Genomic DNA, 140,247 nt, shown 5'->3' on the forward strand with positions numbered 1-140,247 from the left:
CGGACACTAAGACCCCTCTCGTGAGACAAACAGTCCGAGTCTGTCCCACCCTGGGCCACGCACCGTTCCCAGCAGCCAAATCACACAGCGCATCCTCGTCTTCACCGGGAAGTACCCCGGCCTACCTGCAGAGGACCCCACATCCTCCAGAGGAAAAGCTGAAGCAGCTCCCTGGGACAGCAACTCCTTGCCCCTGGGTCCACCTCCATCCTCAGCTCCGGTTCCTCCGGGTCCCCAGAATCCCTTCCCGGACTTCCACCTTCACACTCCGGAATGGCCAGAAGCCGAGTCTAGTCCCACCCCCGGCTCAGGTGAGGGCGGGGCCTAAGGACGCCCCGCCCCCAGAGGGCCGCGGCGCGGGGCCGCCACCTCCGCCCCTCCCGATCCTAGGAGCGCCGCCGAGCGGCCGGCGAGAGGGCACTAGCTCCGCCCCCTCCCGTCCCGCCGCGCCGGCTCCCGCCTCCTTCCCTTTCCACCCGCTCCCGCCTCCTTTCCTTTCCGCTGCCGAGGCGGCGGGAGCCGAGCCCGAGCGGACCGAACCGCGGCCGCAGCCGGCGGCGGGCTCAGGGGAGGAGGCGGCGGGGCGGGCCGCAGGCGGTCAGTCGGGTGGCGGCGGCGATGCGGCGGCCCCGCTGAGCCCACCAGCTCCGGGCGCCGGGGACCGGCCGCGCGAGGCGGCCCGGGCCGGGCGGCAGCATGCGGAGCGGCGAGGAGCTGGACGGCTTCGAGGGCGAGGCCTCGAGCACCTCCATGATCTCGGGCGCCAGCAGCCCGTACCAGCCCACCACCGAGCCGGTGAGCCAGCGCCGCGGGCTTGCCGGCCTGCGCTGCGACCCCGACTACCTGCGCGGCGCGCTCGGCTGCCTCAAGGTCGCGCAAGTGGTAGGTGTCGGGCGGGGCCCCAGGTAACGGCGGGCGGCCTAGCCGCGCGCCTTCTCGCCCTGCTCTGCTCCCGGGGCGCAGGCCCGGCTGGCCTCCGCCGCGCATCCGCTTCTCGAGGCCAGACCCCTGCCCCACGTACCCCTTCTTCCCTCCCGGGGTCCCAGGGCCGCCCTCCCCCAGTCCCTTGGGAACTCTACTCTGCTGCCTCAGGTGAGCGCCTCCTACCTGAACACCTGCCTCCTGGCCTACCTGCCTTACTCCCACCTTCGCTCTTTCGGGCTTAGTGGTCCGCGGAGCCCGCTTGGGGGTTATGCTGTCCCCTGGGCACTACTGCTCATAGCAACTTGTGACAGATTTTCGGGCCCGCACAACCTCCACTCCTCCTGATGGTCCTTCTCTGCTTCCACCACTGGGGACCGTGGCTCTGCTTGCTCCCTGGTTCCTAGCAGCACCGGGCATATGATAGACGTTCAATAAAGGCTTGTGGAATGGAGCCATGTAGCTTAGATGCAGTAGGGAAGCCCGGGTCTGCCCATTAAAGTCTCCATTAAAGCAGAGGTTTGATTCCTTAATTAACCTAGTCAGAACCGGTATCCTTGACTCCTCCGCCCCAGCACGGTGGCTGGCTTTGCCCAATTGGTACCCAGAGTTAAATCACTCTGGGAGGGACGCCAGTTTGGGAAGTAACAGAAACAGAGAACTTTCTGTTGGACTTGCCTATGGTAGAGCTCATTTCTCAGAATTCTTATTTTTAGCTTCCAGGGTGCTCAAGGCAGGGGCCTGTCACTTCAGCCCCTCTTTTGTGGTTTTGTAGCAGGCCTCTTAGGGCAGTTCCTTAGCTCTGCTGTGAACAGGGCATGCTCCATTCTGGAAAAAATTGTCCAGATATTCTGTCACAGGTAGGCCTTCCTTCGAGGCCAGCCAGCAGAACTTTATAGACTCCTCAGCCAGAGAAGCCATTTACATGGAGCTGTAATGTATGTGCATTTTGTTTCTTCCAAGCCTTGGGCCTCTTGTGCTGACTTGAGTACATAGATAAGCGTGCCTAGGGAATAACGTCATTTGGGGACACCTTTTAAATAAAGGTCTCAGTGTTCATAAATTGCAGGATCATAGGCTGTTTTATCTCTCCTGGGTGAAATGCTTGTTCTGCTGACTGCTGGAGGGTATTTTTGAAGGGCTCTGAGGAAAGACAAAAGCAGTAGGTTATTCCTTTCCAGAATTTTAAACTGACCTGTTCCGGTAAGCTGCAGTGCTCTTTGAGATGTGTTGGTTCTGTAGTTATGCATTGCTGTTAGTGAAGAGAATGGAGGAGATGGGGGCGGTGTGTAACTGCCTTTTGAAAGAGGCAGCTAGGCAGTGTTGGAGTACAGCACAGACGATCAGAAATGGATCAAAGAGCAGGGCAGCATCTTGGGTCCAGGTAGAATATGGGTCCTGGTTAAGCACCTTGCTTTGTTTCCCTTGCAGACTTTTGAAAGTAAATAGCACTTGCCACTCAGAAGAGCTGGGAAAAGAATTGAAACCCAGTAGTTTGTATAAAATGTTATCCAGCCGTTATCACCTCATTGCTGGAACTTTGTCACCTAAGGCCAGTAATGGAAGCCAGTGGTATTGTAAGGTGTTATTTTGGTGTAACGACTCAGAACTTTCCTTTGCATCTGGAAGGGCTTTGGGGCCCAGCCCCTAACACCTCACCTAACTCTGCCATTTGTCTGATCTCCAGAATTTAAACAGAGACAGGTTATGTGGAGGTGAGTGAAGGGTGGGAGGGAACCTGCTTGAAAGGTATGGTGACTTGAAACAGTCTTCTGTATACTTAGATTCTCGGCCTTGATAACAGGGTTTTTAGGGGGAAAAGCCCCCCAAAAGTCCAAGAAACTGGAATCTAAATTTAAACTGGAAAGAAAAAGAAGTCTTGAAGAAGTTATGAAGATATTTCTAAGATGTTAGAAGGCTCAGAATTTCATCAAGAACTATGGATGCGTTCTAATTGTGTTTTTTTGAGAGAAGGTGGACTTTTTTTTTCATTTTAGCTTTTGTAGGCATTTCCTTGTGGTCTGTGGCCCATCACAACCTGTCGATCCTTGCTACTCCAAGTGTGGTGAGCAGCATCTCCAGCCCTGGAAAGCTTGTCAGAAATGCGGAATCAGAGAGGGCCCCCCACAGATTTTCTGAGTCACATGATCTCTTCAGGTGATTCACATGTACATCCAAGTTTGTCTTTTCCTGCCATTGTATTAACACCTCACACGGGTGCTAGTGTCATTTCTTGATCAGAACCGTTAAGAGTCACCCTCAAGGCTGAGGTTTTTCTGTGAAATGAGCCTGTACCTTCCTCAAAGGATTAAGAGAATGAACTACAGTAATATGTAGAAATTAGCACCGAGCTTGTTAGGTGCTTAGTGTGTAAGAAACATTAGCCATCAATATTGCTAATTGGTATTTTCTGTCTTCAAAGAAACTTGGTGAAAATGCCAACCCCAAATTATAATTGTATATTTGAATGGAAGATAGGTCAGTTCCTAGCAATTTAAAAGTTAAATTGATATTTTAAATGGAGTGTTATTTAATAGTAAAAGTTATCTGGAATATTATGAAAATGAATCACTGCATTTTCATATATTGTGTCTTTTAAAATTAACTCATTCCTGTCTTTTAGTTGGGGAGACTGTCTCCTGTGGTTTATTATATCAAACAGTAAAAATGCACTTTTTGTGGGAAAAGAGTTGGTTTAAACGATTGCTTTAAATTACCTTCTGCCTTATGAGTGTGGATTCTGAGAGCTAACTGGTTTTTACTCCCAGACATTCTTTAGTGAAGTACTTAATGTAGGTCTCTGGCTTATTTTTCCCCATCACCTTTGTTGGAAGCAGACTTTTGTTCTTGGAGTGGGGATGAGGGAAAGGCACACGGTCACACATACCATGATGAAATGACAGTGTCAGAAGAGGACAGGCCCTGGACTGAAAAATAATAACAGGTATCATTGATTGAATGCATACGCCGCCGTTGTCACCCTCATTCTCTGGATGAGGAAGTGGCGGCTCGGAGGTGGAGAGTTGTTCAGGGCCGCCTGGCTCTGGTGCCACGGTAGAGCTGGGGTGTGAACGTAGGAAGGCTGGTTTTGGAGTGTGCTCTTTGCCGCCTCCCAGACACATCATTCTGAATTGTTGCACAGAGCAGAGCAGGAGACCTTGAATCCAAGGCCATTTCTGTGGTCTTTGGGCACCTGGTGACCTTTAGGGTGACTTTTCCAATGCTTAAGCAACAGATGAACAAGGGTTTTAATTTCTTGGTGTGGAGGGTACTGTTCCTAGGTGTGCATTTTTGGGTGGTGTCCGGCTTCTCACCCAACAGACCTGCCAGCTTCCTGCAATGAGGGGATGTGCTTTCTCAAAAGTGCCAAGAGCAGAATCGGAATTTTAGTTCTGAAGAGACCCCCTCAGGGAACTCTTTTGCTGCGGATCCCTTTCCTGAGGCCCTCCCATGCCCAAGTGACCTTCTGACATTGCATTGCATTTGTGTAGGACTTTTTCTAACAAAGTTGGGTAATAGGAGATGTTTAAATTCAAAGTCTAGCTCCGCTGATCTTGCAATCTCTTAACCCTGTTGTGTCTTGACCTTCTCAGTGAGTAGCATGTGGGTGAATGACCGAGCATTGTAGGAACTGTAGGAATTAAGGGTTACTGTTTGACAGGTACTTTCCTAGGTAACTCAAAGACAAACATGAATATTTGCATTTCAGGGTGAGATAATAGTATATATTTTATTTGGCGGAAACCGTGTCTGTTTTTCATCCAAAGCCAGTCAGCACAGTCCCTCACAAATCCTACCCTCTGGGGGATGTGCTGGGGCCGGGGAGGGTCGTGCAGGTGATGGCGGTAAAGTTGTGGGTTTTATGGCGTTGCATTCTCCGAGCTACAGTGGCTCATTGTAAAACAGCCCCATTTTCCCCGAGAATGATTGTTGTTATCTTTGGAAGTTGTCTTTCTCGTCACGGACTTGGAAAATCAAACAGAAAGGCCAAGATAAAACTTCTCTTAAGTTTTCATGATGATTAAAAACAGTGAAATTGTCACCTGAGACCTCAGAAAAGTATATAATATACACATCTGTTTAAAACCAGATAAAGACAGTTCAAGCAAAGAACACCACAAACCAATTGCCCTCATGAACACACACAGTCACAGAAGTCCTCAACAAAATATCAGGCAATCAAATCCAACAGCATTATGTAAAGAGAATAGTACACCACGTCACTTGTGATTTATCCTGGGAACAAAAGACTGTTATACTTTTCCAAAATCAATAGATGTATTCCACCATATGAACAGCTTAACAAAAACCACACAATTATGTCAATGGATGCAGAAAAAACACTTGACAAAATTCAACATTCATTCATGATAAATGCTACCAGCAAACTAGTAAGAGAAGGGAACTTTCTCAACCTGAAGAGGGGCATCTGCCAAAAATTTACAGCCAGCATACATAGGTGCAGTGTAACACAGTGTTTGGAAGGGGGAACACTTCGCCTCAGAAGGGGAACAAGGCGCTGACGTCTGCTCCCACCACTGTATTCACCATCGTACTGGAAGCGCTGACCAATGCAAGCAAAATAAATAGAGGGCATACAGATGGAAAAGAAAGAACAACTGTCCCTATTTGCAGATGGCATGATTGTCTGTGTAGACAGCCCCATGGGAATCAGTAAAAAGCTCCTGGGACTAATAAGAGAGTTAGCAAGATTGTAGGAATCAAGGCCAAGACACAAAAATCAGTTGTACTCCTATATCCTAGCAACAAATCATTGGAAACTGAAATTTAAAAAGAACCCACAAACCCCTATCAGTTACGGTTGGTCTGAAAAGAATGAAATGCTTAGCTATAAATCTCACAAAACACGTAAGGGATCTGCACACCAGCGACGGCAGAACACTGGAGAAAGAAGTCAGAGATGATCTGAAATGACTGGACAGACGTGCTGTGTTCGTGGATTGAAAGACTCGATATTGTGAAAATACCATTCTCCACAAATTGATTCGTACATTGAACACAATCCCACAATTCCAGCAAACTGTTTTTAAAGACTAGCTGGTTGTGAAATGTGTATGGAAAATCAAATTAGCTGGGCAAAGGGATGGCGAAGGCTGGAGGAAGAGTGTGCAGGCAGAGGGAATAATGTAACCTGCAGTCACCTCTGTGTAAGGGTTCTGTGTGTTTATGTGTGTTTCAGGAAGTGGGGGATGGGTTCCAAGAACATGGACTTAGTCTCTTTTTACCACGAGACTTTTGGCCAGTGGCTTCTTCTCTTTAGGCCACAAGCAAGCCCCTTCAGTTGAAAATTGAGCTGATATTAGTACTACCTGCACGATGAGCCTTCCATTCAAAGTCCATGGCAAAGTGTGTCTCACATACTGAGTCACCCAAACCTGTTGGCACTGTAGAATAGCTCCAGAATGATACAAGGGAGAAACTGGGTGGCTGAGGGCCAAGGTGGAAGGGAGATTTTTTTTCACTGCATAGCTTTTCATACTTTTTGAATTGTATACCACATGCAAATGTCTTCTATTCAAAAATTACTAAAATGTTAGCTGTAATTAGCTTTACTTTTGTATAGATTAGCCTTGAGCTAATATACTGCCATAATCTTTAATTAGCCTTTTATTACTGCCCTTACTTTATAATTTGGAGGCCTTTGAGGAGAGTTATTTAGATAATACAGAACTTAAAGGAACTTGATGCTTAAATTTTTTTCAGTGTTTTCCTGTTTTAAAAAAAGCAAGCATTTCGCACAAATAGGAGTGTTTAATGTATTTGTTGAAGCTAATGGCAACATTCCTTTCACTAGAAAGGAATTTACCCTCATTTATTAGTTAAAACATTGTGTTGGGATATACGCAGTATGTACCATGGTGACTATAGTTAATAATTCTGTGTTGCATATTTGAGAGTTGGTGACATAGTCATGGATCTTAAAGTTCTCACACAAGAAAAAAAGCTGTATGGTGACAGGTGTTAACTGGACTTGTGGTGGAGATCAGTAGGCAATATATACAAATATATAATCACTGTGCACCTGAAACTAATGTTACATGTGAATGTAACATTATCTCAGTTGAAACATTGACAGAAATCAGAAGAAAAAAATTTCAGTATGACAGAGTCGAATGAAAATAACTTTGGGATTTATTTATTTATGTATTTTTAAAGACTTTTATTTACTTATTTTTAGAGAGGGGAAGAGAGGGAGAAAGAGAGAAATATCAATGTATTGTTGCCTCTCACGTGGCCCCCACTGGGGACCTGGCCCAAACCCAGGCATGTGCCCTGACTGGGAATTGAACCTGCGACACTTTGGTTCGCAGCCTGATCTCAATCCACTGAACTACACCAGCCAGGGCTAGACTTATTTTTCTTTCAAAGGCTTCATAAGATCCCTTGATGATGGTTTCCAATTTTTTCTCTATTAGGAAGAATGATTCATCAAATAGGCTGAATTCTTCTTTTCAGTTTTTTTTTTTGTTACATTTCAAGGAGTGTTTTTATTAGATCAAAGGGCAATATCATTAAATTTCTGAACATTCAGACTTTCGGTCAAGAGGGAGGCATAGGTATACATGCTTTGCCTCCTTGTACAACTACAGCAAAAATTGCAACTAGACTACCCAGTTTCATCAGAAAATCAAGCTGTATGGAAGTTCAACAACTAGGAATTTAAAGAAGCCACATTCATCCAGATGGGCAGGAGGGGCAGAGTGGATGGAGAGGCAGTGGAATGGATGGTCCCAGGTTCACATGTGGTAGATAAAAATCAGGAGGGACCCCTGGGGAACCAGTGATCCCAGCCTCAGACCAGACCACCCAGCCCAGGGTTCCAGCACCAGGAAGATAAGTTCCCATAACTTCTGGCTGTGGAAATCAGTGGGGCTGGAGGTGGCAGAAGAAAATGCAGGATTCTCAGGAGACTCCTCTAAAAGAGCCACAAAGGTCTCAGGACTGATGCAGACCCACCCCCTCAGGATTCAGCACCAGGGCAACAGTTGGAAGGGCACAAGTGACATACAGGGGGAAAGTGAAGTGACTGGCAACAGGGCAAGCACCGGGAGACAGCTCTGTCCTGGGCACATCTCCAGAGGCCAGGCGCAGGCACTGCCCTCTCTCTGAGCCCTCCCCCAACACAGGGCCACAGAGTGGTGGAAGGGGCCGTCCTGCCCTCGTGATTGCCTCGGGCTCCTCCCCACAACAGGCCACACTTCTAAGACAGGGAGTCGGAGCAGCTCTACCTAATACACGGAAGGAAGCACAGGGAGGCTGCCAAATTGAGGAGGCAAAGAAATATGGCCCAAATGAAAGAGCAGAACAAAACTCCAGAAAAAGAACGAAATGAAATGGAGATAAGCCACCTATCAGTCACAGAGTACAAAACACTGGTTGTCAGGATGCTCAGAGAACTCACTGGCTACTGCAACAGCATAAAAAAGACCCAGGCAGAAATGGTGGTTGGATTAAGTGAAATAAAGAAGACTCTACAAGGAACCAACAGTGGAGGGGATGAAGCCAAGAATCAAATCAATGTTTTGGAACATCAGGAAGAAAAAAAGCATTCAATCAGATCAGCAAGAAGAAAAAGCAAAAGAATTCCAAAAAATGAGGCTAGAATAAGGAGCCTCTGAGATATCTCCAAAGGTACCAACGTCCAAATCATAGGGATGCCAGAAGGAAAAGAGGAAGAGCAAGAAATTGAAGACTTATTTGAAAAAATAATGAAAACTTCCCTAATTTGGTGAAGGAAGTAGACATAAAAGCCCAGGGAGCAGAGAGAGTTCCAAACAAGTTGGACCCAAACAGGACCACACCAAGACCCATCACAATTAAAATAGACAAGATAGAGAATCTTAAAAACAGCAAGAGAAAAGCAGATAGTTACCTGTAAAAAAGATCCCATAAGTCCGTCAGCTGATTTCTCAAGAGACTTTGCAGGCTAGAAGGGACTGGCAAGAAGTATTCAAAGTGATGAAAAACAAGGACCTACAACCTAGATGACTCTATCCAGCAGAGCTACCATTTACACTGGAGGGGCAGATAAAGTGCTTCCCAAACAAGGTAAAACGGAAGGAGTTCACCATCACCAAGCCATTATTCTATGAAATGTTAAAGGGAACTGTGTAAGAAAAAGAAGATCAAAAGTATGAACATTAAAGTGGCAACAAATTCACAACTATCAGCAACTGAATCTAAAAAACAAACTAAGCAAACGAGCAGAACAGAAACAGAATCATAGATATGGAGATCTCAGGGAGGGTTATCAGCTGGGAGGAAGAAGGGGGAGAAGGAGGGAAAAGGTGCAGGGGTTAAGAAGCATAATTGGTAAGTACAAACAGACAGGGGGATGTGAAGAACAGCATAGGAAGTGGAGTAGCCAAAGAACTTATTATATGCATGACCCATAGATATGAACTAAGTGGGGGAGATTGCTAGAGGGAATGGTGGTACCACGTGGAGAGGGGCAAAGGGGGGAAAACTAGGACAACTGTAATAGCATAATCAATAAAATATATTTAAAATATTTTCTGAACATTTAAGAAATTATGGACTTTCTTAGCATTTTTCTCTATAACATATCTGGATGTCTTGCTTACCCACAGGTACTAACCAGTGGGCAATGGTGAGCTCGGTAAAGCCTCCTGGCTCCTCGTGGGTCAGAAGGCCAAGTGAATTCTCTGTTGACAGCCCCAGACCCTGTTCCTAAATAGAAAGTGGTAAGAGCCTTTCCCAGCTCATAGCACTTAAGAGGATGCTTAGAGGAGGAGGCAGGGACAGGAGGGTATGTGCCCATTCGAACCCAAGATGCCGCTTCCTCCCAGTGGAAACATGCTGGAGAGTGGCATGTTTCCAGCCAAAAGGTGGTTCTGGGTTTCCCTGGGCTGTATCCACTCCGTTAAGGGCAGAGGTCTGAGTGGCAGTCAAGGCTGACTGTTTTCCACGATGATCCTGTTAGCTCCCCGAGCTGTTGAAATAACCTGGGAATACCAGCATTCTGGCCTTCTACTCACAGCCGCTTGTCACTTGCCTCTTTATTCTTATTCCTGAAAGGACCGTCAGATCTTTTTGGAGGATGAGGTCAGATTTCCTCAGAAAATAACGTTGTTTGTTAGAGAATAGAGCAGTAGTCTGAGGCCCGTGAATACGATCACAGTCTAAATTTTCACAGACAGTCCCCATTTCCAGTGGCGTCTCATTAGCTTCGTTGTAAGTACATTCTAAGTTTTGACAGATGACTAGCTTTGAGCTGTGAACTATTCCAAGCTTTGAAATTAGAGTAATTCCTATAACAAGTATCCATGCATTGGCACTGTGTCCTGAGATTTTTGTTTGGGAAATAAGATTGCTGCTGAGGGACAGGTTGAATATGTAGAAGTAAAAAGCAGGATGAGTTGAGCTGGGGCTTGGCTGCCGTAGCAGGGTGGGACCTAGAGGGCCCAGAAGGAGGGAGCGCAGACTGGGAGAGGCAGAGAATTCGAGAGCAAGGTGCCCCGGCCAACGGGATGGCCTCCGCATCTCTGTGTGGTGGCGAAGAGCCAAGTAGTGACACTTCCAGAGGCTCAGTTCAGACTTGTCCAGGGCTGGAGCTGGCCTGCAGCTGGCTGAAGAGGGGATGGATGAGAGGAAGGGTACACAGCTCAGAAGGTGACGCCTCCTTTGGGGCAAGGTCTTTTTTTTTAGTGTTTGGAAATGTGTCTAATTTTTAAGCGGTTGACCTTCTTGATGGGAGGATTTTTATGTGAAAATTCTCACTTAAAGGCCTCATCTCAGTGCCTCTTGTGTGCAGCCTTGTCTCCTCACCTAAAACGATGGGGTCTGTCACTGGTTTTCAGAGGGGAGCCTCCAGGGAGCCCCCGAGTTTATTACTGTAGAAATGGAGGATTGAGAGTCAGACCGGGGGGCTGGGGACTTTTATATTTCAAAAAGTCTAATATGAACTGCATTAAACAGAATAGGGCCTTTATTTTTGGGGGATTGGAGTTTTATGGTACTGATTATTTCATGTTGATCAGAAGCTTTAACAACATTTTGATTAACTTGCTCTTTGCAGGTGAGATTTTATTCTTTCATCCCCTGCCTCCCAACCCTTTCCCCAAAATGCCGGCTTGGCTCTCTTCTTCAGAATTGTTGTTCTTCCGTTCTGCTCAGAAGAGACTTTCCCTGACCACCCTATCTAAAGTAGGACACTCTCAGCTCTGATCAGTGTGGCTCAGTTTGTTGCGTTGTCCCAAGAATGGAAAGGTCACCAGTTCAACTCCCAGTCAGGGCGCATAGCTGGGTATGTGTTCGGCTCCCGGTTGCATTGGAGAGACGGTTGACTGATGTTTCTCTCCCTCTGTCCTCTCTCTCTAAAAATAAATAAAATCTTTAAAAAAAGGAAAGGAGGACGCTCTCCTGTCCCTACTCTGTCCCCCTCACCTGCTTTATTTACAGCCTGGCTCGATCAACTGCATGAGAGCAGAGGTGTTGCATTTAAGTTTTCTGCTTTATCCAGTGTTTAAAGTAGTGCCCGGCATACAGTAAGGCCAGAATACACAGTTGAATGGACAGATAGACTTATCTGTTCAATAAAGAAAAAAATGGATATTACTTAATGTAGTTTGTAAGGTCAGGATCACCTTATTTGAAAACATGCGATCCACAGGGAAAAAGGACCTATTTATATATTTATGAATAAATCAACTTCTGGACTCTGTTCTAGGTGGAAAATGTTGGGGAGGAAGTATGGAACTAAAATGCCATTGTAATTGTTTTTTTCTTTTTTTAACTGTAAGTTTAAAAGTGTATTCACTGCTACTAGGAAACAGAAGCTTTTGCTTAGGAGACAGATTTTTGTGAAAGAGGGAGAACCATGAGAGGCTTTGCCAGGCCTTTTGCTTAGGGAAGTGTAAAAGGAAAAGCAAGGATTCTGTAATTATTATTGGAGTCATCTGCTTTCTGCCTGACATGTCGTGAGAGAGGGTCGCTCAGGATCCGCCAAGCAAACATTCTGAGAATCCTCAGAGCAGACACTTAGTATGTGTAAAGCAAGAGTCACAACTGGGTTGAGACTGAGAGTTCTGGTGGTTGTTTTTGTGAAGGTCTGTGATTAAAATAAAAGAACGGCCGCTCATGGGGGCCGAGGAGTGAGGCCTCTACCTTCCCCGGGCGGGAGAGAACCGTGAGAAACACGGCAATACGGAATTTCGTCCCTGAGCATTTCACTTGATTGGTTAAGTTTGGGAATTAAGTGGGTTAATAAACACTTACGGTGATCAGAGTTGAACCGAATGTGGATAGTTCTGGATGGTTTCTTTCTTGCCGTTGCGATTTGATGACTGGCCCAGTGGAAGCCTTCATTTTTGTGGTTTCTCGTTTATTCCAGCACAGCTATGAAAAACAGTTTAAGGCTAAAAAGATTTTTGTGCCAATGGAAAAAAAAAGAGAGAAAAGAACAAACCCAGGAACAATGGCTCTTCCAGCGGTAGTTGCCTCTTTAGCTTGTCTCCGTTCAACCATCTTTGGTCCCAACCCTGCACATGTGTGTCCTTTGAGATCGAGAGTTGGGTAAGTAGCTTTAGAGGCAGGTCAAGATCAGTAGCTAGATGTTCGGAAAAATTCCGACACATTCTCTCTCTTTAAAAAAATCCGTACTTTATGTAGGTTTGAATGCCTGGGAGGGGCAGGTACTGTTAGACATATGTAAATAGGGTAAAAATCCTGCCTCCAAGGGACCCCCAGTCTACTTGGGGGGTGAGGGTTTGGTATGGTGCAAAGAAAGTACACAAACCATTGCACTCACTGGAACCAGATGCTCTGTTGGAGGCTGGGGACCATGCACATGGCGAGGAAGCTCTGTGGCCTTCTGGGAAATGGGCACATTCACATGTTGAGTATTGATGTCAGTGCCTGGCATACGGTATGGTATGTCCTGTGAGAAGGAATATACCAGGTTCTGGGGGTCGAGGGCAAGCCTCAGAAAGGGGTGGTGAGGAGATGAACGCAGTATCATTTGTTCACCAGGCAAAGGTATGGAAGGGAAGGGTCTGGGGAGGGAGGGGGGGACCCAGGTTGGAAAGGGCCTGATTTGTAAGGTTAATGAATTTGGATTTTCTGAAAGAGATGGGGAGTGGTTAGGGCTCTGGATGCTGAGCATTTGAAATGTGGCTAGTATGAACTGGGCTGTGCATAAGTACAAAGTATGTGCTCGAGCTTAAAGATGTAGTAGGAAAAAATGTAAAATAACAATTTTTATATGATTACATGTTGAAGGGATTGGCGAGAAATATTCAAAGTCATGGAAAGCAGGAACCTACAGCCAAGATTGATCTACCCAGCAAATCGTTTAGAATAGAAGGTCAGATAAAGAGCTTCCCAGACAAGAAAAAACTAAAGGAGTTCGTCATCACCAAACCATAATTTTATGAAATGTTAAAGGGACTTATTTAAGAAAAGAAGATCAAAACTATGAACAATAAAATGGCAATAAATGCAAACCTATCAACAATTGAATCTAAAAAACAAACTGTGCCAACAAGCACAGACAGAAGAATGGATTTGGAGAGCATTTGGGTGGTCGCCAGGTGGGAGGGGGTGTGGGGAAATGGGTGAGGAGGTGAGGGGATTAGGAAGTACAAATAGGTAGTTACAGAATCACTGGTGGGGGGATGTAAAGTACAGCATAGGAAATGGAGTCACCAAAGAACCTATACTCGTGACCCGTGGACATGAACATTGGTGTGGGGATTGCCTGAGAGAGTGGGGCATGCTGGGTGCAGGGGGCAGAGGGGGGAAAATTGGGCCAACCGTAATAGCATAATCAATAAAATGTAATAAAAAAATAAAGTGCAGGTGTTTACCCAACTCAGGTGTATCACCCAAGGGCGGGCACCTGACTTGAGAGCTCTAAAGTTTGGATTGTAACAAAACCATAATGTTTGCAGGTGAAAAATGACCTTTTAGTTCCTTAATTTCTCTGAAAATAAATTGAGGTCAGGATAATTTGCCAGAAGATTGGTTTATATTCTTTTACAGTATGATTTTGTAGATCAGACTGGGAAACCGACCCGCACTAAGACAGGCGAATACATCCCCGGGGTCCTTTGCATGGTCCTGGAATGTGTGTTGGTGGTGGAGGCGGGGATGAGCGTGGTGCTGCCGTGCTCGGTAAAGGCTGACAGTGCAGGGTGGAGGGAGACCTGGGGGACCCTGGCTGGGGCAGTGGTGTGTGGAGCCTCTCTCAGGTGTCCGTGAGGGGTTCTGTAGGATTCCTGCTTTTCTGTCTTTCTTCTTTTTAATGAGCTATAGAATCAGCCATTGTGTCTCAGAGCAGATCAATATAAATGAAAACAAAGTTAAAAAATGTAAAAATAGTTCCACTTGTTTACAAGAGTAAACTCATTAATACTTACCACACGCATCATCGGGACCTGCTGAGCCCTGCCTGACCAGCGCGGCTCAGTTGGTTGGGCATATCATGCTTCAGAGCAAAAGGCTGGGTTTGGTTCCCAGTCAGGGCACATGCCCCGTTGTACGTTTGGTCCCCTATCGGGCGTGTGTGAGAGGCAACTGATCAGTGTTTCTTTCTCACATCAATGTTTCTGTCCTTCTCTTTTCCCCTCCCTTCCCCTCTTTCTAAAATAAAGAAATAAAATCTTTTTTAAAAAGTCCTGTCAAATTCAGGATTTCAGCAATATTATTGTCAGGGAGAAACAAGGCAAGTCCCCAATATCCTGTTCTAAATCTCTGTCGTTCAAGGCTCCTTTGTACAGTCGGCGTGGTGCGCACTGCACAGTGGGTGTAGCCGAGAGGGTGGGGGAGGCTGAGAACTGGCCACGTGCTCTGCCTGTGAAGGCACATACCCCGGCCCTGTGTGGGATCCAGTGGGAGGAAGGGTTGCTGTTCCCAGTTCGTTAGCCCAGAGGGCTGCCATTTTCAATTTGCTGTCCTCTCGTCAAGCCAAGCTCCCACCCCAGCTGGGATCTGTTTCTGACTGGCACACATGTGCTGTTTGGAGCAGCTTGGATCTTATTTAAATGGGGAGCTTATTCTAGAGACATGGCTTAACTGGGATAATAAGCTAGATAGAAGGGTATCTTTTTTTTTTTTTTTTAAGATTTTATGTATTTATTTTAGAGAGGGGGAAGGAGGGAGGAAGAGAGGGAGAGAACATCAACGTGCGGTTGCCTCTCATGCGCCCCCTACTGGGGACCTGGCCCACAATCCAGTCATGTGCCCTGACTTGGAATTGAACTGGCGACCCTTTGGTTTGCAGGCCAGGCCTCAGTTTACTGAGCCACACCAGCCAGGACAAAGAGTGTACTTTTAAATAAGACCAAATAAAACAAAAATATAAACTTTAATTTTCCAGATACAGTATTTTAAACAGACTTATTTTGAATTAGTAAGCGTGTGCAGGGCCTTCCCTCCCTCCTGTGTGGTCCTCTGTGAGGCATGAGGATGCTGGTGTATTCAACAGTGCATGACTGAGTGATGAACATGCACATAGAAAAATGACTTGCTGCCTTGTTTCAACAAGAGCTCCCGTGTTGAACTTAAAAACTTTCGGTCCTGCTCAGAACCTAAACTATCATTAGAACACCGTCAAACAGTCGATGATGTGCAGTGGGTGTAGGATGGTGCAGATAACCAGGTACAGCTTCCACTCTGGGAGGTCCCGTCTGGATGTGTGACTGGGTGGGCTGCTCCCAAGGCCAAGCCCATCCCCGCACTGTTGGCCAAGGCCGAGTTGCCAGGAATAGACACATGGGTTCCTTTTGTGTTTGCTCAGGACCGGGTAAACCAGGCCTTGGAGGGACCCAGAGAGGGCCAAAGAGCTGGGCCTCATGAGCCTTGCGGGTTTTACCTGAGTCAGTGCTTCATTCGAGGGGACTCTTCCTTTCAGGTTCCTCAGTCAAAAGGCAGCCCTTGGCTTGTGGGCCACAAAGGGCCCCTGTCTTCCCTTCACAGACTGGACTTCCACCTAATCACATCTGAAAGGGGACTGGGCTCTGCTCCCTGCTGGCCCCAGTCTAGCCCGAGGCCCCCCAGCTGCTCCCTCCTTTGCCAGCTGGGCCTGTTGTGGAGGAGTGTCTGTCCATCAGGCTTCTCTGGCTGGGGCTTAGAGCACTGACGACCTCCATCTGAGAAGGGGGGGGGCAAAAGCTGGCCTGTGGGGCCTGGGGGCCATGGTCCTACTGTGGAGGGCAGCCTGTGGCACTGTGTCTGTCTCGATAGCCAAGGACTGGCCGCCATTGACCTGAAAGAATCCCGGGAGTAGGTCTGGTCAGGAACCTGAGTGGTGGCTGAAAACCAGGCTAACGCAGGTACCAGTTTTCTTCATAAAATCTGAACCTTCTGCTTGGTTGCTTCCAAGAAGAGAGAACTGGCTGAGGATAACACTGTTCGAAAGGAAGTAGAGTACGATGAGGTGTGTGGAATGCATCGCCGCTGACCTGTGGTCCATGGGAACACAAGCCCTTGCTGTAGGAACACCATGTAGGAGGCCTCACGGAGCAAACCATGTTTCGCCACTACCCAGCTGTGCAAAAGTGCAGGATAGCCTTCAGGCTCTAGTGGGAACCCCCAGGTATTTTCTGTAAATGATGCAGCAACCCAAAACGCAACTCTTAAAGGTCACAGGAGTTATAAAAATGTTTGGGCAAAGTTGTAGGCATTGCATTTTCTGATAGAGATATATTCGTACATATTATGAATAGATTATCTATTTAAAATCATTCCAGGTCTGACGCCAACTTGCCAACTTGGGTTAAATTCCGGAGAGCACGTCTCAGTGGCCTGATTACCACACTGTCTCTCTTAGGGCGGGGCTTTCGCAGAGTTGCTTGGCTAGCTTACCACCTTGTGCACTCAGGGTACTGAGCAGTACTGAGCATGCCACCCCTGTGCAAGGAACAGCCTGGGGTCACTTCTCTTAGGGCTGAGGAAGGCACGGGGGGAGGAGGGATGGAATAGCTCCTGGTGGGGTGTCAGCCTGCCGATCCTTCCCTGTGAAATGACTCTGACTGGCTCCATCACAAGCCTGTGCGGCAGCTCTCCCCTCTCTTCACCCCTCTCCCAGATGTCCTGCTCTTCTCCTCGGCGCACGCCCCTGCCTTCGGTCCACGTCAGGATCCGTTCTGCCTCTTCACCACCACTCACAGGCCTCCTCCCATCCAAGCACCTTTGCCTCTCACCTCCCCCCCGCGCCCCCTTATTCAGAGACACCAGAGGAGCTTTCCATGTTTCTCTTCTTCATGTTCCAGCCACACATCTGGTAAAGTGCCTTCTGGAACCTCGGTGCTGCAAGAGGCTTACAGAGCCCCTTTATGTCAGGGACCACCATCTAAGGCATACCTGAATGGAACTGCAACACAAATATCACATTTTTAACTTGAATGCTATTTTCCAAAATGGAAAAAAATGTTTTCTGATTATAAAAGTATTGTGTCTGTTTAAAAACACCAGATCACTGTACAAAAAAAATGAGTAAAACATTAAAAATCACTGGTATTCTTAGTAGTTAGAGACCTTCCATGAATAGGTTTATATTGTTTCAGATTTTGTTCCTGTGTGTTCATACTTGTAGAAATGGGACATTATACATTGGGTGTGGCACAAGTGGGTTTTTTCTTATAAATAGATTTATTGCATTGCTTTTAAGAACTTTTTGTGGAAGTACAGTGTACATACAGAAAAGTGCACTGACCTAAGTGCACTGACCTAAGTGCACAGCCAGCGTGTCAGCGTTGTGCCTGATCCTGATTTAGGTGCTCCTTGGTTGGCTCTGTCCAGTAGACTACCCTGTCTTGCTTTGTTTTGGTTGCCATTTTGGCAATTGATCTGTTTCTTTCTTTAGAATAGTTTTCGTTTTGTTTCATGACTAAGTGGCAAAACTGAAGCCTTTTTATTTTGTATTTCGAATGGGGAAAAACAGCACTTAAAAGCTACTTTAGAGGCCTAACCGGTGTGGCTCGGTGGGTTGGGCATCATCCTTCAAACCAGAAGGTCCCAGGTTCCATTCCCGGTCAGGACACACACCTGGGTTGTGGGCCAGGTCCCCGGTTGGGGGCACACAGGAGGCCGCTGATCAATGTTTCTCTTGCACGTTAATGTTTGTCTCCCTGTCTTTTGCCCTTTTTTCCCCTCTCTCTAAAAGTAAATAAATAACTAAAATTTAAAAAGTTAATTTAAAGTTTTTCATATCATGGTTTTGAATGAAACAAGGAAGAAATCTAATAAGGGGATGCACACCATTTTCTTTCTGAGAGCATAAGAAAACTGCCAGAAGTTTGAGCTGTAGAATATGGACACATGCCAAGGATGTTGGTGGTCTCCACATGGGCTTTTTAAAAAAAATTAAACTACAATAAAATTTCCTTTTTTTTTTTATGTACAGTTCTATGAGTTTTAATACCTATATACATGCACGTAGCCACTAGAGTTAGGATACAGAACAGTCTCAGCCCACAAAGTTCCCTCACTCCCCTCCTCCGCAGTCACAGCCAGCCCCTGACAACTACTCGTCTGCTCCGCATCGCTGTGGTTGTGTCTTTCCCAGAATGCCGCCCAGAGGGAATCGGGGAGCATTCAGTCCTGAGACTGCCTTTCACTCAGTGCCATGCATTTGAGATTCATTCATGTCAGTCAGTCAATAGTTTATTCCTTTTCATTGCTGACTAGTTTTCCATTATAGGTATGTACCACAGTTTATTCATGTATCTGCTGAAGGACATTTGGGTTGTTTACAGTTTTTGTGTGAATATAGGTTTTTATTTCACTGATCAGTTTTTTGCTTCATATATTTTTAAGGCTCTATTATTAGTACACATTTAGAATCATTATATCTTATTAGTGAATTGAGTCATTTTTTAAAATGTAATTTGCCTTTTTATCCCTGGTTATTTTCTGTTCTCTGAAGTCTTTGTCTGATATTAATTTAGCCACTCCGGCTTTCTCTGGTTGGGGATTGCATGGTTTATTTTTGCCATCATTTTATGTCTAAGCTACCTATATCATTATATTTGGAGAGAGTTTCTTACAGGTATTATGTAGTTGGGTCCTATTTTTGAAAATCCATTCTGACCATCTCCACCTTTTAGCTGGTGTGTATTTAGATCATTTACATTTAGTGTTAATATGTTTGGATTTAGGCCTGCTGTTTTATCATTTATTTTTTGTTTGTTTTCTCTTTGTTGTTCTTCTTTTTCTATTTGTCTCTCTCCTTTTGGATTATTTGAATATTTTCTAGTATTCCATTGTAATTGATCACTCTTGTTTTCAATGTAACTGACCTCTTTATACAGGTTTTTTAAGTGTTTGCTCTAGGAGTAACTATATACACAATGAACATTTTATTGGCCAATTATAATTACTATTTTATTACTTCAAATAAAATACAGAACATTATTACCCTTACGTAGATCCATTTGCCTCTTTTCTCTTTCCTCGTTTTAGTTATTGTATACATTGAAACCCTACCAGACAGTGTTAGAAATTCTGCTCTCAGCCATCACACATATTTTAAAGAACTTAAGAGGAGAAGAATTGTCTGATATATTTACCAAGGTTTTTACCATTTATGTTCATCTTCTTTCATTTCTGATGTTTCAGGTTTCCCTTTGGTATCATTTCTGTTTGACCTGAAGTTCTAAAATTTTAGCATTTCATTTAGAGCAGGTCCACTGGCTATGAATTCTCTTGATTTTCTTTTATTTGAGAATGTTTTTATTTCACATTTATTCCTGAAGGTTAGTTTTGCTGAATGTAGAATTTTAGGTTGTCAGTCTGTTTCTCAGCACTTTAAAAAATCTTATTTCACTTTCTGACCTCCATGGTTTCTGATGTTACATTTACATCATTCAGATCTTTTTTATTTTTTCTATGTGTAATATGTAATTTTTCTGTGGCTGCTTTTAGGACTTTTTCTTTGTTAGTTTTCAGTGGTTTGATTATGATGCATCTGGGCATAGATTTCTTTGAGTTTTTTCTGTTTGGGGTTTGCTGAGCTTCTTAAATCTTGAGATTTATGTCTTTTGCCAAATATGGGAAGTTGTCCATTATTATTTTTTCAAATACTTTTTTTTCCTGTCGCATGCTCTTTCTCCCCCACCTTTGGGATTCCAGTCACACGAATAGTAGACCTTTTGAGATATCGCATAGGTCCCGGAGTCTAAGCTAGGGGATTTTGGAGAAAAACTAGGAAACGGACTCCTGGGTCTTCGGTACTTTCGATTCTTGTTTCCCGTCTGCCCACTGCTGTTTGTTTTTCAGAGTCATGGAGTAGTCGCTTCACGCATTGTTTCCAGATCTCTAGCAGCATTTAGTGGGGTGAAGGCGGTGCAGTGTTCTTAACCGGGATTCCAAAATTGTGATACTTGGGAGCTTTCTAGTTTATTTTTATGTTTGTTTATTTATTTTTAATTTTAATTCTTGTTCAAGTACAATTTTCTGCCTTTTACCCCCATCTAGTTTATTTTTATTGTCTGTAGCAGATAGGCTGTTGGCTTGCAGATTGCTGGGGCCCCAGTCTGCTTAGGCTAGAGAGAAGTCATAGTGCTGTGGTGTTTGGGTTTGTTTTCTCGTTTGTTTTTAAAGCAAGGTGCTATTTAAAATATCACTCTGGATGTAGCTGGCATGTGCATGGAACCATGAAAAATACCCACTTTAATAAGGTTTGGACTTAATAGCTTTTAAACTAATGAACAGACTTCTGCCTGCAGCTGTGAAAATGGAGTGTCCTAGGTAACAGAAGGTTTGTGACCTCTGGGCTCAACCCATGCCGCCAAAATTTAAGTCTTTTACTTCATCCCTTACTGACAGACATTTAGCTTCAGCATGACCGATGCCATGTAAAATCCCATGCCACTCTTTTCTGTATCCCTATAGCTCAAGCTTTGAACCCTAAATGTATGCCAGTTAGAGTCAACCTCACGGCATCAGCCTGGCCTTTTATGCTGTTGGGATAGTTTTGAATCTTGTCCTCTTACAGCTAACAGTTCCAAGTCTCTTATCCACGCATATGGCAAATAAGCCAACCCTGTGTGTTTTCTTCCAAATAGTTGCTAGCAACTTAAATGGGCAATGGGCCATTCCAAAAGTCTTTCACTTGAACCGTGTTCTAGGCTGACATGAAATATTAATGATTACCCTTTGGATAGTGTTCAGTTACCTGCAGGTATGGTTTAATGGTCATTTATTAGATGCCTGTTTAGCCCCATTGGTTGGTCAGTGATTGACTAGCTCTTTACTGCATCCGTGTTGTGGGGGGAGGGGATCAAGCAGGAAACCAGATAGACACGATTTCTGAGACACGTGCCACCGTGCAGTAAACTGGAGTAAACACAGGATCAAGGAAGCACGGGCACTTCTGCATTCAGCTCAGTTTTCAGGAGAGGCCGAGGCTACAGAGAGAATGAGGCTACAGGGCAGCCCGCACTACGTGCTTGGAGGAGGTGGAGGTGAAGCGGGAGGGGGAGAGGCTAACTGTGGAGGGATCAGGGAAGGCTTCCCAGAGAGCTTGCATTGATCTTTTTACCCGCTTGTTGTAAAATTACTTTTTAAAGAAATCACACAAGCAATACTAATTTATTTTAGGAAAAAAAAATTAGAAAAATATCAGTAACTTAAAAGAAGAAGACAGATTTCCTGGAATCTTACTTATCAGAGATGAGCACCATTGATATTCTGCATAACACTTTGGTTTGTGTGTGTGTTTACTAACATGTACGTATGGGTGTGTGCACACACAACACAGCTGCTCTATAACATGACTGTTTAATGCATGCCTCTCTTTAATAACTGGCTTTCACAGTATTTTATTTTTAAAATTTACATGCAATAAATTTTTATAGTGTACAGTTCTGAGTTTTGACAAATATGTAGTCATATGTCTACCACCACAAAGGACAGACTAATCTCATCATCCCTCAGAATTGTCTCATTCTGCTCTTTTTTAATCAACCCCTCTCACTACTGCTACTCAACCCCTGGCAGCCAGTGATTTTGTTTTCATCCCTGTCATTTTGCCTTTTCCAGAATGTCACGTAAATGGAATCACAAAGTATGCAGCCTTTTGAGTCTGGCTTTTTTCACTTAGCGTGATGCATTTGAGATATTCTTCCACGTTGCTGTGTGTGCCGCTGGAATGCCTGCGTTAGGAACTTAACAGCCATTGATGATCGTGGCTCGGATCAGTGGTTCTCATTGGAGATGGGAGAAGATTTTGCCCGCCAGGGGATACTTGACAATATAAGGAGATATTTTTGGTTGCCGTCGCGGGAGCTGAGTCGAGTACTGGCGCCTAGTGGGGAGAGGCCAGGGATGCTGCTAAACCTCATACAGTGCATGGGACAGTCTCCGCCATGAGGAACTATCTGGTCCAAAATGCCAGTAGTACAGATCGTGAGAAACCTCGTTCTGGAGCACAGTGTTGGTATCAGGATTTTGAAAAGATTTCTGTTTGAACTGAGGATGTGAACCACTGGTGTAGACCAAGAGCTGCAAGAAATCAGAGAGAGGTAAGAGTGGTTCGGGCTGAAGAAGAAGCCAGAGAGAGCTTCAGTGGAGGGAGCATGGCATGAATGGGCATTAGGAGAATGGTTTCGATAAGAGAATAGACGTAAAAGGAACATTGTTAGGTTGAGTCCAGCAAAGTTACCATCTTCTAGTTTTCAGGTGGATTGAGAATCTTTGTCCTGGGTCCATTACAGAGTGGTGATTTTCTAGTTCTGTCATTCCTTCTGCATGTCACCTGGAGTTCTTGAAGGAACTTTTCCTCACCCTCCTTATGATTACCCTGAAATACAGTTCGTATGGGAACGGCAGGGTATATACTTGATACTTTTCCTTTATTTTTCAGTTTTCTGAATCACAAAGTGATGCTTTAGCCATTTCCGAAGGCGAGCAATGGAGCTTCCTCCCTCTGTGATATCCATACAAACTTATGAATTTTTATGTATTTAATACATTTCAGTATTTTGTGCTCATTTTAAAAAGACTGATTATTTTGAAATAATTTGTGACTTACAGGAAGATCGTAAGAGTAGTATAAAATAATAAACACCGTCACCTAGATCCTCTTTTTAACTCTTTGCCACATTTGTTGATGTGTGCGTACATGGTGCACGTGTATGTACATGTATATTTATCTGATAATCTAAGTCTTTTGAAGTACATTGCAGACTCAGTGACTCTTTATCCCTAAGTCAGGAAATTAACGTTGATAAAGTATTGTAGCTGAACTAAAGCCCTTATTCATGTTTCCCTGGTCGTCTCAGAAGTGTCCTTTGCAGTACGAGGAAGTCCTGGATCCTGTGTTGCATTCACTTGGCACGTTTCTTTAATCTCCTTGAGTCCAAAGCAGTTCCTCAGCCTTTGTGTTGCAGGACGTTGACATTTTGGAAGATGACTGGCCAGTTATTTTGTAGAATATCCCTCAATTTGGGTTTTCTGACATTTCTCCTATTTAGATTCAGGTACTTTGTGGTGTTACCAGGGACAGCACAGAAAGCAAAGGTGTAGATTTGTACTGTGACTTGCGATCTTAACTTGGTCAACGCAATGTCTGCCAGCTTCTTCACTGTCCAGTTACTGGACCCCCCAATGTAATTAGTAAGTAAATTGTGAGGAGATGCTTATAAACTATGTAAATATCCTGTAGTTTCTTAACTTAACACCTTTTAGTTTAAATATCCATTGATGATTCTTGCTTCATTTAAGTAATGTTATGATGGTTGCCAAATGGCAAATTTATAAATCCATTTTTCCTTCAATATTTATTAGCTGGATTTTCAACTCTAAAAGAAGAGTTTTTCCTCTTTCCCTGTTTATTGATATCGGTATGGACTCATAGGCATATATTTTATTCATGGATTTGATACCTGACTGTCATTATTTATTCTGGTGGTCAGGTTGTGGCAGATCCGGCTGCTGGGAGCCCCCCATGCGTGGCTCGCGCCCCTTAGGCATGTCTCCAGGCTCAGCCTTCGAATTCCCCAGGAGCCCGGCTCCTTTCAGGGAAAAGTGCTATATTTGGAAACCAAGATTTGGATGTTACTGTTTTCATGTATGTATGTTTATGTTGATACGTGTGTGTGTTTATATTGTCCCATCGTTGGCCACGGGAGCCCCTCGAGTTGACCTCTGTGTCCTAACACAACCTCAGTCGTCCGTGATAGAGCCCTTGCTTCCTCACGGGCTATTATTTTGTGTGTCCTGTCCCAGACCTGGAATCGGCCATTTCTCCTGCCAGTTCTGGTTCCTTCCCTGGGAAAAAATATTTAGAGATTTCAGTCTGGGCACTGGGGGTGCTCACTGTTAGTCAGTTATTTCCAGGCCTTTTCAGTGGATACAGCTGTTTTTAAAAAAGAAACGAAAAGTTTATCTTAATACATCGTATTCAAATTTAAGATTTGAGAGCTTTTTTAAAAAAAATATTTTATTTATTTATTTATCTTTATAGGGGAAGGGAAGGAGAGAGAGAGAGAGAGAAATATCAATGTATGGTTGCCTCCTGTCTGTCCCCTGATGGGAACTGGCCTGCAACCTAGGCATGTGCCCTGACTGGGAATCGAACCGCAATACTCTGGTTTGCAGGCCCACACTCAATCCACTGAGCTACGCCAGCAAGGGATAAGATTTGAGACCTTTTATTTAATTAGTTATATTTTTATCTCTTTTATGCTTAAATTTTTGATTCCTAAAAATTAAAAATAGAATTACCATATATCCAGCAGTTCTACTTCTGGGTATATATTCAAAGGAATTAAAAGCCAGGACTCAGCCCCGGCTGCTGTGACTCAGTGGACTGAGTGCCGGCTTGCAAACCAAAAGGTTGCTGGTTTGATTCCCAGTCAGGGTGAATGCCTGGTTTGCAGGCCGGGTCCCCATTGGGGACGGTGTGAGAGGTAACCACATATTGATGTTTCTCTGTCAATCTCTGTCTTCCTGCCTCTCTCTCTAGAAATAAATAAAATCTTTTTTTTAAAAAGCAAGGACTCAGACCGGTAGTTGTCCATCTGTGTTCATAGCAGGATTAGTCACAATAGCCAAAATGTGGAAACATCCCAGGTGTCCACTGGAGGAGGAATGGCTTCACAGACTGTAGAATATACACACGTACAATGGAATGTACTTCAGCCTTCAGAAGGAAGGGAATGCTGGTACATGCTACAGCACGCATATCCCACCCCCCAGACTCAGCCCGGTGAAGGCAGGAGCTGCGTCTGAGCTCTGTTAGACTTTCACGCAGTGATGGTGATGGCATCCTTTTATTGAACACTCACCGTGTGCCAGGCATGGTGCTGTTTTACATTTAATCCTTGTAGCAAACCACGTGAGATAGGAATTGTTCCCATTTATTTCATCGATGAATACAGGGCCAGAGCAGAGTAGCTAACATACACGGAGTCACAGAACTAAGTAGTGGCAGAGTTGAAATTGGAACTCAGAACTCATTAACTGCTACGTTATGTGACTGTGCTAATGGCTGGTGATGCCATTAGCTGAGTCAGGACGGGGAGTTTTGTGCTCACGTTTGTGGGTACCTGCGGGCATTTACATTTAGGCAGAGTTGCCCAGTGTGTGTGGGGTGTTGCAGGGAGTTTTGCGGCCGGGATCTGCCGCTTAGATAGAAGGAGATTTGAGAGTGGGAGTCTGGGGAAGAGGAGCCTGTTGGTACGTGTGTCTGCTCAGAGAGCAGCATAACAAAGCCCTGCGGAGCACCCACCCACCGATTGAGGGGAGGCGGCTGAGACCCGAGCAGTGGAAGCCAAGGGTGGGGGCGGGGTGATCAGCGTCCAGTGCCGCAAAAGGTCCAGGGGCTGGGTTTGAACCCCATCTCTACTGTTAATGAGACTTTGTGATCTTGACTGGGTTGCTTAACATGTTTCCCTCGTTTTTCTCATCAATGGGATAGTTATTAAAAACCATGTTCTTCTCGAGGTGATGAAAATATTCTGTAATTACTGGGTTGGCCAAAAAGTCTGTTTAGTTTTTCCTGTAAGATGGCTCTAGTCGTTTTTAGTTGTCTTTAACTTCACTCAAAACAATTTTGTTAGATTGTATTGTGACAGCTGTCATATCAGCGTGCGTTTTAAAAAAAACATCAAAATTGGTGAATTTTAAAAAATATTTTATTTATTTTTAGAGAGAGGGAAAGAGAAAGAGTGGGAGAGAAACATCAATGTGTGGTTGCCTCTCATGTGTCCCCTACTGGGGACCTGGCCCACAACCTAGGCATGTACCCTGACTGGGAATTGAACCGGTGACCCTTTGCTTCACAGGCCTGTGCTCAATCCACTGAGCTACACCAGCCAGGGCAAAAATTGGTGAATTTTTGTGTGGCCATTTTAATACTAAAGATGGAAGAAATACACATTTCAGCATATGATGCTTTAATATTTCAAGAAAGCTAAAAACAACTGAAATGCAAAAAAAATTGTGCAGTGTATGGAGAAGGTGCTGTGACTGATCGAATATGTCAGAAGTAGTTCGCGAAGTTTCTTGGGTACTATTGACATTTTGGCCAAATAATTCTTTGCTGTGGAGCTGTCTTATGTATTGAAAAATGTTTAGCAGCGCTCCTGGCCTCCACCCACTAGAAGCCGATAGCGGGAGATAGCCGACATACTCAGAATATCCAAACCAATGAACTTATTGGTGAAAATGAAAAATGTGTCCTTTATTTTATGGAAAAAACTAAACGGACTTTTTGGCCAACCCATTAACATGGTGGTGATAGTTGCCTAACTCCGAATATACTAAAAAACACTGAGTTACACACTTCCAGTGGGTGAATTTTATGGCACGTGAATTATATCTCAATTAAAAACAAGCACACCAGCCGAGTTCCTCACCAGATGAAGTGAAGATTAAATGAGAGAGTGCTTAAAGCCATGTCCAGCACAGCACTGGACCCACGGCAGAAGGACTTACTTAGACAGTACTGAATTTCTTAGGAGGACCACAGGGGCGTGCATCTTAGGGGCCACTGTTTTCATTGTCTCTGGGGCTAGGGAACACCATTTACAAAGGCTGCTGGGTTTGTGTGGTGAGGTAGGGAGGAATGTACCTGAGTCCACAGAAAGTCCCCGAGTCTGTGGCAAGGCCCTGGGCAGGCTCGGGGTCAGCCACTGAAGGCGGCCCCTCCCCTCCTGGACCTCGGTCAGCTGGATGGTACGGAGGTGCTGGGGGCAGCTGGGGCTCTCGGGTCTCACAGCAGAACTGGGTTTTCCAGGTGGACCTCCTCCTGGCCTCTTAGGATTTATGGTTCACTATTTTAGCCTAAATTACATCTTTAGAAAAAAGCTACTCTTGGTCTTCTTGTTCCTCATTCAATGAGAAAAGCAGGGCTCTCCTTCCTCCCACCTTAAGGTGGTTTGTCAGAGATGTTAGGGTAGGGAGGTGCCCAAGAGTTAGGGCAGAGAGGAGGGAAGGAGGGAGGGTTTGCTTTTGAATTGAGTGGGGAGGTGATGCCACTCCCGGGATCTCCGCTTTGTCCGTGAAGCCAGGATGTGAGAAAGGAAGGGGAACAGAAAACGCGAGTGCTAGCAGCCCTTAAACATCTTCAGACGTGTACGGTTTGCAGGCAGCTTGTTTTCTTTGTCCTCTACACGGGCTTCATTAGAAATTTAAATGGTCTGAAAGTGTATAGCTGTTTGGTCAGGGAGGCATTTGCAGGAAAATGTTGTGGGCATTCTTTTGGCAAGAAAGATGCTGACCGTCCTGTGGCTTTCTGAAATCATGTGCAATTATGTCATCAAACCACATAATAAGATTTTATGGGCTTTTTTTAAAAAAACAAAATATTTTGCACTTCGCTGAGTAATACCATCCGTGTGCTCTAGGTAGTTGGCTGACCGAGCCTATTTAAACTTGCCCGAGACCGTGGTCTGCTCTGGCATGCCATCGTCAACAAGTAACCTGTGGGTTCAATGTGCGCACATTAGTGCTCGAGACACTGTAAGTATAATAACTTACTTAAAGGTGAGAGTCTTGCCAAGAAGAGAAATCGAAATACAGCCTCCTGAGTTCAGCTCTTCACTTGGGTTTGGCTTTAGGATTCCAAAATAGCAAAATTATTTACACAGCAGAACCCAGCTTGGAAAGTGTTTCAGGAGCGCTGGTCGAGTAGGCCTCGTGACGTGGGCCAAGCTCAGGCCAGACCGAGCTGACAGCTTCCTGGCACTGTGACAGCCCTAGCCCTTCTGTCCTCAAGTGGAACAAAGCTTCGGGGGTTCGAAGCGAGCTCAGCTTGGGGTGTGGCTGGCTGCACTGCCAGCCGGGCACACCTGGCAGAGCTGCCGCTGCCCCGGTCCTCGCGGCCGCCTCTTTTCTCTGACCGCCCTGAGCCCTTGGCAGCCTCCCCCATTTGTCCTCTTCTCTCCCTTTCTTCTCAACAATAGGGAACTTATTCGCCTGTGCCCCTGGCTGCTTTGCTCACCTAATCCTGCTGTCTAATGAGTGCTCCCTGCCAGCTGGGTGGCGCGAGCACCCGAGGGCGTCCCTGCCCTTCCAGAGCAGGCAGCTTTCTTTGCATTCCCCGCATCTCTCAGATCCGAAGCGTGGACATTGTTTATTTAGCTGGAGAAAAACAGTGGAACCAAAGTCCACATGCAAAGACATTGATCGTAGGTTAAATAATTTACCACCCGCATTTAGCTCCTTTGATTTGGAACCAAAATATATTTGCTTATTGCTCGATTGTCTCGGGGGAGAGGAGGGTAATATCTTCCTCACGGGATGGCCTCCCTTGAGGGGAGCAACCCGTGGATTATTTTTCTTAGAAAAATACAGTAGTAGTTGGATCCCTTTGAGAATGGGGACTCAGGTCGTGTGCTTTGTCGGAGAGCCTAGCGGCGCTGGCTCCCTGGGTCTCGTACAGTGTCCCTCGAAAACAGAAACGACACAGTTTTCCCCGCAGTTAAAGGTGTGGGGAAGAAATGGACTCTGAATACATTGTGTTAGTCATCTGGTGTAGGAGAACGAGGTATGGGGAGGAATTAGCTTTGGGGCCTTGGGCAAACCTTTTGGGCACCACCTTGGAGATGCCACCCGCTTCCTCAGTGGGTGTGAGTACCCCAGGTAACGAATGAACTGTGCCTAGCACAGGGCTGGAGGCCATCCTCACATTATCGATGCTCCCTAAACGCAAGGCATGTTTATTGTGCGGTGCCTGGCAATGCACAGGTAGCTCTTTGAGCCCCTTTGGCAGACCATACGACAAGGCCTGGGAGCTTGTTTTAATGTGATCTGTCATCTAACAGACAGGTGCACGTTAGAGCAGCTTAAAACCCCTGGCCTCTGGACTCAGAACGATGGTGGGGAAAGGCCTTGGGCCTCTTCTGAGGTTCTGGCTCCAGGATCTGGTCTGAGCATCAGCTGTGACTGAGAATGGAGCTGGTGTCTGAAGTGCAGTCACTTCCTCGCTCCTTCGCTGCCCTCTCTGGGTTCTTCTGCACATCACGGGCTCTTCCAGCAGATGTGGCAGTTTAACAACTTGCCTGTTGGGTCTTTGTGTGCTCAACACAAGCCATGTCTCATCTTTCAAATATTTTTTTCACTGTTGGTGGGAAGAGAGAGATTTTGATTTTGAATGTGCTAGAGTTGATTAGAGCTTGGTTTGATTCCAAAGGTACTTGGGACCCTGCTGTGTGTGTGTGTTCATCACTCAGTTAACAAGGTCCTCAGGGTCCTCAGCAGTTACTGCCCTGTTGGGTAGCTGAGCTTCTGTATTTTACTCTGTGCATTTAAATTGTGCATGACCTGGCGAACCAGAGTGCTGACCGGTGTGTGCTTTTTATGTTTCCCCAACTGGTTTTCCTACAAACACTGTGATGTAGTGTTAATAGATGTGCCGAGGGGGAAAAAATTCTGTTTTCAGGTAATATAAACATTGCATTCAGTAAAGACAAACAGGTTTTTTACTGTGAGGTTTTTTAGACCTGTTAATACGCTGAGGTGCTCTGAGCACCCACGACCAAGGATGTAGTTATGATGGAAATAGCATGAAAAACCCCAATGCTGTATGGCCGTGGGGGCCACAGCCAAGCACAGTGTATAAGCCAGACTGATGAACTGCAAACTACACTTCCTGGAGCAGGAGTTCAGAAGGCTGTTCACAGGTGTCGTGTGCTCTTTGGTGAGAAGGGTTCAGGGATCACTGCTTATAGAAACATAAACATAAAAGCAGAGGTATTTGGTGAGGGACTAGGTTTTGGCCCTACCATCCACCTCATCCCCAACCAAGTAACTCAGTTTGACAGTGAGGCACGACCTCAGACAAATGCTATCCTGTTTTTCCTCTAAGACCATCTGAGTCCAGTGCTCTCCCAAAGCTTCTAAAGCCTTCGGCTGCTGCCCAAGCCCTCTGTGACCCTCCATCTGTCAAACCTCAACGCCTCCCTGGTCCCCGAGCACCTGGCTAGTTATCTGTCTTTGCATGTGTAGTGGGGGGTGTTGGCTGGGTTGGAGACTGGGAACTACATCAAGCAGCCTCCAAAGGGCCACTGAGCCACTGCGGATTCACATCGTCATGGACATCTTCGAGTCGTTTTTAAACGCTGTGATTTTTGCTTGAGTGTATATTTAAATGAGGTGCCTTCTCCCTTCCCCTTTCCTTGCATCCGCCCCCTCACATATTACCTTTACCTTTCTCTCTCCTAAGCTCCAAGGGCCTTTCTTTTGCTTTAACTTTCTTTCTTTCTTTTTAAAAATACATGTGATTGATTATACTGTTAGTTTTCCAAACTTTACCCCTTCTGTCCCCCTCCACCTGGTACCCCTATTCCCTCCAGTAATCCCTTCTGGGTCATGTATATAAGTTCTTTGGCAACTCCGTTTCCTATGCTGTTCTTCACATCCCCCTGTGTATTTTGTATCTACCAATTATGCTTCTTAGTCCCTGCCCCTTTTCCCTCCTTCTCCCCCTTCCCCCTCCCAGCTGATAACCCTCCCTGTGATCTCTATATCTTTGATTCTGTTCTGCTCTGCTCGTTTGCTTAGTTTGTTTTTTAGATTCAGTTGCTGATAGTTGTGAATTTGTTGCCATTTTAATGTTCATACTTTTGATCTTCTTTTTCTTACACAGTTCCCTTTAACATTTCATAGAATAATGGCTTGGTGATGGTGAACTCCTTCCGTTTTACCTTGTTTGGGAAGCACTTTATCTGCCCCTCCAGTGTAAATGGTAGCTCTGCTGGATAGAGTCATCTAGGTTGTAGGTCCTTGTTTTTCATCACTTTGAATACTTCTTGCCAGTCCCTTCTGGCTTGCAAAGTTTCTTTTGAGAAATCAGCTGACGGATTTAGGGGATTTCCTTTGTAGGTTACTATCTGCTTTTCTCTTGCTGTTTTTAAGGTTCTCTCTCTTGTCATTTTAATTATGATGTGTCTTGGTGTGGTCCTGTTTGGGTCCAACTTGTTTGGGACTCTCTCTGCTTCTGGGCTTTTATGTCTGTTTCCTTCACCAAATTAGGGAAGTTTTCTTTCATTATTTTTTTAAAAAAGTTTTTAATTTCTTGCTCTTCCTCTTTTCCTTCTGGCATCCCTATGATTTGGACGTTGGTACCTTTGGAGATATCTCAGAGGCTCCTTATTCTAGCCTCATTTTTCAGAATTCTTTTGCTTTTTCTTCTTGCTGATCTGATTGAATGCTTTTTTTCCTGATGTTCCAAAACATTGATTTGATTCTTGGCTTCATCCCCTCCACTGTTGGTTCCTTGTAGAGTCTTCTTTATTTCACTTAATCCAACCACCATTTCTGCCTGGGTCTTTTTTATGCTGTTGCAGTAGCCAGTGAGTTCTCTGAGCATCCTGACAACCAGTGTTTTGTACTCTGTGACTGATAGGTGGCTTATCTCCATTTCATTTCGTTCTTTTCCTGGAGTTTTGTTCTGCTCTTTCACTTGGGCCATATTTCTTTGCCTCCTCAATTTGGCAGCCTCCCTGTGTTTCCTTCCGTGTATTAGGTAGAGCTGCTCCGACTCCCTGTCTTAGAAGTGTGGCCTGTTGTGGGGAGGAGCCCGAGGCAATCATGAGGGCAGGACGGCCCCTTTCACCACTCTGTGGCCCTGTGTGGGAGAGGGCTCAGAGAGAGGGCAGTGCCTGCGCCTGGCCTCTGGAGATGTGCCCAGGACAGAGCTGTCTCCCGGTGCTTGCCCTGTTGCCAGTCACTTCACTCCAGCTGTTGCCCTGGTGCTGAATCCTGAGGGGGTGGGTCTGCATCAGTCCTGAGACCTTTGTGGCTCTTTTAGAGGAGTCTCCTGAGAATCCTGCATTTTCTTCTGCTGTCCCCACCCCCACTGGTTTCTACAGCCAGAAGTTATGGGGACTTATCTTCCTGGTGCTGGAACCCTGGGCTGGGTGGTCTGGTCTGAGGCTGGGATCACTGGCTCCCCACGTGTCCCTCCTGATTTTTATCCACCCCACGTGAATGTGGGACCACCCGTTCCGCTGCCTCTCTGTGCTACCGTGACTCTGTGCCTCCCACCTGTCTGGATGAATGTGGCTTCTTTAAATTCTTACTTGTTGGAATTCCATTCAGGTTGATTTTCTGACAAACCCAGGTGATTTGTTTTGTAGTCTAGTTGTAATTTTTCTGTAGTTATTCAAGGAGGTGAAGCGTGTTCACCTCTGCGTCCATCTTGACTGGAGGTCCATTTAGCTTTCTTTAAAAAAAAATAGCTGCATTACGTCATTTGATAAACAGGAGGTTAAGGGAGATTAAGATTTTTTTCTAATCTTTGAAGAGGTCTTTGTAGATATTAGGGACATTATTATTTCCTGGGGGGTCCTTTTCATCACATTGATGAGGGTAAGCTTGGCCTTTTAATTATGTGCTGGCCATGAGGCTTTCTGCGCCCACTTGCTGCAGCTTTCGTGAAGTGGTGGTCAGGATGTAGGGTATGTGCTATCAAGAAGGCTTTAGAGATAGTAAATTCTGGTAAAGAAATGGGACCAACAGGGACTTGCAGGGTGACTCATGTTCCATTAAAGTTTTCGTCATTTCAAAATATTCTCGAATAGTTTCAAAACAAATAAGGATTGATTCTTAGAGGACACTAAGATTGTACTCATAATAAAGCTAGATGTTTCAAAAAGTGTTCGTACGTTGTATATTTAATTTTCTTTAACGATTTTATTTTATTTATTTTTTAGAGAAAGGGAGGGAGAAAGAGAGGGAGAGAAACATTGATGTGTGGTTGCTTCTCATGTGCCCCCTACTGGGGACCTGGCCTGCAACCAAACCATGTGCCTTGACTGGGAATTGAACCAGTGACCCTTTGGTTTGCAGGCTGGTGCTCAGTCTACTGAGCCACACCAGCCAGGGCTAATTTTTAAAATAAAAATACATATTTATTGTAGAAATTTTGAAAAATAAGAGAAGCCTGTATTTTAAAAAATGTCTATTTACAGTCCTAACCACATAGATGAATTCTTGAAATTCTGAGTATTGTCTTGATGTTGGTTTAAAAGAGTTTAGGTAGCCCTGACTGGTGTGTCTGAGTTGGTTGGGCATCGTCTCGCAAAGCGAAAGGTTTCCAGTTTGATTCCCGGTCAGGGCACACGGCCCAGGTTGTGGGTTCAGTCTGCAGTCAGGATGTGTATGGGAGGCAACTGGTGGATGCCTCTCTCTCACATTGATGTTTCTCTCCCTCTCTTCCTCCCTCCCATCACCCTCGCCCTTATAAATGAATAAATAAGTAATAAATAAATTAATTAAAAAGGTAAAAGCTTAAGTAACATAGTCAATATCTTTATTTTGACAATCTGGTTAGAGTTTGTCTATAAAACCATCAAATCTGGTATCTTTAAGAGTGAGTGGGGTGGTAACAGAGTCATCCTTTAAATTTGCAGTTTTGTGTTAGATAACCAGTACATGTGCGAATTTAACACTATGCCCAAGTGCCCTTTCTAGTCAGCAGGAGCTGGATTATGCTGTAGTAGCAAACCTAGAATCTCACAAGGGACGTTTGCTTCTCACCCATGCTGCACACTCATCTCAGGTCAGTGGCGAGCTGGCCGCCCATCAGCCTCACACTGAAGCCACCGGACCCCAACACTGCGGCCGCTGCGGCGGGGGCAGGCGGCCTGGGGAAATTATTCGTGGGTCTTAGAGGCTGCTGCCCGAAGGAACAGGTGTCTCTTCTGCTCAAACTCAGATCAGGTTTCGAGGGGTGTGAGACTCCTATGATTTTGGAGGCCCACAGTAAGGAAGAAGATATGAAGCTAAAAATACAAAACTAGGTACAGTAGTGGCTATTCAGAATGAGAAATGTATTAAATCACAAATTTAGAAAGTGTCCCTTCCTAGTTTTGGCCTCTGCTGAGCTAGATCACATTTGAATTTTAGTATGGTCCGTTAATTCTGAAAAAGTGCACACAGCCAATCTGAAATGTAGGCGTACACCTGAAAATCCAGATTTCAGATCGCCACTGCAGTATGTCACATGTCATTATACAGCTGGCATGCCCGAAGACTCCACACACCGGCTTTCTGATGAGTGTGTGTAGGGATTTGTTGCTGGAACATTTGTTTTCAGGACGTTTCAGTGTGTGGGAGGCAGTTTTGCGTGCCGTTTTCTTCAGGGTTGTTAGGCTTCGTCAGGTCGGGATTTGTTGGCTGTGCCGCGATGCGATCTGGTGCGTGCGGATGCAGGCACTGCCCTCTCCCACACATGCGCGCTTGCTCTCTGTGGTACCGCTGCAGGTTTCTGTCCTGGAACCCTGGAATTCTAATAAATTCTGCTTTATGTGATTCCCACCACAAAGGGAGAAAACGCAGAGTGCGTTAATAATCGCATACTCTGCAGTTTTTAACATATTCCTGATGGGGCACAACTTCCATTCAGGTACCAATGAAAACAAAATTGTCTACTTACAGTATCATGCGTTTGATAATCCAAAGAATTCTCCACAGATCAGTCTCTGGCTCCATATGTTTCAAACCCTATTTCTCTTTCACTACCCACGTGCTTCTGTGGCGTTGGAGGACCCATTTATCTTGTGAAGTGTAGGGCCTATTTTTTCATCACGATGTCAGATCAAAGCGTATCTGGAAGCCATTCCTACAGTGGGAAAACCGTAGTAACTCTACGTGGAAGTGAAAGCTAAGCCCCAACTTAACGGATCTCTCACTCAACCTTTAGTTTGCCGAGTCCCCAAAATGCCCATTGCTGTTCCATCACCTGTTGGCACAGGAGTTGTGGTAGTCTGGACGTTGGAGTGGTGAGTGCTGAGTTCAGAACTTCCGAAGCTTCATTCGTCATCTGGGGAATAAGTCTACCTCAGCCAGATGTCAGAGCACAAATCTCCGACCCCAGTGTGTGCCTGCCAGGCACGCAAATTAGTGAGTGAGTTGGTACTGTTCATTGCCACCGCCCTCCAGAGAGCCCCTGACAGTTGATACTCCCAACAGTAGTAACATGGACTAGGACATTTTAAAAAGCTTTATAGTAACTGAATCAGCCAACCCCTTCTCCCTTCTTTTTTTTTTTTTAAAGATTTTATTTACTTTTAGAGAGGGGAAGGGAGGGAGAAAGACAGGGAGAGAAACATCTATGTACAGTTGCTTCTCCCATGTTCCCTACTGGAGACCTGGTCCATAGCCCAGGCATGTGCCCTGACTGGGAATCGAACCAGTGACACTTTGTTGATTTGCAGGCTGGCACTCAATCCACTGAGCCACACCAGTCAGGGCTCCCTACCTGCTTTTTGATGCTGCCAATCAGAATTTGCTGCAGTTGTGGAAATCGGACAGCCTTTTAATGTCAGCTGACTTGCCAACTATGAAAATATTTACACCTGGTTAATGAGTAGGTGCTGTAAGGAAGGGCATCTCTCCGAGGGCACCCGTAGCCTTATTTGCATCTTGTTGAATGTCTCTGTACAATTTTTCATGTGACATTCGTCTACTTAAAAGTCGTTACAAGTTGAGTGACTTTTGACTCTGGTTGCCTTGAAGTTGCTGACTCCCAGGATAACTTCGTGACCTGATTTTCATCTTGTTGATCAGTGGGTGGGTTTACTCCAGCAACGACCGTTAGAATGCACTGTGCTGGAGGGACATCCATTCTCTGTGTGAAAAGGTGGGCAAGAAAGGTGTACCGTTTACTAGAAACAGTATGGGAGACCGCCAGAATACCTTTCAGTAGGAGGACTGACTTAATGAGTGTATGTGTGTATCTGTGTTTCTCCCTACATATCAATTTTTGTGATTTATAACGAATTACTGTGATTTATAATACTAGATATATATATTTTTTTCTTCATTCCATTTCTGGCACAGATCTTATAAAATCTTTAGAATTTCCTAGGTGATGTGTCTTTTTTAAAAAATTTGTTTACTTTTTAGAGGTGTAGAGTGAGGGAGGGGAAAAGAGAGGGAGAGAAACAGCGATCAGTCACACGCAGCCTGACTGGGGCCTGTAACCGGGCGTGTACCCCGACCGGAACTGAGACCGGCTGGTGACCTTTCCACTTTGTGGGACAATGCCCAGCCGCCTGAGCCAGGAAGTCAGGGCAAGAGGTGTCCTTTGATATTCACAAGAAACCCCTTTCTGCCCCACCTGAGTTTGTGTTAATGAGATGACCTTGGGAAAGCACCTGAGGATGGGGCCTGGTTGCCAGTAGAACCAAACCCTGATTCAAGTTTGGGAACTTTCAAGCCCACTTACCACTGGGAAGGGGAAGGGGGTGGGACTGCATATTAAGCTCTGTAAAAGCTCTGGAACTAGAGAGTTGATGAGCTTTCAGGCTGGTGAACCAGTGCATCCAGGTGCTAGGAGGGTGGTGCACTTCACATTCCACGGGGAGAGAAGGGCCTGTGTTCGAGACCCTTCTGGCCCTTGTCCTGCGTTATCTCTTCCTCTAGCTGTTCAGTTGTGTTCTTTCATATTCTTTGTGATAAACCATAGTGAACTTTTAATAAATCCAGAATCTTCTCAGTGAGGCCCTCCATGGGCACTCTGAAATTTCAACCATTTTTGCCCTAGGTATGTTTCATTCTCCTTCCTTGCTTTGTTTTTCCCCCTTTGCACTTATCACTGCTTAACACAATATATTTTTAATTTAATTTTTAAAAACTTCTTCATTAGAATATGAGTTAGGGCCCTGGCCGAGGGGCTCCGCTGGTTGGGGCATCATCCCAATATGCCAGGTTGTGGCGTTGATTCCCGGTGAGGGCACACACAAAAATCAATCAATGAATGGATAAATAATTGGGACAACAAATTAATGTTTCTCTCTCTCTCTCTTTCTCCAAGAACAGTTAAAAAAATAAAGTGTATGAGCTAGAGAGCAGGGAATTTTGTCTGGTTTTTTTCCCTTCTATATTGAGCAGCCTATTAGATTTGCAAATTCTTGAAACCATTTTTATTTTAATATCTAAGAGTGTAGGTGTTACCTTCCCACGAAGATGTGGTTGAAGTCAGCATACCAGAAACATTTGTAACTCATCAGTACGGTGTGTTATTTCTTGCCCACGATTGCTAGATCCAATTACAGGGGGTTAAAAAACTAGTTTAAAGGAGTTTCCTTTATATGAACTATTTCTTTGTGAATTGCTTGCAAGTTAGGCATGCAGTTCAGGTGCAGAATTAAGGTCTGTGGTTCTGTAGAGAATTATAAGGAGAGCCAATAGAAGAAGCACAAAGTGTGTGCTTAAAAACCCATTATCTTTAATGTGTTGATTAGAATGGGTTGTGGAAGTACCACATATTGTTAGAAAAGGTGTCTTTCTGTGTGGAGGTATCAGTAGTGGGAAAAGCACAGCCACTGGTTTTATTTTTTGTAGGGTGCTAACAGGTGTGTCAGGAATTGCTGGCATGGATTTTTAGTGGCTCTGGGAGCCTCGTTTTCTGGTTGTGTGCAAGTTATTTTGCTCATTATCTTGGGAGTAGAGAGAGATGGACTGGCTGTACCCTTAAAAAGCTCAGGAGTCACAATGGTAAGTACAAAAAAGGGTAGAATGTAATCACAGACGAGCAAGCTTTCCTGTGAGGGTGGAATCGGATGATGTCTGGCAGGGAGAGACAGAATCAGGGAAGGCGCGGGGAGGAGGGGCAGTGAGTAGAGCATTGCAAGGCAGGAGTGGGGCTGCAGTCGGGGTGTGGGGGAAGGGCCCCAGAACAGCCTGTGCTTCCGTGCTTCCCACGCTTCAAGCATCCGAGGATCTTGTCAGAGAAGCAGATTCCGACTCTGCAGGTCATGGACGGGAGGCGGAGATGCTGCATGTCTAACAAGCCTCCCTGGTGATGCTGATGTCCCTGGCTCTACAGACAAACCTGGGGCCACAGAGCTGCCTCCCTGTACCTCCTTGACCTTCGAGGGAGGGTCTGGCCTGGAAGCTCTGGTGTGGGCTTGGAGAAGGATAGGTTGTGAGGTGCTCGCTCAGTTAAAGAAGTAAAGCAGAGGCCAGGGGACCGAGACCGATCTGATTCAGGGGTAAGACCACCACACCTCTCCTTGATCACAGGGCCGTTAACTCAGCCTTTGGGCTCCTTTTCCTGAAAGCTTCCTTTAAAAGTTCACCTGGTAATTTCCAGTGATAACTGTTTAACCTACTGATCTCCAGTCTCTTGGGACATATTGCTAAATGTTACTGTGGTCCTTCAGAAAGAAACTGATTCTGTTGTTGGTAGATTTAGCCATGTTTTTTATCAACTGCCAGTCTGACCAACCCCAATGATGAACTTTAAAAAAGCATAGCTCATGCCCTGGCCGGGTGGTTCAGTCAGTTGGAGTGTTGTCCCATACACCAAAGGTTGTGGGTTTGATTCCCTGTCCAGGCATATATCTAGGTTGCCAGTTCATTCCCCGGGGTATGTGTGGGAGACAACCAATGGATGTTTTCTCTCACATCGATGTTTCTTCTTTCTCTCTCTCTACCTTCCTCTCTATCTAAAATCAATAAGCATCCTTGGGTGAGCATTTAAATTGAAAAGCATAGCTCATGAATTAGTTAAACGGGCCTCATTGTTATGGTAGAGACTGTAAGTTAGAAACACGCATGCATAGGCAGTGTTCACGTACGTGTGGCAGAGACAGAACTAAAAGCACCGCAGAGGTGTTCCTTTCTGCGTCATCACGGGGCCGCACTGCACCAGACTGGCCCCAGCGTGCTGTGGTGGGGCTCAGCTCTCTGCACGAGGGGGTCGGCAAAGGCCCTGTACCTTTACACACTCACGTGAGGATCGAATCGGGCCACACTCCTGACCGTGGTAACTGCCAGCCCCGGAGGAAGACTCTGGGGCTGCGTGTGGTGGTGGTGATGGTGAGTTTTATTTAAATGTGGCAGGCACATTTGTCTGCGGATGTGTGCTAAATATATGTTATACGTGTATGTTTCCAATTTTCTTCCTAGATTTTGGCTTTGATTGCGTTCATCTGCATAGAGACCATCATGGAATGCTCCCCGTGTGAAGGCCTCTACTTTTTTGAGTTTGTGAGCTGTAGTGCATTCGTGGTGACTGGAGTCTTGCTGATTCTGTTCAGTCTCAACCTTCACATGCGGATCCCCCAGATCAACTGGAACCTGACAGTGAGTACAAGTCACCGCTCTGCGGCTGTGAGAGGAGAGGGTGCTGCTTGGCTGCCGGGGAAAGTCGGAATCTGTCCAGTGAATTGGGTCCAGTTCATTGTGATACTTAAGTATTCCATTGTAGTTCAACTGCGAAAATTTAAATCTCTGTACTGGGTTGAGCAAAACTACAACACAAATGGAATCTTCAGTAATGGTAGGAATATCATAACAATTATTCTCACCTCTTTAAAAATATCATTTCAATTTCATGATCCTCCGAGAAAACTGGTAATGTTGATATGTATGGAATATGGGAAAGAGAAAATGGAATTAATACATTTTTGCATATTTTTCACACTGGCCCCAAAGGCCATTTACAAAAGGATTGATTCAGGGAGAATTAAAAATATGAATGAAAATGCCAGTAACTTGCAAAGCCGAGGAATATTATCAAATTCAAAGCAACTGCGAGGGCTGGAAGGAGGGTTTAGTAGTTTGGTCAGTCCTCCTCTTTTTCTCTGTGGTTTGGGTTCTGAACGCCGGTTGTGACAGCCTTACCCTCCGATCGGCATGGGGACCTCCGGCCGGTCACTCCCAGGCCCTTTCTCATGGGCTTGTGTTACTTATCCTTCTGCACTAAACGAGGTAGGAGACTTAACAGCATTTAGTTTTCTTGATATTTCTTTGCAAACAAGCATGTGCAAGAGCTCAAAGGGAATCAGGGAAGCACAGGAGAGCACTCAGCTGCCTCGCTCTTCTGTGGCTGCGGGAGGAAAACCCTGTGGGCACCACAGCTGCTACGGGAGCAGCAGGAGGGGAGGAGGGCGCTGGGACAGCTGCCCTTGGGACAGCCCCCCTCTCTTTGACTGGTGCCGATGGGTGTGTAGCGCCAAGGAAAGTCACCTGTGGGAAGGAGCCGGGATGGAGGCTGGAATGGGTCACCTTGCCTGGCAGGGCCACTCCCATGGTGATCGGGCGGGGTGTCCAGAGACCAGGTCTTTCTGACAGAATGCTCTCTGTGTTGTTCAGACTCTTTTAGGAGGAAAAATAAGAGCAGAGCTGAACTAGAAGAGTTGATGTCAGTTGAAAACTCAGTTGGTTTTGTCTCAGCATTGAAAAACTGAGAAAAATGTGATTTGAATTTAAATTCTAAACCTCAAGATACTGGAGGCATTTCCTCTGAGTTTTGGGTGACAGGTTTTAATGTCTTGACTATTTTTAAGATACAGTTTGTGTTATCCATAGGAAAATGCTTGCAGAGTCGTCATCTGAATTGATAGTGTGGTAGTAGGCAGATCAAAAAGAGAACCTCACAAACCTCTGCCAAACAAATTGCAAGCTCTGTGGGGTAAGGTCATTGTCCTTATCTCCTGGGGGCAAGGTTCACTGGTGTCCCAGATCCCTGCATTGCCGAGGCTTTCTCTCTCAGTAAATGTATGTTGAGGGAGGGGCCTGGGTGGACTTGGAATGAAATCTGCAGGAAAACTTTTTTGACAAAGAAGGAAAGATTAAGATCAGGGACTTTTGAATTAGACAGACTTGTCTGGGTTCAAGTCCATGGTGGCTCATCAGGGCTATATAATGACCCTGTGGCAAGTCACTTAAAGTCCCACATAAGTTCCACCATTGTTAGAGATGATAATATTTTTTTTATAGAATTGTTTTAAGAATGAAAGGAGCCCTGGCTGGTGTGGTTCAGTGGATTGAGTACCAGTCTGCAAACCAAAGGGTTGCTATTTTGATACCCCGTCAGGGCACACGCCTGGGTTGCGGGCCAGGTCCCCAGTGGGGGGCTCTCGAGAGGCAACCACACATTGATGCTTCTCTCCCTCTCTTCCTCCCTCCCTTCCCCTCTCTCTAAAGTAATAATTAAATAAGTACTTTTTGAAAAAAGAATGAAAGGAGACAATGCGTATAAAAGCTCCTCTAACCAGTGGTCACTGCTGCAGCTGCAGTGTACGTACACCTTAGCAGGTGAGCGAGGCCTCGCTGCTGCCGTCTGTCAGCCTCCTCACCCCCCTGTAGACGTCTCTCCTCAGGGTTGACTTGACTCCCTTAATTCTGTCTTACCTGCTTTAGAGATGAATCCGCTAAAAAACTTCATACTTCAGGTTTCTTACTAACTTATTCTGGGTTTTATCCCCAGAAATACCTAGTTAGTAAGCTTTCAGAAATATTAATTTTTCTATTTTAATCATGAAAGACTTTCTGCTCATTGACTACACCCTCTGGTCATGTCAGAGTACATCTTTTTCACTGGGAAGCCAACCATTAGTCCTTGTCTCCTGGCTGGTGTTGGCTGGGGCACGTCCTGGGTGGTGATGTGCCACTTGGGAACACCTTTCTGTCCTCTGGGGTCCTTTCCAGAACTTTCTTTTAGAGCAGAGGAGGATGTGTGCGCATCCAGCAAAAGGGCATGTGAATCATAAGAACTTGAGGCGATGGCACTGGCTGGGGGCACCTGGTCATTTGTTCTCTGGGAGGAGGGCAAAACTGAGTTTTCCAGTTAATCACAGCGCATCAAGTCACTACGGAGGGCTGGCCCTGGGCGTGTGCTTTCCCCACAAGATGCTGGGGGTATTTTTGTCCCCAACAGAGGCAGCCAGGGAGTGAAATAGGATGTGATTGGTACAGATTTAGAAAAATGGGTCACTTCAGGAGCCTATGTTGACACAGATGTGCATGAAAATGGTAAATAAGGAGGATGATACAAAAAATACTTTATATAACATAATTTGATGCATTCAGATTGTATTAATGTTGGTTATTTTTTTTAGGATTTCATGCATTCTATTTTTAGAGATAGGGGAAAGGATGGAGAAAGGGAGAAACACATTAGTCGGTGCCACCCTGCGCTGGGGAACCTGGCCCACAACCCAGACATGTGCCCCAACTGGGAATCGAAGCTGCAGCTTTTTGGTCTGCTGGCTAGTGCTCAATTCACTGAGTCACACCAGGATTTTTTTTTCTTCTTCTATGAGTCTATGGGGCAATTCTGCTATATTTGTTTTTCTCTGTATATTAGGAGCTCACACACTCATTGTTTCACCTCTGTTTGCCTTGATTAATGCCACCCCCACCCCCGATTACTCTCCCATTCCCTTTCCACCACCCGAAGCCTGGCAGGGGCTCCCACCCTCCTACTCATCCAAACTTCTGTAAAGAGGAGGGAGGTCTGTACGTACCTTCTCTATTTCCCTATCTTCTAATCTCTGTTTTCTCATCTTTTATTGTCAAATATAGCACATTCCAAAAAATTTGCAAAAGCAAACATATGATTTACTGAAGAATGATAAAGAGTGTGTAGCCAGCCCCTGGGCCGAGAGGTACAATGGTGTCAACACCCCAAAAGCCCCACGTGTGCCTCTCAGACACAATCACAGCCTGCCCCGCCTGCGCCCCCGCTCACGCCAATCCACTGCCCTTTCTGTCCTCCAAAGTCCTCTGTTCAGGAGCACGGGGGCCTCTGCGCTCCTCCTCTGGTCATTCTCTACCCCCCCCCACCAAACGCTTTAGCGGTGTCTGCTGCGGAACACTCAGAACTTCCCGGTGTGCTGTGTACTCTTGCCTCCTGTGACACCGCTCCGACCTGCTTTTCCGTTTTTCTCCTTGGTGTTCCTTTTCAGCGGCCTCTGGGGGCCCCTCCTCCTCCCACAGGCCTCTCTCTCTCCCTGTCTGAGACCCCAGGCCAGGGGCTGTGGTGAGTTGAGAACAGTCTGGAATCACCCACAGGGCTCACTTGCAGCGCCCTGAGGCCTTGGCCATGACTCACTGTGTGGTGTTTTCCATACCAGTTTTGAGCCAAATGTGTGGTTATTTTCTGACAAAAAAATCCACATAGTTTTTCAGTACCAAGCAGTTCTCTAATTCTCCAAAAACACGGGTGTTCAGCAATTTAATTCAGTTCTGACAATAACTGCTGGAGTTAGCACCGACCCCACGGGTTAAGGGCTCAGTCCCATGAGGCTGCCCCTACCTGAGACACCAGCCACAGACGGTTCCCAGGTGACCCACACTTCTTCCGGGCCGGCAGGTCCAGCAGTTCCCACACCTGCCCTCCTCAGGTGCAGTACTTCTCTGGAACAACTTCGGAAAGTGCTTTACTTATAATTACTGGTTTATTACGAAGGACACAACTCAGAAACAGCCAAATGGAAGAGGAGGGGCATAGGGCACGGTCCAGAAGGGTCCCACAGAGTTGGGGTGCAATGTGGATGTAGTCACCAACTCGGAAGCTCCCTGGGCTGTGTCATTCAGGGTTTTGTGGATGTTGCATCTTGCAGGTGTGGTTATTAAAGCACTGGCCATTTGGGGATTGAACTCAGTCTCCAGCCCCTCACATTTCCCCTGAGTCTGGGGATGGCAGGGCTGAAAATTTCAACCCGCTAATGACGTGGTTGGTTTTTCTGGTGACGATCCCCTGTCCTGAAGCTCTCTGGGGGTTCCAGGGTCACTTCATTAGCATAGACTCGGGGACAGTGGAAAGGGGCTCATTATGAATGATGAAAAGATGCTCCTATCAGTCAGCAAATTTTAAAGAACTAGGGAGCAGGACAAAATATATATTTTTCATTAATTGCACTCATCCTCTCTGGGATTAGTTTCCTTATTTTTAAAAGTAGAGCAGAATAACATGTCCTGTCTTACGGGTATTTTGGAGCATAACTAGGTAAGGATATGGTGAGACACTGCGTTCTATGGTTGGCACAAAAGACTGTAGATGGCAGTCCTTACTGTCATGAGTATTACGACAGATCCTTTGATACGGGGCCATTTGAACACTGGTCAGTGCACGGCACGGTCCAATTGGCTGTGAACTCCCCTCCGTGTGTGGGGCTGAGACTGGGGCCAGCTGCAGAGCCCAGTGGTTTGGGGGCGGCAGCAGTGACAACAGGCAGGGCTGGGTCTGCCACAGAGGCCTCACTTGTGACTGCTTCTCCAACACCTGCTTCACGCCAGGTTTGGGGAACTGAAAGTGCAGGATGGGGAGATGCAAGCGGCTCCCCTGGGTCAGGTGTGCTCCGAGGGTCCGGTTTTGTTGGGCAAGGCCTGGGGGATGCTGGCAAGGAGGCAGTGGGTTACTGGAGTGAGTCAGAGAAAACTGCAGGGTTCCAGGTGGGTGCTCCTCGGACAGAGCACAGAGGGTGGCGCGTGTCGTGGGAGGCCAGTGTCTGGGGCTGGAGCAGCGTTACAAACTCAGGGCCCACTGGGGCCGGGCGTGTGAGAACATGAGCCGGGGTCAAGGTGATGGGGAAGGTGGTCCTGCTCAGCCCCAGCCAGCTGCGTTGCTGCTTCCTGGGACTTCTGGGCCAGTTTTTCGAGAGCAGCTGGAAGTTGGTTTTTTTTGTTTGTTTGTTTTTTAGAAATTAGTTTTTATGTGCAGGCTTCTGACGTTTAAATGTTGGCTTGTTCAAATTTGAACACTGTACCAGTCAAACCTATCCATGGGCCAGATCTTCTTGATCTGTTACTGGATTTACTTGGGCTCCATGGAACTTACTGGTGTGTCGATGAAGAAGGGACTCGAAAACGTGTGACCTTCCTCTTCTCTGAGCACAGGGGGGCTGCATGCAGGCCTGGGTTGTTAAGGGGCCGGACAGGGAACTTAAAGTGGCGAGGTGTGCAGCCTCGGGGGGTGGGGATGAGTGTGGCAAACTGGCCAAGATGGGGCTTGTATAGTGCATGTCCCATTAAAAGTATTTAAAAAAAATTAAACGTCAATATTGGCTAAAAATTCTCACAAGTCTACATCTGAGGGGCAGTCCCTGCGTGACCCTAACAGAAGTGGAACCACGCGCGCGGAGAGCCACGGTTTCGTTTCAGGGCCAAGGCGCTCACGCAGCTGGTGTTGCCTGACTTTCTCAGCGCTCCAGGTTTAAGCCTTTTGAACTGTGGAAGCAGTAACTAACTGTTTGTTGTAGAAGAACTAGAAGATATAGATAATAAAATAGAATAAATAAAATCAGGTGCTCACCCAAAAGAAAGGAAAACATATGTCCATAGAACAGCGTCTAAAGTAGTAACATTATTATAATAACTGAAAAGTAGGAATGTTCAAAAACTGTTGAACGGATAAGTGTGGTGTATCTGTACCGAAGAATGTTACTCAGTAATAAAGAGAAAGGACGTATCGCTACAACATGAATGAACCTTAGAACTATTACACTAAGTGGAGGAAGCCAGTCACTAGAGAGCATGTAATAAGTATATCATTCTATTTATACGAAATGTCCAGAATAGGCCAGTCCATAGAGACAGGGAGCCAACCGGTGGTCGCCTAGGATTGGGGGAGGGGTGAGCAATTACCTGTGAAGTACGAGGTTTCTTTTTGGAATGCTGAATCTGCTCTAAAATTAGATCGTGATGATTGAATTGAATGCTGTAATTGGGTGTATAATATGTATGGTGTGTGAATTGTATCTCAGTAAAACTGTTTAAAAGATCTTATGTGATACAACCCACGCAGGGGTAGCCAGTTGTAACACTTGGGTGTAACTTCTTGACTGTATTCTCTAGACTGTCTTTCACATGTGCATGTATGTTGTGATATGTGAGTAAGAAAAATGGAACCATTAAAGTCATGCTTTTTAATTTAAACTGTCTTAAGTATCTTCCACATTAAATATACAACCATATCATTATTGTTAATGGCTGCATAGTGTTCCTTTGTGGAAATGCCATTTTACCTAACAGGTGCCCTATTCTCGAGCATTTTGTTTGCTTGTCTGTTTGCTGTTCTGAATGATATCACGAGCATCCTTGCACTGAGACCTTTTGGCACGAGTACGATATTTAACATGAGGTCCAGATGTGGAATATGTACACAGAGGACACGAACCTCTTCGAAACCTTTGATATCTATTGGCCCTTTACCATATTTGATTTTCATAGAGTCACCATGAAGGTGCGCACTGTTTTGTTGGATGTTTGGCCTCCACATTGTATCATAAGACATTTTGCTCGTATTGGAATAGTCTTTGGTTTGGAAAGTACATTTTATAGACTTCTCTGTATTCCACCAGCACCTCACCCAAAGCTGAGCGTAACCCAACACTTCCCGGATTGAATTTGTGAGAAATTTGGTCAGGCTTAACACACTGGTCCCAGCCGAAGCTGTCCCTGCGGGCAGCCACCCCGGACAGTTTCAGAGGCAGCCCTGGCTCCACCCCGTGACCCCGTAACCCTGTGACCCTGTGCAGAAGCATGACCAGGAGTGTGTCGGGGCTCCTGCTGCACGGGCTCCGCACTGTGATGACGTGAACGTTGCCTTTTTGCATCTTTAAAAAGAGGAGGTAGACCTCGAAGTCAGGCCAGCCAGGAGAACCAACCTGGTGTTGGTGGTTTGGTCAGTCTGGCACGTAAGCAGTTCGGAATTTTACCTGAACTTTTTTTCTTTCCTGTAGAGGCCACAGAGGGACTCTGGTGTGGCCCAGGCTGCCAGGGCCTGAGGCCACAGTAGTAGTAACAGAAGTCACAGCGGAGGTGCAGGCAGCACTAACTGTGGACCAGGCTCCGTGCTGGGCTGTTCACATGCTTTGTTCTACCTCATCCTTAAACCAGCTCCGAGAGGGGGGTTCCCTTCCCCCGTGGGACGCAGAGAAGGGAAGTGCCTTGTCCAAGGTCACGATCCATCTGTTAGGACCTGAGTCTGGCTGCGACTCTTAATCAGTGGGCTGTGTTTCTCTTGACAAGATAGGAGTTAAATCTCTGTAGCACTGGGTGTGTAACCCGATTTGCTTGGCAGGAATCTCAGGAGCCAATCCTCTAGGCTTTAACAACAGAGAGGCTTGAAAGACCAAGCGCACGGAAGAGGGTGAGGTCCCGGGCTTGGATACAGTGTGCTGGAGGGGTCACAGGTGACCGAGAGGATGTTCCAGAGGGTATCACCCCTTTCCGCACATTCTGGGCCGGTGATTTCCAACCTTTTTCATCTCGCGGCGCACATGGACTAATGACTAAAATTGCACACCAAAAAATGTTTTTTGCTGATCTGACAAAAAATAGGTATAATTTTGATTCATTCACACTGGACGACTATTGTTGTGTTGACTTGTCATTTTTTTAAAGATTTTATTTATTTATCTTTAGAGGGGAAGGGAAGGAGAGAGGGAGAGAAATATCAGTGTATGGTTGCCTCTTGTGCATCCCCTGCTGGGAACTGGCCTGCAACCCAGGCATGTGCCCTGACTGGGAATAGAACCACAACCCTTTGGATCACAGGCCCATGCTCAATCCACTGAGCTACACCAGCCAGGTGTCATTTTTTTCAATTTGACACTCTAAGGGAAAAGAGGTCAGTGCCCCTGACTAAATAGTCCGGTACTGCATATTTTAAAAATTCTTGCAGCACACCCGTGGCACACCAGTTGAAACCTGCTGTTCTGGATTTTTGGGGAGCTTTGTCTATGCCAGGGTGATCTGAATGAGTTTTTAAAAGACGGCGATAGAACTGTACACAGTAGTTATTGAGCATGGCCTTGATAGGTCAGCAGTTTGGGTCCCTGAAGTGTGAGACGGTAAGAAACGGTAACGTGGATTTGGCCGCGGTGACTTACGGAGCAGCATCAGGAGCCGTTACCGTCTTTGCCTTCCTCGGTCTAAGCAGTGCCCCTGGGCCATCGAGACTCAGCTACAGGGACTCAGATACGCAGCCGTCAGAGAGGCTGGATGTCGGGCCACTCACTTTGAAAGTTCCTCAATGGCTTTGAGGGCAAAGCACAAAATGCTTCTTTTCAAGTGATTTTATTTATCTTTTTCTTTAGGATTTGGTCAACACTGGACTCAGCACTTTCTTTTTCTTTATCGCTTCAATTGTACTGGCTGCTTTAAATCACAGAACCGGAGCAGAAATCGCGGCTGTGGTAGGTGAACTCAAGGGGTTAAAACTTGGGCCGATTTGTACGCTTTTTGTGACTTTCTCTCCTCTCCCTCCTAGTATGTGTCCTACTCATTCTCCTTCAGCCTTTTCTTTGCTAACGAAGTTGTTACTGGGCCCACAGAGGTCTCTGTTCCTTCAGTGCTGAGGTTCTCAAAGTGGGGGCCCTGGGCAGGCAGCCTCAGCATCACCCAGGAACCTGTAGGACATGCCCTTCCCGGGCTCTGGCAGAGCTGTGGAATCAGAATGGTGTTTAGCCAGCCCTCCAGCTGATTCAGATGCAGGCTCGAGTTTGAGAACCTCTGCTTTAGTCTGTTTCCAGCGGGACGCAGACGTCTGTCTATAGTGGTGTTGCTTTTCCAAGCCTTACCGGCCAGTGCAGGGGTCTTAATGAAGAAGAACAGTCTTGTCAGCATTTAGCAGTCAGGTGACGTTTTTGCTCTTCAGGGTGATTGCCACGGGGGTAGGGCAGGAACCAGATAACATAAGACTTTCCCTGTGCTCTGCATTACGAAGACTATGCCACACTTTAGTAATGGTTGTGATTAAAGAGGTTCATGAAAAGTATTAAACTAGCTGCTCTCCCTGTGAGGTGTCGAGGTGTCGCTCAGTAGAATCCGTAGTCATAATTGACTAAGCCAAACCTCACTGCTTCTCACCCTGGAGTTGCCCAGGGAGAGGCTGCTGGAGAGGAGGTGGGGGTCAGGGGCTGTGATTTGGAATGTCAGGCCTTGTGACCTGAGTTGGGCTCACCCTGGAGCCCCTGATTTTTTGCGTATATGGCATTTTGTCTACATGTATGTTCCCCTCTGGGAGCAGTGACTGTGAAGGTGCTGTAAAAGAGGCTTTTTTTTTTTTAAATAAAAAAAAAAAGATCCAGAATACTATGAAAGAAACCTTGGGCCGTTTTCAGATTGGGCATGACTTAGGTGGGTCACACAACTGTAGACTGGGCCCCAGTCTGACAGCTAAACGATCATCAGGGCGAGGTGTTGGGGGCGCTGCCACAAAGCCACGCGGGGTCCCGCCCGGACACCCTGTGGACTGCTGCTGTGTCTGAGGACTCACTGCGGCTGTTTCTTGCAGATATTTGGCTTCTTGGCGACCGCGGCCTATGCTGTGAACACGTTCCTGGCGGTGCGGAAGTGGAGGGTCAGTGTCCGCCAGCAGAGCGCCAGTGACTACATCCGCGCCCGCACGGAGTCCAGGGACGCCGACGGCCGCCCCGAGATTCAGCGCCTGGACACCTGAGGGCCCGCTGGGGCCCTTCTCCTCTCGTCCTCATTTCCGTCCTTTCAATCAAGTTTTCTTTCCCTTGTCATGTCAGATTTTTATGTGATTAAGCTGAATTTTGTCCTTTTTGCTAAAAGCTCATTTTGGGAAAGGGTTCTCCCCCTCCAGAGTGGCCCTGTTAGCAGAAATGTGCAGTGGAGAACGCCTGTTCCCAGTGTTCCAACCGCAGTGGGCGGGAGAGACCTACAGATTCTCCAGGGTTTGGTGGCCGTGGGAACAGCTGGCCTGCCTGGCTGCCATGTCCACTCTAGGTCCTCACTGCCCCCGCGCTCGGGCTTCCCATCTCTCGGTGAGCCACCCTGTCATGTGTATTTGTGACAAGTCAACACGTTGGATTAAATGGGGGCTGCCAGGAGCAGGTGGAAACCAAGGAATGAGGGTGTGAGGCTGGGACAGTTTTGTTGGCAGTGATGCCTGGGCGGCCCCAGGGTGAGCTCCGTCAGCATCAGCCTCGCTGTCAGGACCCTCCCCTGCTGCTTGTCTTCCGTGCCTGGGCATCGAGGCAGCCAGCACAGGCCCCGAAAGCCAGGTGTGTCACTGAGGGTCTTGGTGATGGGTGTGCTGGGCAAGCTCTTGGCTGGGTCTGGACTTTATGGGGGTGGGCAAAGCTGGTGTCCCTTTGGGACAGCTCCCCGGGACTGCTGACATGCGGGAGGGGCACCTTCATTTCCCACCCTGCGGAGAAATCACTCAATGCTTCCTCCAGTGAATCACCTCCCCGAATCCCAGATTCCCGTCCAAGAACATGGGGACCATCTTGTTTTTCACTCTCCTGCCTACCCTTAATACTTTGAGGCTGAATTGAAGATTTTCTGTAATTTCACCTTTTCAGGTAAAAGCCAGGAAAGGAATTTGATCCATTCCACCAGCCAGAACACTTGCCTGTTTGGACCACAGGTGGGGACACACCTCTGCTTTAGAGATGTGGCTAATTTTCAAATACCTGAGAAGAGTTCGGAAGTGCTTCTGAGTGGACTTGTCTAGGATTTGAAAATACTTGAATCTGCACCACGTGTTCTTTCCCTGATATTTCAGAAGGCACGAACGGTAGCTGTTTATGCCCCGGGTCCCTACTCTGAACATCCATCTTAGAAGTTGTTGGGAAGAATTCTGGGTGTGTTAGGTTTCGAACTGATTCTTGACAGAGTGAAGATTATTGTGGTGAAGGAGTTAAATGAGCCCCTATGATGCTGTACTTTTTTTCCTTTTGGAGACTAATTGTATCTTTTATGGAGAAACTGTTTTAACTTGTCAGGTTTTCACTCCGAACTGTTTTTAATGTTTACAGACCTCACTCTAGCTCTAATATTTTTGTGATTGGCCCTGACCAAGGAAAAAACATTTATTGCTGGGGGGGGGGGAGATTTTGCAGTAACTTGGAGAATCCCCCGGGCCTTGCGCTGGTGACCGATCACCACCTGAGCGGCATTACCGAGTGATGAGAGAGCGGGAGTGTGTGTCCGTGGGGTAATGAGAGGAGAGCATGTGTGAGGCAGTGTCCATCTGTGCGTGTGTGGCACTTCGTTCTTCACAACAGAGCAGTGTCCGGGGTGATCAGGTGACACAGCCAGGCAGGGGCTCTGTGGGGAATGGTGCTGCGCCGTCTCTGAGTGGGCGGGTTAGGGGTTAGCTCCCGGAATGAACGTCGGGTGCTGTCTGGGCGCTGCGGTACTTCCTCCCCAGGGCAGTGGCCCAGGTCACGTGGGCAGGCCACTTTGTGTGCTCCGGGGGCCACGGCGGCCAGTGCAGACCCAGCCTGCATGGTGGTAACTCACCTCCCTGGGGTGCCCCGGAGGGCAGCCAGGGCTGGCCACAGCTGGACGTGCTGCAGAGCATTCTGACCGAGCCCTCCTTCCTCGTCTGTCACGAGGCAGTGCGAGTCATGCCTCGCAGACTTTGGACCTATTGTATGGAGTGATTTTTGAGAGGATGCTGACATCTGGATTTTATCTGTTCATTTTATATATTTATTTTGCATTTGTTGAGTGTGTATGCCTAGTCAAAATTGGGCTTATCTCCCTCTGCGAATTCCATTTAAAGACAGGGTCACCAAGACTCAGTCAGCCTTATATTAAACGGGGCCCATTTGGAAGGACCACCCTGAGCTTTATCAGACATCTCCTGCTGGGAATCATGTTACTTGGCCTCGGTAAAAAACGGCCTTTGAAGTAGGACTGGAGAAAGGAATACCATTCAGGCAGGATTGCTGCCCAGGTTTTCCCGAGTCACTTCAATAAGGCCAGCTTATCATCTGGTGAGAGGGAGCCTCTTCGCCTCCTGGGGACGTGCCATCAGCCGCAAGACACGGCTCTGAAGCCCCTGGAAACGGTAAATGCTGACGGGTGACAAGAAGTGACGGCACCTTAGCCTCAGAGCGACTTAGGAGCTAATTTGCATCTTAGTGTCAGAATCTTTGGAATTATTTATGTCCCTGTAACTATTTAATGTCCTTTGTGCCGTGAGGCTCTCCTATGGTTTTAGTAAATATATTTCATTCTATGAATTAGCTCTCACTACAACCGGAAGTAGCCAGCTAGTCCTCTAACCTGGTGTGCCGCACACCCGTCTCGTCACCCAGGGCAGTGCGGCGGTAAGAAGTTACGGAGGAATGCATTTAGGTGAATGTGAAGGCACCTGCCTTTTTTTGGGTTGCCTCTGTGTACAAATAAGACAATCTAGATTTGGGGGGAGCTTAAAGAATTTTTTCCCTGCAAATGGAAGGAAGAGTATTTTCTCGTTTAATAGTTCCAGTATGGATCAGTGTCAGGTTGCTTTGGGGCATTTTCAGGCTGAGGCAGTCTTGGTGTCTCTGAGTTTTCTGGTGGGATGATAATGGCTTTCACAGTCCGTGCCAAGGTTGAAGAGAACTACTTTGCTCCGTGCCTTTGAATTTGTTCCTGGAGACCGTATGGCTGAAACCCTCAAGCATTCGGTGGTTTCAGATGGATGCAGACACTGACGTCTTTAGAGAAATTTTATCTTGGCGCTGATTCGGTGGATGTGGTCATTTTTTCTCTGATTCTCCTTTACCTTCTCTTTGCTTGAAGGCATGAAGGGAAATACCTTCTCGATTTTGTACACAGAGATTAGTCATGAAAGCCTACAGACACCTGTTGGCACCATATAAATCTGGGGAAGGACCAACGCATTTACAGAGTGAAATCTCAGAAGTTTGATTTACAGTAAAGTATTTTATTTTAGATTTTTATTCTGCAGCAATAGTCATTCAAGAGGGATAACTTTTGCCTACACAAAGGCAAGAATGAGTGGCCCACCCAGTCCCAGTACTCACCCATGTCTTCCTTGGCAACTTGAACTGAAGGGCCAGCATCAGCAGAGCCCAGCTTGGCTGCAGGGAAGCCAGCAAGGGCCTGGCCTGGCTCTGAGGGCTTGGCTTGGGGCGACACCGCAGCCCCCTGGGCACCACCACCATCCCTGGCAGGAATGCTCGTGCCTGTGGGGAGGTATGGAGTGCGTCTGACCTCCACCCTGTGTTGGACGCTTCTGGCAAGAGCTCCGTGACTCACTCGAAAACATTCCTGCCCTTAACGTGTGCAGCCTCACTAGCCTGTCTTCGGAGGCTTCTCTGTGATTGACTCGTGTAAAGCCACAGGTGGTCTCTGAGGAGAGAAGCACTTACTCTTCTGTCGCACGAATAACCTCACCTTTCCTTGTGGACACTGGTGCTGTTTGGGAAGACACCCCTCGCCTCTCTGTGCTTCAGAGGTGGACCAAGTTCTAATCTCCGGGCGCGAGACTTCCCGCAGGTCGTTCTTAGAACCACCTGTCCTACCAGAGGAGGAGAGTGTGGCAACAGCCTGTGGCCAAGGCAGTGATTCTAGAAGGCAGCGACGATTGATGTGGTTCCCACGGCGCCGTCCCTGTTCTAAACACGGCATCCAGGGAGTCGTCGTGCCACTGCCTGGCCCTCATTCTCTGTGTCTTGCCTAAAGGATGAAAACGACACTGAACAGGTAGCAAAAGGCACAGACACTTTTTAGGTTGAGGGCTGCTGCCAACTGACTCTCTAGAGCAAAATAAAAAGTCGCTGCCTGCTCCAGGGGCTGCCATTAACCTGTGAGGTCTCCAGGCACCTTTTCAGTTTCCTAGTGAAGTTTGTAGAACCCAGGGGTTCTCTCTTCCCCAGACCTTGCTCATTTTATCAGCACCCATGCTTAGGACCAGCAAGGTGACAGGCTGGGAGCAGGGGCAGGTTGGGGGGGGGGCTGCAGCCCAGACTCGGTCTGCTGAGGATAGCACCAGACTGGTTACTGACCCAGGAAGTCTTGAAGAAATGTGCTTGGTTAACCGCCTTTCTATCCTCTGTCTTTGGAAAAGTGAGATCTTGTTCTGGAATCAGCTTGAGAGCAAGAGCTGAATGTAGGAACCCGTGTGCCTTGGGGCTCTTGCCTTTGAGTCTGGGAGCTCGCAGGTCTAGACAGGTGGCTGGCTCATCTCCCACCTTGGAGAAGACGCAGATGGAGCACTGCCTGGGGCGCACTTCCCAGCGCCCTACGAACCTCAGAAGAAGTGGGTTTCTTCTCTTCCCATCAGATATTGCTGAAATAAACGCTAAGAATTGTCTGGTGAGAAGGTAATTTGAAATATTTGACCCTTTCCATTTCTTTCATTCCAAAACTGTTTCTGAAAGAAAACACCCCCAGCACGTGTTAGATCTAGAACTGTCTTCTGAAAGCCAATGTTCTGTTTGGCTTTTCCTCACACCAGTAAACGGCATTTGTACCTTCTTGGGCTTGAAACGGAGGAGTGGGGCCTGATACACTCTCCCTTCTTTGGTCTGGACCATATTCTTATTCCATTTGGATATGTTGTCTCAGTCTTGGGGATTTTCCTCTAGTTTGTCATATTCTGTGGGCGTAGAAAAGAAGAGTTCCCTGCAAGCCCCCTGAGTTTGAATGACTCGGTAGTAGTTTTCCTAGAATGAAGTTGAGACTATGGATCCTTGATTAGTGTGTCTTTTTCATAGGGTTATTTCATTGCCTATAGTTTTTGATGCCAAGACCTTCAATCAGACACCCTGGGGTGGCTCGGGATGCATTACAGTCAAAGGCGGGAGAGCCTTCATGAAGGGGTTAATAGCCTGGGCTCTACCGAGCCATCAGAACTTCTGCGGTTCTCTTTCAGAGGAGGAAATGTCTCAGATGACCTCTGTGGGTGGGATTAGGGCGAGGCCCGTGGTTTCTTTTCATAATTGTGCCTCTGAGCAGAGAGCAGGTGCGACACAATTGGTTCTGATGGGGTTTGTCTGTGATTCAGTAGCCATCTGAGACCATCAAATCCCAGTCCTTTCTGGAGGGCCCTGCTGGAACCCAGTGGGAAGTTCCTCTTATCAGGAAAGCCACCTGGAGGGAAGGTCGGGAGGTGGGGACTGTGTCAGCCCGTCCCCGTGCCAGGCAGGGGGACCAGGTCTGGCTGATGGCTGCCTCCCTCCGTGGGGCCTTTTCCGGGATCCATTTGCAAGTTTCAAGATTCTCCTCCCCTCTCTGCAAAAGTGAGGAAGGCAAATATTCTGGGCTTGAAGGAAGAGCTGGCTGGCCCAAGGCTGGGTGGGGGGAGGCTGGCTCTGTTGCCTGGATGGCCCCCCAGGGTGGCTCAGGCCCGCAGAGGGGCCACCTGCTTTCAACTCTTTCAACCCCATCAGCCCATTTAAAAACGAGTCTTCAAATTCTGCCTCACAGTGAAATGACATAGGCATAAAGCTAGGGCTTTTCATAACTTGATTTTTGTTGCGCTTCCCTCTAGGAGAATGCTAGGGATCGAAACTATTTGTATATGTTGCAATTTGTAGGGGTTCAGGAACCCATGGGAAAAACACTTAACTATTTATTACAGGTACGACTATGTTTTTTTCCCCCAAGTAGGTAATTCTGTCTTTGTATATTTCAAGACAACTATAATCACTTCACCTTTGGTGCCTTCCGTGTGTCAGTCACATAAACACTCTTGTTAATCATGTAATTGAAAAAAAAAAGATGTACATTTAATTAAATCAGATAACACTATTTTTGTAGCATGATTTTAGATCGTGTCCTTTTAATATTGCTTTCAGCAGCGCTGGTTTTGAGGTTGGCCATTTTCCCTTTGGACTTCGTGTGTATTTTTGAAAAGAAAATGATGGAAACCACCCCTGGCTGTTCTTGCGTCCTCTCTGCTGCTTTCTGCCCCTCATCTTGTTCCCGCTTATTTAAAAAACAGTCTGAAAGTAAGAGTATATTTCTGTGAAATAATTCTAAATCGGTATAACTGCATTGGGCATTTTTAAACCACGTGTTCAGTGTGGAGAACCACTGATAGTGGTTCGGCCTCCGATGAGCCGCCTCAGAACGGGCGCAGTGGTTCCGTAGAAAGAGAAAAGAACAACACCCTTGGTGCTCCGGCCTCCCTTCTCTGGGTCTAAACCGGAGAAGGCCTTTTGTCTGGGCCTTGTGAGCCAGAGGGTGCGCTGGGGCGGGGCTGTGCTGCGCCCTTCACCTGAGGGCCGCCCGCCCCCCCGCCCACCTCCCCGCAGGTCCAGGGCTCCACCAAGCACTGGATCTGCTTGGGTTGGGGAGCTGGTGAGGCTCCCTGGCCCTTTCTCGCTGTGGGTCTGAACAAAACAATCCCCTGCTGCGAGGAGCTTGAGGAAACCACCACAGGAGGGCGCTCTAGCTGCCCTTCTTGCTTTGCCTCCCCTACGGGACACAAGCTCTATCTGGTCAAGAAAAATCTCGAGGAAACTAGCTGAGCCATTGCAACATGAAGGAATGGATCTTTTGAAACATAAAATTGTAGTTTTTTTTGTCCTCTTGGAAGGGCCAGAGTATGTAATTACTTTATAACAAAGGAAGTCGAGTCAGGTGGTTAATAACTCTTAATGCGATGACTCATTGGCACTCGCCCTGTGGCACTTTGGGGGACGATGTTCATTTACCAACCATTGCACTTTCTTCACAAAAGTCTGTTTTCTCTGACAGTTAGACACAGCTGTGGGGTGTTCTGAAGTGATGCCCGTCTGGTACATTCTGGTTTATGTTGTTGGCTGGTCAGAGATCCTACTCTGGCTTCCCGAACCGACACCGGTTCCCAGGGGCAGGCCCCCCGCAGGCTCCGACCGGCTCTCGGGTCGGACTCCGTCCGCGTGCAGCGGTTTGGGCCCCGGAGCCTTCGCTTTGGTCGGTTTGTCCCCGACAGCAGGCAGAGCTTCACGTTGCCCTCGGTTTCCCCTTTATTTCCTTTGAAGGACCAACTTTTCATGGTACTTGTCCTGATTGTTTTCATAGTGTTCAAATCTGTATTTTTGTATGTAGAGGGAAAATAATTTTCTCAACACTAATCGCTAATATTGTATTAAATCGTCATGAAGGAGTTCTTGTTTAATAAATGGACATGTAAAAATGGCATTGTCTCTTGCAGTGCTGACTCAGGTCCTGTCCCTTCGAAGGCAGCGGGCCTGGCTCCTGAAACAAGCCTGTTGTTGGGGAGATTGAACATGACCACTGCCCAGGGGACGGGGCCTCTCTGGACCGGTGTGGACGGGTGGCTTGGCTGGAGCCAATAAGGTGGCAGAGCAGAAACTCCCACGTGAGCCCCGCGTGGCCTCTGCATAGTCAATTTTCTATGCACTTTCAGAACCTGTGTGCAATTTGGGGCAGAATGCCTTGCCTCTTCCCACCGGCCTGGGCCGAAATGCTGCCCTAAGCTCCTCCCGGGCTCCACTTCTGAGGTCTCTCGTCCAACCACGAGGGCGCCAGGCTCTGGCTGCCTGAGCAGAGCTATGGGGTGTTACCCAACACGTGAGAGGCCCTGGGCCTCCTTCGAGGGGCTGTGGTGACCTGGGTGAGATCCCAAACTGTAAAGCAGGACTGTGTGAGGAGTAAATAGGAGCACAGGTGCGAGGCGCTCAGTGGGGTACCTGGGGTGGGGGGCAAGTGTGTGTGTGTTGGTGCGGAAGCCTGCAGCCGGCAGGGTTCCCACCTGGATGGGGCCATGCTGCCCTGGGCAGTGCAAGTGGGTTTTCTTTTTCTGACCTGATCTTCATTGTATTCTCTTCTGTTACCATGTTGTCCCCTTACACCCTCCTCTCCCCAAGGTTTTTTCCAAACACACTCCAAGCAGGTAGTCAGTCTGGTTTAATTCATTTTGACTTTTTTCAGGAATAGGAGATTCACATGCAAGGGAAGAACAAAAGTTACAAACGTCCCCAAATGGGTCCAGAACTCTGGCTCATTTCACAAGGCCTCTTGGGTCACGGGAAATGCTATTTAAGAAGATGCTTTTGTGTAAAAAATATACAGAAAAGGTTACAAAGTCCCACTGGAGATATATACACAGCATATAGGTCCTTAGGCGAACACAGAAGGCACGTTCCACCTCTTGGGAGGTGGTCAGGAGACACGCTCTGGTGTCTAGGACATTGTCCTGGGGGTCCAGGAACCTGTCTCCTGCTGGCGGGTCCCCAGGGAAAGAGAAGCCATGGCTGGGCCTGCCCAGCCACCCAGGATGTTGTCCCTGCTGTTTCATCTTTGGGACCTGGTAAGCTGCTTTGCCAGCTTTTCTTTAAAATAGTCTTAGACCCAGAATAGTCAGGCCACCGAAGAAGACCTGGTTTCTGAGGCTGTGAGGTGTCAGTTAAGGGCAAAGGGCAATTTTCTCCCTGTTTAAAGAATGACGAGGGAAGTACTGCTCCTTGAACCAAAGCATCTTGGAAGGATCATTTTTGACAAAGTGCCTGGAACGAGCAGGGGCACCAAATGGGGACAAGTCACTGGGGCCAGGCGGGTTGGTGGTTGGCCCCTGGGTGGTTTCTGTCTTACTTGTGCCTCGTCCCATTACTCCCACCCACCCCCTCGGCGTGGGATATTCCTGTGATGGGGTAACAAGGCTCTGTCTGCTTTGTCCCTTTGTGCTTATTTTGGCAGAGGTTAAAGGGCTTATGTCTGTGGAACAGAGATGAGGAGTGGCTGACTATTCACGACGGCCTCCTGTGCGGAGTGGTTAGATACGCTAAGCCAAGGGCCGCCTCCTGTGTGCTGGGCTCAGAGGCGGCACCTGAAAGCTGCGAGGAGGCCCGCTCCATCAGCAACTCCTGCCGCTGCCCAAGAAGTCACGGCCTCCCTCGAAACACACCCGGTCCCCAGGCCATGCTCCGGCCAGCCGGTCCGAAGTGCAGGAGTGAGGGCGCACGTGGCTCAGGTTGCCCGGGCAGGGCAGCCCTTCAGTCGGAGTCAGAGTCAGAATTCTCTTCTGGAAGGGAAGTAAAGAGGGGCCTGGCAGGAGATTCCTGGCTGGTGGCACCCAGGAGCCATCTCTGGGGAGCTCCCAGCTCAAGCTCCTCCTGCTCTTGGTGGGTCTGCTTGGTGGGGGGGGGCCCAATGCCCTCTCCTCTGGGGCTCCATGTGCCCCAGTCTCCCTAAGTTCTCACTTGGGGTGCTAGGGTGGTACAGCTATACCCCAAGCCCACCCCACAACCCAGCAGGAAAATGAGGGAAAACTATTTCCCTTCAAGAAACTCAATATACTAGAAAATCAAGAAACCTTTCTTTTTGGCGGTTTTATACTTTTAGCCCTCCTGGCCCCATCCTTATTCTATATTGTGATCAGAAGTATGGTGTGGCTGTGTTGTCTGTCACAGATGGAAAACCAGCATCCAACTTGGAGCCTTTTTTCTTTTTCTTTTTTAACTTAGTTAATGGCACAACCACCATTCTGAGCTAAAGGATGGCTGCAGGGACCAGAATGTGTGTCATAACTCCCCTTGGATGTGCAAAGCAGAACAAGCCTGAACTTGCCTGGGTGCTGTGGGCCTTTAAGCCACAGGCAGGCCAGGCTGCAGGGGCCAGTGGCTGGCAGCAGGTGAAGGAACTTGGCTGGCTGCCTGCCTGGGTGCGTGTCAGGGACCATTTCACCAAGATGGAGGTGCTGGGCGTGCCCTCAGCTGGGCCTTCCTGGAAAGGCTGAGGCCCTGGGGAGCCCAGTGGGGACCGGCTCTATGATTAGTGCTGCGTGAAGGGATATGAGAACCAGGCTGTGAAAACACTTCCTGTTCGTGGGGAAAGAATAAAGGCTCCTGTTCCAGCCTCAAACCAGTCAAGGGTGTTCTCAGGGGAGAGCAGGGCCCCTGCCCTGATTGTTCTGGGTGGAAACCCTCAGGGTGGCCACTCACCTTCCGCCTTGTTGGCTGTGGTCTCGTCTGCAGAGCCTCCTTGTTTGAGGAATTTGGCCACATCATTAAAGATCAGGTAGAAGTCAATTGCAAACACAATGGTGGCAAAGAAGCCAAACACCTGTGGGTCACAGGACAGGGTGGACGAGATGGGTCATTAGGGGCTGGGAGTCCCTGGTCCAGGAGCAGCCACCTCAGCCCCACCACCTGGTTTCATTGGCTTGAATAAGCATCTTGGATTGGCAGGCACAGGCCCCTCCCATTAATGACCAATGGGAAAAGGAGCTATTAACTTGGCTGGCAAACAGCCTTTCAAAGCTCATGCAGAGTAGATCTCCAATAAGAGATTTTAGGGGGCCTAAGCAGGGACAAAAATATGCCCCAGATACTAAGCAAGTGTCTCAAGGGGCATAGGGGGCTTTAGGAAGGGTGGGATGAGCTTGAGGGGGCATCACTGGTCACCCCCTTCCCAGGGGAAAGGCAGCTACTCACCCCGGCTGCTTTGGAAGCCCCATCTGAGTATTTGGCGACAGCTGTGATGGAGATGGCAAAGTAGATGAGGGCTGCTGTGACACAGCGCAGGAAGTCCTGGGGAGAGAGACCTGGTCACACTGCCCTGAACTCCCTGGGGTGGGGATACAGCAGGGGACAGGCTCAGAAGCCTACCAGAGGGTAGAAAATGGCTGGAATCCCACTGTTTCCAGAGGAGGGTGGGTCCGGCAGCCAGGATACATGCCTGGCTCCTGGGTCCAGCATCTGCAGGGCTCCCACCCTGTCCTCCTGCTCCTGCTCCAGTGCCTCTTACAGACTACCAGCAGCCGAGGCTGCCATCCTCTGCCCGGGGGACAACGTACGGACCAGGCTGCAGCATGGCCTGTAGGGATCTGGCCCTGGGCCTCACTTTGCCACATACTTGCTGCAGATCCACTTAAGTATTATGGTGTCTGTTTACTTGACCCTAAAATGGGGATACAGTGGCTACAGCCCATCAGGAAAAATGCTGGATATGACCAGTGTTCAAGTACAGACTTGCTGTCCCTTTTCTCCGACCCATTCCATGTAGCAAAGTGTGAGACAGGGCTCTGGGCCCTCCCAGGTGATAAAACGAGTTGCCAGAGGGCTAGGATCTGGGTAAGTCCCGCAAATGCTCAGTTACCCTGCCCCACCCATTTGGAAGTGGCTTGAATTTCTGCGGGCTCATTCTTGCAGGCTCAGCTGGGAGCACCAGTGCCGCCTGGTGGCCAAGGGCAAGAATGCAGCCTGAGGTTCCCTGCCTCACAGAGGGACCCCAAGGTCCTGATCTGGTCACATGGCTTCCTGAATAGTAGGGCCCAGACTATCTGAAGCCAGGCCATCTTGCCTGGCTCCAACCAACAGCAAACAGCCCCTCCCTCGCACTGAAGAAAGGGCAGGGCCCAAACGCACAACTCTGATGGCCAGCTAGCTACTTCCCCTTGGGGCCCCAGCCCTCACCATCATGGGCCAGCATAAGCCCTGCCACTTGTCATTCAACTGCATGGCGTCAGCAAAGAGGAAGAAGAGGGCCAGCAGGAACTCCAGCAGGGGCGCAGTGAGGAAGGCAGATGCTGACGACGCCACATAGCAGACAAAGGTGATGAAGGAGAGACCCTGGTTGGAGTGGGGAGGGAAAAGTCAGAGCCCCTGTCCAGTGCCCCTCTAAGCTTCCCTGCAGTCAAGAGCAGAGGAGGTTTCGGTACAGGAGGCGACCTGTGCTCAGTCCCGAAGCTGCCAGCATTAGAATCTGTTCGTGAGGCCTGGGCTCATACACGTGTTGCCCTTGGTGTTTCTGGGCATGGCCCTGAATCCTGAACCCCATGCCAGCGCCCTGCCAGGACCCAGTCAGGAGGTCCCAGCCTGCCAGTGTCCTGCTCCCCAGGAGGCCACCCTCTGGGGCTGCTCACCCCCACCCTGACCCCAGCAGGCTCTGTGGCAGAACCCACCCAATTCAGAGGATGCCCAACAGGAGCTAATCAAACCTAAGAAGTCTCAGAGGCAGCCCACTAAGCAGGAACCAAATCCCCCCAAAATCACTCCCAACACACAAGATTTGTACTTTACACTGAAAGACAATAAATCTTATGTTTAATTAAGGATATGGATGCTGAAGTGCTTAGAGATGTAATGTACTGATATCTTCAATTTGCTCTTAACTCGTGGAGAAATAAGATGGATTGATAGGCTGATGGAGAGATAGGCAAGTATAACAACGTGGTAACAACTGTACAATCTAGGTGGTGGGTATCCGGGTGTTACCAGCATAACTCTTGCAGCTTTTGAATACATTTGCAATTTTTAGTAATAATATAAAATAAACCTCCAGGAGAGCAGTGTTGACACGGATGCCTTGGGCCCTGCTGGTCTGTGGGTGAGCTGCACTGAGGCCTCCAAGAGTGAAGATGTTCTCTGCAGCCCCGTCCGTACACCACGCACGTGTTGGAACTGATGCTGGCAGACCTGGGGAGCCCCCAGGCAGTCCTGCAGACTGGGTGCTGCAGAGCAGACCAGGTGACAGCGCCGGGTGTTGCGAGGGTGCCCCTGAGGCTTGGGGGATCTCCTGCAATCCTCACAACCATGTGCCAGGAGCTGCTCCCAGCCCACTTTACAGATAAGAAGACTGAGGTTCTCAGAGGTGAAGTGATGGCTCAGTGTCATGCAGCTATTAAGAGGACACCAGGATTTGAACCCAGGGCTGACTTGACCCCACACAGGCAACACCCACAGGGCAGGGCTTTTATCTGCCCTGGTTTCTGCACTGTGTCTGGGTCTGTACATGTCCATGGCTGAGCCCGGAGTGGGGCCCAGGGGCCTCAAGGGATACCCATGTGCCCCACAGGAAGCACTGTGGCCGCTTTAGGCAAACGAGCTACAGAGATCTCAGGGAGTCCCCAGGGCACTCACATCTGTTCTGAACGCAGCCATGAGGGTAGCTGAGTCAGACTTGAATAGAAACTAGGGCACGGAGGCAGCTAAGAGCCTGCTAGGGCCCCCCCCAGGGTCCCCAGGAAGGCAAGGCAGGGACCCTGACCCGGCCTGTCCACAGCTCCTGCGACACTTACTCTGTGGTGGGCTGTTTTTGCATCCCTCTCCTTCCTGTTCCCTGCCCCCCCCCCCCCCCCCCCCCGCCCGAAGCCTGATCCTGGGGATCCCCCTCTTGATCCCTGTTTCCTCATTCCTGGACTCCTGGTAGCCAGTTCCTCCCCCTTGCTGTCCAGTCAGCCTCCCCATTTGCTTGGGCCTGGGGGCAGGCATGACCTGGAGCAGCTCCCCTTGTGACTTCAGTGCTCATCCTCCTTCCTGCTCCTGGTCCTGCCAGACTGAGATTCCTGACACCCACCTATGCCCTGACCTCCTCTGTGCTCTGGCCAGCTACCCCTTGACCTAAGAGGGGGGCCTGAGTGCGGTGGGTTTGCGGTACCCTCAGTGGGTGGTGTATTCAAGGCTTCTCCCCAAAAGTAGTTCCCATCAATCTCTTGGGTGGGGCTGGGGTGGCCAACCGGGAGGCGACCCCTGGAAGTGAGGACTGTTGGTGGGTCCTGGCGCCTCACTTGGGAGTTGGGCAGGTCCTAGGCTGCCCACCTCTGGGCTGATCCCAGGCACAGCAAAGGTGACAGAGACACCAACTGCCCCCTGAGGTCAAGGCAGAGTCCTCCTTCCTCTGACCCCCGCCCCTCTCAGTCCTTGCTGTCACCTGGCTCTCATTTCATCCACTTGTCAAATCCCCTAGGGTGCTCTGGCCTCAACTTTCTTGTCTGCAAAGTGGGAATGAAGACAGGGGCTGTCAAGTTAATGGGGATCTAAGTAATAAATGTCCCTCCCTCATCCCGTGTCCCCTCTGCATAGTGTCCTCCTCTTCCCTCCACCCAGGCCCAGAACGAGCCCCCACCGGACAAGCGGACAGTGCGGGAGTTTTCGCAGTGTCCGGAGGACAAAGGCCTGACTGGCCAGGGTGGGGGGTGCGGGAAGGAAGAGCTCAGTGGGGGCGGGGCGGCTGGATCCCGACCAGGAAGGGGAGGAGGGGGATGAAGTCACCACGCTGACGCTGGGCTCCGGCCCCCGTCCCTCGGCCTGTGTCCCCCCCACAGTGCTGCTTGGCCTCACCCAATCCCGGGGGCTCCTCTCCCCACTCTTTGCTGTCCCCACCCCAGTTGGATGGACTCCACTCCGGCCTCCGCCCTGCAGCTCGTGGCCCAGCTGGCCCTCCCTGCACCCCGGAAAGCGGGCAAGGGCATCCCTACCCGGGGGTCGTGAAGGGCGGAGGGGTTGATTCCTCCAGGCGCCCAGAGAGGGCAGAGGCGCCCGAGGTCACACAGTGCCGGGCTGCATTTCCAGGAGCCCAGGACCCCTCTCCAGGCTTCCCCCAGCTTTGCACTAGCGTGTTGAAGACCCGGGAAGTCGGTTCAGGCCCCGCCTTGCCTCTGACCCGCGCGCTGAGCTTAAGCGAGTCAGTCCGAACCGTGGGCAAGTTTGCCCACTGGACTGGGCCTCCAGAGGGGTCGGCCGAGCGCGTTCCGAGGCGCCGCCTAGGGGGCCCGCGGGAGGGGGCCGCGCTGCACTCACCGACTCCGCCAGCAGGAGGCGGCCTTTGAGCGAGCAGAGAAAGGCGCGCGCGGGCAGGAGGGCTCGGAGCCCGGGGACCGCCGCGCCAGACTGGGAGCGGCCGGAGGGCTCGGGGTCCGGGTCGGGGTCCGGGTCGGGGGGCCACATGACGGCGACAAGAACAAAGCTCGGTCTTGCTCCCTCACGCCCCGCACCCAGGAGGGAAGCGGAAACCCAGACTGTGCGGAAGGAGTGAAAAGCTAGGCGAGCTCGGCGCAGGGGCGCATCCCCCCCGCCGCCCCGCCCCCGCCCCGCCCCTCCCCTCCCCTCCTCCTGCCCCCTCCTCCGCTCCCACCTCCCCCTCTTCCGCCCTCATTCCTTCGCCTCCCCTCCTCCCCTCGGACCCCGGCTGCCCCGGTCTGGGGCTTCCGCACACCCCTCACATTCTCCTCGCACCCCTATCCAGGAAGCTCGAGACCTCCTCTTTGCCACCCCCGAACACCCCGTCGGAGCTGCCACCCGTCCGTCCTTGCCCAGAAGGGTTGCTTTACACTCCGTCGAGCTCCGTGCCCGGGCACAGAACTGGAACCCCGGACCCTGGCGTCCAAACTGTGGCAGCTCCCCACCCCGCTCTTTTTCTCCCTGGGCCTTTCCGCCTCGCTTCGCCCCCATTTATTCCGGGCGGGTGCCCAGGCACACACCTCACAGCCTACACACAACACGGCACAGCACAACCCCGCCCGCGCGCACGCACGTCTTCAGGGCGTCGCTTCAGTGTGTCCAAGGCCAGCCCGTGACACTCTCGCGCCTCCGCGAGGGGCGCTGACGCCCCTCCCCCAGGGCCAGAGCCAGGCCAGAGCCCTGGGGGTTGTCCTTTTTCTCCACATCCTCGCCACGAAAGCCGCCCGTCTTCATCTGCTAAACTTTCTTTCATCTCCGCCCACTTCCCACCACTACCAAGGCGTCCACTAGATCCCAGGCCACTCCTCCCTCCTCCCCACACTGTTCCGAGGAAGCAGAACTCTGCTCTACTTCACTTGGCATCGAAGGGATCCTCAGTCACGGTCGCCTCCGTCTCCTCACCCGAAAAGGTCTGGGAGTTTCCCACCTTGGTCAGGGTCCTAGTATAGGGCGAAACATAACCCCCTTGCTGCCCTCTCCTCTGTCTCTCTCACCCATCTGCCTTCTCACAGTTTCTTACACAAACCAGGCTCCTTCTGCGGCGGAGCTTTGCATCAGCAGTCTGCCCCCTCTGCTTGGAGTGCGCTTTCTCCTCCCTCTTTAGTCTTCTGTGCTCATAATGCGGCATCACCTCCTCAGGGAAGACCTCGCCGGCCTTTCCAGCTAGGTAAGAGGCATTCATTCATTCATTCATTCACTCATTCATTCAACAGCAGGGCTAGAAGCCCAAGATGCAGAGACTCCCCAGCTTATTTTGGGGGTGTGGGTGAACACTAAATGTGTCCAGAGAGTTCTGAATAAGTTGATTGCTGGTGATGGATGTCTGGCCGGTTCAGAGGGCCACCAGGCAGCCTGTGTGTCAGAAAGGATTGAGCTAAGGGACAGCAGGAGGAGGCAGATTGTGGAGACCCAGGCCCTGGTGTTTGGGATTTACCCCAAATTCCCTGGGAGGAGGCCAGATGGGGGTTGGAACGGAGGGACCACCTTGTTCTAATCTGTTCATTAAAATGTGGCTCAAAACTGCAACTCAAATAATAAAATAACCGAATTTTTAAAAGGGGCCAAGTATTTGAACAAACAATTCAACAAAGACGTATGAGCCCCCGATAAGCACATGAAAAAGACGCTCAACATCATGACAGCTAGACATGCAAATTAAGGTCACAATGAAGTACTACTCTACACCCATTACAATGGCCTAATAAAAAGGGATGCTACTGTTTAAGCGCTGGTGAGGATGTATAGCCAGCCGATGGAGATCTCGCTCACAGCTGATGGGGTGGAGATTGTTACAGCCACTTGGGGAAACAGTTTAGCCACTTTTGAAAAAGTTAAACAGAGGCCTGCCATACGACCCAGTCATTTTACTTGTAGGGATTTACCCAAGAGAAATGAAAGCGCATGTTCATACCAAGGCTTGTACACGAGTGGGCACAGCTGTAATTTTAACAGCTTACTGTGGAAATCACCTGCTGGTTCAACAGGGGAAAGGATGAACTAATGGTAGGACATCCACATGAGAGAAAGCTTCTCAGAAATAAAAAGGGATACATCACTGATAAATGGAACAACATGGGTGCATTTTGTAGATACGATGTTGAAAGAAAGGAGCCAGCCACAAAGGGTACGACGTACTATGATTCCATTTTCATGCTAGAATGGGTGAAACTGGGCTGCGGTGACAGAAATCAGACCGGTGGTTACCTGAGGTGGGTGGGGCAGGAGGGAACTTTCTGGGGTACTGGGAATTCTTTATTTTGACTGGAGCTGTGGTTCCACGGGGACATACATTTGTCAAAACACTTCAGACTGTACGTGGGTGCATTTTATCTCATGTAATTGATATCTCAATTCTCAGACAGCATACAAAAAGAAAATATGGTGACAGGCAGGAGTGGCAGAGAGGGCCCAGGGAGAGGGCAGGGACACCCTGGTGAGTGCCCCTGCTTGAGGTGACTAGGCACCCGGGTCCACTGTCCGTCCTCCCACAGGCTGTGGGCTCCCTGGGGGACCAGCCCCAGCCCAGCACCTGTCACACAGGGTGGCACCAGGAACAGAGGAGGGTGGCTCTATTCCTTTCACATTCCTTGTGTAAGGCACAGTTTATTCTTTGGGTTATAACGCACTCCTTCCTATAGGGCTTCCTTTTATTGGTTGTTGTTCCACCTTTGGCCATTAGGTGGGCCCCTGTCTAGCTAACTTACTCCCCCCCATTTCCTTATTTCCTGACCCTATGCTTCAGGTTCACTTTGTATTCTCCCCATTCTGGCTCTAGAATTAGCCAATTCTCCAAGACCCTCTGGTGCATTTTATTGAAGAATGGTATTTAGAAACTAGAATCTCTCCTGGCACTTTTAATTTGCATTTTTCTAGTTATGAGTGGCACAAGCACTTAAAAAAAAAGTATTTGAGAGCCATTTGCATTTACTTTTCTGAGAATAGACTTTTCACATCATTTATTTTTTCCTATTAATTTTTTAAGTTGATACCTAAGAACACATATACAAGAAATTAGTCCTTTTTCTGAAATGCTATATTTTTTCCTGATATGTCTCTTTCATTTTGTGTCTTTACCACACAATTTTTTTCTTTTAGAACTTGCTGTTTTCCTCTTTTAATCTATAAACATTGTAAATGACAGTAGTGGTTTTCCTAATTCTCACCATCCTCACATTTGTGGGATGTGCCTTTCTTGTTCAGGGTGTCTGCTCTTTTGCTAAACATCTGCATTTATATTGATAGTATTTTATTTATTTATTTATTTTAATTAAATGTATTTTTATTTTATTGATTATGCCATTACATTTGTTCTATTTCCCTCCTTTGTTCCCTTCCACCCTGCATACCCCTCCCCCACCATCCTCCCTTTTAGTTCAGGATCACATGTCTCAAGTTTTTTACATTCTATATTTCCCCTACTATTCTTACCACCCCCCCATCTATTTTCTATCTACGATCTATGCTACTTATTTTCTGTACCTTCTCTCCCCTTCTCCTTCTCCTTCTCCCACTCCCCTGTTGCTAACCCTCCTTAAGATCTTCATTTCTATGTTTCCACTCCTGATCTAGCTGTCCTTTTAGTTTGCTTTTGTTTTAGGTGTGGTTGTTAATAACTGTGAGTTTGCTGTCCTTTCACTGTTCATCTTTTTTTAACTTCTCTTTCTTAGGTAAGTCCCTTTAACATTTCATATAATAAGGGCTTGGTGATGATGAACTCCTTGAATTTGATCTTATCTGAGAAGCACTTTATCTGTCCTTCCATTCTAAATGAAAGTTTTTCTGGATAGAGTAATCTTGGTTGTAGGTCTTTGGATTTCATGATTTGGAATACTTCTTTCCAGCCCCTTCTTGCCTGTAAGGTCTCTTTTGAGAAATCTGCTGACAGTCTGATGGGGACTCCTTTGTAGGTGACTGTCCCCTTATCTCTTGCTGCTTCTAGGATTCTCTCCTTCATTTTAATCTTGGCTAATGTAATTATGATGTGCCTTGGTGTGTTTCTTCTTGGGTCCAACTTCTTTGGGACTCTCTGAGCTTCCTGGATTTCCTGGAAGTCTATTGCCTTTGCCAGATTGGGGAAATTCTCCTTTATTATTTGTTCAAATGCGTTTTCCACTGGTGGCTGTGCCTTTCCCCCTTCTGGTACCCCTATAATTCAGATGTTGGAGTGTTTAAAGATGTCCTGGAGGTTCCTAAGCCTCTCCTCATTTTTTTGAATTCTTGCTTCTTCACTCTTTTCTGTTTGGCCATTATTTGCTTTCTTCTGGTCTACTCCATTGATTTGAGACCCAGTTTCCTTTTCATCGCTATTGATCTCCTGTGTAATTCCATTCATTTCAATTAGTTTAGCCTTCATATGTATATCTAATTTGTGGCTATAATCAACCAGTTCTGTGAGGATCCTGATCACCAGTGTTTTAAACTGTTCGTCTGAGAGTTTTGCTATTTCTTCATCGCTTAGATTTATAGGCTCTGGGGCTTTGAGATCTTCTTGAGCCATTTTGTTCTGTTCACTCCTGTTAAGTACGAGGAGGGGAGCCTTGGACTCCCAGGTCGCTGGGTTGTGACGCTATATGTGGGGGCGTGGTCAGAGTGGGGAAATGGCGGCCCCCTCTGCTGTTTCTTGCAGGTGGGTGAGGAGCAGAGCCTAAGGTGGTTCACCAGGGCAGGGCTACTTAGGTCGCTGGGTTATGACGCTGTATGTGGAGGCGGGGTCAGAGCGGGGAAATGGCGGTGCCCTCTGCTGCCGCTCGCCACTGGGGCCTGCTGGGTCTCGTCCAATGGCCCACTCCCTCGCTTGTCTATCCACGCATGGATGCGAGACCACAGTCAACCCGCAGCCCTGCTCCCTGGCTGTTTCCCGTGGTCACTCGCTGAGTTGCCCACCAGGTCCAACCCTGTGCCTGGATTCCGAGCGCCTGAGTCCGTCTGACCGAGTTTTCCTGTGCAACCGTGCTCCGCCAGCTGCTGGTTTCACCCCTCTTACCGGTCAGGCTGAAGAATTTGTTGTTATCAGACTTCCAAAAAGTTCAATTTTCTATGTTCTGGCTGTGTTTTCTGTTGCTAATATTCAGTTGTCTCTAAACTTGGTTGTGTGAGGAAGCACTGCGTCACCACCTGTGCCTCCATCTTGGCGGAAGTCCAATTTTTTCTATACTTTTGTGGTTAGAAATAATAAAATTTAGGATTCTACACAAAAAATTATTAAAATTCTTTAATTTTTATTATTTCTAACCACAAAAACCAAGAACGGCACACAAAATTTCCAATTTTATTATTTATTTTGTTCAGAGAATAGTTCTATATGTTCTGCTTTTTGGAATTTTTGAGATTTTCTTTGTGTTCTAATAGTTGATATATTTATCTATGTATCATATGTATCATTAATTATGTAATTTTAACCCTCCGTATACTTATGCTTTTTTCACTTGATGACTTAACTTACTAAAACATGTGTACAGGGCAGGGCAAAAGTAGGTTTGCAGTTGTTAGTGGGTGAAACAGAGTTTATGCTTGTGTTATTATTTATTTATTGTATTATTTTCCGTAAGAACAACTATCAACCTACCTTCTCCCCACTGTGTATTAAAGCAACTCACTAAGGTTTTAGGTGTATTACTGAGTCTCTGCATTTCTAATAGTTTTTTTTTTTTGAGGCTCTGGTGTTTAGGTGTATAAAAGTTAACATATATTTTGTTCAGGAGAGTATAGCAATTAAGAGCATAAGCTCTGGGTTTAAAATGTAAACTTCTGCTAATTTAACTTCTGCTATTTTAACTTCTTGTTTTCAGTTTCTCCATCCACGAAACAAGGATAATGACATTACCTAAGTCATGATTATTGTTAAGGATTAAGTGAGCTAATATATAAATATCTTAGGACAATGCCTGGCACATAAGTTTTTATTAACTTAAGTTTTTATTAACTTAATAGAACATCTTCTTCCTATCTTTGAATTCTATTTAATATTAATTTCACCACCCCTACTTTCTATTTGTTAGCATTAGTCTGGAATATCTTTTCTACGTGTTTCTCATATAAGCTCTTAATTCTGTAATTATCTAAGTACAACGTCAGTTTCACAAATTTGATGTGTTTTCATGTTTGTTCAAAATATTTTCTAATTTCTTTTGAGACTTTACTTTTGACCCACAGATTAGTTGGCAGAGTGATATTGAATTTCTAAACGTTTGGAGATTTTTCAATTATTTGTTATTAATTTTCAGCTTAATTCTGTTATGGTCAGAGAACATACTTTGTATGATTTAAATTCCTTTAGATTTATTGGAGTTTGTGTTAGGATTCAGGGTATGGTTTTTGGACCTCCTGGATCTGTCTTCCCTGTTTCTCTTCATTTCTTCTAAAAAAGTCTTCTCGTCTTTTGGGTTTCCTGGACTTGATTTTCCAAGGTCATTAATTGTCCATTCTATTATTCAACTTTTCTGTTAAAACTGAAAATCTTTGTCATAGTCTCCCTTGTTGTTCCCCTCCTCACCCCGGCCCGTTGTTAGCTTATTGCCCATTTTTACAGTCTCTCTGGTTTTAAAGACACACTATCCATCTTTATTCTGAACGTTCTAGTTAGGATTTTTTAGAATCTGCATTTTGACCAGATCCGTAGGTGATAACACCCCTCTCCTGCCCATTCCGTCCCTGTGCCTGGCGGATACTCACCTCCTGTAGTTTTGCTCTGAATGGGCATCTGCCTGTAGTCTATGGTGGCCGGGTATGGCCCCGTCTCAGTCCCCTTCTCAGCATAACAGGTGGCTGCCTGGAGCCTTGGTCAGCTCTCACCTGCCCCACTTCACGCCTGCCCAGCCTGGGTGTGGAGAAACTGCCCACTTCACATTGCTGCCCTCCTGGGGGGCAGGAGTGGCTGCACAAAGGGGGTTAGCAAGGCCCACCCTCTTCCAGTGGCTTCTGAGCACAGTCACATTTACGTTCTTAGGTGAAATTTGCGGACAATGAAATGCACGGATCTTAAGTACACAGTTATCTGTTTGACGGATGTGTGCACCTGTGTAACCAGTCCCCCCAGTGAAGGTATAAGACATTCCCACGCCCCCTCTCATGCTCCTTTGTGATCAAGCCCGGTCCTCCACCTCCGCATGTAACCACTGTTTTCATTTCTTTCACTGCATCTCCCCCTGTGCTTGAACTTCATAGTCGTGGGATCACATGGCATGACCTCCTTTTGGGTCTGATTTCTCTCACTCAGGACTCTGCGAGGTTCGTCGTTATGAACCGTTTATCACCATGCGCCGTCTAGTGCCAGGAGCTTGTTTTTATTGCTGAGCACAGTCTATTGTGGGAATGTAGCCCAGTGTGTCTCCTTTTAAACATTCGGACTCTTTTTAGCTTTTTTGGCTGCAGTGAACATTCTAGTACATCATTCCTCTTGGCTAAATATCTAGGAGGGGAATTGTGGGTCCTACGGCAGGATAGTATACATTTTTTAAAGTTTTTTTTTTTCCCCCCCTAGAATGTGAATCCCTGTAAGTATTCCCTTTTGGTAGGGTTGCCTCACCCAGCATGGCCAGCAGGGGGTGGTGTGGGGGCTACAGAGATGGACTTGAATGGTAGAGGCACTGTGGGTGGGGCCAGCGGCAAGGCACTGTCCCAAGTTACCCATTTACCAGGGACCTGCTCCAGCCCCGATCTTCCCCACCCTAATGACAGGTGGCTGCCTCTTTCTCAGCAGCGGCCGAGTGTCATCTCCTCCCAGTGGAAGCAGACCTTGCCACTTTCTTGTCCTCAGGGATCCCCATCAGAGGCCCAAGTCTTCACCCTGGCAGCCTAGGCCCCGCTGACCCTCCTCACGGGCCTCTCACATCATCCCCAGCTGGGCTTGCCTCCCAGGCCCGCACATGCGCACACATGCACGCACACACACAGACCTCCCCCAGCTCTTCATGCAGCAGTGTGGGTCCTCACTTTCCTCTTATGAGGATGACTCTTGTCCCGCCAGGGTGGCTGGACCATTGGGTGAGAGTGGGGCCCTGACTGAGGCCTGCCTGTGGGAATTGTGGCTCTGGGGCTCAGCTGGGGCTAGTTTAGGGCTTATGCTCAGGTCTTCCCTGGACAGTGGTGATGCTGCAGGTCTGGGGCCCCTGCAGTGAGGACCAATACTGAGCTACAGAGTCAGAATCAGGCACGACAGCCACATCGTTTCTCGCATAGCGACTACCCGGGTGCTTTAAGAATACACATAAAATAAAAATCAACACAATCAAAATGCATCCTGTCATTTTAGGTCTCCTTCACCTCCGGCCCCTTTGGCTGGTCAGTGCTGACAGCCAGTGTCGCCCAGACTTCTGGTCCCCAAACCCTCTGCGCCCTGCCACCTCCAGTGCCTGGAGAGGGTTGGCCCTCACCTCACTCTCTGCACCAAAACTTTTGGGAACTTGCATCAAATGAACAAAAAATCCATTTCAAGAGAATTTCTTTTCCAAGCAGAGGTGGTTATTTAAGTGGAAAGGATCATTACGCAGACAAGGAAGACAGTGGAACTATGCTTTGTTGTAAAATATGCTGCCATTTCTGACAATAGGTGTCTCCTTTATGTCATTTCTTGCTTTTCTTCCTCTTAATCCCCTTGTCCTTGGGCTTTCCTTCTTCCTTGGGCTTTCCTTCTTCCTTGGGCTTTCCTGCTCCCAGTGCTTTTTCCTCTTCCTTTCCCTTTGCAGGCGGCTCTGGCTTTCCTTTCTCCTTTTTCTGAGGAGCAGCCAGCACATTCCTTTGGATCTTCTTGCCTCTGAAGTGTTTTCTTTGAAGACATATATCGATTAAAGGGAAAAATGCAGCCACAGCAATGAGGACCTGGAAAACAAAAGGAGCCTTATTATTTTTGCTTTTCATTCCGAAGCTGCCATAGTTCCTTCCTGGTTTCTAGTTTGTAAGTATGTGCTGTTCAACACCCCTTGTCCACCTCCAACGACCAGACCCCAGAGACTGAGCTCCCCTCCCCCACCGCCCTGTCGCTCCACTGCTTCTTTCTCTCTTGAAACCTGGCCAGGGTGGGCCTTTTGCCTCTGGGTCAGCAGCTACGAGGAGGAAGCTATTAGTGTGGCTGGCTCCCTAGACTTCATCTTTATTTAAATGGTTTCTCAGCTGGAAAAATTTATCAGCTTTCCTTTCAAACTTTGCTTGGGTCTCAAGATTCTGTGAAAAGGAAAGAAGCCCTGTTCTTCAAATGTGGAAAACACCCATTCTCCAAAAAGAGGTGATTTCTGAGCAAATAACCAGGCCAACCAGGAAGACTCACCACAGCGACCACGTAGTACACGGGCATGGTTTGTCGAGTTTGCACAGCAAGCACTGCAGCCCCGATCAGGAAGAGGGTGGCAAACAGGTCGTTGAGAATGTCCTGAAACCACGGGAGAGATGAGTGTCAGCTCGAAACAGAGCCAAGGCCCCACTGGCACCTGACCTGGCAGAGCGCATGGCTTCCTCCAAAGAGAATGATTTCCAGACTCCTGCCTAATTTTAAATATATATATGTGTGTGTGTGTATTAAATAGTCTGTCTGGAAAGAGTCCAGCTATTGTTAATATAATGAGAACAGTTTCCTGACATTGATGTAACCTGGCAGCCAAGGAGAGTGGACTGGATTGTGCAAGCGAACAGTGAAGACTTCACTGTACTAGTCAGTGGGGGCAGAAGATGCTATTGAGTGAGCACGTGTCCTGTGTGGCCATCACATTCAAAATGACTGAGCCAGTAGAGCAACGAATCTGCATCAGATTTTGCATTAAGCCTGAACATTCTTCTACGGAACCTATTCGGATGATTCAGAAGGCTTTCGGGGACAATGCAATGAGTGCAGTGAAAATAAAAGTGTGGCACAGATGCTTCAAAGACGGTCGAGAATCTGTTGAAAGTGATCCACATTCTGGATGGCCTGCAGCAAGCAGAACACGTGAGAATGTTGAACTCATATAGGTTGCAATCAGCAAAGATGAGTGATGGGCAGCGCGAGAACCAGAAGCTGAGCTGGGGGTTCCAAAAACTACTGTGTCCGCGATTTTGATGCAGGATCCTGGCATGAAACATGTGGCAAAATTCATTTTGCAGCTTCTGCTACCAGAACAGAAGGAACATTGTACTGCGGTTGTTAATGACTTGATTCAAACTGCTACCAATGAACCAGCTTTCCTCAAGAAGGTCATAACTGGAGATGAATCGTGGGTCTATGGCTGTGATCCAGAAACAAGGCCCCGTTGTTCCAATGGAAGTTGCCTGGTTCTCCACACCTGAAGGTGGGGAAAAGTCGCAGCAAGATCAAGACCATGTTAACTGTGTTTATTGATTGGAAAGGTGTTGTCCATCACAGGTATGCCCCTCCAGGCCAAGCAATTAAGGAGTACTACCTCAGTGTTCTTCATCAGTTCAGAGATGTAATACAATGAAAATGGAGGCAGCTATGGGCAACTGGTGATTGGCAGCTTCAGCACAACAATGCACCTGCTCATGCATTATGTCTTGTGCAGAGTTTTTTGCGAAACATCAAATCACCCAGGTGACTCAGCCCCCTACAGCCCAGATTTGGCACCCTGTGACTTCTGGCTTTCCCCCAAACTAAGGTCACCTTTGAAAGAGAAGAGATTTCAGAATTTCAGACCAGTAGTGAGATTCAGGAAACTAGGATGGGGCAGCTGATGGTGACTTGGAGAACTGCGTGAGGTCCCAGGGTGCCTCCTTCAAAGGGGACCGAGGCCTCATTGTCCTATGTACAGTGTTTCTTGTATCTTGTATTTTCTTCAATAAATGTCTCTGTTTTTCATTTTGCATGGCTAGATACCTTCTGGACAGATATATCTATATCTAATCTGTATCTCTATCGTCTGTATCTCTATCTATCTATCTATCATCTATCTATCTATCTATCTATCTATCATCTATCTATCTATCTATCTATCTATCATCTATCTATCTATCTATCTATCTATCTATCTATCTATCTATCTATCATCTATCTATCTCCATATATCTCTAATCTGGCTTGGTGAACATACCTGTGGTCCCTCAGCTGGGCTCTTTGAGTTGAGACCCAAAGTTCCCTCTGCTACCATCTCATCCATGAAAGCATACATTGAATGGCTAGTTGTGTTGGTGACCCCCTGCCCTGCCAGCACTCATTTAAATAAATGCAAAACTATTTAACATAATGACGTCCCTCATAAGCACCATCCCGATCATCTTTCTGCTCTCAGGACCAGTTTCCCACTCTGGAGCCGGGCAGGCTGTATTGCTGGTGGGAGGCTCTGTTGGACTCGGGTAGTCTCACTGGGAGATTGGCAGCTGCCTTTTCACCCCTTGCCCCCCATCTTACTTCCCAGTGGCACCCCCCCCTTTGCTAGGCTTTACTACCTCCTCTATAATCAAACCTCTTTCCCATTTCTCGTGGCCTCGGTCTTGCCCTCTTCCCACACTTGTTTCCCTTTACCCTACCGACAAGGTCCTGATGTTCCCAGGGTGGGCAAAAGGGCTGCGCCGCTGTTTCCTGGCTCAGCCAAACTCGTCGGAGTTGGCCAGACCACAGCCACAGCCAGCTGCTTCCGCCCCCATTGCTCCTGGGGTGATGCTAGCCCTGAGCTGTGCACCCCTTATTCAGGGGGCCATCATGGGCCCTGCAGCGATGAATGGTTGATGCCCACGTTTTCCTTAGGTTTCTAGGATGCTGTTTTCTGCACATCGTCCTTCTCCGATCACTCTGTCCCAGGCCTTTTCTTTTCCCTTTCCACGTTTTGAACTTTAACACATTTCAAACAAAGAAAATAATAAAATACCCCATTCCTACTCCCACTTCCACCAGCCATGAATCACTGACATTACATAGGTGTTAATATCTTGCAGTATTTGCTTCAGGTCTCTTTAAAAGCAATCGACCAAGCAAACAAACACACAAAACAGAAGTGAACCTTGGTGAAGTGGGCTACAGTCTCACCATTCTGTCCCTTTTTCTGCCCCTGCGTCTGAGGCAACCACATATTGGAAGCTGATGGGTAGATTTTCCAAGTGTGTATTAGTATTTCCCTTAACATGCTGTACTCATAATATATACTATTTTGTGTGTTTCAAACATGTTAATTTAAATAAAAGATATTATCTTCTAGCACTTGGTTTTTAAACTCAAAATTTTTGAGATTTATCCATTTTGAGATATGCAGATTGAATTCACTGATTTTAACTGAGGTATCCTACTGTTTGAATAAACCAAACGAGAGACATCAGGTTGTTTCTGCTTTTCATTTAAAAAAAATACATTGTTTGACTTGAGAGAATGAAAGAGAAATGGCGATTTGTTGACGGGGATCAAACCCACAACCTCAGCATGTAGGGATGACGCTCTAACCAGCTGAGCTACCTGGCTGGCCTTTGTTTCCACCTTCCAGAAGATTATACAAACTGCTACAGTGCATGCTCTTGTCTGTGCCTCCTATACACATCTTCTCCTTGACTAGGTGTTGCCAACGTTCTCTCTAAAGTGCTCGTGCCAGTTTCTGCTCATCCCAACAAGGTACAGGGGCTTCCGTTTGCCATGTGCTTGCCAACACCCAGGATCACTAGGCTTATTTAGTTTTGCCTGTTTGGTGAGTCAAAATGCTACCTCACTGTTGCTGTAAATTTCCAGGGCACCAGGTACTAGTGAAGCATTTTTAGAAACATGTTTTAGGCATTTGTGTTTGCTGCCTATTTATATCCTTTATTCCATTTTTCTGCTGGCTTGTATAAAGATTTTTGTTTATGACATCTTCTGTTGTAAATTCTAAATTATAATGGGTTATATAGCTCCCCTCTCCCAAGAACATGTGGTAAAGGTTCCATTCAACTGTTCTGTATAATACCACCTCTGTTATGTACCAAGTTGCTGTATGTATGTAGGTCTGTTTCTGAGATGTCTTTTCTATTCCAGTCTTAGTTTGCTCAGGCTGCTGTAACAAAAAACCACAGACTGGGTAGTTTAAACAATGGACACTTATTTTCCCACAGTTCTAGAGGCTAGAAGTTCATGATCAAGGTGCCAGAAAATGTAATTTCTGGTGAGGGCTCTTTCCCTTGTTTGCAGATGGCTGCCTTCTCTCTATGTCCTCACATGACCTTTCCGTGGTGTGTCAGGTGGGGGTGGGGAGAGAGGGGAGGAAGGAGAGCTCTGTCTTTTTTTATAGGAACACTAATCCAGTTGGATTGGGACCCACCCTTATGACCTCATTTAATCTTAATCACTACTCTGTAGGTCCCATCTGCAATTACAGCCACACGGGGTTTAGGATTTAAGCATCTGAAATTCGGGGGTGCACATTCACTCCGTAATAACCCCATTAGTCTTTTTGTCAATCCCGAGCTAGTGCTAAAGCTCTACAGCAGGGGTGTCGAACTCATTTTCACTGGGGGCCACATCAGCCTCGTGGTTGCCTTCAAGGGCCAAATGTAATTTTAGGGCTGTATAGATGTAACTGCTCCGTAACGGTTAAGCGAGAGCTCGGCGCTGCCGCCAGGTGGAAACCAGATGCCGGGCCGGATAAAACAAGGTGCAGGGCCGGATTTGCCATCTGTGCTTTACAGCAATTCAAATACCGTGTGCGTGGTGAGTCGGTCCTTGTAATTCTTTTTATTCTTCCATAAGAATTTTTTGAAGTATATTTTATTGCTTATGCTATTACAGTTGTGCCGTTTATTTCCTCCCTTTTATCCCCCTCTGCTCTGCACTGTCCCTCTCTCCAGCATCCCTCTCCCTTAGTTCATGTCCATGGGTTGTACATATAAGTTCTTTGACTTCTCCACTTCCCACACTATTCTTAACCTCCCCCTGTCTGTTTTGTACCTACCACTTATGCTTCTTATTCCCTATATATTTTCCCCATCCCCCATCCCTCTCCCATCCCCCTATTCTCTCCCATCCCCCTCCCTACTGATAACCCTCCATGTGATCTCCATTTCTGTGATTCTGTTCCTGTTCTAATTGTTTGGTTAATTAGTTTTTTTTTAGGGTCAGTTGTTGATATTTGTGAGTTTGTTGTCATTTTAATGTTCATATTTTTATCATTTTCTTTTTCTTAGATAAGTCCCTTTAACATTTCATATGTTAAGGTCTTGGTGATGATGAACTCCTTTAATTTTATCTGCCCTTCCATTCTAACAGATAGCTTTTCTAGATAGGGTAATCTTGGATGTAGGTCCTTGCCTTTCATGAATTGGGATACTTCTTTCCAGCCCCTTTGTGCCTGTAAGGTCTCTTTTGAGAAATCCGCTGACAGTCTGATGGGAACTCCTTTGTAGGTAACTGTCTCCTTTTCTCTTGCTGCTTTTAAAATTCTCTTCTGCCTTGGCTGGTGTAGCTCAGTGGATTGAGTGTCAGACTTGAACCAAAGGGTCACTGGTTCAATTCCCAGTCAGTGCGCATGCCTGGGTTGCAGGCCAGGTCCAAAGTAGTGGTTGTATGAGAGGCAATCACACATTGATGTTTCTCTCACTCTTTCCTCTGTTCCCATTTGTCTAAAAATAAAATAAATAAAATCTTAAGAAAAATAAAATTCTCTTATCTTTATTTTTAAAAATATATTTTATTGATTATGCTATTACAGTTGTCCTATTCCCCCCTTCACTCCCCTCCACCCTGCACACCCCCTCCCACCCACATTCCCCCACTTTAGTTCATGTCCATGTGTCATACTTATAAGTTCTTTGGCTTCTACATTTCCCATATTATTCTTATCCTCCCCCTCTCTATTTTCTCCCTACCATCTATGCTACTTATTCTCTGTACCTTTCTTCCCCTCTCCTCCTCCCACTCCCCTGTTGCTAACCCTCCATTTCGGTGGTTCTGTTCCTGTTCTAATTGTTTGCTTAGTCTGTTTTTGTTTTTGTTTCAGGTGTGGTTGTTAATAATTGTGACTTTGCTGTCATTTTACTATGCACGTTTTTTATCTTCTTTTTCTTAGATAAGTTCCTTTAACATTTCATATAATAAGGGCTTGGTGATGATGATGAACTCCTTTAATTTGACCTTATCTGAGAAGCACTTTATCTGTCCTTCCATTCTAGATGGTAGCTTTGCTGGATAGAGCAATCTTGGATGTAGGTCCTTGCCTTTCATGACTTGGAATGCTTCTTTGTAGCCCCTTCTTGCCTGGAAGGTCTCTTTTGAGAAATCCACTGACAGTCTGATGGGAACTCCTTTGTAGGTAACTCCTTTTGTCTTGCTGCTTCTAGGATTCTCTCTTTCATTTTAATCTTGAGTAATGTAATTATGATGTACCTTGGGGTGTTCCTCCTTGGGTCCACCTTCTTTGGGACTCTCTGAACTTCCTGGACATCCTAGAAGTTTATTTCCTTTGCCAGATAGGGGAAGTTCTCCTTTATTATTTGTTCAAATAACTTTTCCACTTGTTGCTCTTCCTCTTCCCCTTACTGGTACCCCTATGATTCAGATGTTGGAATGTTTAAAGATGTCCTGGAGGTTCCTAAACCTCTCCTCATTTTTTTTGAATTCTTGTTTCTTCATTCTTTTCTGATTGGATATTTCTTTCTTCCTTCTGGTCCACTCCTTTGACCTGAGTCCCCGTTTCCTTCCCGTCACTATTGGTTCCCTTTACATTTTTCTTTATTTCACTTAGGATAACCTTCATTTTTTCATCTAATTTGTGACTAAAATCAACCAGTTCTGTGAGCATCCTGATTACCAGTGTTTTGAACTGTGCATCTGATAGGTCGGCTACCTCTTCGTCACTTAGTTGTATTTTCTCTAGAGCTTTGATTTGTTCTTTTGTTTGGGCCATTTTTTTTTTTGTCTTGATACACCTGTTACGTGTGAGGGGCAGAGCCTTAGATATTCACCAGGGCAGGGCAACCCAGTTGCTGGGTTGTGACGCTGCATGTGGGGGTGGGGTTAGAGAAGGAACAATGGCGCTTGCTTCGCTCTCTGCAGGATTTTGGTCACTTTCCCCACTCCCCACCAGCAGACTGGGCCCTTCTGGTGCTAATTCCCAGGCAGGTGGGCTTGTGTACATTTTAGGACCCTGTGGGTCTCCCCAACCAACGCTCCTGTGAGGCTGGGAGTCTCTCCCACTGCCACCTCAACCCCCACAGGTGTTTTCAGTCAGAGGTTTGAGGCTTTATTTCCCCGCTGCAGCCCTGGGTTGCATAGTCTGTCTAGCTCCCCAGTTGTTCCTTCTGGTTTATCCACATGTGAATGTGGGACCACTCCGTCCGCCAGCCGCCACTTCGCTGGGTCTGCCAGATGCTGCTTCACCAGGTCTGCCAGCTGCCACCTTGCCTCTGGCCGCCTGTCTCTGCCCCTCCTACCAGTCTGGATTAATGTGTCTTCTTTAACTCCTTGCTTATCAGACTTCCATACAATTTGATTTTTTGTCAGTTCTGGTTGTTTTTTGTTTTTAAATTTGTTGTTATCCTTCTTTTGGTTGTGTGAGGAGGCACAGTATGTCTACTTATGCCTCTATCTTGGCCAGAGGTTGCCTCTTTCATAAGAATTTTAGAATCATCTTGTAAAGCCCCACGAAGAACCTCTCTTAGGATGAAATCTCATTTAATTTATAGGTTACTTTGGAATTAGTTGCCATCTTTATGATAGTAACTCTTCACATCTGTGCATAGTATATTTCTCCATATTTTTAGGGTTTTCTTTTGTGTCCACTGATAAAATGTTATAATCACTATAGAAAGCCACACACACCTTTGGGCAGGTTTATTCTCAGATACCTGGTAGTCTGTTGTTTCAAATTCTGTTTTTGAAAAGCCACATTTCTTCGTTGTTTGTTGCTCATATTCAAGAACACTATTGCTTTTTGTCTTTGGTAATCTTGTGGAACCTGGATCAACTCTAGTGGACTGTAGATTCTCTTGGATTTTCTGTGTAGAGGGTCTTGTGATCTGTGAGTAATGCTGGATTTTTCTCCCTTCCTGATCCATGTATCTTTTGTTTTCCTCGTCATGTTGGACTGATGCAGATCTCTGCAGAATGCTGAGTAGAAGTGGGGACGGGAGTCATCTTTAAAGTTTTACCATGAGATGAAATGTTTATTTTAGGTTTGGGTCGACACCTATTATTAAGGAAGTTCTCTTTTTCCTGGTTTTCTAAAAGTAAGCGCTAGGTATTAAGAAATAGTTCTTCAAGACTTCCGCCAAGATGGAGGTGTAGGTGGAACCACTTCGCCTTCTCACACAATCAAGTTTAAAAACAACAAAGTTTTAGCAACAAAAACGTAGCCAAACCACAGAAAATTGAACTACACAGAAGTCTGACAACAACGAACACTTCAGCCAAACCGGTAAGAGGGGCAGAGCCAGCAGCAGAGTGGGTCGGGCAGGAAAGATCCACTGGACCCACCCGTGTGCGTGACCCAGGTGCGCCAGCAGCTGTGGGCAGATCCCAGGTGTGGAGAAGCGGGCGGACCCACTGAGGGCAGACCGTGGTCACACATTCATGTGCAGATAAACTGGTGAAGGAGCTAGCGGTGGTGAGATGGACCGCGTGGGCCCCAGCGGTGGAAAGTGGCAGAGAGAACCACCATTGTTCCTCTCTGACCCTGCCCCCACATACAGAGTCACAAAACAGCGACCTGGGTGGCCCCGTCCTGGTGAGCAACTAAGGCTCCGCTCCTCATACATAAGAGGCATGAACAGATCAAAACATGGCTCAAGAACAACTCAGAGCCCCAGAGCCGATAAATCTAAGTGAGGAAGAAATAGCCAAACTTTCAGATGCACAGTTCTAAACACTGGTGATCAGGATGCTCACAGAACTGGTTGATTTTAGTCACAAATTAGAGGAACATATGAAGGCTAAACTAATTGAAATGAATGGAAATGCACAGGAAACCAATAGTAATGGAAAGGAAACTGGGACTCAAATCAAAGGAGTGGACCAGGAAGAGGAAAAAAATGACCAAACAGAAAAGAATGAAGAAACAAGAATTCAAAAAAATGAGGAGAGGCTTAGGAACCTTCAGGACATCTTTAAACGTTCCAACATTCGAATTATATGGGTACCAGAAGGGGAAGAGGAACAGCCACCACTGAAAAACTTATTTGAACAAAAAATAAAGGAGAACTTCCCCAATCTGGCAAAGGAAATAGACTTCCAGGAAATCCAGGAAGCTCAGAGAGTCCCAAAGAACTTGGACCCAAGAAGGAACACACCGAGGCACATCATCATTACATTAGCCAAGATTAAAATGAAGGAGAGAATCCTAGAAGCAGCAAGAGGTAAGGGGACAGTCACCTATAAATGAGTTCCCATCAGACTGTCAGTGGATTTCTCAAAAGAGACCTTACAGGCAAGAAGGGGCTGGAAAGAAGTATTCCAAGTCATGAAATCCAAAGACCTATATCCAAGATTGCTCTATCCAGCAAAGCTTTCATTTAGAATGGAAGGACAGATAAAGTGCTTCTTAGATAAGATCAAATTCAAGGAGTTCATCATCACCAAGCCCTTATTATATGAAATGTTAAAGGGACTTATCTAAGAAAAGAAGATAAAAAAGATGAACAGTGAAAGGACAGCAAACTCACAGTTATTAAGAAGCACACCTAAAACAAAAGCAAACTAAGAGGACAGCTAGATCAGGAGTGGAAACATAGAAATGAAGATCACATGGAGGGTTAGCAACAGAGGGGTGGGAGAAGGAGAAGGGGAGAGAAGGTACAGAAAATAAGTAGCATAAATGGTAGGTAGAAAATAGATAGGAGGGAGGGCAAGAATAGTATGGGAAATATGGAATCTAAAGAACATGAGACAGGTGGTCATAAACTAAAGGGGGGGATGGTGGGGGAGGGGAATGAAGGGGGAAATAGAACAACTGTAATGGCATAATTAATAAAATATATTAAAAAAAGAAATAGTTCTTCAGCAGCTTATGAGATGATGAAATGTTTTTCTTGCCTAAATGAAAGATGGTGAATTATATTAATAGAATCTTGAAAACTAAATCATCTTTACATCCCTGGTGGAAACCTTGCTTAACCATGATATATTGCTTGCTTATATACTGCTGGGTTCAGTTTGCTATTTTATCGAGGATTTTATGGCCATATGCAAATAAGATAGGCCTATAGTTTACTTTTATTATAATGTCTGGTTTTAAGATCAAGGTTCCAGAAGATAGTACAGCATGTTATAGAGCTTTTAGAAAAAAAGAGAGAAAAGGGACAGACCAATGGAATTGAATATAAAATCCAGAAATCAACCCTGCATATGGGAGTTCGCATTGAACAAAAATGGCATTTCAGACCAGTGAGGAAAACACATACCGTCCAATACATTAGTAACTATATGGACTGAGTAAACAGCTGGGTAGCCATCAGGATTTAAAGCTGGTGTCACAGTTCACACCACAGACCAAAATAACTCCATGGGAGTCAAAAGATTTAAATGTAAAACATTAAGCCAGTGCCAGATGAAAACATGGATGAATTATTTTATAACCTGTTTTTAAAATTTTTTGTGTTAACTTTTGTAAGCTGTATTTTTTTAAGTTGTATTTTGTATTTAAGTTTGTATAGTTGAAATTAACTATGCAAACTTTCCACTTTATTCACATAAAAGTTTATATTTTCCATGTGATCTTTAAAAGCTCTTGATCTTTGTACTAACATTTTCTTTCTTTCTTTTAAAAAAAAGACCTTGGGAAAAATTTGAGATCTGTCCACTTTATTAGTCATTTCAAAGAACTAAATATTTGGTTTTATTAGTCATTACTATGGTTTTTATTTTTCTATGGCATTAATTTTAGCTCTTATTTTTGGCATTGCCTTCTCCATTACATGGTTTTGTCTTGAGATAGACACTTGAACTGTTAGTTTGCAGTGTTCTTTTCTAATTATATAAGCTCAGATTAGAATTATTTAGCTGCACCCTACGGGTAGTGTTTGCAAATACTATACATAACTAAATCCCCATATGTTTAGGGAAAACATGAAGTTCCCTACCCCTAAACACATGGGGATTTAGTTAAATTTTCTGATTTCTAATTATATTGCATTGAAATTAGAGAATGTTGTCTGTATGATATCAGTTCCTTGCATTTGCTTTGTGATCTTATTAAGAATATAATTTTAATGATTGTTCCAAGTGTGTTTGAAAAGAATATATAGACTATTACTGTTTGGTGCAGGGTTCTTTGTGTTCTATATACCAGTGGACTAAGCTATTAATTACTTAGGCCGGCATGTTAAAATCTCCCATTATGGTTGCTATTTGCCAATTCTTTCTTACAATGAAGTCTATTTTTGTCTTTTTTTATATTTGGGAGCTATATTGTTAGGTGTATACAAGTTCAGAATTGCTATAGGTAATGGTCTTCTTTATATATCTTTTTAAAAATATTAAATTGGTATAATCTGGTACTAAAGTTATGCCATGTCTTTTTTAGTTAGCATTTTCCTCTCATTATTTTTCCCATTTCTTGCTTTTTAATTTTTTATTGTATTTTTTCTATCACCATTTAGCCCCCCCTTCTTCCCCTCCCCCCAAAATCACCTCCCTGCTGTCCATGCCCATGAATCCTTTCTCCTTCTCCCTCCATCCCTCCACCCCCAGCCTCCCCCATTTCTTATAACCTTTCCCCACATGCCTTGTAATTTTGTATATTTTTATTTAAGTTATTTATTTATTTATCTTTAGAGGGGAAGGGAAAGAGAGAGGGAGAGAAATATCAGTGTGTGGTTGCCTCTCGTTTGTTCCTTGCTGGGAACTGACCTGCAACCCAGGCTTGTGCCCTGACTGATAATCGAACCGTGATCCTTTGGTTCACAGGCCCCCGCTCAATCCACTGAGCTACGCCAGCCAGGGTGTAATTTTGTATATTGCTGGATTAATAAAAATTCTGTTCTTAAGAGTTCTCTGTCTTTTAAGTGAAGAATATAGCCCATTTATATTTGCCATCATTTCTGATATATTCGGATATATGTGTAGCATTTCATTTTTTCTACTTAACATACATCACGCATGTTCCTTTTTATTTTTCCCTTCCATTTCACCTTTTCCCCCTCAACAGGCTTGATATATATACCCCAGAATTATATTCTTAAAAAGAATATAGTAGAATGTTTTAATATGTTAATGTTTATGTCATCGTTATGTCTATATTACTGCCAAATACCACCCCCTAATCAAGAACTTTTACCTCTTCTCACACACAACCACAGTGGTCTCACATGTTATCACGTCGCTGTTGCTTTAGTTTCTACATGCTTTATAGTGTTCTCTCCCCCAAACAAGCTATTACTATATATTTTTAAAAACCCTTTGTCTTAGTGTATATTGAAGTCAGCCCATAAGCTGACTAGGTTTTTTGGCTTACAGTTTCTTTTTAAACATTGCCAACAATTCTTGGGGGTTTGTTTCTTCCTGAAGGACACTCTTTAGTAGTTCTCTCAGTGAGGGTCAGTGAATATACATGTTTTTGTTCTTTGTCTGAAAGTGTCTTTATTTTACTTTTTCCACCTCAGCCCTTCACAGAAATTATTCCATTATTTTCTGGCCGCTGTCATTGTTGTTGAAAATATATAGTTTGCTTAATAGTTTGAGTGTGTATTTTTTCAGATAAATGGTTCATGAATTGTTCTCCTGGTTTCCTTTAGTTCTTGGAGCATTTTCAAGATAGTTCATGTAAATTCTTTGTCTATTAAGTCTAATATCTGGCCACTTTCGGGAGTGGTTTCTATTAACTTGTTTTCTGTGAGTGGGCCTAACCTTTTTTCTTTGTTTTGCATGCCATGTAATTCTTCAAAAACCGAGAGTTTTGAATACGAGAATGTCGTTACTCTGAAAACCGCATTCTCTCTTCTCCCCAGGTCAGTTGTTGCTACCCTGGGGTTGCAGTCATTTGTGTGTTTAGTGACGTCTTCTAAACTATGTTTTGAAAAACTGTATTATTTACTCTTGTGTGGCCACCGAAGTCTCTGTTTCATTAGCTTAAAAGTCAGGTAGTGGTTTGACAGGCATTTCTGTAAATATCTAGAAACAAAACAAACAGAAACACTGCACCAGCCTTTGCAGGTTGGCTTTGTGCTACGGCACTGCTTCCGCCCTTGTCCAGGCTGTTTGCAGCTCTTAGTGTCCACTTGCTGCTTGTGCAGAGCGTAAAGGTCAGCCAGAGTCGAAAGCTTAGAGTCTTTTCTGAGAATGCGCTCAGGGCTAGGCATGTGCGTGGCCATCTAAATCCCCAGGTGAGAGGAGAAGCTTTTCATAGCTCTGATTCCTCCATGTATCTCCTTCCCCACCCTCCTCCTTCACACACTTCTGGTCTGTCTGCCACTTGCCTCGTGTATTTCCCCTCCTCCCGGGTGGCTATGGTTGGTTAGTATATTTGCCAAAGCAGAATTTGACAAATTCTCTCTAGGAGGCCTCTTTGGCCCCAGTGAGCTCTGAGGCAGGTGAAACAAAGGCAAGTCTCTGGGCCAACCCTGTCGGGGAGCCGCCAGACAGGCCAAACCACAGGTCATAATGCTTTGAGAACAAGGTCTGTGTTGTTCCCCTCACCACCGACAAGGAATGTGGCCAGGAATGCGGACTGTCCTCTTCACGACACTGGGAAGCTGGAGGGCAAGCGATGGCAGGCGCGGAGGTTAGAATGTCATAACGAGCTCTTACCGAGGTTCAACAGATGATTTCCTCATTAAGCATTCCTCTGGTTATTATAAGATTTTTAAAAATTAGATTCCAGTGTTCTGAAAAGTTGATTCTGACTGGCTGGACACCCTAGTCATTGCTTTAATGGAGGGGTAGACTTTCAGAGTTCCTTCCTCTGCCAATTTCATGTCGCTCACGAAATCTCGCGGGTTCTCCATTCTTATCATTTTGGGTGTTTCCTCTCCTACCTTCTCCCGAGTCTCTTCTTCTCTGAGGCGTATGGTGGGCTTTTTCATTCCATATCCTCTGTCTCAACTCCTTTTAGATTTTCTCTCTCAGTGCTGTGTTCTGGGTAATTTCTCTACATCTTTTAGTTCACTAACTCTCCAGCTTGGTCCGAGATGCTTTTTAAACCCATCTACTGACATTTTTATTTCAATAACTATATAGTGTGGGACAAAAGTAGGTTTACAGTGGTGAGTGTGCAAAACACAGAGTTTATTCTTGTTTTATTTGTGAATTATCGTATTGTTTTCCAAACGCACAACTGTAAACCTACTTTTGCCTCACCTTGTATGTTTAATTCTAGACATTATATTTTGTACTTTACAAAAGGTCTGTCCAGCCCCGACCAGGTGGCTCAGTTGGTTGGAGCATCGTCCTGACGTTGCCGGGGCTGCAGGCTGATCCCCAACAGGCCACATATGACAGGCAACCAGTGAAGGCATGAATAAGTGGAACAGCAAGTCAGGGTTTCTCTCTCTCTCCACCCTTCTCTCTCCCAAATCAATAAAAAAATCACCATGATAAAATACATCTGTCTACTCTTTCCTCATAATGTCTTATTCTTTTTTTAGGGCTCTTATTTATATCTTTAATACTTTTAAATATCTCCTATTTTCTGACGGCTTTTCAATTATCTTATATTTTCCGTGTTCTAATCCTCCCATTTGTTATGTTTGCTGATTCTTGATTCTCAGTTGTGGGGATTGGAGAATAAGACTGTGAGTTCATTTTGGGGAAGGCTTCCCCCCCGCCCCCAACACTCCATCCTGTGAGACTCTCTTTAGGTTTCGGTTGTGATTTCATATTTGTTTCTGTCAAGAGTCCCATGGATATCATCAAATTGGGATCAATTTTTATGCAAATTCTCAGGCATTACATTTTCTAAGCTGCATAATATTTCTAAGCTGAAGGTAGGGAAAATTCAAACCAAAAATATATAAAGTCCAGGCTCAAGATTTGTTTCTCAAGGTGGTCTTCTTTGTTTGTTTGTTTGCTTTTTCACTCAAAGCTCAGGCAGAGATGAACATCTCTTGTTCCATCACCTTGCTTTCTTGTTCCTCTGGGTGTGGGAAAGGTGTCTTCTTTGTCTTTTCCCTGAGGGGGTCATCTTTGCATGTTTCGGGCTTTTTTCGGGGCTCTCAGTTCGGAGTCCCCACTGTGCTTGGGCGAAGGCCTCACTCCTAGCGTGAGAGTGGAAGTGGTTTCTGCGATAGCCCTTCATGAGCCCCCCACCCACACTTCAGTGGCTCATCCCACCACTGTTCCTATTCTCCATTTCCAATGCCTGTGCGTTTTCCCCTTTTCTTGCCCGCTCAGCCGTTCAGTTAAAGCAGCAGTAGTTACATTGCCCCTAGTAGTTCAGGTAACTACCGAAGTTTAGGTAAGCACAGCAGGAGCGTTTTCAGGGTTCATTGGTTTTTCATCTTGCTGGAACCAAAAGTGTCTTCTCTCAAACTCCTGGGCAGGGAACTCGTAAAGGGACAGAGAATGAGTTCCCCATCTGTCCCTTCATTTTGTCCTCTGCTTATCCCTTTTCTCAGAGTCTTATTTGGCCCTCTTCTTTCTCGCTATACTGGGGGTCCTCACATACTTCACTGAGACTTGTGGATCCCTGGAGCCTAATGACCCTTTTTTTATCCTCGCTCAAAGATACGTTTTTAATGATTTTAGAGAAAGGAAGGGGAAAGGGAGAGAGAGGGAGGAGGGAGACAGAGATGTGATAGAGAAATATTGATCAGTTGCTTCCCATACATGCCCTGACTGGAAATCAAACTTGGAACCTAGGTATGTGCCCTGACCAGGAATTGAACCTGCAACCTTTTGATGTACTAGGTAACGCTCCAACCAACTGTACCACCCGGCCAGGGCTGGACCCTAATAATTTTTAACGAGTTGGCAGGACAGAGTGTAGTTAAGGACTCAGATCTACTGACAAGGCTGGGTTTGAATCTTTTTTTCTGCCCCTTCCTGGCTGAGCTACCTGGGGCAAGTTACTTGGCCACGCTGAGCCCATTTCATGTGTGAAGCGAGTAAACCACTGAGCCGGGACTCTGGAGGCATGCCGTGAGTGTGCGGTGAATAAGGGGGCCTTGGGCGAGGTGGGAGTTCGGTGTAGGTGTGCCCTGTGATTACATAGGGAACAGGCAGGCGGCCTTCCCGTCCTCGGGCCCCTCCTCCAGCGCCTCACATCCACTCCTCAGGCACAGTCATCAAAGTGAGTACTACCGCCCTGCTCTCACTCAGGAGGACGCAGAGGCTGGACGTGGTTGGGTAACTTGCCTCCTCCCATTCCTTGCAGTGAAGAACTGCTTCGGGCTGAACACCCTTCCATGACGATCCAGGGATCGTCACTGGAGATCTGAGGCTGCTTTAGAAGTGACTTTTCCAAAAAAAGAATTCTCATTTTATTTTACTGATTTATGGGAAGATTGTTTTCGGCCTTGGCATTCTGGGAATGGGGTGCCATTTGGGTGATCTCCCCGGTCAGATGTGAGCTGGCACAGGGGTTGGGAGGAAAAGGTAGCTGCTACACCTCCCCTCGGCCCAAGTAGAGCAGATCCTTAGGGAAGGGAAGACCTTGTGCTTTGACCTTGAGGTGCATAAGAGGCTCCTGCCCCAGGCTGGGCTTTTTTGGAGCGTTTTCTGCCCCAGCCCCACCCAGAGGTGCTGAGCCCCTGTCTGGGCACTGAGGTGGGAGGCAAGGCCTCTCTCTGTCAACATCTGTGAATGCACGCCGGCCTCGGCCCTACGCGGTGCCCCTCACTTACAGTAATGGGCCACAGGATAAAGGGCATGAATCTCTGGATGGCGAAGGTGTGGACGATGATGAAAAAGCAGAAGATGGACAATTCCATGGTGATGAGGAGAGTCAGGAGGGGGTGCACAGTGGTCCCAGTGAACATGACCAATGCAGCTATTAGGCAGCCCTGTGGGGAGACAGAAGCCTGAGCCTCCGCAAAGGGCCCTCACCTACCCCCGAGCCCCTCTAGAGCCCTTTGGGGCCCGCTCCTCCCTCTCTCTGTCTTCGGGCCCCCGCCCGGGGATACCAGGCCCACTTACCAAGCTTAGGATCTTGACCTCCGCGTGCCCCATAACCCAGAACTCTCTGTTGCTGTCCTTGAATTCCCACCTGTAGCGGCGACATCCCTTCCTGGTGCCCACTTGGTCCTTGGGCTGCACCGATTTTACCTTTGGCGGTAATGCTTCCGCTGCCGCATCACCTTTCTGATCAGCTGGTTTGGTGTCTGTGGGCGGGGGCGCTGCGCCCGGTTTGCCAAACTTTTTGCCTTTGTCTGCCATGTTTGCGTGGGACTCCTCAGCTTCTCACGGCCTGCCCAGTTTCACTGCTGTCCCCAGACAGGCCTGGCCTTTGAGCTAGCCTGGTGCCAACTAGCTTCCTCAGAGGCCACCCTCAGCCAACGGCCAAGACGGGCTAGGCTAACGCTTGGAGCCCTTGCCGCGCGTGCGCCCCTTCTCACTGCGCAGGGCTTGCCCGCTTCACCGCGAGGTCGAGCTGTCCGCCCACTCCCCACGCAGGAGCCCCTGCCCCACCTCCGGGCCCACCACCCGGGGCCCACCTCTGCCTGGAGCTGCCCTCAAGGTCCAGCGTGGCTCAGGGTGGGGTTAAAGGCCTTGCCGTGGCCTTCCGGGACAGCCGTGCCCAGTGCCCCACGGGTGCACTGGCCTGTGCAGGAAAACGTAACTCGATTTTTACACAAGGTAACACGTGGAAGCAGAATTGTTCCCGATTCAGCAGCCCTGATTTTATGATCACATGTGGGACGAAATAGGTAACAGAACGTGAGCTCAGTGGTGAAAGGAGCGGGAGGGAGACGCAGCCGCTGGTGCCCGCTAAGGTGCCCGTGAGGGTGCCCGCGAGGGTGTCGGAGAGGGTGCCCGAGAAGGTGCCTGCAGAGGTGCCCGTGAGGGTGTTGGAGAGGGTGCCCGCGAAGGAGCCCGCACGGGCGCTGGAGAGGGTGTAGGGATGAGCACCTCCCGGGATTCTGCGGTGGGTTCTGCCTGGTTTGGGGAGGAACTGGTTTCGCCTTCGAATCTCAGCGCTGTTTTCATGAGATTCCTCATCCTCTTGGTGACCACGATCGCATCGATGAGACACACGACTACCGCACTGAGACACAGGGACTGTCAGACACAGGACCATGTGTGGGAAGGAAAGGAGGGGTTACTGTGCAGCTCAGGAGCAGCCTGTCTTCCTTATCTCTGTCCCTGGATGCGGGTCACCTCGTGGCCCTCCCTGACCTCCAACCCCTGCTGTGACCCTTTCAGCCGCTCCAAGGAAAGGGAATTTTGGAAACGGTGCGTTTTGCTGCCAGTCAGGGCCTCATCCGATTCCTGAGGCACAGGAAAGGACCAGAGATGGGCCCTGGCCTTAGGAGGCCCCAGGTGGGGCTGAGGTCCTGAGATGGTGCTTGGAGGGCAGAACTCTCTCGCTAAGTTTGAAAGGGCAGGAAGGACTGCCCAAGGGAACCAACTGGGAGGAGGACTCCAGGTGCTGGACTGAGGTCTCCAAGGAATCTGGGGTGGCTGAGACCTCTGGAGCTGTTGAGGGAGGGGAAATGCAGGGTCTGGGACTTTATCAAGGAGAGGTCAGCTGGCAGCCTCATAAAGCCCACTTGCTGAATGGGGAGGTGACTGGAGAGCGAACCAGGCCGGAGGCAGGGGGACCAGTGGATGGCTGTGGGGCTCCTGCCATCCAGTAAGAACTGATGGAGACCCTGGCAGGTAGGAGAAGACTTGATGGCTGAGTTAGCAGATGGGGATCAGCTCCTGTCTGCCTTGGATGTTTCTCTTTCTGGTCACTTGCACTTAATCCCCTGGCTGCTTCCATGAACTTTTCCCAGGTGAGCTCCCCCAGGGGGCAAGAATTCTCACCTTGGCACTAAGCCTGGCACTATCCAATGGGGTTGGCAAATATCTACCGATTATGGAGTGAATTCAAAGAACTTAACCGTTTTTTTTCTGGATTAATTTGTTACCGTCGCTTAACTTCTTGAATCAGTCTCACCTGCCCACTCCCCACCCCACATCTTCCAAGTGTGTGATCTGCCATGTTTTGTGCTCTTTCTGTGAGGGTTTGAGTCCCAGTCCACCCCAGCCTCGTGATCCAGGGCAAGGTGTTTAACACCATATCTGTAAAATGAGTTGTAAGGATGAAGTAAAAATGTGCCTCGCCTTGTGTGGGGCACATGTGGGAACTTCCTTCCTTCCTGCACAGGCTGGCACTCACTCTCCACAATCCAATCCCCACTCCAACCATTGTTTTCATGTGCCTTTAAAATACTCTCTGATCCAGAGAGTCCTATTTATAGGACTAATCCAAAGGCAAAGTCCTATTTATAGACTTGTTGCAAGGGCTCCAAAACATGGTGTATACGACTCTCAAAAGGGGCTCTGCAGACGTCTTTTTGTCTCTATTTGGAGAATGAGTGTTCCAAGGAAAATTTTCTTGAGCTTAGCATTTGTGTAACTTCATATCTTCTGAAGTTGATGGGGAAAGAAAGAGAAGGGGGGCGGGGAGGATGTTGTTCTGGAAGTGAAATAATGAAGGTCTGCCAGCTTCCCTTTCCAAAGAGCCTTGAAATACGCATCTGAAAGGGAGTCATGAAAACCTCTACTTACCCCTCCAACATAGAATAAATGCCTTCTTTCCTTTTCTTGCATTGCCAAGACAGCAACTATTAAAAGGAACACAGTTGTAATGAAACTGTTGATAAGATCCTGCAACACAGAATTAAAAATTGTCAACTTCACATGAAAATGCAATTTCACAAAATCTTTCAGTGGGTCGGTTACCTAGCTAAGGGTAGATGCCTTTTGGAAACTTTCCCTTTGATTAAGAGGAGCCTCCAGCCGCATATTTCTTACATCTTCCAAAGGCACGAGTTTATGAGACTTCAAGGTCCTGGGTGAGGCTTGGTCAATAGAAATGGGTTTAATTTCATCAAAGAACACAATTGCAAAAAAGCTGACAACTTTTCCATCAGATTTTTCTTAAAGGCCATAGAAAAGTGAACATGAAAAAAATCTAGAGCCTGGTGGTGTGGCTCAGTGGACTGAGTGCCGGCCTGCGAACCAAAGCGTCACAGGTTTGATTCCCAGTCAGGGCACGTGCCCGAGTTGCAGGCCAGAAGAGGGGTACAGGAGAAGCAACCACACACTGATGTTTCTGTCTCTCTCTCTCTCTCCCTTCCCCTCTGCCTAAAAATAAATAAGTAAGTAAGTAAGTAAATAAATAAATAAAATTTAAAAAGACCCCTAGAGACCTGGGGGCCTACCCCATATTGATTTTCCATAAATATGATTTTGAAGCCTTATATTTTAGTTTTTTAAAGATTTTATTTATTTATCTTTAGAGGGGAAGGGAGGAGAGAGGGAGAGAAATATCAATGTATGGTTGCCTCTCATGTGCCCCCTGCTGGGAGCTGGCCTGCAACCCAGGCATGTACCCGGACTGGGAATCGAACCGCGATCCTTTGATTTGCAGGCCCTCACTCAATCCACTGAGCTATGCCAGCCAGGGCTGAAGCCTTATATTTTAAATTAACGTACTTCTGTAGTCTATTCCACAATACATTTGTTTTAATATAAAAATAAAATTTTAGAGTAGGACTTTGCCAATTTAATTCCACTCCCAAATCTGCAGGTGGAACTGAGCCTTTGGAAGTTGGGTCACTTATTCTGTAGGATCACACAGCTGAAGTAGTTGGGAACCCATCTCACGAGCAGGCCTGGTATTCCAGAGTAAATGCTTGTGCTATTGACACGTGCTCTTTCCTAAGACAAGGCCCTGACATCCACACGCTAGCGTGTCCTTCCTTCTGCATTTCAGTACTGGGTTCTTTAACTGCTAAATAAAGGGTGGGGACGAGAGGGCGGGGTGCCTTCCCGAGTACAGGAGAGGCTGGGGTTTGGTGGTGGAACTGTAATGGAAGAGACTGGCAAAAGCCCGGGTAATATAAGGACGGTATGGCTCAGATGTCTGATTTGAACATTTTTTAAGTGGCCTGACTTGGCAGTGTCAGCCTGCCTGGTGTTCTTCCCCAAACACAGCAAGGGCCCCGCCACCCAGGGGTGGCGTCCTCGGGGCTCCCATGGAGCTCTTCCGTGGGCCGAGCCTTTCCCCGTCACTATCTCATTTAACCCTCGTAAGCACCCTGCAAAGTCGGCATTCTTATGCTCTCCATTGAAGAAGATTTAACTGGGCTTAGGGAGGTTTATTACATTGCCTGAGGAAATCTGCCAAGGAGAGACACCCAAATAAGGAGGAAATGAACTGTCCCCCCAGGCTGGAAGTGCAGCATCTGCCTTTGACATTCTCTGTGGAATGGGCTGTGGAGGGTCAACATGGCACAGGACAGAAGAGGTGACGGTGCCTTTTGTTGATGTCACATGTCGAACTCATTTTTGGCCTGCCAGTTCCTAGACGTGTGACCTGGGGCATGTTTTATCACTCCTGTGTGCCCACACCCTAGTTTTTAACATGAAGATAATCATTGGGATTCACTGGGTTGATCTGAGGACTCCATGGCCGGAGGAATCTGAAAGCATCAGGGAAGATGCCTGGCATTTGTGGGTGGTGGGAGTACATCAAAGTGTAGTTTTGTGATGTCTGTCCTCAAAATATGCACAGACAGTGAACTTGGCAGACTCCAGATGTTTTTCCTATTGAGATTGGCAAGCAAGGAACCCTTTTGTGGAGGGTGAACTTGCTTCTCGGAAGGGTACTGATGTCTCTTTGGGCACCAGGTGGGTGACACTGGTAGGCATACATGGAGCGGGGCTGGGGAGGGCTGGGAGTTCCAGCTGGAGTCTGCAGGCTGAGTGACAGGTACAGCGGTTTGCAGCTCTGCAGGAAACTCAGCACCTGAGGTCTGTGCAACTAAGATGTTCAAAGATGTGAACAAGGACTATTACAAGTAAGAAGCAGAGTCTAGACTTTTTAAAATAAAAGTTAACTAGTTGTGGTCATAGGCCATTGAGAATTTGGATGGAAATATACTAATAATGATACTAATAATTAATCAAATGCAGAAGAGGTCCTACCTAGCCAGCCGCTGACTCCCTGTCATGAATCCATCTCCTTGTTGGACTACCGGATGGTACAGTTTACTCTGACCCTGACTCGAAAGGAAGTGCTCCCCTGGGAGCGCCCCCTGGGGCTAATGTTTGCCTTGTACCTAACATTCCTACTGTAGCTCACGTTTCTTGAGCACTTACTATGTGCCGCATTCCATGCCAAGGTATTAATACGTGATCTCATTTGATTCTCACAACAAAATTTCATGATCTCCAATCTACAGAGGAGGAAGCAACTTACCAGAGGATGTCCAGTCAGGAAGCGGCCGTGACCCTCTGCAGTCTGACTTGAGTGTCCAAGGGCCTTCTCCTGACTAACCCCTCCCCCTTTTGCCTTAGACACAGACCCTCTTATTAACCTCGTCTTTGACAGAGGGATGCATTCTCCTTAATCGGGTAAAACTGCAGCTGAGCCTTGCTACCTGCACAGGACTTCTGGTTTCCCTGTACATGCCATCCCTATTCCTCATCTGCCCCCCACCCCCACCTTGACTAAATACCCTAGTAACTCAAGTCACCTCCTCTTGGCCAGAATGAGAGGTGGGTTTGTTACTTGATGGTTATTTTCCCGTAGAGCTCTCAAACTGTTCTCTGAGATAAATAAAATGATAGAGAATTATAACTGGGAAAGAAAAAGATGCTAATGTTGAATGTTTATTTTTAAATACCACTGTTAGAAAAAAGTTCAACATTTAAATTTGTTTCTCAAAATGTGGTATTTGTAATAAGAATTTATACACAATAAACATTAGGTGGTGGTTAGCTAACTGCAGCCTTCACTGGCTCCCTTCGTGCTAGTTCTCCAAACACCTGGCGGAGTCGGATCAGAAACTGTTGTTTTCCATTCATCTTATTTGAAGGGGACATTCTAAAGCTGCAGCTTCTCATGGGTAAATGTAAAGATATTGCTGGTAGTTTCTGAATCATCACTTCTATAGTTTTATTTTAAACCATGTTTATTATGTTCTTTTTTAAACATTGCCTTCTATTGGCAAAAACATCTGCTTGACCAGGACTCAGTTTCTCTGACCATCCTGGATAATATTTTTTACAATATACAAGTGTTAAAAACATGGGCTATTCAGAAGATAATAAGTGGAATTTATACTCTTCTTGGGTGCACTGACGCTGGACTAGGGTGGGTAAACTTGATAACGAAGTCTAGCGGAGAGGAGGGTGAGCCTGCCACAGTGAGGCAAGGAACGCTGTATTCCAACTGGTTCTGATGCAGAGCCATGCTGACAAGCCAGGGACTGACTGAGGGTTGGATCTGCGCCCTCCCCATGGGTGTCAGGGTCGTTGGCGCAACCTTCAGAGAAGTGAGAAGCTGCAGTTGAGACTGGGGTGTGGGTCCCCAGGCCCAGGCCCCAACATATCTCTTGCCAAAATATGGTCCCGGAATCCACAGACCTCAGTAGGTCATCTTACTCGAGGCTAGTACTCCTTGGTGCCACCTTGCTGAGGGTCTAACGCCTTGATTCATCAGACTCTCCAGCTGCCTGCTGGGGACTTTCACCCTTAACCCTTTGCCAGAGAAGAATGAGAGTAGGGGAATCAGGAACTTTATCTTTGTGAGCCTTTACGGATATTGACACTTAAAATCAGTACTCCTTACCCTAGTCTTTTGGCTCCTGGGCACTGAACCATCGTGCGTGGAGAGAAGAGCGGAAAGAAACTGGCACCTGTGTGTGGACAGGGCTGTGGGCCTGTGCGGAGACCTGAAGCAGCGGCAGTATCAAACAGGTCATGTGGTCTCTGGCCTGCTGCACTGACCTTCTGGCAAGGTCCCTGGAGACTCCGGTGCATCTCCAAGTCCACCCACCCTCTGATGTTTCAGTTAGTCACCTCCTGGGCATCACTGCTTTCACTAAGCCAGCACAGCTGTCACTGTGCCAAGGCCTCCCTATTACCACCCAGTGGTAGCTGTTTACCCCTCTGAGCAGTATGTACGTGTCCTTCGCCTTACAGGATCTGAAAGGGCAGATGAGAAAGGGAGGGCTGGACAGAAGAGAATGCAGTTTTGGATCTTGTTTCCATGGGCGTTTTAAGAAAACTGCCAAGTCAAGTAGATCACTTGCCACTTGACCAACTATGCTGGTTAGTATGTGGGTGCTTCTGTGTGGACTGCTAGTTAGCCGAGCATCAGAATACCTGGGCAACCTTTGTGGTAAGACAAAGTCCCCCACCTACGAAGCTCCTGGGAGTTCACCAGGCATATCCATGTGCTGGTCCAGGCCCTGGCTCACACCCTGGAGGACGGGGGCAAGGAAAGAGCAGGGACTCTGAATCACGCTCCCACAGCCAACCAAAGAAAAGAGAACGCTCTCACCCGAGGACAGAGGGAGCAGGAGGGGGCCCGGCTTTGTCAGAGGTCACCAAAGGCCTGCAACTCTGCAAGAGCTGGCCTGAGCTGCCTGTGACCGCTGTGAGAATGGCTCCTCTCCCAGGACCTTCCTGGTTCATGCTTAGGAGACCCACCTCTTGCCTCTGCCTGAGATACTTCCTGGACACGGGCCCGGGCCTTACAGCGAAGCGGAGTGCCTGGCACCTCTCTCCTGCTTTATGGCGGTGGGCCTTTCCTCAGAGGGTCCTCCTGCCCACGGCTGCTGCCCTTGGTACTGTGGGACCCTCAGTCACTCACCCCGAAGACCTGTTGCCCCTCCCCCAGGATAATCAGTTCATCCTTGGCTCCAAATTTGAAGGAAATCCCACAGAAACAGGACAAGATACAGAGAACGTAAAATTCAGAGAATCTGGGGGAAACAAAGATGGAGGGAGCGTGGAGCTAGAGAAGCTATCACAAAGCAACAGGGCATACGTGAAGCCGGGAAGGAATCTGGGCTGCAGAGACAGACAGACCTGGGTCCAAATCTCAGTTCCCATGCCTGCACGTGCCCACGGGCAACTTCAACCCCAGGTGCTCACCCGTCAAACGGGGAGTGGGGCAAGACTACAACCTTGGCCGGTTGTTGTGAGGATTAAATAAGGTAAGATGTATGAAAAAGGCATCTGGCGCATGGTACGTGCTCAAGAACAGTTACTTTACCTTCCCTTCTGGACAATTTCCATGGACAGAAACTCTAGTGTCCCCTCCGAACCCTCCGCATGGCTACAGTGCTCCATAACTAGGAGGGTCTTCCGTAAGTCCGGCTACAGTGGCCCAGCCTCGGCTGTGTCTGCTTCCTGTTGCTCAGCACTCTGTGGGGCAGAGAAAGCTCAGCAAGCCTTTGCAGAAAGTCTCTCAGACACTTGGAGAAAATATTTTGAGTTTTAGCTCAATAGCAACCAATTCTACCTTCAGGATAGAAAAAGGCACTATTAGGGAGTGGGGTGCAGAAGAGGCCTGAGCTTGGAGTTAGGATTGTTCACAGTGCAAACTAAAATGGTAAAAGCTGCCCAGCTACCCTATGGAGTCTGCCAGACACTTCGTGATGAGTGTCTACTTTGCGCCAAGCATTGTGCTGTCACGGGCAGGCTAGGAGGCAGTTATCATCACGCCTTTCCTTCCCTGAAGTTCCTAGATGGGGAAACTGAGGCTAAAGTTCACATAGCTCGGAAGGTGCAGGGCAGGGAACTGGGCCCGTGTCGGGACCTGGACAAAACCTATAAACGCTTGATGCTGTCCCTGAATTTGTCTAGTCTGTGAGGAGGCAGAGCCTCAGGCTCCACAAGAAGCAGTGTTTCTCTGAGACCCGAGGGATCAGTTTCGGGGATCTTTCAGTCGTGAAAGAATGTGGGATTCTGACACAGCCGTGGAAGGTGGCCGTGCAGTGTCCCCTCCACCACCCGGCTCCCCTCTGGGAGCACGGGCCCTGAACACACGTGGAAAGGCGGCCTCCTTCAGTCTTTGTACAGCTCCGCCACGCCCCCTCTTGCTTTGTTTGGAAAGTAGAAGTTTGTGTTGCTTTCTGAGCAATGGTTAAGAAATGAATACCTACAAATATATGAATTAAAATTTTCTTTAGGACAAGCTGAAAAGTCCCCTGTGTCCAGGGCCCTAATGAGATGGAAGCAGATGTGTGTGCTGGCTGCCTTGCAGACAGAAGGGACCAAGGCTAGTTTCTCCCCCAGGGACAGGGAACACCCCAACTGTGACATCTCAGTTGTGTCCTTGTCCAGAGAGACAGCTCTGGGTGTTCTCTCTGAAGTCAGCCTCTCCTCTGGGGCCAAGAGCAAAGCTTATATTTGAATGATGAAAATGAACACTTACAAGTAAGGACCAATGCATGAAATTCATCAAGCGGTGAAGTGTTACCATATACACTAGAATAAAAAAAAGAACAACGCAGGTTTCCAGAATTGTGATTACTATGTATGATTCATGGGCTTCTGCGATGAGGAAACAAACTGCTGATCCTATGAGAAGACCCTGCAGTTAAACAAAAAAAGATTTTGTTTTAATGTGCGTGGGCTATTAAACAAGAACATAAACGGTCAGAATGCAAATATGATTGTATTGAAACTGTATTGTTTTGCACATACATTTTACTCTGAATTTTAAACATATTTTTATAAGATGATATAATGCATGCAAATAATGAAAATGCACACAGTTTAGAAGGATAAAACATAACATCGATTTCTCCTCTCTTAACCCAACCCTAGTCTGTCTCCTTAAAAGTGACCACTGTTAACAGTATGTGTTTCATACCAGGAAGAAGTATGTATATACAATTAGTGTAAGTATACATTGATTTTGACAGAGTGAGGGAGAGAGCCAGCTTTCTCTCTTCCCAAATAGCTGCTGCTGACTCCAACATCATTTACTGGGAAACACCAGTATTTTCTTCACTGATCTAATGCCCAATACTAACTTCTCAGGTGGATTTGGGTCTTTTTTGAGACTGTTTGCTTCCATTGATTAGATGATTTCTTCTCTAGTACTTTCGAAATGACAAGAAACTTGTTTTATATCATATAATCTGACCTGGATCCCCTTTCTCAGATTGTTTAGGCCTTCCATGCTTGTTTTGGTCAAGTTCTCCAAACTAAGACCTTTGGTATTTTAATTGGGATTTCATTTCATTTATAATCTGGAAATCACAACATTTGGTCTTACTATTCCAGAACAAAGTATGTCTCTCAAGTTATTTTAGTGGTTTTTATTTTCCACTATGTGGGAGAGGAACCAGGGGAGAGGTGGGGAAAGATGAGGGGAAACAAGGGGGACTGGCAAAGGGGGCTAGGGGAGCAGTCCCCGGCCGAGGCCGCAACTGCCCAGCTCTTGCCCAGCACCTGCCCGGCCAAGTCACCGGTTCTCTTTCCTCACCAGCCTCAGGATCTTCAATGCTCCCGTGGGCGAGAAGAAAAAACGCTTGATGCTGTCCCTGAATTTGGATGGGACTCTGGTCCGGCCCACCGCACGATCTCGGATAGCCGCTTTCTCTGATTGATTCAGGGGCGGTGGTTCAGGAGGCTTCGGGAGTAGGGGAACTGTGGGCTTCTGTGAGGGCGCAGTTTGCACACTGGGTTTCGGATGCCCAGAGACTGTGGGCCGCGCTGGACGTTTGGACCGCACCACTGAGCGTGCGCCGAGCCCAGGATGCTGGGAGGCGGGATGCCCCTTGGGTGCTGGATGCGTCTGGGGATGTTCCTGGGATGGCGAGGCCCCTGAAGGTTCCTTGGCGTCGTTAGAATGCATGGTGGGTCCAGGCCTGGCTATGTCAGGCTAACTCTGCGCCTCTGACCCTGCACGGTGGCAGCAGGTCCTCCCCTGGTCATCAGCGTTGCGCCCCAACGGCTGCCGGCTGTCGGCTGCCCATCGCTCACGCGCTCCCAGCTCTCCTTGCCCGAGGACACACCATGCTCTTCAGCCACCACCTTCCTTGTCACCTGGGGTGAGCAGTGGCCTAGCCTGAGAACTCAGTATTTACCACTCCCCCCCCCCCGCCCCCCAACTCCAGTGTGGCCAGCCAGCCAGGAAGGGGGTCCGAATACCATTCAGAGTAGTCCCAGCGCCTCGGCCACTGCCTGCCCAGGCCCGGGAGCGGAGAACCGCACTGATCCCACCTGGCACTCGTAGCACAGTACGGGTGAGCCCTGGGCTCAGAATTCCTAAATCTCTTCCTCCAGCCCCCCATATTGAGATTAAAAGGAGAACAACTGCACAAGTCATGTGGGAGAATAAAGAGATAGGTTTAATATTAAAAAGGAATATAAAATTACAAAACTTATATTTTATCATGAACAGCTTTTTTCTGATAAGGACCACTTGGATTAAATAGAAGCTTCCTGTAAATAAGAACCCCGTCGGCAATGCAGCACACCACTGTCAGGAGTCCAAACACCTGGAAACAAGGACACAGTGTCATTGTTGTGGCTGTCATCTGGACTAACGTCTTTCACACAAGGGTTTTTTTTTTCCCCCTTTTTTCCAGTGGTCTGCCCACTGGTTTCCTCTCCCGCCAGGGTTCTGGGATTGCTCCCTACTGAGCCACCTAATACTAAAACTGGGAAGAGACCTCAGAGGTCACCTTCTTCTCACTCCCAGGTTTGCCTGCCTAGAGAAAGGGAGGACATCATTCAGGGCAGGAATACTATCAGATTGGCGCGGCCTCTGAAATAAATACTTGTCTGGATCTCTTGACTTGCTCCTGGAAAGTCTTGTTTAAAGGCCTACTGACGATATTTATGATTACCAGTCTACATTTATATCTCCAGAGGTCCGCAGTTTACTTTCCTGTTGCAAACTCTGTTGGAGAAAGGGTCCAAGTTAACACCAGCTCAAGGGTCAACCATGGTGATAGCAGCTGTGACGAAAACTTTGGAGACCTGGCATAATAAAGTAATTCGAAGGGATCTCTCAAAGGCTGGGGTGCATCCACGTAAGGGGTGGGACTCTATGTAGGCCTTAGGAAAGTAAAATTAACGTCAAGAGAATAAACTAGAACGTGGTCTTTAGGCAGTGAGGCCTGGTGCCTGGGCTGGAGAAGGGGGATGCCCTTCCCTGCACGTACGCGGTGTGTTCAGCTCCATCTAAAGGCCTGCAAGTCTGGCTTGCTGGCTCAAGACACGCCTGTTTTCCACCCTGAATCTCAAGTGTGGCTTCCTAGGTTCTGACCACATTAAGTACCTCCTGCTTATCCTTTCATGGCTCTGGGCCCCTACATGTGGCTGGTTCCTCCACCCGGAGCCATGCCCCCTAGTCCCTCTGTTCCTGGCTAAGTTTGATTCCACTGCCAGAGAAAAGTTCCTTTCTCTTTTCTGTGCCCGGTCCTCGGTCATCAGCTTGCATACAGCTGTTTACACTTCTGTTTCCTGCATTAGGCTCTACACAACTTGAGGACAGGGCTCACACTCCAGTCCAGTGCCGTCCAAAAGAAATACAGTGTGAGTCACCAGTGTAGCTAAGCCACATAATTAATAAAAAATTCTCTAATAGCCACATTAAAAATTAAAAAAATAGTGAAATTAATCTTAATGTACTTTATTTAGTTCTATATATCCAAAATATTATTCTAACATGTTATCAGTATAATAAAGTTATTAATGAACTATTATACAGCTTCTCAAAAACAGGGTAGTAAGTCTTTGAAATTCAGTGTGCATTTTGCAGGCACAGCTCATTTCAATACCGATCAGTCACATACATTTCCAGTACTCAGCAACCACATGCGACCGGTGGCTACCACACTGGACAGCATAGCTCTATGCTTTGTCAGCCCCTACTAAAGTGCACTTGAAGAATAAGTGGATGAATAAATGAGTGAATGAATGAATAAGTGAATGAGAGTCAATCCTGTGCCTGGTCCCTTTTCCTCCATAGTGGAGGTTAGATTTATCTTAAAGACAACTGGGGAAAATTGCTGTTACAGTACTATCTCATTTCCGGGATAATTCCCATCCCTCATGAAGTTGCTTAGGGCCTAATAGGGGAGATGAAAAGCCATGGATTCTGACATGCAGTGCGTGGCTATCTAAGAGTGGTCCGCTCTAAGTGGTCCATACTGTGAAAAGGTGAGGAAGTAGGAGAGAGATGTATTTAAGAACTTTCTAATTCACTTTGAAAAGCCAAATGATTTTGGACTTCCTATAAGAAATCTCAGAGGAATATCAGATGGTACTCTTTCAACTACATTTCTGGACACTTTTTCCAAAGGCTTGCTTTCCAGGATAAAGTCTGATTGAACGGATTTTTGTCTCAGCAAGCAGTGTTCAACATAATCCTTTCGTCACAAGGCCTCCCACCACCATTCCCTTATCATGAGACATTGTATTTCCTCTGAAAAAGGACAAGAGATACCTGAGCGCAGAATGGTGTGTCTCACCTTAATGAGTAGTATGTTGTTTTGTTTGTTTGTTTTTAAGGGAGAGCTATGCAACTCATTCACGGTGTTGTTGTTTGACATCATGTTTCTCAGAGCTGAGTATTGTAACTAATTTCAGTAGCCTTTCTCAGTCTGTGTTTTTGCAGTCTAGTCTAGCCCTGTTTACCTACGGGAAATACGTAGGAGCCTCTTTATTTGGTTAACTTCCTATTAGTTTTAGTGTGAACTCATACTCCTTCATGTTAATCAGGGTATGTATTCATCATACAAAAAAAGTATTAAGCCACTGGGTACCATGTCCTGGCCTAGGAGACCCAAGGATGAATACAGTGTAGTTTTCTGTTCCTGTATCTATTTTCCAGATAAATCTGAATTCTGATCAACCTTAAAGGAAGAAGCCAGAAGGGCCGCCACTTACGCCTCCAAGGAGGATGAATGTTGTAGTTTTTGGTAACAGCGCCAACACGGATACGATCATCATGAATATTGCTGTTACTAATGAGTTGATGATATCCTGAAAACACATAATAGAAGGGTCAGCTTTACATGAAGACCACACAAAAAAGAGCCCTCTAAAGACATTCAAAGTTCAATTTTATTCAACAAATTTATTGTGCATATTTCAGGAAACCAAACCGCCACAGTAAAATAACACCTATAGCATGCTTGGTCTACAAGGATGCCTAGTAGCCTTCTTAACCTATAATGCACCAATCGTATAACTACTTAACAGGCTTATTTTCCCCCCTTAAATGTGGTTGGAGGGAGAACTCATCTGGTTAGGAGTGGACGATGCAATTTGTGGGTGGTTTAAGGTAGAATGGTAGGTACACTGGGAAGGGAGGATGCTCAGTTGGAGTAGTGTAAGAGGAAGTGTGAAGTGGTCAGCACTGTAAGTCAGACAAGTTTGTAATGTTCCTAAAATGCACTGAATAAAACTAAAAGCAGTAAAAACTTAGGAGAAAGTGGTCATTATTAGGAAGAAACTCCCACACATCTATATGCAATGGTTGGCCAATTATGGTGTTATTTCTGATGATGTCCATCATCTCCCTGAAGAAATCCTTGGAATAATTGAGCTTAGGTCTTTTTGCTACTAAATGATGTTATGGACTCCGAGGGCTACTGGACAAAGGCTTTGTTATCTGTTCTCCTAGACTTCCCTCTAGTCAGGTCCTGGTCTAAAGTGTAGATCAAGTGGGAGTTTGGAGAGGTGCTGTGAAGATCCTATCTAATTCCAAGCTTTACCGTTTGGGGATTTCTCAGCTTGTAATTAGCCCGAAATGCCCATCTTTGGCCTTTAAAGGTGGTTCCAGAAGGCACTACTCTAAGGCATGCTTATGGTTACAGAATAACTCTGATGTTCTCTTTCTTTAATAGGGGTTATCAGCTTGGGTACCAGCACGTTCAGAGGATGACACAGGTGCATCCGAGGGTCTTCAGAGGGAGATCTATGGAGATACGGTGCTGAGGATAAGACTTGAAAGAGGAAAGAGAGTTGAAGTCACTCAGTCCTAGGACCAGTTTATCGTTCAGGCTGAAGGACTGTATTCACCTTAGTATCTTCAACTTGCCTATTTTGAGAGTTCACAGAACCATCTGGGCGCCCCACTGGGCAGTTATTCCTAGTGCAATGAATATGGCAGATGAAATCTGTATGCTACCAAACGAGGCTCTACGAGATGAGTTAAAAGTTGCTTAGCATTAATAATGGCAGACATTTCTAAGTAAGGCAACTTTGTGCTTTATTGAGCCTCCCAAAATATTTTGATTTTCCATTTAGTGATGGGGGATGTGCAAGATACAGATGCTGTGTATCTATCTGCCTCTGTCTCTATCCCCCAATTTTGAGGCCACACCAACATGCATTTAACAGGGAGGTAAAGGTTAACAATCTATAATCATGATCTTCACTTTAAGTTCCTTTAGAAGAGCTGCACTTAGGTGAAGTCTTCTAACAGAAGGCTCAGCTGCATCAACTTGCAGATGGAGCTCCAGGGAGAATTTCTGCTCTGTGATCACCCTGGTTCCCTGAGAACCTCTCCCGGGCACTATACAGAGAGCACATTAGCAGTGGGTCAAGTTCCTTCTCCTTACGCCTATCAGAGATCCTTACTGGCTTAAGAAAACTAAAGAATAGAGTTGATTAAAATGTCTCACTATGGCAGGAAAAAGTAGTTATTTTTAACGATGAAACTGAACACTTACAAGCAAAGGCCAAAAGATACAGTCCATTAATCGATCAAGTCTGAGCATATATAAAAGTATGAAAAAGAAAATCACGGTGACTTCAAATCCAGTGATAACAATGTATGGTTCGGGGGCTTGTGAGATGATAAAAAAGGTCATAGATGTAACGGTGAGTGCCTATAAGGGGAAAAAACATGATTTATGAATGATTATTGAATACAAGTTGAAGCTGTCAAAACGATCATTTCAAAGTTAGCTCAGTAAACCAGTTTCTGCCACATACCTCTAAAAGAGGAACGTCCAAAATGTATAGTGTGTGCGTGACAGAAGCTGTTTACCTATTTAACATTCTCACCAAGGGCTTGTCTCTATGCCTGTTACTTTTGCTTTCTGAGAATGTATTACCTTCCCATGTGGCCATTTAATTTGGGGGCTCTCGCAATATAAAATTCTTCCTCAGATTAACCAGAGCTGTTTCCCTGTAACTTTTAACTATTTCCACCCCCTTTCCCACATATTACTCCTTTAAAATTAAAAAAAACAAAACTTTTTTCCTTCCCTCTTTCTCTCGAATTCCTTCAATGTATTCTCCTATGGTAGTTGCCCCTTTTCTAACTAGGCAGGTCAGTGTTCTACAAATGATGACTAATTCTCCTCAAAGGCCTGTTCAGAACTGACCTCAATGCTCCTGGTAGGTAGGAGGCGCCAGGAACGGGCAATTCCATCTAGTCTTGGCTCTGAGCTGTATCAGCCTCGAGCTCGGTCCCTTCTGACTTTTAGTAAGTAAACACAGCATCCACCTGAGTCTTCCTATCTTGTTGGCTTCTGCAGCTGCCAACTTGTACAATTGCAGCTGCCTCACCTGGGTACCTAGTTTTGGGTCCAACTGTAGGCCATTCAGGGACATTTGCTTTATGTTTGTTGGAAGCCCCCAACAGTGAGGACAGTGACTTATTTCTCTCCTTTCCTCTGGGTTCAGAGCTAAATGACTCGCCTCTGGGGCAGCCTTGATACACAAGGTTGGAAGAGAGGACAGGGCATTCTACTTCCTAGTTTATAGCCCTCTCACTGCCCGTCATCACGCTTGCACACTGCCCCCACCACGCAGCTGTCCCTCACCAGCCGCAGTATCTTCATATGGCCTTTCACGCTAAAGCAGAAAGGGCGATGCTTCGGCTTCTCGGCCTTCATCGCTCCTGCAGAGTCAGCAACTGCACTAGCCCTTCAGCTTCCCACCCCAGCAGACCTGGCCTCCCGAAGCGGCTGCAACGGCTGCAGCTGCCTCGCACCCCCACCCCTCCCTTTCGGCTAGGCTTCCCCCTCCCTGCACAGACGCGCATGCGCGTGTCTCTGCTGCCTGCACTAATTTGTGTGCGCTGGGGCTGGTCTTCCTGCAGGCCGCCGAGGTAAGTAGCCCAGCGCTGGGTGTTTGCACCGCCCCGCTCCGCCCACCCTGCCCGCCCCGCCAGGCACCGAAGACAACTGCTCCCTCGCTCTCCACTGTAACTTTCCTGGCAGAAAGCGCTCCAGGAATGGCCATCCTGCCACTCCAGACTCTGGACATCTCAAATGCTACCTCCTTGGTTACTCTGTTTGGAGTAGCCACCGTCACTCTCCCCTCCTAGCATTTACCATTAGTTGGTATGTACGTACCTTAAGAATGTAAGTTGCACAAAAACAGGTGTCTGCCAGTGTGCTTCTCTCCCTGCAGGGTCCTCAGGGTCTGGCACAGGGTAGCTATAGAATATGCGTAGTCTGAACTAATGGCCTAGGCCTCTTACCCTGTCCCTGCCCCTGCCCCCAGGGGATCACAGCCTGGGTTTGTGAGCCTGCTCGTTCTGTGCATTTGTGTTGTGGCCTCCCACCCACTGGTGCTGATTCTTCCTGTAGAACAGCCTGTGGCCCCGCAGACACTCAGTTCAACTCCTGTGTTCCACGAGGGCTCCTAGGAAGCCTAGTCACCATCTTGGAGCCTTTCTTTTGAGGGATATTGAAGTTATGTGTGGCTCCTTTTATTTTTTGCTTATTTTATTTTACTTTTATCCTCACCCGAGGACATTTTAAAATTGCTTTTAGAGAGGGAGGGAGGAAGAGAGGTAAACATCAATTGGTTGCCTCCCATACGCTCTCAGATGGGGATCATAGGCACCCTGGTGGGAGGTTGAACCCATAACTCTTAGACTGTGGGATGATGACGCTCCAACCTCCTGAGCCACACCGCCCAGGGCATGTGGCTACATTTACAAGATTTAAATTCTGTCTTGAATAATTTGGCCGTCACTCCCTGCCCTGCCATTCAGACCTCTTGGATCCTGCCCATCTCAGCTTCAGTCCATTTCATTCAGTCAAATCTGATCAGCAGGTACCTCCGACAGCCTCATCTCAAATCACTAGCAAAAGTCTGTGAACTTTATCCTTAAGTTTGTTCATGGAAGGCACAGACTTGCCATGTGGTAGGTCTGTGGCAGATAGTACAGGAAGCACAGGCAGGCTTGCAGGTTTCCGGTAACAGATATAGAGGCTGAGTGAACCCTGTCTCAAATGACTTCCTTTTCTGTGCCCACCAGGTGACTTCTAGCATGTTGCCCTCCTTGGGAGAGCTGGGAAACCCCGCCACCCAAGCACCAGGGTGGGCACCCGCACACACAGTCACTGCTCATCACTGCAATAGCTTAGGTTGCGGGGCCTGGGCTGCTTCTACCTCACACCCGAGCTAACTTTTTGCTACCTGGCTACGGATGTGTTTTCCAGGCTTCCTCCCCACCTCCTACTTGTCTTTCCAATATTAAGAAGTTTAAGAGTTTATTTGAGCCCTGACTGGTGTGGCTTTCAGCTTTGCCCTCCTGCAAAGCAAAGGGTCACCAGTTCCATTCCCAATCGTGGCACATGCCTGGGTTGCGGACTCTCCCCAGCTGGGGTATGAGCAAGAGGCAACTGACGAATGTGTTTCTCTCACACACTGATGTTTCTCTCCCTTCCCTTTTCTAAAAATAAATAATAAACAAAATCTTTTTTAAAAAAGTTTACTTGACCAAAAATCTATTTGAACTGGGCAGCACCCATTCTAGCAGATAGAATGGAGCTCCTTGGATCTATATAAAATGGAAGATTTTTATAGGCAGAAGGGAGCAGAAACAAGGAAGTTAGGCAAAAAAGTTGGCTGGTTACTTTTTAATATATATTTTATTGATTATGCTATTACAGTTGTCCCATTTATCCCCCTTTATTCCCCTCTGCCCTGCACACCCCCTCCCACCTGAATTCCCCCACTTCAGTTCTTGTCCATGGGTCGTACTTATAAGTTCCTTGGCTTCTATATCTCCTATACTATTCTTGTCCTCCCCCTGTCTATTTTCTACCTACCATTTATGCTACTTATTCCCTCTACACTTTCCCCCATACCCCATCCACTCCCCGACTGATAACCCTCCATGTGATCTTCATTTCTGTGATTCTGTTCCTGTTCTAGTTGTTTGCTTAGCTAGTTTTTGTTTTTGTTTCTTGTATCTGTGAGTCTGTTTTGTTTGTTCATTTATTTTATATTCCATCTGTAAGTGAAGTCATACTGCATTTGTCTTTCTGTGTCCAACTACTTCACTTAGTGTAATATCCTCTAGGTCCATCCATAGGCTCACAAATGACAAGATTTCATTCTTTTTTATAGCTGAGTAATATTCCATTGTGTGTATGTGTGTGTGTGCAACATCCTCTTTATCCATCCATTTATTGATGGACACTTAGGTTGCTTCCATAGCTTGGCTATTGTAAATAATGCTCCAATGAATGTAGGAGTGCATGTACATTTTCAAATTAGTGTTTTTGTTTTCTTTATATAAATATCCAGAAGTGGATGGCTGCATCATCTGGTAGTTCTATTTTTAATTTTTTGAGGAAATTCCATATGGTTTTCTATAGTGGCTGCATCATTTTACATTCCCACCGGCAATGTACAAGGGTTTCCTTTCCTCCACGTGCTCACCAACACTTGTTATTTATTGCGTTTTTGACAATAGGCCATTTTGACAGGTGTGAGGCGATATCTCTGTGTGGTTTTGATTTATATCTCCTTGATAATCAATGATGTTGAGCTTCTTTTCATGTGCCCATTGGCCATCTGTACCTCTTCTTTGGAAAAATGTCTATTCCAGTCCTCTGCCCATTTTTTTAAATCAGGTTTCTTTTCTGATAGTAAGCTATATAAGTTCTTTATATTTTTTGGACGCTAACCCATTATTGTATGTATAATTTGCAAATATCTTCTCCCATTCCATAGGCCGCCTTTCGCTTTGTTGATGGTCTCCTTCACTGTGCAAGATCATTTAAGTTTGATGTAATTCCATTTGTTTACTTTTATTTTTGTTGTCCTTGCCTGAGGAGACTGGTTTAGAAAAATATTTCCAAGACAGACATCAAAGAGTTTACTGCTTATATTTTCTTCTAGGCATTTTATGATTTCAGGTCTTACATGCAAGTCTTTAGTACATTTTGAATTTATTTTTGTATATACTGTAAGATAGTCAGTGGCATTCTTTTGCATGTAAATGTTCAATTTTCCCAATACCATTATTGAAAAGACTGTTTTCTCCCAATTTTACATTCTTGCCTCCTTTGTCATTCAGTAATTGACCATACATGTACTGGTTATTTCTGGGCCCTCTATTCTACTCTTATTGATCTATGGGACTGTTTTCATGCCAGTATCATACTGTTTCAATTACTGTAGCTTTGCACTATAGTTTGAAATCAGGGAGCTATTTAACTTTTAGGATTCTTTGTCGTTGTTGTTGTGTGTTGTTGTTGTGTGTGTGTGTGTGTATTTTAACACCTTCCTGAGGGATCTAGTGCATTTACAGTCCAGAATCTGGATATGTCCAAGTTAAGAGTACAGTGTACAAGCTGTGAAGCAGGATAGATGGGCTTGAATTCCACCTCCACTACATAATGAACATTTCTGATAAATTTAACAATTTCTCTAAGTTTCTAATGGTCAGCCCAGCTCGGAAAATGGGAGTGACAATATCCACTCGCAGGGCTCTTGGGAAGAATAAATACACTGTGTATGCCTAGCTAGAACAGGTGCTCAATTAAGTAATCTCCAGTAATTACTGGCCTGTCAGTCGCTGTTATCATTGGCCACCTATCCTCTAGTTTTGCCAAGTCATGAGTTAATCCCGTCAGCAGGAAGACCTCCTGGCTAAAATTAGCTAACTCTTCACCTTGAATTATTTTCCCTCTCTGAGATGAGATGAAATGTTACCGGGTCTCTTTAAGAGCCCAGCTCCAGCGGGCGCCCCTCCTAGGCCCACGGGGGGAATGGAGGCGGTCCGTAGATTGTGGCCAGCGAGGCCGCTGATCTCGCTGACTCGCGCTAACTCATAACGGGAAGGAAGCACAGACTGGCCGGATCTGTCCACGGGGCTATGCTTCTGCGGCAGCTGCGAAGCTGGGCCGCCGGAACTCTGCACGGGGCGGGCCCGGGGAGCCCGGCCTGGGGCCGTGGGCTGCGAGGGGCGCAGCGCCGGGCCTGGCCTCAAGGTAACGTCTCTAGGTACCACCTTGCGGGCAACTGATGGGGCTTACGCCTTAGCGCTGAGCTGCCTCCGTCCCACTCCTCTCCTAGGGCTCCTGGGACCTGCCCAAACCGTAATCGCTTCCTCGGAAGTGTTGGGGGGATTACTCCTGGTGGCTACAGGAAGGGGCGGGGACAGCCCCTGGCGCCCAGGCCAGATAGAAGCGGGCTGCGGCTGCGAGCCAGTGAGGCCTTGGGGGCTCCCGGCCCGTCTCTTATTCGGAGTTAGGGAGCCCTCTAAAGAGCGGAAAGAACACCACTCCCTGTGGGTGGGGCCTGCTCCAGTCCACCGTACATCTCCTGGTCTGATTCTTTTGGCCTAAGGGGTGATGGGGTCTGGGAACTGCAGATAAACAGCCCCCCAATGGGTGGCGGGGGGGGGGGTTAGGTTGGGTGCCCTGCCTCTCCCACAGCTGGTGGAGGCCCTCCCCTTCACAAACGGGAACCATAGTTACAGCCAGGTTCTTTGGCCTCGGGCTGTTGGGTGGCACCCTAGAGCCACCTGTGAGGTGGGTAGGACTCTCTATCAGCCTTGGGCCTACAGGAGAAACCTGAGCCCTGGGCCGAAACCTAAGGCCACAGCCAACTCTTACTGATGCACTTCGAGTGGAGTCCACTTTGCGTTTTCCGCTTGCTGGATCATAGATATAAAATGTTTAGGAGATGGAGAGTATAATATTCTAGGTGAAAAAAAGCTGCGCACAGCTGCGTCCTGGACATGCCAACAGGACCCAGGGAGCAGTTGCACAGTCTCGCGAGATCAGGCCGACCGCTGTAGTGGTCTGCCTCTGTCCACGCATGGAAGGTCTCATGGGTCCATGGAAAACATTTTTAGGTCGAGGAGCAAGCATAGAAATTGTTGTTTTTGTGGTGGCTTAGCAAATCAGGACACAGAAGAGTGATCCATTTAAAACTGAGTTTAAACACTGATTTCCTTTCTTTTGTAGATAAAGATAAAGAAAATGAGAAAGAAAAAAAGTCAGTGGTAAGTCCCTCTTTTACGTACACTTTCCATATAGAAATTTCTTTTTGAGGAGGAGAGTGAAGGGATATTCACAGTAAAAAAGCAAATACCAGAGGATCTCCAGGGGCAGGGAGGTCTGTCTCCATCCTGGGCCTCAGGATCCCTCCCCAGGGGCCACGGGGTATCTTTTATGATGGACTGTTATTCATCTATTCGGAGTCATGTTTTTGAAAAATATTTAGTGACCTGGAAAGATACTCATTACATAAGGGATAAAAAAGAGATAAAAACATATGAAGCATGATTCACATGAAATAATGTATAAACTTTCCATAGGAAAAAAACAGGAAAATATTACAGACTGTTGCAGAAATTGTCAGTCCGTTTGAGGGAAAATTGGGGCGTGTTAACAGTAGGTTTGAATGAGAGGGAGAGAGAATTTGGGGGTGAGGAGTCTTCCCTTCATTCTTTACATGTTAAATGAAATCAAACAAGGTTTTTTTTAACAGCTTTATTGAGTTTAATTTAGATGCCCCCAATTCACTCATTTTAAGTGTACAATTGAATGAATTTTAGTAAATTTGCAATTTACTAAACGTTTGCAATTTACTGACGTTGCACAGAGTTGTGCAACGTCACTACAGTCTAATTTGGAACATTTCTATCACTAGGAAACGAAACCTCCCGCCCATTTGCAGTCACTGCTCCCACCTTTAGCAACCACTAATCTACTTCCTGTCCTTGGATTTACCTTTTCTGAATATTTCCTGTGAAAGGGAATCAGATGGCAGTTCGGTCTTTTGGGTGTAGCTTCTTTCGCTTAGCGTGTTTGTGAGATGCGTCCACATTGCAGCAGTATTAATGCTCCATTCCTTTTCATTGCCAAATAGTATTCCAGTGTGTGGATGTACCACTCTCTGTCTGTTTACCAGTTGTCGGACTTTTGGGCAAGCTTCCTTTTTACTGACTGTTTCTCAGGGTCTTTAACTGGACATGCATATACAGGGTCCAGTGGGAGTAAGGCCTGCTTCAGTGTGGTTGGTAGGGTAATAATATGGATGTAATCATTTATAGTTTTAATATGAACATTTCACCTAAAATGTCATATGGTGAGCTTGAGCATGAATTGGTTATGTTACAGAATTGCATGCTTATGATCTTGTAATGAAAGGTTCTGTAGTAAAAAAAAGGGGTGTCATTTGTGCTGGACCCCGAATGTTTTGGTTCTCGCAGAGCTTTGGAACACGAGCCTGTTTGCCTCCCGAATGCTTGGTCCTGACTGAACACCTGCATGGTGGTTATCTCTGGAATTATGAGTGATTTTTATTTTTTTCTCTTAGTTTGCAATATTTCCTACTGTGAGAATGCTCAACTTTTATTTTCAGGAAAGGTTAAATGTTATTATTTAAAAATTAAGCCCAGGTGGTGTGTTGCAGGGTTAATTATGATGGCCAGGAAGCTGGAATGAGGGTGTAATGGACGGGGAAAGTGGAGGTGGACTTGGGCATGTCACAGGGAGGTGGGCCAGGCCGGCCACGTGCTCCGCAGTTTGCGAACCTCCTTTCTTGCCATCTCCTGTTACTTTACTCCCAGCTTCACACTCGTGCGTTTCGTGGGTGCCAGGGCTGGCTCCTGAGTCCACAGGGCTTGGCACCCAGTAGGCCTCCAATGAACAGTCAGAAGATGGTCAAAGATGAGAAACGTGTATAGAAAATAATGCTTGCCTGAAACGTGCTGAGGTGCAATGATGTTTCTCTCTGAGCAGTGCAGTATAGTGGTATTTTCTATTTTAGGAATTTTTTCTGTTTTCTTCAATGGGCAGGCACTCCTCTTATAATAGTTTTAGATATTACTTTTAAGAAAAATGAAAGACCTCCTTTGCTTGGCTTCTCTTTTTTTTCCCTCTACGATGGGGGCACTTGGTGGGGTTCTTCATGCTTTGCCTGCTCTACTGGGAAACCCAGTCATTAATCGAAGGCCTTAGATTTACCCGCTTTTAGGATTTCACGGTGGGAATGGAAACAAGTGTTTCTCACAGAAGTTCTCATCTGAACAACATGTCCCTTGTAGTGAATGGGAAAGAAACAACATCTGTGCGGAATGACATTTGGTTGAGCTCTTTTTAAATATTTAGGAAGAGGAGTAGTTCCCTTTGAGGAACAATGAAGAAAAATCAAGTCTGCTAGTGCCCTAATGGGATTCTCCCTTTTGTGCACTCCCTTGGGTTCATTTTATAGTTTCCAGTTCCAAAGGAGGGAGCTGGCAGGCAGCTGGGATTGGAGGGCGGCCTGACGTCTGTTGGAAGTGTGACCATCCAGCTCTTCTGGGTACCTGTTAGGGTCAAGGCTGGGGGAAACCTTCACAGCCCACGGACAGAGTTTATAGGAAGTGGGGCAACTTGTGACCTCACATTTTATGTAGGGTGTGAGTGAGGCTCCACTGGGGTCATGAAAAGGGGTCTGCCCCGCCTGGGTGTGAATTCCAGCTCTTTCTCCTGCTAGGCCTGGTATCTTGGGCAAGTCACCTAAATGGTCCACATTTCTCTGGGAGCCTCCAGCCTGAGTGTCAAGGTCACTGTGCAGCAGAACGGGGCTTCCTCTGACTCTCTGTGGCCCGGGGACATCTCAGAGGTGTTCTCCAGGGCCAGTTTGTCTTCCTACTTATGCGGAACTGCCCATTTGCTTTTGCGATCTGCTGGAATCAAAGTCCCCAGCAATGCCTGGCGGAGCAGAGCCTTGTCAGAATTGCTGGGCAGCAGATATGTGGGCCCCAACCCAGAGTCTGATTCAGAGGGTCTGGTGCTTCTGAAGCAGGGTGTCTGTGGTCCAGTGATGCTCGCCTTTCTGCGTGTTGAAATTGAAATGACCTGCAAATCTTTGTGCCTGAGTCCCACCAGAGAGATTGTGTTGTGATCAGTCTGGGTCGTGGCTCCCTTGTATAGATTTTTAAAAGCTGCCAGGTGATTCTAGCATCTATTCAAGACTGAAAACTATTGCCTTGAATGCTTACTTCCCACAGTGAGGTACTTGTGGGAGTGTCCTTGGTTGTTGGTACAGATAATGCCCAGATGGCTCTCTGTGGCCCTCCCCTTCAGTCTGTGACACCTCCTTCCCCCAGGGCAGTTAGTGTGAGCAGCGTGTGGGCTCCGGCTGTCCTCCCTGGTTTACTCCCTTCTTCAAGCCTCCGTGTTCTCCCTGGGAAAATGTCAGGACCACTTCGCAGGTCCTGGTGAGGTCAAGTGTGATGATGGTGTACGTTACCCCTCTTAGGGCCTGGCTTGCAAGCAGGCTCTCAGTCAAGTCCTTTTCTCCTGTCCCAATGCCTTCCTGTCCAGGACAGCACGCTCTTCTGCACCAAGCGTTGCGTTATGAGTTAGGTTCTAGGGAGCATGTACATGCTTTCTAATCTCAAACCCATTAGAAGTGAAGGAGGCAGGACACGAAGACCTAAAATCTAATAGTGTGAGGGGGTGAGCCAGGGAAGGACAGAGCTGGGGTGGCTGAGGACAACCCTGTGGTCTAGGGGTTGACATAAGGGCGGGTCTGTGCTGGAGGGCAGTGGTCTGGTGCCCAATTTGTGTCCAGATTGAAGTCTTGGACTGAACCAATTAAGCTGTTTCCCTGAGCGCATCTCTAGAAATCCTTCCCAGTTATTCCCACAGATGCTTGATTTCTGGTTCTAACATGCGTTTATCTTTTGCTAGATCTGTATCGAGGGCAATATTGCCAGCGGGAAGACGACATGCCTGGAGTTCTTCTCCAACACAACGGACATCGAGGTACGGCCTCCGCAGCAGGTTTGAAGGAACCTGCGTAAGCTTGACAGAGTAGTTTACGGGGGTGAGGTGTGGGTCAGCCCTGTGCAACAGAAACGGAATGTGGGCCACAAATGCACGCCACACGTGGAATGTAAAATTTCTAATAACCTTGCTAAAAACCCCCAAAAGAACCTGTTATTTGACATAATATACTCCAGATGTTATCAGGTCAACAGGTAAACAATATAAAAATCATCAGTGAGGTGTTCTACATTCTGTTTTTCATATTAAGTCTTTGAAGTCGGGAATGTGTTTCATATTGACAGCATATCTCAGTTTGGACTAGTTTTCTTTCAAGTTTGTAATAGCTCCGTGTGGCTCATGGCTGCTGTGTTGAACGGGGCAGGTACACGGCTCCCCACAGTCCAGTTAGGAGACTGTGAGAGGGTTCCTGCATGTGAAAGAAATCGGATTATTTAGAATGGAATGGCTGGAATGGTGCAGTGGTACATATGAGGTGTCAGGGACTATTGCTGTACATCGTCAGTTAACATAATGTCCGGTTTATCTACAGCCCAGTCACTAAAAACAACCTCACACGTGTTTTAGAATAATCTCTACACCACGACCGAGCCAACCCTTTTACTTTGTAGATTTTACTGGTGTAATATTTTCTGTTTATGTCTTTTTTTGTTGTTATTGCAGATCCTATAATTTCCATACCTTTTAGGGTCATTTGCTTTCCTTCTTTCCTGTTTTTATATCTGTCAAGCATATATATGATTTGATAAAAATGGTAAACATTATTTAGCCCTTGTCTGGCTTGTGTTCATGTCCTGCCGGGCAGAAAAGAGTTATAGAGGCCCGAGACTGCTGTCCTTCTCGAGGCTAGTTTCAAGGTCAGCCCTAGGTTGGCGTGTGGGAACTTAGATTTGGGGCGAGTTCCTCCCATTCCCTGACTGACAGGTGTAGCCCCCTGGGTGTGAACCGTGCATGCAGTACGGTTTCTTCTGGACGCCCGATCTATTCCAGGGGGTCCAGGGTTTTCCTCTGAGTGTCAGACGGAGGCCGCCTCCATGAGTGAGCCCCGATAAAAGCCCTGGACTCCCCTGCTCAGCCAGCCTCCCTGGCAGACACTGTTTCACACATGTTGGCACAGTCCGCTGCTGGGGGTAGAGTGTGTCCTGTGTGACTCCCTTGGGACAGGCTCCTGGGAAGCTTGCGCCTGTTTTTTTCTCCACATTTCATCCACCCCCTTTGCCCTTTGCTGGTTTTGCTTTGTGCCTTCACACTGTAATAAACCTTAGCTCTGAGTACGATTATATACTGTGTCCCATTAGGCCTCCCAGTGAATCGCCAAACCTGGGGAGGCGCAGGTCCTGGGGACTCCTGGTGCACCTGCCTGAGTGGCGTCACTCCTGTTGGCGCTTTTGAAGTACAGTTGGCCCTTGAACAACACAGGCGTTAGGGGTGCTGACCCCGTGTGGTCCAAAATTCTATATAACGTTTGACAGCCCCAAAACTTAACTGCCTTTGGTATCTGTGGGGAGTTGGTTCCAAGAACCCCCCACCCCCGCACGGATACCAAAGCTGCAAGGTGCTCAGTTCCCCGTATAAAATGGCACAGATCAACCCTCCACACCTGTAGGCATCCAATCACAGACTGAAAACACTACAGGTATTTACTGAAAAAAAAAATCAGTGTATTAGCGGACCCACGCAGTCCAAACCCACGTGTTCAAGGGTGGACTGTACCTGTATTCTCCCCGGAGACCGTGGAGCCAATGAACAACCACAATAGTAACAGCAATCGCGGTGAACTTACCTAAGGCCATGCGACCATGTGCCAGGCACTGTGTGGAGGCTCCATTCTATCGTCTAATCGATTTCATCTTTACAAAAGTAGTCCCTATGAGATAGGTGCTATTATTACCTCAGCTGCAGAGGAGGAATCTGAGGCTTAGTGAGGTTAAACTGCTTGGCCGGGTTCACGTGGCTAGTGGTGGAGCCAGTGTAGGTGAAGTTGTGGCCCTCCGCAGAGGGCTGCTCAGCTATTTTGGCTCATCCTGAGTGCTCAGATTTTGGTTCTTCCTCCCCTCACCCCCCACAATGCTTAGATGCTTTCACAGCGCTCAGAGCTGAGGGACAGCAGCCCTTCGATGTTTTCTTTCCTTGCAGGTGTGCCCGGAGCCCGTGTCCAAGTGGAGAAGCCTCCGTGGCCATAATCCTCTGGTGAGTGTGTTGTTTCCTGCGTGAACGACCAGCTTCCTTTTAACTGCCTGGGAGGGGTTGTGCTGGTGCCTGAGCCTGCCCCCCTGCCCACGCACTTCCTTGCTCTTAGCTGGGTTGGAGGAGGGGACAGATGGAAGATGGCAGCACGTAGGTGTTCCGAGGTCTAGCATCTTGGAGGCTTGCGTGCGCATGCGCAGAGCCCAAGGACCGCCCAGCAGTGATCTTACGTCTAATTGGCTCACTGTTGTTTGCTGGGGCCCAGCACACCGCCGAGCATTGAGCAGGTGCTTGTTTGGTCATTCATTCAACCAGTAATTGTTGCCCGCTTCTGCTGTCCTGGCCCTAATATTCCAGGGTGGGGAGACGGAAGACAATCACGTGTGTGATATGGCGGGTAGTGACTGGAGTTATGAAGAAATCTAAAGCAGATAAAAAAAGATACTATTTTAATCAGGAAGAAACTCTGAGAGTCTTTGAATAAAGAATCCCAGAGACATGAAAAGAGTTTTCACCCCTCCGCTTAAGAGAGAAGATGGAATGCCAGTCCTTGTCTTTGAGCAAAACAGAAAAGCCTCAGAAACATTCTCATTCTCTAGTAAACCGGGAGGGGCCAGGGCTGGGTCATTGAGCAGGACGACTAGAGTTACAGATGTTCAGGGTTAGGGCGGTGACATTTTACAGGACACAGTCCCAGTCTCAAGGACTGGGTCTGAGGATCTTCGGTACAAAGGGTGTTTCCAATGACAGTTTTATAATACAAAGGGTAACAGAATCAGATATTTTTATACAAGTTCCCACTCTGGGTGGAAGATTAGGTATGGCAGTTTTGTGAAAGGTTTCAATTCACCGCTGTCTGAATTGGCTTTCTGATGCAGAAAGATGTTTGTTTCCGCAGCCCTCAAACGAGAGGGAGTGTGTCTCCTAACCTTTCTGAGATTTTTCTTTTCAATGCAGAGTTGGAGTTTCATTGGTTCGCAACAAGGAAAAAAAAAGCAATGTGGAAGAGAGCAGAGTAAGACTATTAGCAAATGGAATCTGGAGCAGGAAGTGTTTTGCATCTCAGGCAGTAGAGCGTGGTGGGTGGGGCTTCTAGCTGAGTCGGGATAGCTGGGAAGGTGTCTCTAATTAGGTGACATTTGAGCAGAGACCGAGACAACGTGTGGGAACGAGCAATGCACACATCTGGAGGGAGAGCATTCAGACAGAGGGCACAGCACATGGGAGGGCCCTGCGGTGGGGTTGTGCTGGGGTGGGGGGGGCACTAAGGAGGCTCGTGTAGTTGGAAGTCACTGAGCCAGGGGAAGAATGGTGAGGGACGACAGAAGGTGGAAGTGATTGTCTGGTGCTCTGTGGGCCTTGGTAAGGGCTTTGGACTTGATTCTGAATGCAGCGGGAAGGCACTGGAAAGTCATGAGCAGGGAGCGACAAGAACTGATTGAGGTTGAAGGGACTTGCTTTGGCTGCTGGATGGAGAGTAGACTCCAGGGACTCAAGGAACATTTATCGAATGTCTGAGTGAATGTTCCCTGGGGACTTTCTATTGGCTCCTACTATAGCTCTTACTAGGCTGTCCCGTAAGTCTCCAGTGTCTGTCTCCATCTGCTCCATCTTCAGGGCCCTGTGACCACGTTGGGTTTATGTCTGGCCCCAGTTCAGCCCCACTCGGGTTTTATGAGATGGCTGTCAGTGACCAAAATGACCGCAGTTCTGTCGATAGAGCTCTTTAAGGTAAATCACTGTCGTTTTCCCTTCTGCAGGGTCTGATGTACAGCGATGCCAGTCGATGGGGCCTCACGCTGCAGACATATGTTCAGCTTACCATGCTGGAACAGCACACCTGTCCCCAGGTACCTTTCAGAGGCTTGGTTTCAGCCTTCTTAACATTTTCCTCAAATGAGGGGCATACGATTGCCAGGAAGGGAACCCTCACAAGGAGGCCTCGCCGGACCTTCAGCGCTGCTTTGCCTTCTGTGTCCTGGGCCAAGGTCTCCGTTCCTGCACCTCTCTGAGGACCCCACCCGCCAGCCTCAGCTGGTCAGGAAGTGTCTATGATACCACTGTGAGCCTGAGTCTTCATGACCCGACCATGACTGGGCTCCACACCATTTACCTCAGTTCTCAAACTGTGGGCCCTGGACCAGGAGTGGCAGCAGCACCTGGGAGCCCGTCAGAAAGGCACATTTTCTGGCCCTGTCCTGACCAGCTGACTCAGAAGTCCTGGTGGTGAGGCCCAGCAATCTGTGTTTTGTCAGGCACTGCAGGCGATTTTAATATGTTCCTTGTTTGCTCGTGTGTTTGGGTATTATTCTCTAGCTGTCACAAGGGCTAGGTATTGATTCAAATTCTTGACAGGAAGAATCCGATTGGCTCAGCTTGGGTCAGGTGTCTAGTCCTGGGCCATTCAGGTGTTGGGAAGATCATGGAGCGCAAACAGGCTGCCCGGGCCCCTTCCATCAGCAGGGATGTGAATCGAGGCCAAGTCTCTTAGAAGAAAGGCTGGCTGAGATGGTCCTGATCGGCAGCTGTGGTTCAAATCCAAGTATAACCCAAGAGACTGGCTTTGGAGGTTCTCCAAGGAGGAGACCCCTACAGCCAGTAATGTTGACGCAGCCCCTTGGCTGGGTAGTGATCAAGTTGTTGAGCACTTTCAACTATAGCCATTGCTCTTCTACAGATCTGTGTCTTAAAAAGTGGAAAGATACGAGCAGAACCATACGAATTTCTGTCTGCCCAAATATCATTCAAAATGATTCAGGGTGGAGGATCTGAGGTCAGCACTTTTTCCCTTTTTCTACTTTTGAGCACTTTATTTTTCCTGAGTGGGCAGTCACTTGGAAACCTGAAGTCTGTCTATTATGTCTGAATATAATGGGACATACCACGAAGGAAGTTGACAGAGAAAGAGAGATGGACAGACTTGGAAAGATGAGCAGAGAGAGAAATGGATGGATGGGGAGCTAGACAAAGACGGGCAGTGGAGAGTAGTAAGTAATGAGAGGACGGATGGACAGATAGACACCCAGGGGGACAGGGAGCCAGGAAATTCCTGGGTTATGCTTTTGAACCTGCCCCTGATTTGCTGGTGCAGGTCCCACGGGTGCTGTGGGTGTGTGGGTGCCATGCTGAGTGAGAGCAGTGTTTTCCCACGGGGCATCGAGGGTAAGGGCCCCTCCTGCTTCCCAGTGGGACACTGGGACACAGGGAAAGGTCATCTGTTGGGGGGCGTGAGCACTCTGCCATGGAGGGGTGATTTCAGTGTCGTCCTCCTTCCTCCTGGGCACAGCCCTCCCCAGTTTCCTATGGGCTGCAGTGACCCCACCCGGCCCTGTGAGAAAGCCTCAAGGCTGGCAGGTCTCACATCCCTGTGGGGCCCCCGAAAACCAGACTCCGAGGCACGGATGGCATAGTCCCCATAATGTCGCTTAAACCCCTGTCCTCTCTGGGCTCTGCCTTAGGCACTCAGATCCCTCTGCTTAGGAAAAGTCACCCATTTGAGGTCTGTAGTAATCACCATACTTTGCACTTGACACTGCTTTGCTGGATAGCACTTAGCAAGTTTTTCTAGCACTTCCCCAAACCCACAATCCAGGGGCAGCTTAGCGCTCTTGTGATAGAGGCTGCTGAGTGCCCAGGCCTCCAGCTTTGCCACACTGGCCCCTGAGCCTCAGGGTGCGGAGGGCATCCATGCTGCTGAGCTCTGTGTCAGAGGCTTGTATTCAGCACAGACCACAGTCGGGGGGAGCACAGGTGGCCTCCTCCTCTTTCCCTGAGTTAGTGAATCACTTTTTGTTTTCTTTTAGACATCAGCTGTACGGTTGATGGAGCGGTCGATTCACAGCGCAAGATACATTTTTGTAGAAAACCTGTATAGAAGGTACCATAGCCTGCACAATTGATATTTTATATTTCATTCTTCAAAATGAAATGGGAACTTGTTTGTCCAGAGGACAGGCACTGGGTGCCTGCTGCGCTGTGTCGCTTCAGTGCGGCCACAGGAGTGCTTCTGTGTAACCACCACGGAACCTCAGTGGCCGCTGGCTCTCTGCATTGATTCCTCAGTCATATTGGGGGGTAGGCCAGGCAGCCCTGCTGACCTTGGTCGGGCTCTGTGATATGTCTGGGGTCGGCTGGTCTGGGGTGGCCCTGACAAGGGGGGACGAGGTGGCTCACCTCTTTCTCTTGCCTCTCGTCCTCCTTCTGGGACCTGCAAGCGGACCTGGGCATTCACTTCTTATGGTGACGGTGGGAGGCAGCAGCACCCGCGGAAACCCACGATTGCTCTTTCAGGGGCCTCAGCTTCACATTTGCTAACATCCCATTGGCCAAAGCTGACCCAGTCTGAGAGATGGGGGCGCTCTTGTGAGTTCCACGCCAAAGTAGGAGGGTGTTGGAAGGTGAAGATTTGGGGTGACGAGACCAATCGGTCTAGCTCAGTGTGCATGATATTTGCTCTGGTTTTCACTCAAAACCGTCTTTTGCCCTCATGGGAGCAGACTCTGTCATACTGGCGTAGTTGGAGGGGACTTCTGGTGGCCCACAGTGCTGAGGCCTGAAAGGCGTGGGGCCCTCCAGTCCTGTGTTCACCCGGCTGCATATTTTTAGGGTCTTGGGAAAATTGGTTGCAGGCTGGGGCCTGAAGCTTCGGCTTTTTCCATGCCCTCCCTTCTTGTCAGCTCTGTGGCTGGTCCCCTTCTCCTGGCCCCGTCCCCCCCAGTCACTGCTTTTTTCTGCTTTCAGCTCTGGGGTCCTGCTTTCAGCTCTGGGATGCTGCTGTCGCTCCCTTGCAGAGCTGGTCTGATGCCTGCCTTCCACCCTGTACATGCTGCCTGCCTTCCACCCTGTACGTGCTGCCTGCCCATTCCTTCTCGTTTGCCGCTATCTCCTAAATGTCACCCCTCCTGACCCTCCCCACCCACTGGGTGTAGATCGTAAATCTCGCAAGCCCCTTGTAATTCTTAGTTACGACTTTCTGTTGATTGAACCATATGAAATTCTTATTATTTGACCTGCAAAAGTGGCAGTTTCATGTGGATTCACTTAGTATGTGTCTTTGTTTCATCGTCTATTGCATGCCCTCCACCCCACTGGCCCATAAGCCCCTTGAGGACAGGGACCACGTCTGGTCGCTTGCCCAGCACCGAGCCGGCACCCGGCTGATCCTTGTTAACCGCTGTCTTGTTGAGTGACCAGACCCGTGGCTGCTCTTCCGTCTCCAGCCTCCGGGCCCAGCCCTTTCACACCCGCTCCTTCGAGGGACCACAGAAGGGCTTCTCCCATGGGCCCTGGGCCTCCATGGAGCATGCGCTTCATTCAGCCTGTGCCCCCACCCAGTCTGAGCATTAGAGCCATGTTCTGGAGTCAGGGACAGCAGCCAGGGCAAGTCCTGCCTGGAGCTTCGTCCTCAGACCTCAGATTCCTCTTGAGGGCTCTGCCCGCCCAGCAGACCCTGTTCCTGGTGCTGGTGTCCCCTCTTCCCCCGGCTGCCCAGTTTCCAGGGAGGCCGCCGGCTGAGCTGTCTGTGCCCTGCTCATTTCCGAATCCCTCGCTTCTCTGCTCTCTGCCTGTTTGTGCCTCTGCCAGAGGGCAGGCAGGCAGAAGAGGGAAGAGAAGAGAGCAAGGGAGCGCTTTTGGTGTTTGTTTACCGCCTGGTGAAAGTAAAGAGCAGACTCGAAGAGCAGACTCTGGACAGCGGGGCGGGAGTCCTGTGACCCTCCCGTAGCCTGGCTGTCTCTTGTCTTCTGGGCGGGGTCGTGTTGGCCGCTTGTGGCTGTTTTTGAAGAGGATGAGCTGAAGTGGATGAGCAGAGGTCAAGGGCAGCGAGTGCGGTGTGGAGCTGGGGGCACCTGGGTTGCATCCCCGCCCTGGGGCTTGCTCTGTTGTGAGCACGACCAAATCTCACAGAGCCCCTCTTGTCTCTACTTCCTGTCGTCCGTCTCTGGAGGAGAGCCCTTGGAACAGCTGCCTGGTTTTGGTCCTGTGACCCTCATGCAGGTCCTTGGTCTTCATGAAGTTTACCGGTTAAGCCCCCTGCACCATAGGTTGTCCAGTGCCTGGTGGATTTTCCCAGTAGCCCCTTATCTTTGCTTGTCACAGGGTCAGTTCTGCCTGGTGTCCGTGGCCTTTGGTTACTCACACCAGTAGTCCTTCATTATGATATACTTCTGATGGTGCTTCTGTATTTCGTGGTCTGGGTGGCCGTGGTCCAGGTCGCTGGTGCCAGTCACATGGGCCTTGCCCTGGGCTGTTCTGTGGGTAGTGTGGGAAAGGCTGTAGCTTTCAACCTTTTTGATCTGTTTCACTGTCCTGGTAATTCCATACGTATCTCTTCCTCCCTGACCCTCCCAGAAAGCCTGACATCGGTGGTTAGGATTTTGGTGGGACAACGAACCGTGGAAGAAATGCCCAGTGTCCTTGTTTCTGTTCTTGGCCTCTAATGCTTTTAAGTTCATACCCCGCCCACCGCCCCCAGGGCATGGGTTCCCCTGGATACCCAGTTCCGGTGTCACTTGGTGAAGTCAGAGGCTGTTGGGCAGTGTGTGGCCTCAGGTGCCCCAGAGGCTCCTGGGAGCACCAGGCACCGAGGTGAGCCAGGCCACACCCACTTCGGTTTCAGGGAGGTGGGAGAAGGCTATGCTCCTCAAACCCTTTCACCGCAGCCCTCCAAGGGCAGAGGAAACATCACACAGGCAGCTGACTCCCTGCTTCTCCCCTGGCCCCTGTGGCCCAGAGCAGGCTGCTGACAAAATGGAAATGTTTTTGGAGTCTCCTCTTTTATGTTAGAAAGCCATAGGGTTTTGCATTCTGATCCATCACGTGTTCTTTCTTCTGTTTGTGTCTGTAACAAACATCATGCTTAGCATGTGGCTTGGAGTACCCTCCTCTTTTAGCCTTCTACTTGAGTCCCCAAGTTGGGGAGGCAGAGAACCCAGGGGAGAGGTACTGAGAAGCTTCTTCCTAGGGCAGGTGCTTTACCTGCGTGCTGGGCCAGCTCATCTGTGTCCCCCAGATTGGGGCATTTACTCAAGTGCTCGGGCCGAGCGGGGCGGTGTGGACAGGAGCTGCGTTATCATGTGGTACTTGCATGTCCCTGCTCTTCAAGCCTTCCAGGCAGCCCTGCGTAGGTGCTGTCGACCCTGGTTGGCAGAGCGGGAACTGAGATGGGATTGGGAAGCCAGTGCTCCTTCCCAGCTGGGCAGGAAGCTGGCTGGGCGAGCTGCCGCGGACCCGCTGTGTGGCGCAGTGGGAATGAATGACGGGGGAGGGACATCCAGGTTTCTCTCATCGGTAAGGCCAGAGGCGTCAGGCCCACTGAACCCCCAAAGTGCTGGGTCAGGGGAGTCAGCATCTCCCACAGATCCCTGTGCATCAGGTTAACGTGCAGATGCTGCTTCGCTGAGGGGGGTTGGGGCCCAAGAGCCTGCATTTCTAACCTGGGGAGGCACCATCCTGCTGGGTGGGGCCCGTGCTTGGAGGGGCGGGGCCTCAGAAGAAGCCAGCAGCCAGGTGGCCTTCCAGGCGCCCATGTTTCAGTGCCCAGCCCTTTCCCTCTGGAGTTGGGTCCCTGTGGCTTCCTTGGGGCGTCTCCTGGGCCTTTGGGGTCCTGAAAGCTGGGTCCCAGCCTGCAGGTGGTCTTTGGGGCCAGGTGGGGAAAGTGCTTCACGGGGCAGATTTCCTCCATTTCCTTTGGCTCTTGCTCTTTCTTCACTTCACGTGCGTTGGCTCAAGTTTGGTTGTGGGGGGTTTGTTGTGTTAACTTGGTTTCAGGGTCTCTGGGTTTTGCTGCGTTGTGAGCATTTGATTACGAGCATTTCCATGTCATCGAATATTATTTTACAACATCATCTTTCAGTGACTGCATGTTTTTTGTCACATAGATGTACCAAGATTTAGTTTTTCTTTATTTTAAACAGTGCTACATAAGGTATTCATGATTATTACCAAAAATACGTTTCTAGGGGTGAAACTGGTGTGCTGCGCCGCCTCCCAACCTGAGTGCTGTCCCTGTTCTCAGGGGCAGGCTTTGGAGCCTGTCTGTCCTTGGAGTGCAAGCCTCATGAGGTGGTGCCACGTTACACTGTAACCTGTCCCCAGGCAGTGGAAAGTCGGAGATGTTTAAGGTCCTTGTCATATGGATCACACGCTGGTGCCCTGGGCAATGCCTTTCAACAAAAGCCGCCCCCAGCAACCTGTGGGGAAGGGCATATCCCAGAAACTTCCTTGTGGGTAAACGGAACCCTCCTGCCTGTCCTTGCAGCGGGAAGATGCCCGAAGTGGACTATGTGGTTCTGTCGGAATGGTTTGACTGGATCGTGAGGAACATCGACGTGTCCGTGGATTTGATAGGTGAGACGGCCCTTCCCGACCTGCCCCCCTGGCCTCCCTCCCCTGGGCCCCGTGAGGAGGAGCTGGTACCGGTAAGCAGTCAGCAGGGGCAGCTGGCAGGGGGTGCCCCACATCAATTCAGCCTTTTCCCCAGGGGCAGACAGAATCTGGGGGACCCTGGTCCTTCCTGGAGAAGTACCTTGGCCTTTGTTCCTTACGCTGTTCTCCCTGAGCTCATCATGTTTGGTGGGTTGTCTAGTCTAGGGAGGGAGGGGATGATAAAACCTAGACAGTACCTGAGACCCAGTGGGTGCCGGACCCTGTGCTGAGCGCCGTCTGTGTGTGGAGCCTCATCCAGCCTCACACTGACCCCGTGAGGCTTGTGACACGGGAAGGACACGAAAGCGGGCCAAGGTGCTAGTTAGGTCACGCAGCTTGGTCAGTGGTTGAGTGGTGGGCTGACCCTGGTGGGCCTCCCCTGCTCAGAGGTGCCTCCCCCACATGCCTTCCTTCCTTCTCTCCTTGGCTTTCACTTCCAAGCCATGAACAGTCATTGGAGCCACTTTTTAAAAATTTTTTAATCTCAGTTTATCTCCGGACCAGTCCTGAGACCTGTCACCAGAGGCTGAAGATGAGGTGCAGGGAAGAGGAGAAGGTCATTCCATTGGTAAGAGCCCCCTTTAACCCTGTTAGAGATGAACTGGAAGCCGCCATCCTCCTGGCCTGGCCCGGCCCTTGGTGAGGTCATGGTGCTGCTGTCACAGAGAAGCTGAACTAGGACTTCCCCTGTGGCTGGAGACGCCAGGCCGTGTCCAGATCTGCTTCACCTCCCGGGTCCCAGGCTCAGCCGTCGGCACCATCCCCTGCCCAGGCCTCCCCAGGCTGGTCCAGTCTGCCTCCTAAAGACAGCTTGCCTCTCACCCTCTGGACCCATTCTAGAACGGGTCCTCTTGCTGCTGCTGCGGCGTCCCCAAGCTTTAGCGCAGTGCCCGGCTCAGAAGTAACACTCCTGGTGTTTGCTCACTGCTTCACCCTTCCAGGTCTGGCTCAAGGCCATGTTGGCTCCAGCTGGGATTGTCGGAACAGGCTCAGGCTGCTCTCCTTGCCCTGGTCCCTCGCTCCCACACCGGCCTCTGAAACCTGCTTCCACACGGCCGCTTGGGTGACGTTTCCAGTACAGAGCACCACTCACACAGTTTCCCAGCCCCAAACCCTCTGCACCTCATCCTGGTCCAGGGCGAGGTCCTCACTGTGTAGCACGCCATGCGGTGTCGTGCAGGGTGCAGGACGGCTTTGCCTCCCTGCACTCTGCCTTTTACACGGGAAGGGCCAGCGGTGGCTCCACACGTTCGTCCACGCACGCTCACTCACCACGGAGTTACACAAATGTGTCTTTTAAAATATTTTTTATTTTTTAAATATATAATCTTTATTATAGATTTCTCCATTACCATTTAGTCCCCTTACACCCCTTCCCCCACAGTTGCCACCCTGTTGTCCATGTCCTTGAGTCCTTTTTTGCTTGACCCCTCCACCCCTAACCTCCCCCCACTACTAGCTGTCATCTGCTCTCTATCTATGAGTCTCTCTGTTTTGCTTGTTAGTTCAGTTTGTTCATTTGATTCTACATATGGGTGAAATCATATGGTACTCGTCTTTCTCTGACTGGCTTATTTCACTTAGCACAATGTTCTCCGGGTCCATCCATGCTGTTGCAAAGGGTAAGATTTTCTTCTTTTTCACGGCTGAGTAGAATTCCACTGTGTAACTGTCTCCTGGTTGTTTTATCCACTCGTCTACCGATGGACACTTGGGCTGCTCCCATCTCTTGGTGATTGTAAATCTGCTGCAATGAACATGGGCTGCTTATAATTCTTTCGAATTAGTGTTTTGGGTTCCTTCGGATATATTCCCAGAAGTGGGATCGCTGGGTCAAAAGGCAGTTCCATTTTTAACTTTTTGAGCAAACTTCATAATGCTTTCTGTAGTGGCAGCACCAGTGTGCATTCCCGACAACAGTGCAAAAGGGTTCCCCTTTCTCCACAGCCTCACCAGCACTTGTTTTTTGATTTATTGATGACAGCCATTCTGACCGGTGTGAGATGGTAGCTCATCATGGTTTTTATGTGCCTCTCTCTGATGATTAGTGACGTTGAGCATCTTTTCATATGTCTATTGGCCATCTGTCAAGTGTGCTTTTGCATAGTGGATTAAAAAGCCTTTCAAGTTCAGTTCGGATGTCGCCTCCAGGAAGCCTTCCCTGACCTTCCCCCCATTGTGCTCCCCCAGCCCCTGGGCTTACCCTGATCACAGCCCTGAGGACCAGCATATTTACATGTTTGTTTGTTCCCCCTCCCTCAGGAAACTGAGCGCATTTTATGATTAGATCTCATTCCCTCTGATCCCCAGTATATGTCCCAGGGCCTGGCACCTATGAGATTCTCAGTTAATATTGAACTGAATGCCCCATGTGAGAAGCTACCGCTGGATGTATTCAGAGGCTGGGCAAGTGCCTACTGGGATATCATGGGGTTCTGAGCTCAGGGTGGGCTGGACTGGGGCCCCGAGGCCTGTCCAGCTCCCAAGACCTGCCCAGCCTTGTTTGCCTGGGCACCAGCGAGGTAGAGTTTAGCTGAGAAGGCCCAGGCCTTGCTCTGGGCAGCTCCTCTGAAATCCAGGGACAGGAGTGACCGGAGAAAGGGCGCAGAGGAGCAGGGACGGACTGTGCTGTGATGGGGCGGAGCTGCTCCATGAGGTGGCCCAGACGTGTTGAAGAAATGCCAAGTCTGGAGCTCACCCCAAGCCATTGTCCAAGCCATTGTCCAAGCCATTGTCTAAGCCATTGTCTAAGCCATTGTCTTAGCAGTTTTGACAGGGCCTACAGGCCACACCTGTCTTGTTGCTAAGAGAGAACCCGGTGGTGGATGAAAAAGCGGCAGCGTGGTTCTCCGAGAGCCTCTGGGCTGGGAGGAGATTGCTGCTTGAGGAGGAGGTGTTGGTAAGTGGCCAGGACACCTCGGCCTGCATGTGGGAGAGTGTACGCCATCCAGTCCTTCCTGGGGCAGAGGCACCGGTGGCTTAGGGGCGTGTCTGGGCCTCCTTACGGGCCTCCTTACGGGTTCCACCCACCCTGTTGGGCTTTCTGAAGGTGGTCTTTATGGTCTAGAGGACCCACAGGTTACAAGTTGTCTGGTGGGGCAGAAGCAGTTGGAGTGCAGCTCCCAGGCCAGGGAGGGCCGCATTCTTCTTGGTGGGGGGAGAGGTTCAGCTGCCCCGGGCTGGGATGCCCGGCCACGGCGTGGTGAGGGGTACCCTCCCCGAAAGGAACTGGTGCCCACTGCTAGAAAAGTGGCAGTAAATTCAAGAAGCCAGGTGAGAGGGGGGATGGGGTGGGGGTGCTGCTGTGGGACTCTCGTGATGCCCGGGCTGCTGTTGGAGTGAGCAGCTGCACTTTCACGGTCCGCCTGAGCCAGGTGGACTGTCGTGGGCTTCTTTGTCCAAGCCACTGCCCATGGTCACTGACAGTCACCCTGCCAGCCTGAGATCTTGCGTGGGAGAGGTGCACCTGCTGTCCTCTGTGCTCCGGCAACCTGTGTTTCCGTGTTTCCCGGCAGGAATACCTGGATGCGATTCACCAGCTCTATGAGGAGTGGCTCATCAAAGGGGGCCCTTTCCCTGTAGTGGCCCCTGTTCTGGTAAGTCCTTCCACAGGGCAGGGGACTTTTCTAGGAGACGAAACCTGGGGAATGTCGGCCACTCTGCAGTCTTGGGGAGGACTTGCAGCCGAGTCCTTCAGAGCTCGAGGATGTGCAGGAAGGAAGCAGGGAGGGTGGACAGGTCTCTTTCTTTCTCACAATCCCCATCCTGGGCTGAGTGTTGGGGTGGCGGGGACAGACCTGAGCGAAGGTGGTTTGCCTCGGCGCCATTACACCAGGGCCCGCAGTAGCATCTCACTTATCCAGCGTCATGAACGAAGGGATGTTCTAGATGGCCGAAACCTGTAGACCTCGGTTTCAACCATCTGGGATGGTGGTCTTCCTGACGTGACAGTCCCTTCTGCAGTGGGTGGCAGGCTCGGAGCCTGACCACGCCTTTTCTTGGTGGCCCAGGGCATGGAAGGAACATCGCTTGCTGTTCCGGGCCGTCCCACAGTGCTGCCTTTAGGGGGTGCTGAGGTGTGTGTGGGGGGCTGTTCGCCCCAGACCACTGATGTCTCTGAGTCCTATTCTTGCGTTTAGTGGTAACCCTTCTTTCTCCACCCGCCACTCACCGTTTTGAACTCTGATGGCGTGTCCGCCCCATCTGTGACTTCTTGCTTCTCTGTCCCCTTGTGCATGGATTTGCTGCTGTTGCACTCTCTCAGGCAGGCAGATGGGTGGGCGCCCCAGACTGTTAGGCATGTGTGCAGCGTGGGGTCGGAGGGTGGGCTGTGTGCAGACCACGTGCGCGGCCTCGGGGACCTGTGTGTGGGCTGCGCTCACACTGTTCCTCGTGGCTCTTCTGGGCAGTGCGGTGTCTGGAAAGTGAGCTCATTACTATCGTGGGTTTGTAAAGAAGGGCAGTCTGTTTTTCCCTTCATTATAGAAAATTAGATGGTATAAAATGATGAGAAACAATCATTCAAGAGCTTGCTGCAGGACCAACTATAGTGGAGTCTTGAGTGAAAATGTAGCTGAGAATGTAGATTGACCTAGGACTGGGCGCTGTTTGGCTTTAACCTTCCCCTCCCTGCCACCTCCTGCGTGTCTGCAACTGTCTCTTTGCCTTTGAAGGGAAGATGATGCTGGAGTCAAGTGCAGCCCTGTGACCGTGTGTTTAATTTCCAGGTGATTGAGGCTGACCACGACATGCAGAAAATGTTAGAACTCTTTGAACGAAACCGGGACCGAATATTAACTCCAGGGAATTGGAAATACGGTCCATAGGATGGGAAAGACCGCGCCAGAAAAAATGCTCACTGCTGCCGAGTTCGCTCTTCGGAGTGATCTGGAAAGTCTCCTGTAGGGAGGGCTTTACGTCTAGCCAGATTCGCTTTCCTAATGGTCTTTTCTCCTTTGCCAGTGTTCGTGTCCTGGGTTTCTGGCCCTCGAGGGTAAATGACAAGTGGGGACCAACGGCTTGTCATGCCCTGTAATGTTTGCAGCCCTGCACGCCCCCAGCACCTCTCAAGGTGGTTGCCCATTGCCGGGTCCCTCTCATTATGCCCTTAGGCGGGGCCAGCTGACATCCTGCTGGACTCATGGTCTCTAACCCTTCAGACCACACAGGAGGGCGAAGTAGTGGTCTTACATCCTAGGGTTGCGAGTTGAAGCTCGGAGAGGCTAAGGGACTCCCTGAGCTCTCACAGCCAGGAAGTTGGCATCATCCAGACTTTAAGCAATTCCAAAAGTGTTCTCATGCCCCTCCCTTCTGGAGGCCCCGTCTTCCCCCTGGGGACCCTCACATATCTGCGCGCAGAGAGCCGGCAGGTCCTGGAGCAAATGTCATCATTTTCTCATGATTTTAGCAGGGGCCACAGAGTGGTACTACCACTGCTGTGAGCCAGGGCAGGGAGAAAGCAGACACGGAGCCTAGGTCTTGGAGCAGAGGGAGGCACTACCGAGACTCGGGAAGGGCTGTGAGGAGCATGGCGGGGCTGGCATCCCCGAATCGCTGGCCGGGGCGAGTCGGGCCGACAGCATTCCAGGTCTGTTGGCGGTGTTGGCGGCCTTGCCGGACTCCGAGGCGGGGTTCTGTGAGCACAAGGTTGGTACGCCCCGGAGCTGCCTCGGCTGCGTGGACTGTTGCCAATTTAAAGAATATCCTGAAAAGTGCATACGTTTTCTTTTCATCAGCATCGTTAGTGACATAGTTTCCATTTACCTTTATGCTTTTTAATTTTACACGTAAAATACCTGATCAGAACCATGTAGAAATATGTCATGTACCAGGTGATTAAAAAAATTAGAAGTGTATTTTTCTTTCTCATGAAAGGAGGTGGGTCGGTGGTCCAGGGCGGGTGTGGGTGGCTCTGATGCCTGTGCCGGTGTCCTTGGGGGTGGGAGAAAGGCAAGAAGGGAGTTGCCCCCCCGCAGGCTGGGTCACCGGGTCTGGCTTCTGCGCTGTAGTGTCCCGGGCCCCACCTCCCTCTCCCTCGGTCCTCACATCCCCTCGCACTCACCGCCCGCCCTCTCAGCACTGCTGCGTCCTCAGCCCAGGACGCCTCCCGTGCTGGGCAGGGCTGGTGAGGGCAGAGACCATCAGTACAACGTGTCCCCACAGCTTGGCCCTCGGGAGGCCCTCACTAGATGTGAGGACCCTGGTAAATGACGTCGCCCAGCTTCTTTTTCCCTGTCCATTTCCCTTCCTGCCCCCTTCCATTGCCGCCTGAGCCCCTCGCCTAGCTGAGAACAGTCCTTCAGAGTCCCTTCCTGGGGTCTCACCTTCAGATCTGGGGAAGGACGGAGGTATTTACGTCTCTGAGAGCAGGGAGAAGGTGTTTCTGAAACCAGTCTACCCTGGGTGCTGTTGAATCTGCACCTCTTTCTCCTAGAGCCCTGGGGCCCGAGGGAGGAACTCATTTCAAGTGCTCGTACATCTGAGGAATGAGTAAGCTCATCCCCCTTGGCCTTGGACACCCGAAAGAGCTCTAGTTATTAAAGTAATTGGCGAGCTGTGTTGAACATGTCGGCCCTCCATTGCTGACGATCTAACACCTCCTGGTGCAGTGGTTACACTCTGAAGGCCCAGCGTCACCTGTGCGTGGCTTTCTTTCCCTAACAGTCCCGCCCCGCTGCCCCCAGCTCTCCCAAAGCTCAAGTGAACTCTGTGTTTCTCTGGTTTACATAAGATGGCGAACTTGACAAAAGCTGCCACTAAACAGAAGCTAAGAGGAAGCCGGTCTTGTGGAATCCAGAAAGGGTCTCAGCATTTACTGCTGCCTTCTTGAATTTCTGTATTTCTTGCCTTTTCCGTCTTTAAGCCCCGGGTCCGTGGAACACAGGTGTCCTGGGAGATGTCAATAGGTGTTCTGAGAATAGAGGGTTTGGGGATTCAGGGTGTTTGGGAAGCACCACCTGGGAATCCTGCCTGAGAGGTACAGGACACCTTGCTCATTAACACAAGAAGTCCTGTGACAAATACATCTTTTAAACTTTGTGTAAGCCAGGGACTCTCAAACTCATATGACAGTAGAACCCCTCCTTTGAGGAATGTGCCTTAACAACCTCCAGAACGGCCATGTTCCCTGGAAGACATCGGGAAGCACTGTGGTCGGGGGCTTCCCAGTGCTCGTGCCTTGCGGGTTCTCTAGCTCATGGTTCTCCAACCTCAGAGTATCTGAGCCTCCCGGAGGGTGGGTTAGGACGCAGATGGCTGGGTGCACCCCCAGAGTTTCCAATTCCACGGGTTAGGGCTGGGCCCGAGGATTCGTTCCCTTACAACTTCCCAGGTGGTGATGAGGCTGCTGCTGCAGGGACCACCCTTTGGGAACCACCTGCCTGGGTTGACGTTTTCTGGATCTGCACACCCAGGAGTTCAACGGAAACTCGTCACATCACTGAGCCTCTTGTGAGCGTCGGTCAGCTCGTCCATCAAGTGGGTGTGCTGCTCACTTCCCCGGGCCGGGAGGGTGACTGACCTGGCTTGCGGCTGGCTCTGCAGCACATGCTGGTTCAACGGATGCACCTGGGAAAACTGGGCCACAGTGCAGTTAATGGCTCCGTAATGGCTGTAACCACGGTAACCAGCACTTCCCATCGGAGTGGCGTGGATGCTCACCCACATGAGTTAATCCAAGTTAATCCAGGCACTGTGGTGACTGACCTGCTTAGTAGGGCCAGGTCACAGGCCTGCCTGAGGCCGGCCCTCAGGACTGTACCTCTGCCAAGTGCCTCAGGGTCATTCTAGAACAACAGAGCATGGGACAAGCAGTTGGCTTTTGAAATTTTTTTAACGTCTCTTTTTCTCACGGGACTCTGGATCTGCACCTGCCATTCTGTGGCGTGAGACGAAGGGCTGGGCGAGACGCAGCTGCCTCCCAGGCTGCAGGAGCCGACACCTCTTCCTGGACCGGCAAAGCCCTGGACTTTCTTACACACTGAGCTGATGGCTTTCTAGTCTGTTGTCTCATTTCTTGGCTAGACCTTCTCCATGGGCCCAGGTGACCTCTCACCCCCCGTTCCCTAATGCACAGCCCAGATTTACCTGTAGCCAGGGATAGATAGATGTCGGCAAGTCCAGGCTCACCTTTGGAAATGCCCAGAAAAAGGAGCAGTGACCAATTGCTAAGTTTTAAATGAATATTAACCTTTTGGGGTTCACTTAGCTTTATGGGTGGGGCTTGGGGTTTGGGTTCAGAATGTGGGTTGTGATCCCAATTTCCCTGGTTTTGGCTGCAAGACCTTGGGCGGGTCACCTCCCTCCTGTGGCCCTGTCTACCTCTCCTGGACAGTGGGGTTCTGCTTTGTTCCCTCACAGGGAGGGGCCGCACAGACTAAGATGGGGCAGGTCTAGAGCAGTGCCTGGCTGCTTCCTTCTCCTTCGAAATCCTCCACCTCTCTGTGCTTGGCTGGAGAGGCCAGCAGACTTTCTAGTACTTTCACCGGCAGAGTTCCTGGAGGGGGAAGCTGTTGGTGGGCCACCCCAAGCCAGGGCGGTGGAGAGCCTGCATTTGGGGTTTTAAAACATGCTTCTCCTTCAGGGCTCTGGGGGAAAGACTATCTCAGCATCCTCACCAGCCATTCGCTCCTCCGGGAGCCCCAGACAGTCCGTAAGCAGGCCTCCGTTCGTTCTCCCTGCCTCCCGACAGCCCTTCCTGGGCCTCACGCGTGTGCCAGGCTGCCTGCTGGGGGCTGGGCCCACACTGGGGAACAGGCAGACACGGCCCCTCCACTCCTGAAACATCAGCTCATTCCAGCTGCTTCCACCCTGAGATGCCCTCAGGAAAACCCACGTGAGCCAGGAGGGCACCGGCAGCCTCACTCCAATACAGTGATGTACTCTAGAGGGTCAATGACAAGACCACTACAAACCCTAAGGTTTCAGTGAAGTGGCAGGATACGAAATTAACACACGGATGGTTCAGAGGTGGTAATGGCAGTGAGCATCCCATGTACAGTGTTAACAAAGAAGAGTAAATACATTGGAATAAATTTAAGAAGAAACGTGCAAAACTATACAAGAAAAAGTTAAAAACTCTGTGTAAGAGTTGAATATTCCATTCTTGGGTAGGAGGACTCGGCATTATAAAGATGTCAGTTTCCCTAAGCTAGTTTACAAATTCAGTGCAATCCCAATAGGAATCTCACAGGCTATTTTCTGGAATTAGTCCCATTTGACCAAAGTTCATGTAGGAAAAAAAAAAAAGACTTGCAGAAATAATCAGGAAACCACGGAGAGAGAAACATGATGATGGGGAACTGGGCTTACCGACATTAAAACATACTGCAAAACCCCTGTAACTAAAGCAGTGTGGCCCTGGTGCAGGAAGAGATGGGCAGAGCCATGGGATAGAGCAGCAAGCCCGAGCTAGACCTGAGGAAGTAAGTACACGTGGAAACAGTAGCTGATAAAAGTGTCATCTCAGACCATTGGGTTGCAGATGGACTTTTTAATGAACAGCACTGAGGTGGCTGGTAACCATTTGAGAAAAGGTTAAAAAGATAGGTCCATATCTCAGATCATACCTAAGAATCCCTGAGTAGGGATCCAAATGTAGAAATTAAAACCGTACAAGTACTAGAAGAAAACATGGATGAATTTTTTTTTTAACTCTGATATAGAGAAAGCTTTCTACCTATGATTCAAAATCCAGGGGCACTAAAAAATGAATAAATTTAACTAAATAAAAAATTTAAAACTTGTATGACCAAAACACCATAAACAAAGGCAATAAAAAAACCCGAAGAATAATCACAACATATCACAAAGAGCTAATATCCCTAAATATCCATGAAGATTATTTTAAAAATGAAGGACAAAGGACCAACAGTCTAATAGAAAAATGAGAAAAGGTCATGAACAATTTTGCCAAAAAGTTATAAAAATGACCCTTAAACATATGGAAAGCATTCACTCAATTTGAGAAATGTAAATACTGTGGTCTGAATATTTGTGTCCCTCCCAAATTCATATGGTAGGAAGTTAATGCATAAAGTGATGCTATTAGGAAGTGGACCTGTGGGAGGTGATTAAGTCACAAGGCGGGAACCCTCATGAACGGGATTAGTGCTTTTTAAAAAGAGACCCCGCTGGGGCCTTTTCTACCACTTGACACAATGAGAAGTCAGCAGCCTGCAACCTGGAGGAGGGACCTTACCACAACCTGACCGTGTTGGCACCATGGTCTTGGACTTCTAGCCTCCAGAAATGTGAGAAATAAATTTCTGTTGTTTATAAGTTACCCACTGTGTGGTGTTTCATTATAGCAGCCTAGACAGACTAAAGACAGCAAATTAAAACCGAGACACCAGTTTGCACTTACCAGCTTGGTAAAAACAACAACAGATCCCCTCCAAAAAATCCAGTGATCAAAATAACTACCTTCTGTTGGTGAGGCCTTGGGGAGACAAGCACTGTCGTGAATTGCTTGCAGGGAGAGGCGAAATTTGCACAGCTCTTCTGGAGAGAAATTCAATAACAAATGGCTTTACGATCCAGCAGTCCCACTTCTAGGATCTGGTATCTATGTGCTTTCTACAATATGCAAATATGTATGCACAAGGTTATTTATTGCAGCATTGTTTATAAATGCAAAATAGTGGAAACAACGGAAAGTTTCATATATTATAAGAGTAGTTGCAGGAACGACAGTGCAGCCACACAGTGGAGGGTGCCACTGTGAAATGAATGAGGAAGATCTCTCTGAACTGGTGATTTCCAGAACACACTGTGAAATGAAAAAAAGCAATGCCCAAGTGAGCATCTCCAGCTTGCTTCCCTTTGTATAAGAAAGAAGAGGCATAAGCACGTACACAGATGCAGAGGAAGAACGTACACAGATGCAGAGGAAGTGCTGGAAGAATGGCCCAGAAACTAAAGAGGACGGTGGGGAAAGGCTGGGGAGAAGGGGGGATGGGCTGCAGGGCTGAGAAGGGAACAGCACTTCCATGAATACACCTTTTGTATAACACCAACTCTTAGAGCCATAGTAACAGTGTATCGTCCACCCTCCCCACTAAATAAACAGTTAAGATCACTAGGATGTAGGAGGAACGGAAAATGGACTACAGGACTTGAAGCTGAACCTAACAGTCCCGAATATGACTGGCAACCACACTGGGTAAGAAAGAAAGTAACACTGTGGTTACCTAAGGTGTTAGTTTCAAGGGAAGCAGGGTAAGGAATAAAAAGGAATTCTTCCTGCTATTTTGCAATTCTTCTCTAAGTCTAAAGTTAGTTAAAATAACACCATGAGGAAAAAAAAAAGCAGAACACAACACTGAATATTACAGCCCCCAATTTTTAATAATGTGTATGTGTAGGAAAAACCAAATATTGGGTTTCTCCAAATGGTGGAATCTGTAGTAATTTTTGCTTTTGTTGTCATAGTCATCTGCATTTTTAAAGTTTTCTTCTCATTGGATGTTTGCATTTTTGGTGGATCCTTGGAAATAGTGGTAAACGAGACAAGTTTATCTTCCGGAGCTTATATTTTAGCAGGGGAAATGGAAAATGAATAAATACATGTAATTTTGTGCAGAAAATTAAACTAAGCTGATGTGATAGACTGGTTGTCAGGGAAGGTTCCTCCAAGAAGGTGACATTTAAGTTGAGATGTGAGAAGACAGGAAGGAGAAGCTGGGGTGGGGTACGGAGTGGGGAGGGGGCAGAGGGAGCTTTCTGCAGAGGCTGTGGGGTGGGGGTGAGCTGGGCTGTTTAAGAGCCTGGAAGAAGCCAGTGCCACTTGGCTGCAGTGGGCCGGGTGGAGGGGGCACGGCCGGCCGAGGTCAGAAGGGTAGGAGGGGCTGAGCCTGTAGGGCCTTGGGAGTCCCTGGAAGGAACCGAACACAAGTCATGATGAAACTCGGGTTTTAACAAGCCTTCCAGCAGCTAGGTTAGGCTGTCTGCGGGGAGGGGGGAAGAGGGGAGAAGCTGGGAGACTGGGGAAGGGCTGGCATCCTCCGGGCATCTGAGTGAGGGACCGTGGTAGCTCAGACACGTGACTCAGGCCACTGGAAGGAGGGACATGGTCAGATTCAGGCTCTGTTGTGACAGAGAGATGGGTTGGATGAGGGGGGTGAGAGAGAAATCCAGAACGATTTCTGCAGAAGCCCTCAGCTTTCAGGAAGGTGGTGGAGTCTTTTACCTAGCTGGGAACACTGGGGAATCAGGCTTTTTGGGGAGAGCAAAACTGTTTGGGCTTGGGGTGAGCATGCTTATTATGTTAATGGAAAAGAATGAATAAAGGTTAAATGGTGAAAAATAATTAGCTCGCCTTTCCTGCTTCTGGAATCCGGGTCCCTGTTGCCCTCCCAGGCTCTTTGCTGCAGGGCAGACCAAGGACCACGTGCTGTGGAGGGCAAGCCCGGTGCCGTGGTTCCAGGGCCAGTACCCTCTCCTGCCACATCCGTTCTCCCGAGGTTCCCGACCTACCTCTGTTCTCCTGTCCCAGGACCCCAGCTCGTCAGCCTGCGCGTCGACTGACGGGTGCTGTGCTGAGTGATTGGGGTGGGTGGGAGGGGGGTGAATGGATGTATGGGTGTATGGATGGATGGACAGATGGATATAAGCATGACTGACCACAATTCCTCTCCCCCCAGGGCAGATTGCTTTATTGTTTGTCTGCAGAAGCCTGGGTAGGGGCTGTCTGACTGGGAGGGAGATGAGACCAGTGCTCCTGAGGTCCTCCCCCACCAGGGTCCCCCTGATCTTAGGAACTGGAAGGAGTCGTGTGCTCAGCTGTGGGGAGAGCAAGGCAGGCAGGCACCTATGTTTACTAAGTATTGTTGTATGCTCAGAAGGGGTCTGTACCCAGGTAACCTTGACCACCCACTGCTGCCCTTGTCCTCCCTATTTCACCGATGGGTAGCGAGGGTCCGCCTTTGGACGAGGATCGCCTGCCTTCCCATAGAGAGGGGCTGGGCTGGGGGAGGAGGGTGCTCCTTCTGTCGGGGCCTCAGTGAGGGATATGTAAGGGCGCGTGTGTGCTGCGCCTGGAGGCACCCACTTGTGTTCGTGTGTGTGCATATGTGCACTGGTGAGGGCAGGAGATGGCTCGTGGGGGCAGGGCTCCTCTCCAGGCCCAGACTGGGCACCTGCAGCCCAGGTAGTGAGGCCTCCCCACTGGATGGAGGGCAGGCATGCAAGCTGGCCCCGAGGCCCCACGTACAGGTTCTCCGTCAACGGGAAGTCAGCTGAGAGAAAGGGGGGCTGACAGTGGACCCTAAACAGATAACAGGCATCTCGCACATCTATACACCTTCCTTTTAACCTGCCACGTGACAGGTACCTTAAAGGAGGTGGAGGGAAAATGCCGCTCAGAGATGCAGGGTGACTTGGC

General features: G+C 47.9%; 5 protein-coding genes across 8 annotated transcripts; 2 read left to right on the top strand and 3 right to left on the bottom strand.

Moving 5' to 3' along the window:
• The first annotated feature begins 436 nt into the window (after positions 1-436).
• Positions 437-56,995, top strand: CMTM4 (CKLF like MARVEL transmembrane domain containing 4). 2 transcript variants are annotated; one of them, XR_005084869.2, is made up of 5 exons: positions 437-882; positions 39,271-39,447; positions 48,192-48,290; positions 49,391-50,126; positions 50,430-56,995. XR_005084869.2 is itself a non-coding variant. In XM_037162544.2 (4 exons), the coding sequence occupies exons 1-4, from the start codon at positions 697-699 to the stop codon at positions 49,553-49,555; spliced, it is 627 nt and encodes a 208-aa protein (XP_037018439.1). In that variant the 5' UTR covers positions 437-696; the 3' UTR covers positions 49,556-56,995. The 2 variants fall into 2 exon arrangements, 1 of the variants encoding a protein (XP_037018439.1); XM_037162544.2 differs by having other exon boundaries at positions 49,391-56,995.
• A 716-nt stretch (positions 56,996-57,711) lies between these two features.
• On the bottom strand, positions 57,712-64,555 carry CMTM3 (CKLF like MARVEL transmembrane domain containing 3). The gene is made up of 5 exons (XM_037162545.2): positions 64,338-64,555; positions 61,233-61,388; positions 60,252-60,347; positions 59,760-59,880; positions 57,712-58,840 (listed from the first exon to the last, which is right to left on the bottom strand). The coding sequence occupies exons 1-5, from the start codon at positions 64,482-64,484 to the stop codon at positions 58,812-58,814; spliced, it is 549 nt and encodes a 182-aa protein (XP_037018440.2). The 5' UTR covers positions 64,485-64,555; the 3' UTR covers positions 57,712-58,811.
• An 8,503-nt stretch (positions 64,556-73,058) lies between these two features.
• CMTM2 (CKLF like MARVEL transmembrane domain containing 2) lies at positions 73,059-90,669 on the bottom strand. The gene is made up of 4 exons (XM_037162552.2): positions 90,430-90,669; positions 90,138-90,296; positions 73,759-73,860; positions 73,059-73,313 (listed from the first exon to the last, which is right to left on the bottom strand). Exons 1-4 carry the CDS (start codon positions 90,667-90,669, stop codon positions 73,059-73,061), a joined length of 756 nt encoding a protein of 251 aa, XP_037018447.2.
• A 10,939-nt stretch (positions 90,670-101,608) lies between these two features.
• On the bottom strand, positions 101,609-107,179 carry LOC119061934 (chemokine-like factor). 2 transcript variants are annotated; one of them, XM_037162715.2, is made up of 4 exons: positions 107,043-107,179; positions 105,942-106,100; positions 104,152-104,247; positions 101,609-101,753 (listed from the first exon to the last, which is right to left on the bottom strand). In XM_037162715.2, the coding sequence occupies exons 1-4, from the start codon at positions 107,112-107,114 to the stop codon at positions 101,637-101,639; spliced, it is 444 nt and encodes a 147-aa protein (XP_037018610.1). In that variant the 5' UTR covers positions 107,115-107,179; the 3' UTR covers positions 101,609-101,636. The 2 variants fall into 2 exon arrangements, with proteins under 2 accessions (XP_037018610.1, XP_037018611.1); XM_037162716.2 differs by lacking the exon at positions 105,942-106,100.
• Positions 107,180-111,249: 4,070 nt separating this feature from the next.
• On the top strand, positions 111,250-132,721 carry TK2 (thymidine kinase 2). Of its 2 annotated transcripts, none has more exons than XM_037162667.2 (10): positions 111,250-111,458; positions 112,440-112,477; positions 116,160-116,234; positions 118,392-118,445; positions 120,203-120,292; positions 122,246-122,319; positions 126,700-126,788; positions 127,355-127,434; positions 130,382-130,462; positions 131,594-132,721. In XM_037162667.2, the coding sequence occupies exons 1-10, from the start codon at positions 111,344-111,346 to the stop codon at positions 131,690-131,692; spliced, it is 795 nt and encodes a 264-aa protein (XP_037018562.2). In that variant the 5' UTR covers positions 111,250-111,343; the 3' UTR covers positions 131,693-132,721. The 2 variants fall into 2 exon arrangements, with proteins under 2 accessions (XP_037018562.2, XP_037018564.1); XM_037162669.2 differs by lacking the exon at positions 111,250-111,458 and adding an exon at positions 111,658-111,795.
• Positions 132,722-140,247: the final 7,526 nt, after the last annotated feature.

Source organism: Artibeus jamaicensis, unplaced genomic scaffold (genome assembly GCF_021234435.1).
Source record: "Artibeus jamaicensis isolate MK-2021 breed Jamaican fruit bat unplaced genomic scaffold, CSHL_Jam_final contig_464, whole genome shotgun sequence".
Taxonomy (NCBI): Eukaryota; Metazoa; Chordata; class Mammalia; order Chiroptera; family Phyllostomidae; genus Artibeus; species Artibeus jamaicensis.

Coding starts and splice junctions, on each gene's coding strand:
- CMTM4 (XM_037162544.2), top strand. CDS start 697: ATGCGGAGCGGCGAGGAGCTGGACGGCTTCGAGGGCGAGGCCTCGAGC. Junction 883..39,270: donor GCCTCAAGGTCGCGCAAGTG/GTAGGTGTCGGG, acceptor TTTTCTTCCTAG/ATTTTGGCTTTGATTGCGTT. Junction 39,448..48,191: donor AGATCAACTGGAACCTGACA/GTGAGTACAAGT, acceptor CTTTTTCTTTAG/GATTTGGTCAACACTGGACT.
- CMTM3 (XM_037162545.2), bottom strand. CDS start 64,484: ATGTGGCCCCCCGACCCGGACCCCGACCCGGACCCCGAGCCCTCCGGC. Junction 61,389..64,337: donor GCCTCCTGCTGGCGGAGTCG/GTGAGTGCAGCG, acceptor CACTCCAACCAG/GGTCTCTCCTTCATCACCTT. Junction 59,881..60,251: donor GGGCTTCCAAAGCAGCCGGG/GTGAGTAGCTGC, acceptor TGTGACCCACAG/GTGTTTGGCTTCTTTGCCAC.
- CMTM2 (XM_037162552.2), bottom strand. CDS start 90,669: ATGGCAGACAAAGGCAAAAAGTTTGGCAAACCGGGCGCAGCGCCCCCG. Junction 90,297..90,429: donor AGGTCAAGATCCTAAGCTTG/GTAAGTGGGCCT, acceptor GTCTCCCCACAG/GGCTGCCTAATAGCTGCATT. Junction 73,861..90,137: donor TTATCCTGTGGCCCATTACT/GTAAGTGAGGGG, acceptor CCGTGGTTTCAG/GACATTCTCAACGACCTGTT.
- LOC119061934 (XM_037162715.2), bottom strand. CDS start 107,114: ATGAAGGCCGAGAAGCCGAAGCATCGCCCTTTCTGCTTTAGCGTGAAA. Junction 106,101..107,042: donor ATATGAAGATACTGCGGCTG/GTGAGGGACAGC, acceptor TTCCCCTTATAG/GCACTCACCGTTACATCTAT. Junction 101,754..104,151: donor CATTCATCCTCCTTGGAGGC/GTAAGTGGCGGC, acceptor CCTTGTTTCCAG/GTGTTTGGACTCCTGACAGT.
- TK2 (XM_037162667.2), top strand. CDS start 111,344: ATGCTTCTGCGGCAGCTGCGAAGCTGGGCCGCCGGAACTCTGCACGGG. Junction 112,478..116,159: donor AGAAAGAAAAAAAGTCAGTG/GTAAGTCCCTCT, acceptor ATCTTTTGCTAG/ATCTGTATCGAGGGCAATAT. Junction 118,446..120,202: donor TCCGTGGCCATAATCCTCTG/GTGAGTGTGTTG, acceptor TCCCTTCTGCAG/GGTCTGATGTACAGCGATGC.